General features: G+C 43.8%; 7 protein-coding genes across 13 annotated transcripts in view; 3 read left to right on the plus strand and 4 right to left on the minus strand.

The window, feature by feature from the left end:
* MEOX1 (mesenchyme homeobox 1) overlaps positions 1-799 on the plus strand; it is a 7,597-nt gene extending 6,798 nt beyond the window's left edge. The window contains exon 3 of the mRNA XM_009982311.1: positions 677-799. Coding sequence (XP_009980613.1) covers positions 677-799 — 123 coding nt within the window. The remainder of the gene's footprint in view (positions 1-676) is intronic.
* Positions 800-33,030: 32,231 nt separating this feature from the next.
* ETV4 (ETS variant transcription factor 4) lies at positions 33,031-47,464 on the plus strand. Of its 2 annotated transcripts, none has more exons than XM_086626398.1 (12): positions 33,031-33,075; positions 33,163-33,259; positions 33,440-33,487; positions 36,681-36,734; positions 39,183-39,309; positions 39,918-40,076; positions 40,471-40,715; positions 42,978-43,052; positions 43,152-43,220; positions 43,580-43,752; positions 44,812-44,913; positions 45,578-47,464. In XM_086626398.1, exons 1-12 carry the CDS (start codon positions 33,031-33,033, stop codon positions 45,797-45,799), a joined length of 1,416 nt encoding a protein of 471 aa, XP_086482524.1. In that variant the 3' UTR covers positions 45,800-47,464. The 2 variants fall into 2 exon arrangements, with proteins under 2 accessions (XP_086482524.1, XP_086482525.1); XM_086626399.1 differs by having other exon boundaries at positions 43,583-43,752.
* Positions 47,465-52,802: 5,338 nt separating this feature from the next.
* DHX8 (DEAH-box helicase 8) lies at positions 52,803-67,459 on the minus strand. The gene is made up of 23 exons (XM_086626397.1): positions 67,300-67,459; positions 66,949-67,034; positions 66,273-66,345; positions 65,760-65,845; positions 65,057-65,166; positions 64,633-64,944; positions 64,208-64,352; positions 63,434-63,637; positions 62,846-62,933; positions 62,416-62,513; positions 61,765-61,912; positions 61,190-61,371; positions 60,570-60,764; positions 60,181-60,366; positions 59,495-59,705; positions 58,979-59,160; positions 58,089-58,229; positions 57,636-57,791; positions 56,660-56,797; positions 56,103-56,231; positions 54,824-55,020; positions 54,494-54,673; positions 52,803-53,948 (listed from the first exon to the last, which is right to left on the minus strand). The coding sequence occupies exons 1-23, from the start codon at positions 67,457-67,459 to the stop codon at positions 53,729-53,731; spliced, it is 3,627 nt and encodes a 1,208-aa protein (XP_086482523.1). The 3' UTR covers positions 52,803-53,728.
* Positions 67,460-68,195: 736 nt separating this feature from the next.
* On the minus strand, positions 68,196-76,054 carry TMEM106A (transmembrane protein 106A). Of its 5 annotated transcripts, none has more exons than XM_086626646.1 (9): positions 76,019-76,054; positions 74,790-74,897; positions 74,189-74,422; positions 73,682-73,745; positions 73,131-73,290; positions 72,486-72,626; positions 71,876-71,919; positions 71,170-71,223; positions 68,196-69,226 (listed from the first exon to the last, which is right to left on the minus strand). In XM_086626646.1, exons 3-9 carry the CDS (start codon positions 74,400-74,402, stop codon positions 69,106-69,108), a joined length of 798 nt encoding a protein of 265 aa, XP_086482772.1. In that variant the 5' UTR covers positions 74,403-74,422; positions 74,790-74,897; positions 76,019-76,054; the 3' UTR covers positions 68,196-69,105. The 5 variants fall into 5 exon arrangements, with proteins under 5 accessions (XP_086482772.1, XP_086482771.1, XP_086482770.1 ...); XM_086626645.1 differs by lacking the exon at positions 76,019-76,054 and adding an exon at positions 75,102-75,135; XM_086626644.1 differs by having other exon boundaries at positions 74,189-74,897.
* A 2,200-nt stretch (positions 76,055-78,254) lies between these two features.
* NBR1 (NBR1 autophagy cargo receptor) lies at positions 78,255-95,569 on the minus strand. 2 transcript variants are annotated; one of them, XM_086626726.1, is made up of 21 exons: positions 95,423-95,569; positions 93,154-93,216; positions 91,800-91,818; positions 91,396-91,418; positions 90,336-90,554; positions 89,693-89,767; positions 88,377-88,594; positions 87,158-87,322; positions 86,466-86,672; positions 85,058-85,223; positions 84,281-84,568; positions 83,707-83,859; positions 83,197-83,272; positions 82,623-82,733; positions 81,951-82,139; positions 81,698-81,832; positions 80,740-81,100; positions 80,404-80,498; positions 79,773-79,851; positions 78,927-79,032; positions 78,255-78,551 (listed from the first exon to the last, which is right to left on the minus strand). In XM_086626726.1, the coding sequence occupies exons 1-21, from the start codon at positions 95,567-95,569 to the stop codon at positions 78,375-78,377; spliced, it is 3,072 nt and encodes a 1,023-aa protein (XP_086482852.1). In that variant the 3' UTR covers positions 78,255-78,374. The 2 variants fall into 2 exon arrangements, with proteins under 2 accessions (XP_086482852.1, XP_086482853.1); XM_086626727.1 differs by having other exon boundaries at positions 78,255-78,548; positions 95,423-95,562.
* Positions 95,570-96,611: 1,042 nt separating this feature from the next.
* BRCA1 (BRCA1 DNA repair associated) lies at positions 96,612-118,739 on the plus strand. Its single transcript, XM_086626685.1, is given in 23 exon segments — positions 96,612-96,691; positions 97,623-97,676; positions 98,003-98,083; positions 98,592-98,680; positions 99,584-99,729; positions 100,425-100,503; positions 100,506-100,532; positions 101,486-101,531; positions 102,012-102,154; positions 102,660-105,899; positions 106,562-106,647; positions 108,107-108,281; positions 109,557-109,689; positions 109,872-110,038; positions 110,496-110,821; positions 111,487-111,574; positions 113,025-113,102; positions 113,605-113,645; positions 115,037-115,120; positions 115,542-115,596; positions 116,779-116,852; positions 117,374-117,434; positions 118,478-118,739. Coding segments are annotated over 23 exon segments (5,457 nt in total). The 3' UTR covers positions 118,582-118,739.
* Positions 118,740-131,425: 12,686 nt separating this feature from the next.
* Positions 131,426-142,049, minus strand: part of RND2 (Rho family GTPase 2) — a 15,082-nt gene continuing 4,458 nt past the window's right edge. The window contains exons 3-5 of the mRNA XM_086626491.1: positions 134,604-134,713; positions 132,296-132,430; positions 131,426-131,674 (exon numbers count right to left, since the gene is read on the minus strand). Coding sequence (XP_086482617.1) covers positions 131,426-131,674; positions 132,296-132,430; positions 134,604-134,713 — 494 coding nt within the window. The remainder of the gene's footprint in view (positions 131,675-132,295; positions 132,431-134,603; positions 134,714-142,049) is intronic.

The raw sequence follows: 142,049 nt of genomic DNA on the forward strand, positions 1-142,049 counted from the left end.
TAATAAATGTTGTAATGTTTATCTAAACTAAAGACACATTTGGGAATAACTGATATCTAATGAGCTGTTGTTTACTACCACTCCTTGGTACATACTGCTATGTCAAGGCTTACAGATGGAATATGGATATCACCTTAGGCTGTGATTACCAGGGAATTATTAGAATTATATATGTTTGATATATGCATTCTTCCTGGATCAGGTAGTATTTTGAGGTGATAGGAAAGACAAAAATACAGAGTTGCGTGGAGAAAGATATTTCTGTTCTCAGTCAGGGTTTCCTTATTAAAGCTTAGTGGACAATACAGGAATTGCTCAATTAAGTGAAGCAAATTACAATTCCTAAAGCATTAGATTGGATGAACTAGATGTTAAAAGACATTAGATGCACTGTGCCCATTGGATTGACGTGCTTAGTTGACATAAAGACAGATTCTAGGCAAAACACTTGTACTACCTTTGCAGGTCTCAGAGAAACATCTGCCTGGAACAGTTTAGAAAGAATTGTTCCTGCCTTTGTTAGAGAGATGGATTACTTAAACTTGTGAGGTTCCTTTCACCCCTTCTTCTAGAATTACACAAAACATCTGTCTATTGATACACATATATATGCATAGGTTTGCTTACACAGCTCAGATTGAGGCATCAAGTTAATTATTTCCTTTTTATCACCCAGGTCAAAGTATGGTTTCAAAACAGAAGGATGAAGTGGAAACGTGTTAAAGGTGGTCAACCAGCGTCCCCACATGAACATGACACAGAAGATGTGGACTCTGCAGCTTCCCCCAGCTCTGACTAGTCCTTGCAGCAATGGGAGAGGAATATGGAGAAACTAATTGATCAGAAAGTGGATGCAACACTGCTCTGGGTCAGCTACATCATGAGATGATTCTGCTTGCAAAACCTGTAGCCCTGAGTCTTTAAAAGGTGTATGACCGTTTCGGTTACAGAGGCAATTAATGAATGCAGGGGAAAAAAGCCAAAGGAGGGCATAATTTTAGTTTTTGTCTGAATGAATTTAACTCTCTGGAAATTTCTTACTACTACGGATGTGTCCTCAGAACAAAAGCTAACAACCACTGAATATAAACCAGAAGTAATATTGTCTAGGCTCTCAAACACGTAGAAAATACAGATTCTCAGTCAGCAAGAAAGAGTTCAGCAAGTGATAATGTTTAATTGTATTCTCATCCAGCCTTTCCTGGGTCACATCTATTCATTCTGCATTTGTACTTGACAAGGCACATTTTCCTTGTGTCTTAGTTTAAGAGAAATAAATACTTTGATAATCACTGATCTTTCTTGCAATATGAATTGAACATCTGTATGGCTAGGCAGTAAGATTACAAAATAAAAATCTGAGACCAAAACTACATACACAGAATTCTGCTTACCAGTTTCAGAAGAGATGGCTTTAACATTGACATTTCAAGAGGACAGGTGCCTTGTTGATGACAGCACTTTGCAGAGGGAGATTTCTTCCAATCTTACTGTAAATCCTGAAATTAAATTGCTAGATTTCAATTTCAAATATTTTTCCAAAGCTGTCATTACCAAATGTCACAGTCAGTACAGTGGAGATTAAGCGCTCTACACAATAGCTATCACTATTTTGTTTTCAACATTTAATTCTATTTAACTAAAGGAAAACTACTCTTCACTGCTGCATTTCTGTTGGATTTATGGAATCTCTCTGGAAACTCACAGTTTTCTTTGTGAATTCAGGATTGTCAGGAGAAGCAGAAAACAATGTTATCAGGAGTAATTTAACTGAATTGACCATCTACAAATTCTCGTTTCATTTTTCATCGGAGACAAAACTTCCCTCCGAATAAACATGTACATGTGTATTATTTAAATTACATATAAAAACATCTTTTAATCTAGGTATTGTGTGGATTTACACTTATTACTTACTGTCTTCTAAATCAATATCTGGATTTATGAAATTTACAGTTAAGTGACCAACTTTTTCCAAACTTCCCATTAATAGGTTATTTTCTGTGGGTTGGTTTGTGTTTGGTTTTTTTTAGTGTTTACAGCCGATCAATATTTCATACAAACAAATACTATCTGTGCTTTTCAAAACATGTAAACATATTGTGTCTGTGATCACTTCTGCCTTTGACAGGGTTTGAGGACACCAGGAAACTTTACTAGCAATCTTTAAAGCCACTAAAGCTGACACAGCCAACTGCCTATACTTCTTATAAATAATATGTAAAAGAAGCTTTCCAATACAGAATCATAAGCTGCCACAGCACCACCAGAAGTCTTAAGAACACTTCCACTTCAAATTATCCCCCCTTTGAGCTGAAACTTGTAGTATATCCAATTACGAAGTTTTAGAAAATCATAGTGTCTGTTTCCATTTATTTTGTCTTTTTATTTAATGTACTAATGCCATATTTTAAAAAGAATTTTACTCTTGCATATCACATTATGACTATTGAGAATACTGAAACTTCAGTTTAAATATCTGAAAGGTAACCATTATTTGCAGCTATGGCATGCTATCTTCCTTTCACCTTACTCTGAAGCATTGTTATTGGGGTTTAACATGGACTGCAGATATGCTGATATAAAGTTGCGTATCTGGATGACATGTTTATGAAGTTATCTGTGGTTAATGCACTTGAAAAAGACCTCAAAATAGGTAAGTATCAATCTTTTTTTTGGAACAGAGATGCCATATTCTTTTCAAAGCGCCAATTATTGTATCTGCTAAGAAAAAACATCCATTACATTCCTTCTTTAACATTTCCAAACTCTATTTGACAGATGAAAAAATGAGCAGTTTAGAACATATATTGTGCAAAAAAAATAAAAATAAAGAATTATTTTTTAATGAATTATTTAAAAATAAAGAAATTTAAGTAGTGAAAAGCTATACAAGGTATTTTCCACTTCAAACCAAACCCAGCAGGTAGAATGGAGAAAGGAGAACCTCTCATTAAAAAAAGCATCATTAAATCTGTTATGTATTTGGCAAACTGAAGACTGAGAATTCTTTCAGTCTTCCACAGCAACAACAAAACATCAGGATGTCCTTACTGATGTTTATGCACAGGGTAACAAGGGCCTTGCTTTGCAGGACATTCCTTACTAGCTTAAGGGACACGGCTGCTTCAAGCCAGCCCTCTGCAGCAGCAGCCGCTTGCCGCTCACCAGCCAGCAGGACAAGGCAGCGAGCGGTCTGTCTGTCTGTCTGTCTGTCTGTCTGTCTGCTTCCCCGCACTGCATTGCTAGCAGCCTGCCTACAACTCTTACCCACCATGAACAAAACACAACACCCCCTCGATGCACAAAAAAAAAGAGAAAGGGAGAAAAGGAGGGAGGGTGGGTAGGTGGAGGGAGGGGATTGAACTACTACCAATTTCCTCCCAGGCCATTTGTGTGTGAATGATATGGTATTTTAATCTGAGATCTTGCAGATAGGAAGTAAGGGCCAGATCCCAGTTACTCCAGCAGCAATAAGCTAAGGTGTATTATGACAGAGCACTATTATTTGAGTTACAAACCTGATGTTAATAAGGTTAATAACCTCACTATTCAGGTTACATGAAACTAGTTGGCTAAAAAAATTGTCCATGCTCAGATAAGAAGCTACAGTTTACTGTCACTTCAAGAGCAGAAAATGTCTACAGCTCTGCTTAAACCTTGGTGCCTTCTGATTAGGCTTCTAAATAAACTCACTAGTTTAGCTCTTGGCGAACACTGAAGAAAGCAGCTTTTGTGAAGAAGTCTGGTGCCAAGTCAGACATCCTACCCTCATGTCCAGGAACCCAAAACACTACGGAGCAGGAGTTCTTTGTTACTCATTTCCTTACAAGCTCTTAAGCCAATTATACACTGTACATCACTCACTGACTCCTCCCCACTGTGGTTAGAAAGTTTGCAAGCTGCAGAAGCAGCTTATTTTGTGATGAAAATTTTTGGGCTCTCGGCTACCAACATAAACCAAATTCACCTCCTCACACAGAAAGAAGGCTAGTAAATCTGCCCTTTCAAGGAAGCTGTCAACAATAGTCTATTGCATCCTAATTTCCTTAAAAGCTAGTCAATAGGATCTCAGTCCGTACCCATAATTACAGCTCCTAAACAGTTCTTGCTCGGGCTTTTGAGAAATAAGGTACGAGTCACCTGTGAGACCATCTTACGCTTAAACAGATTCCGCACGAAACCATCTGCTTACTCTAAAACTTTAGTGTTTTGTGAAGGAACATTTCACTCCTGACATCAAAGCATTTGACCCCTGAACCTCTGGTGCCAAGAATCTTTCAGACAAAGTCTCATCTGTGAGCACAATCTCTGACCTGCACTTCTTTTTTGCAGAAATACACATCAGGTTTTACTCTCCTCACAGAAGGGAAGTAAGCTACCTGGGGATGTTTGGCAATGCTTCCCATGCCTGATTCTCAATAAATAATCTGAGGACACAAACACCCACGTAACACTGAAAAGGTCTGGCAGATCTTCCACAGGAAGCACAGGCAGGCAGAGAAGCAAGACTTTCTTCCCGTATAAGGCCAGTTAAAATAGCCCACAGGGAATGGAGATATCTGTATAAACACAAAAACATGTGCTGTAGCTCTTTATATCTGCGCTGCATCTTCTAAATAGAGGAAGAGAAGCACTTTCCTTGGCATCATAGATTTTATGGGCATTTTATGTACCTACTCAGATACCAATGTAGCATAGGCCCTAATTTGTTTTACACGGTTTCTGTATCCCATTACTCCTCTATTGTTAGCCCACAGTTTCTCTGCATCTTTCTACAGCATTTACCAATTTTTCCAGTCAATGGAGCTACTTGTACAACTTAAAAATAACCCAAAGGTGACTAAGAAAGCATGTACTCATGTGTGTGTATGCTTGATGAAGTCTTAGAGTGGTCCCCAACTCCACTAGAAAAACTTTAGATGGTCCATAACTTTGAAGAATCACTGATGAAGCACAACTGCAGCAGACAGATGAACCCATGGTAGTTAGTTCAATGCCCTGTTAAGACAGAGGAGAACACTTCAAGCTTGCTAGTTTTGTTATTGGTACTACATTGCAAGGACAAGGCTTGAAGTTAGTCATTTTTCAGCTGAGTTACACTTGGGAGAAAGTCTCCAGCTATTGCCTGGAGTTAGTATTTATTCAGGAGCTATGTTTCTGGAAATTTGAATACCTGAATGAATATAGAAGCTTGCCAAAGATACAATATAAAAGCTATTGATTTCAAATGTCCTGGTTACTTTTATTTATTTAATTTGGCCATTTCTTAGGCCAAAATGCTTTCGGATATATTACAGTTGTCTCATGGGGACGACACTGTACACCATCCAGTCAAATGCTTCAGTGAAATTTTGCAATAAAAATCACTAATATTAATAAAATAGATATGAAGCTAGTAACAGTTAACTTACAGTATAGCTGAATCTGTGCACAGCTATGAAATTACTGTACTATTAAATTACAATTCCTCTGTAGAAACTTCATGCTGGCCTCATCTGTTAACCCTTCAAGTGTGGTTTTTTTTCCAGAGTTGAACAATAAAGGTTGTCTTTAAACACCTGACACAAACTTATATTCAGAATATCTGCTTCAAAAGAAAATTCCCTTTGAAATACAAGTATAGTGAAGATTGCACAGAAACTACTTGGAGAAAGTAACTCCTCAGAGTGGAATAACATTCTGATATGCTTTGTCTGCACGCGTGTCTTATCAGACTATCACTTTTACCAATTAAATGCAAGAAAAGGGTTTGTAGAAGAAACATAGTCCTAGATCCAGGGACGAAAATAGGATTTTAAATATGTGCCAAAGTGCTGCTGTGCTTGGCTATATGCCATCCATCTCATGCCAAACCAGATGTCTGCAAGGCCTTACTGTCATGCCAGGAGCTCCAGCAGTGACAAAACATTCTTTGCCTCTTTTGCTTTCCTGCAGCACAGACCTCTCATCAGAGAATCCTGTCTATGTTGCAGGGTAAACCAGATTCTTCTATTTACATTCTTCGTTATTTATTTATTTGCTCCTGGTTTAGTACAGGAGCAAGGAGAAATCCAGCAATAGTGAAGGACAGGTATTCTTCAGGAATAGAAAACAGGGTAGATGACCCATTGGAACATATTTTCAATGGTTTGATGATAGCAAATTCACGGTAATAATTTTGTTGTTGGGTTTTTTTGCTAGAACACATGTCATTACCAAAGCTCTTCCTGCCCCTGAGACCAGCCTGTCCCACATAGACAGATACTCACCGATCACTACCACTAAGGGATTGTGGAAAATTACATGGTCCATGAAACAAGTGTGGTATCACCAGTGATACACAGAAGTGACAGACTGCTATTTTGGAAACATTTTTATTCACTTCTGAATAGAACAAGGTTTTGGAGGATGTGGAAGTTTTATGTCAGCAGGCCCATGGCTAGCCTAGAGAAGAGGTTGTGAAGAATTTCACCTCATAGTGTTTTGGCACTTACTGCAGAATGAATTCTCTCCCTAATTGTTTTCTGTCATTATAGAGTGACTGACTCAATGTGTTTTGTTATTTTTGTTCATCTTCTTTGTTTTTTGTTTCCAAATATTGCTAATTGTGACTAGCTGATCACAAATATCTAGTGCCATTTTAAACAACACTCTCCCAACAGCAAGCACATCTACTCAAATAGCCTTACAGTGGACAAGAACATCTACAGTTTCCTAGGCAAGACCCTTGGAGCTCCAAGCAGAAAAGGTATACTTGTACTTCCTATGGACTTCATTTCAGAACCAGTCTTTCTAAGATAATCTTGAAATTGCTGATATGACTAGTGTGATTGCTATAAGCCATGAACTGGCACCCTTTTGGGGAATTTCCTACCATTTTGTCATGTCAATAGAATCATAGAATGGTTTGGAAAGAATCTTTAAAGACCATCTGGGCCAGCCCTCCTGCCTTGAGCAGGGACATCTTTCACTAGATCAGGTTGCTCAAAGCCCCATCCAACCTGACCCTGAACATTTCCAGGGATGGGGCATCCACAAAGCCTCTGGGCAACTTGTTCCAGTGTCTCACCACCCTCCTAGTAAATAATTTCTTCCTTATAGCTAATCTAAATCTACCCTTTTTTAATTGAAAACTGTTGCCCCTTGTCCTATCACTACGGACCCCAGAGAAAGTAACTCCTGCTGCTGCAAATCTCTGTGTCTGTGAGAAGGAGCCCTTCTCTGACAAGATTACAAGCTGATGAAAAGCCTAAGGAATGGATACTTGCTCACAACCGCACTTTTCCCCAAGGCCGGTAACAAAAGGTGTCCAATGAAAACACGACACTTCCTTTTTCATAAGGTATTACTTAAGTGGATGTGACTGTATTTCATTACAGAGACAGCAAACTGAAAAATTAGAAGCAACAGCTCTGTTTCTCTTCAAACACTTTTTAAAGCTGTGGCATATTCTTGCTAATGTTTTGTTAAACCACCTGCTCGTACTTTTGCCTGACAGCGTAAGAGGCAAAGATTGTGGAGGGAAGAGTTGTGCACCCCAAGGGTAAAACTGTTTGAATTGGCTGGCTGTAACTCAGAGAAAAGCCGTAATGCCTTCTACATCTCCTCCAAGAGGTTTATTGCAAGGGTTGGGAAACAGGGTGCTAAGAGAGACCAAGCAAGACACATCCAGTGGCTGGCTGCAGGATTTGCTCAAGCAGAACCACTGCTCTTTGTCCAAAGACATTTGTTACTCTTCTAGGGCAGATAATTACTTGCTTCCTCCTGGGCACAAGTCTGAACCAGTTACAGTCACACAACTAAGCATTCACTCCCTGCCTTTCCTGAGCTGCTTTTCCTGTGAGTCTTCTCCCTTGTAGTAGGTACTAAAGCTGTGGAAGATGGACAATGCCTCTCTTTATCGTATAGGCTCTCTAGTACTGGCATTCAGAGTTGTTGAGGTGGGGAGGGGTCAGGGAGGAGGAAATAAGGAAACTGGAAAAGGTTTTTTTGCAATGAATCCTCAAAGTGGCACAACTGGGTGTTGAGCAGGCAATCCGGAGTCCCTTTGTAGCTGTCTGCTGTAGTAGCTACAATAATAAGAGGGCCACAATTTGGCACTAGAGCCTCTAAGCATCTCGTGTTCTAAAGCCAGCCTCAATAACCAGGTCCCAGACAGTTTGGCACTTGCATCCTGGGTCTCGTTTAGGATTTTAAGATAGCAGACTGCTCTGTTTTTATCATTTTCAAGCAAAGTGGAGCTATTTGGGGCTGGAGTTGTTTCAAGCTGTGATGTCAGCTCCAGCTATGAGATTTCTCCTGCTAATTAATTGCAACTTAGAGAGAAATCTGATTTAGTCTGTATGACATTGTGAGTAAATGATGAAAGTGTAGGAATTAACATGCAAATTCAGTCACAGAAAACTAAACGGTCATGAGAAGACCCTGCATTTCAGTTGGCTTAATCTAGGGAAACACCAGTCATTTCAAAGATGAACAGATAAATGTGGCATTATATATTTGGGATTGATCCATGAAAGGATAAAATAAGACTACCATAGATCTACTATTAGGGTAGTGTATCTTCTAGAAAACACGTTGGTGCAGGTCATTATAGCAGACCAATCTAAAGAAGGTGGTAGAGCTTAATACAGCTAGTACGGACGGACAGAAGAGAACACACGTTGCCTTTTTGAAGCTGCAGTAATTACACCATGATCAAGAAAACAGCCAGTCTTAGGATGAAGACAACAGGGCAGTGCAGACCTTAGCAAGTCTCAGAATTCTAAGCCAGTCTCACAAATTGTCGTGGTTCAGCCCGGCGGCGGCTCAGCCACCACTCAGCCGCTCACTGCTCCCCTCGGCGAGGTGAGAGGAGAAAAACCTAACCAAAGGCTGAGGGAGAGACAGGAACAGGGAGGGAGCACCCACCGACCGTGGTCCCGGGCAAAACAGGCTCGGCTTGGGGACAAATCCATTTATTAACAGTTACTTGAGAAGACAACAAGAAACAAAGCCAGATCTTAAAAACACCACCTCCCACTTCCCGCCTTTCCTTTCTTCCCGCCTCTACCTCCTCCCACCAGCGGCGCAAGGGACGGGGAATGAAGGACTGAAGGTCAGTCCCTCACATGTTGTTACTGCCGCTCCTTTCCCAGAGGAGACGGACTCCTGACACCCCTTTCCCTGCTCCAGTGGATCCCCTCCTCATGGGGCAGTCCACAGACTTCACCGTGAGTCCTGCCCGCAGGATGCAATCCTGACCCCTCAGATTGCTCCGGCACGGGCTCTTACCACAGTCATGGATTCTGACGGAGCTGCCACCCGCTCCACCATGGGTCTTTTCACAAACTTCAGATACGTCTCTACTTCATCGGGAGTCTCATTCTCTACGACCTCCCTCAGGCACCTCCGCTTCAGCGTGGGCTCCCCCCCGGCCTGCGGTAGGTCTGTGCCCCACCGAGTCCGCCCAGGCTGCGGGGGCGCTGCCCCTTACCGCGGGCTGAGGGCGGTCCCGCTCCGGCACCTCCTCCCGCCCCGCCGCACGGACCCGCTGGCTGTGTGGCCGTTTCTCTCCGCTCTCAGCCCTCTCGGGATCGCTCGGCCCAGCGGCACCCGGGCGCGGGCGCTCCCGAGGCCTCCAGCCGCGCCGCCGCGGCCAACTTCAGCCGGTGGTGCCGGGCCGGGCGGGCAGAACCGCCCGGGGGTGGGGAGGGGGCAGCCCCCGCCTCTCCCCTCTCCTCACTGCAGGCGCCGAGCACGAAGCACGTTTCCGGCTCCTTTGTCCCCGCCTTAAATCGGGCATTCGCAGAGGCCGCCATGGCCCGGCCCGGGCCTGGCGGAACGGGGTCTGAGCGGGCCGGGGATCGGTCCGGCCGGTTGTGGAGCCCGGGAAGGGACAGGGGGTGGATCCCCCCTCCCGCTACCAGCACCCTTTCGCATAAACCCAGCACAGGAATTTATGGCAAGCTGCGTTTTGCAGAGGCCTGAGACTGCTCTCTATCTTGAAAAAGAAGCCAACAGAGATTTGCCAAAGGAAATTTTTAAAAAGTCCAAAAAGGGCATCCAGAAATATGGTCTGCTCCATATTTCACAAAAAAAAACACCTTATTAAAAATCACTTTGAATTATTTAGATAAAGGCAATTAATTTGGCATTTCAACTCTTTATAGCAAAATAACATTGCAGCATCCTGTTTTGCCTCTTTGGGGCATAAAGAGATCCTTTTGATACGAGTTATGCAAATCTAAGGTAGCTACCGGTATGAACTTTCCAACAGCCTGGCCTCTTGCTGTTGCTTTTTGTGCTGGCAGCCTGTATCTGCACACCGTTTATGGCCATGGTAAGGTGAGTCTCTAGTGATGCACCAACAGTGCTGGCTTAAGCTCCTGTGACAGGAAATGCTCTGGATCAGGCCTGATGAGGCAACCTTATTTTTACTGAGTAATGAGACAGAGAGGAGTCTCACACAGGATATGGCTGTGTTCTGTCATACTTTATTTCAGTGTACATCTTCGCCAAGACACAATCTAAATCTTTAGTTGTAGAGAGTTACTGTCTCAGCTGTTGCACATTTGGTTTCTGTATATCCTTTCTCATCAAGGTGGGTGGTTAGTATTCGATATAACAGTGCCAGCTTCAACAAAACACACAGCTTATAGTTATGCCACAGGACCATTGATTGACACTGTAAACACTGCTAGAAGAGCTATGTGCAGATTCTCAGCTTAAATGATAAACATAGACAAACATGCTATAGCTTGTGCATTGAAAAGGTACAAACAACCTACGCCTTCTAGAGGAAGTTACCACTGTTCTTTGATTAGCTGTGCAATACTAGGAGATAATATAGATGCTCTAGACAGCATGTCTAGATATCCCATATAGTTCAGAATATCCTATATTTTATTGTCAAATCTGATGGTCCCTATTATCCAGGAGTAATAGATATCTTTTCTAGACCTAGCTGAGAGAAGCAGGTATCTTACGCTGGTATCTTTACATCATAAACAAATGATGCAGCAATTGTGACAACATATACTTTATAGCTACTGAGTGTTGTCTGTATAGATGTTCTGTGCAAAAGTGGATAGAAAGGAAAAAATCTTTGGCACATGGGTTGCGTCCATATACAGACATATACATGTCCAGTCGTGTCATGTGAGAGTGTTGCCCTGCAACTCCGCTGGTTAATGTTTCCTTCTTACCAATTATGAAAGCAATCCCACTGATTCTTTTAGAATTAGAAGATCTCCTTTTTCGCCTCCTAAGGCCAAGTATGATCATGTCTTTCAGGGCCTAGGAGAGTGACACCGAACATTAATCTCTGCTGAGATGCTGCTCTGCTGTAGAAACAACAGTCTCTGCCAATGTAAGGCGGGAAAAAACCTAGCCTGCCATTTTTCTTTTTTTGCTGGATACACCTTATCACATGGCTAGAAAAGCCCAATGTTTTGTTAAGGAGACCAAAGGTTAACGCACACCAGATGGCAGAGAAATGTATTTCTGTGGAAGCTGGAAAAGTGTTCAGCTGAAAATACATCAGACTGGAAATCTGAGGAAGAATGATCAGAGGTTTCTCACCATTTTACACAGAAAAAAAATTGATCTGAATGCAAACCATTGAAAGTCCTGCTGCCTCTTAAAGGTCTCTAGAGCTGCCATATCTCATGGAGCATTGCGTATGTTTTACATAACACATTGGTCTATGGACAGCTTGAGAATTCGCATGTATATGACACACCACAGAGACATGTAAAAGCCCTGACTTAGGGCACTGTGCTAGGTGCAGAGCTCACACACAGCCATTTTAGCTTTACTGAAAGAGCAGTGGGAATTATGTGCTCATGTTTAGCAAGTACTAGATTTTTAGGGAGAGTGAGCCCTTATTATCGACACGAAAGCAGCAGACTTGGAGGGGCCAGAGCTCCACACGATCACCTTTATTTCATGCTTCTGTTGTCACTCAAAACAGAATTCCTCCCGTCCTAACCAAGGGCTCCTATGCTCCCACCTTTCAATAGCATTTCGCATCTCAGCCACTGGGAAATGACGCATTTTTTCCCATTCACAGCTGAAGCAGGTTCAGAGGCACAGAGATGTCATGCTGCTCCCTGCTTGGAACACATCCCAGCTGGCACACAGGGTGTGCAGGAAACATGGCTGCACCCAGAGCACGCAGGTGGCACGCTGGGTGCCTGATCGCTGTTGGAACTACATATTTCTTCTCCAGTTCTCCTCCAACCTCCCACTGTGTTGTGAGCTAATGAGGAGAGTCCTAAAATTTGTCACATGCACAGTTCTCCTGATAGGGGGGTGGGGAGAGGCATGGTTTGACTAAGAACCAAACCCTTCAGTTCACACTGTCTGGAAAACAAGAGCCCTTTTAGGAAACACTTCACAGCCAGAGATTTTGACTGGGTCATATTCTACATGAGCAAAGCTTACAAATCCTACTTCCAGTAGAATTTCCTATGCACAGACACGCACACACAACGGATCAGGGCAGCTTACAGAGCAGACAAACAATTCTTCAATTACCCCCAGTTTCTTCCCCTGCCTCTAGCAGTGCTCATATTAAGTTTCATCAGCCACTATCTCATATTCTGAGTAATTCTCTTCCCTTCCCTTGAGGAAAGCGTTCAGCCCCTTCAAGAAGTATTATATGTCTGCATTAGTGACTGGACTCTGAATACTGGATCTATGCAGCACTTCTAGGCAGATAGACAGGAAATCCATTTACTTCCAGTGATTTCAGTAGAAGGGCTTCTGTCTGACTGGAACTTGCCTGGTGTGGCTGTAATATAATCTCAGCATCAGGCTATCACCTTTCAGGCTATATTTGTGAATTATGATGGGGCAGTTTCCACTGCAGTACTGGGTATGGGCAGGTGTCTGCAGAGCCCTACAGCTTCTTTTCTCCACCCTCCCCTCACACAGTGCCACATTGTTTTAATTTCGACATGAAAGAAGGATTTTCGTACAGGACCAGACTTTTCCACCACTATTCTCTCTATATATACTGTATTTATTATTATTAGTATTATTTTAAATAACTTTTACACAAGGGTAAGCAACTGGTTGTCTGGAAGCTCCTTTGGGAACAGATTGCAAAAAGATAACAGGAGTGAGTAACAGAGAGGATGGTGACTTCATACCATGGAGATTCGAGTCGTGTTTCTCTCTCCCTTTTTTAAAGAAGAAAACATCTTTCAAACCTCCCTCGATTGTGCTGTGGATCCCTGGCTTTGGAGCAGAAAACAGACGTGTGAATTGACACACTATCTTAAAGCCTTTAGTTTTTAATTTTGTGAAAGATTCTGATGCCCCACACTCATACCCCATGATAATCTGTCATCCAGAATCCCAGATGTAGAGCGTTTCCTACACTTACAAATTTATCTCCAGGTGTGTGTTAGCCCAGCAATGCTTCAGTAAAGTCAATGATGGGACAGATACCAGAAAAAGGATTGTTTCCTCCTTTCAATACTCACCACAAACATCCTTACAATTTTATACATTCGTCTGCTTTTCATTCTATATTTCTGTATTTTGAGCCTTTTCTGTATATCTACATTTCAGCTGTTTTCATTCTGTGTTTCTCTCATGAAAGATGATCAAGAAAAGTGATGTAAATGATGAGGATCTGTGCAGTTTCCAATTCAGAAAAAGAACAATCTATCAGATTTAATTTCATTGCTCCATCCACTTTCCTTAGCTGCAGCAAAGGAGAAAGACAGACCTCTGGTCCCAGTGTCAGGGTCACTAACAAATCTGTCCAGGAAGTTATTTTCCAGGTAAAGGAAGTATCACTTTCCATTATAATTATTCATAATTGTTTCTGTCAAGTAAATTGAAAAAGAGTTTCTGAGAAAAAAGTGTAGCTCAAGCCGAGCTTTATTCAAGTGTTTTGAGATTTCTTGCTCAGATTAAGTTCTTCTTGCACCCAAGGTCAACCTTTCTTTCCTTTAGTGTGACTATTTCAGCCTAACTTCAGTCTATGCTTGTATATCATTAGCTGATTTTGCTCAAGGAATCTAATTTAATGTACTCAGACCTGACTACAATCTCCAGCTTTACACATCATTAAGAGAGGAAATAATACAGCATTTCCATGGAATTTATGGCAGGGAAACTCCTGATTTTCACAAAGCTGGAAGCAGGCCTTCAAACAAGACAAGAGCAAGCGAAAATACTACATTCCCAATAGGAAAGACCCAGAAGTTGCATTCCCTGTGATATCTCTGTGATATTCCCTGTGATTATTCCGCTTTAAATGCCCTAATGGTTGCCACCCATATTTCTGACAGATGGAGTGCAGAACAGAACCCAAACGCAAGTATGAGAGGAATCTACTACTACTTTTTTCCTCTGGCAGGCAAGTTTATAAGCTACCCTCTCCGTGTCAGTCCTTGGGGTTGGCAAGCCTCACAGCTCCTCTGAGCTACGATTGCCACAACGAGCACTTGAAACACAACACAGCCTGCCTCAAGCGCTCGCTGGACATGCTCAGCCATGCAGGTACTATGTGCAGTGCATCATGGTTGGTGGGCATAAAAAGATTTGCTTATGGGCATGACCAATGGGGCTGTGTAGAGACACACCAGAAAGAAGATAACAAGCCAAACAGAATAGTTTGATCAGACTGGCAGAGCATTCTCACACGTTGGGAAGGAGAAAGACAGAAAGTTTAAGAGAATTCTAGCATTACATGACAATAAGAAAAACTTTTTAAAAAACAAACAAACTGAACCCTCATTTTTAAGAGCGTACACTCTAATACCCGCATAGCTCCTTTTCTATCTTCCTGCAACAGCATTAACGCAAATGCTCCTTTATGTCAGATTTCTCATGAACAATTATCAATATATTCTTTTTGTACTCTTCACATCAGTTTTTAAATATGTGGTAGGATCAGTCTTATATACAAGGAGGAGAGAAGGACAACAGTGCCTCTTTCTTTCCCATGGTGTATGGTTGGCTGCCGCCTGCAAAGATGGTACCTCCCCCCTAACTGTACAATAACTGCTCATCAGCCTTGCCAGAAAAGGCAAAGCAAAGGCAGCTGTGTGCAGCTCTAGGAAATGGCTGGGGGATTTAAAAGGAAAAAAAGTTATGTCAGACCACACAGAGGAGATGGAGGAAAAGAGTCTCCATGAAGGATTTTGCAAATAGAAAGTAAGGAGAAAAAGAATTCCAAAATATACTCTTAGTCATAGGACTGTTTTAGTTTGAACATTTCCGGCATACATTGCATACATATGTATCCAATACTCTATGCATTCTACCAAGAAAATGGCACAAAGTGTAAAACAAGGCTTCTCATTTAAAAGGACTAGCAGCATGGACTTGTGTCAGGCTACTCACTGCCTTCAAGTGGCCTTAATTTAGCAGGATTGAGTTATAGCAAAGTTATAACAAAGTTCTTTAAAGTATCACCTAAAAAAACCCTCAAGTCTATTAAAAAAAGAATGAAATAGAGATGAGAAATTGTCTGTCTCAGGGAAACATTTTAGGCACATCTCTCCCTTGTTTATTTGCAGAAGAGAACACAGACACACATGGAGTGTGTTTTATGTTACATAACATAAGGGTTTGTGGCTTTCCTGTCTGCACTGAGGACATGTTTATACCGTTAGGTTCCACTCTGAATCTGTTTAATATCCTGTGAATGCTCAGTCCTTTGCGCACCCCAGGCAGGAAGTCTTTAATGCACATACTGAGAAGACATTTCCACCATTCAAACGTTAGATAAATAAGCATGAAAAAAGTAATTCTATTGTAATAATTAAATTCTTCTTGTGCTTTTGTAAGATTTCTTAGAGAACAAGCTTCCCAATTCTAGCAGAGTTGTTCATAAAGTCTGAGAAAGCCATAAGGGAAACAAACTCAATGTAAAACAGTCTGAGTCATTTACCCTTTGCATTTTGTAGCACCATGAGATATTAGTTAAGATCAGAGGCTCAGTGTTCTGCTCAGAAGAGGCCTTGTGTCAAAGGCATTTTGTCATTTAAAATAGATAAGTACCAAGAAGAAAGCAAAAACAGTCTTATCTACCCTCCTTCTCTAACTGTAAAGTGGGGACTTGTCCAACGCTGGAAGAGTGCTGTTAAAGGAACTACGGCGTCTGGAGCCCTTGCCTGGTAGAACAACGATAATACCATTCTTATCCTGATGTTATTATAAGGAATAGCTCTACTCATCTTTGAGAGATCAGAGTCTGGCCCACAGCATCTCATTACTGCTTATAAATAATAATTTCTTTCATATTTATTTTCTTTATGCATTGTGACAATTTCTCAGCCAGTAACGAGTTCAGAGAGCAGCTGAAGGGGAAGTTGTGCCTGAAACTTTCTGGAGCTGAAGATGAAACCACATGTAGGGGTCAAATATTCTGAGGCCAGTTAAAAACCAGAGAGACCAGCTCCTGGATGTTGAGAAACAGTTAAAACAGTTGCAGAAGGATCTAGATAGATTGGAGCATTGGACAATCATCAATGGCATGAAATTTAACAAGAACCATGCTGGATTCTACACCTGAGAGGGAGTAACACCAGACACAAGTATAAATCAGGAGAGGAGTCAGCAGTGTGCCCTGGCAGCCAAGAGGCCAGTCAGGAGAGCTGATTATCCCACTGTATTTAGCACTGTTGCAGCCTCATCTTGAGTACTGTGTGCAGTTCTGGGCCCCATCATTTAAGGATGTTCAAGTGCTTGAACTGCCCAGAGAGGGGCAACAAAGCTGGTGACAGCACTGGAAGGCATGTCTTGTAAGGAGCAGTTCAGGACTTAGGTTGGTCTAGTTTGGAGAGAAGGAGGCTGATGGGCAACCTCATGGCTCTCTACAGCTTCCTGAGGAGGAGATGCGGAGAGGGAGGTGTTGATCTCTCCTCCCTGGGATCCAGAGACAGGATGTCTGCATCAAGGGAGGTTCCGACTTGACATGAGAAAAGATTTCTTTAACTGAGAGGATTGTCGGACCCTGGAACAAGCTTCCTAGAGAGGTGATCAATGCCCCAGTGCCTGTCAGTGTTTAAGAGGCGTTTGGACAGTGTCCTTAATAATATGCTTTAACTTTTGGTTAGCCCTGAAGTGGTCAGGCGGTTGGACTAGCTGATTGCTGTAGGTCCCTTCCAACTGAACTATTCTATTCTAGTTACACTTGCTTGCTTTGACATCTTTTACATATGTGAAAAATACACTACCATTTTGAAAACAATGTAAGGGTAATAATGTTGGATTTGGAATCTGTGTATAACCTCAAATATGAAACTCGGCTTGAATTTTCACTTTCACAATTGCTAGGGCCAACTTGACTAGCCATATTTTTAAGAGAAAAATGAGGTCTTCTTACAATCTTCTCTCTGCTGTAATTTCATTGTGTCTCTGCCAGAATCAAGATTAGATGATGCCAAGAAAAAGGATGAGCTCATTGCATTTGATGGCATAAGTTTTCACAAATAAAAACTACATTGCTCTATTGAGAAGTAGGCAATGACATATAGCACGGTTAAAGACATGTAATTTTTATTGAAAAAAAAAGGAAAAAGCTTTATTCTTTAGGTGTGAAACTGGCTGCTAATGTTGAGAGTGCATTTCTTGAAATACTAAATAACCTACCCTACCACTTGCCAGACTGGCATACCGTTCACTAATGGCCATATTTATCTGCCCTACAGCTGCTTTTGATAGAGTTATGTTCGAATGTCTTGAATGTTGGCAGCTGTGACTCGCTTTCATGATATTTGTTCCTGTTTTATATGGTTTGAAATCAGGCCATAGCTGAAGTCAGTGAAGATATAAATTATAAGGACATGTGAGAAGATGACGCGTTTATTTTGAAGTGCACCTATATGCTTTATGCACAGATTAAGCCTTAGAATTTAAAGTCTGGTCATAAGTGTTAAAGCTGCAGTGCTTGAGATGACCCTGCCTCCATTGCATGCTACTGGCAGCATTGCAAGCTGCTTTTCTCTTGCTTTAGGGTATCCATTGGGCTTTTAAGTGCAGAAGTACAGAATGCAGACCACAAGCATGTTCCTTAGAATATCTCAGACTTTGCAAGAAGCTGTTCAGGCATAACAGGAAGAAAGTGGACAGGGTGTCTGCCTTGATTATTTGCCAGGTACTAGAATTAGTGTTTAAGTGCATACTCCTGCTCAGTTCAGCCCCTGCTCTTGTCTCTGAGCATTTCTTGCCTGTGGTCACTTATGTCTTCTGTTACACATGTTAAACATTCCCTTTAAGGTTGGTTGTTGCCATCCCAGAAAGGGTGAATACAAATGCAAGTGACTGGTGTTTGCAGAGTAATTTATGTGTTCAAATTGCTAACTTCCAACTCCCTGTGCAGCAGGTGGGGAAAAGGTAGCATACAGCACCATGACTGTGTGCCAAGAATTATGTCAGAAAACACAATTATCTATTCACACTCAGCCTGAAATTTTTTTTAGTTTTAGGACTTGCCTATAAACAAATTACTAATCCAAAACGTAAGCTCTGTATTTCTACCCTGGTTCCAGTTAGTGAAGGCTCTTTCTGCAAAGGGTTCCTTTTTTCCATGCTTTGTAATGTCTATGCCATAATCAATAACATATTAATAAAAGATTTTGGTGGTCTACTCCAGTCTAGGATACAAGCTGTCTGTGAGGTAGAGGCATTAGAAACATTGAACTTCAGAGAGTCACAGGGAGTATGGACATTTCCTTAGCTAGATCTTTCCTCAAAAGGGCTTGTGCTGCTGTGATTCAATTCTGCATCTCTTTTCATCTTATCACATGAGCTTTTTAAAGGAGAAGGGATCTATGGTATCTAGGAAACTTCTGCTGGCAATTCTTAAAGAACTGATCTGATTGCCTGTCCATAGAGATGGAATTTTTGATTATTCACCATTATTGTATTGTTACTGCACTTTTATGACTTAATATTAAATGAACAAGAGAAACACTATTGGTAAAACAACATAGTAAAACCAGTGAATTATAAGAAAGAGTAATTTGGATTTTCCTGTTCAAACTCAAGATATAAATCTCAGCCTCTGGAATGATGGATTCAGCACCCTGTCCACATCTTGCTGATTTCCGGGTCTCATTGAGCTCGAAAAGCTCTTATTCCACAGAAGAACAAATCCTTCTCAATGGTGCTGTAGTTGTTCAGAAGAATCTCTCAAAGCCGAGAGATCTGTCAGAAAATGCAGCAGTGCATTTTCTGTGAAAGACAGAGGCACAGTCTCTTATTCAAGCTTCGTGCAATCCTTGCAGCATGTTGCATAGAAGAGAAGGAGTCTTCAACAGAGAAAGACAGTTCAGATGTCTATAGTGGACATCTGAGCTCATGATGTGTTTGACTGGTTGGCTGGATTTTTGCACAAGGACTTGGACAGGTACAATTAAATCATTTTATGCAAGATAGGTAGCCATAAGTGTCAAAGATTGTCTCGTTCTCTATGTAGCAAAAATTTAAATAAAATTTAAAGATATGTAGTTTTCCTGTATCTTTATGAAAATTATTTAACTATGCTGCCAAGTATCCCATGGCTCCTATTTAGAAAGCAATAGGAAGATATGACCTATTCCATCTCCTTCGCTCTTCCTGCAACATAACTGGATCACTGAGTCCCCTGTGACTTTCCCAGTGGTGTCTGCTCCGATGTCTCACTGACACAGAATGACCTAATTTGTTATGGCTGGTAAGAACAGAGAGAAATGAAATCCAGGGTCTGTAGTTAATTGGGGTCAGGTTGAGATGATTTATGATGTAAGGAATGTACTCACTCTTGACACTATCATAGAAACAACAGTATCGACTGGGCTCAGCAACCTTTAGAATCAAATAAAAATTGGGATTTTCCAGAAAATGAGAAATAACACAGACAAGACCTGAGGGAGAAGGCAGAGTAGTGGGCAGATGAGGCCCTGTTTGATCTACGAAGCCAGACACCTTCTCTACCCACACTGTCAATCAGGTAACCTTCAAGTCCTGATTTATCGTGATTCAGAGGAGAGATATTGCCAGGAATAGGTCTGTGCCAAGAAAATTTCATCTGTCTGGAATTTGATAGGGGAAGAGAAAAAAAAAAAAAAGATTTGGAAATTTCAGAGGAAGGTGGGATTTGTCCTAGTTACAGTATCTCTGTGTGCACTCAGCTGTCTTGTGTTAGCAAGTTAGACTCGCTGAAAAATAGTGTCAAACATTTTTCCATCACTCAAGAACCTTGAGCTTGATCCCAAGACAGCAGGCTGTGCAGTGTAACCCATGACCCTAAACAGCAGGAGCCTTCAGCAGATTCCCCCATGCCTTTTTCTGTATATCTTAAATCAACACCTTTAGTTTCTCTGTGGGCTTTAGGAAAGAATTCAGAAGAGTTACTCTGTTTTCAAGTCCAAGGCACTTTAACACGATTCAGAAGTTAAATACAACATGAAAATAAATTCATTTAATACTGATTCTCTTTGAAAAAAATTTACTGGTATTTTCTTTCCTAGTTATGACCCTGCTTCTCCATTCTTGCTAACTTTGCATCCTGTTCTTAATTACACAAGATGCAGCCATTTATGAGCCCAGTGAAACCAGAGACTGAACACAAACTCTGGGCATACCCTTTCGCCCTCCAATACCAAGAAGTGGTTCAACAAGCTTGGAAAGCCCAGCAAGGAGCCTGAGCCTTACAATCAATCCTGCAAATGTTTTATTTCAGGAAATATACAGCATTGCTGCTAAAGCAACTACAAATGGCTGAGCCTTGTCATATCACAGAAGAAAGGTATGTGCAAGACTGACAATGATCAGGTTTTCTAAACAGGCAGGGATGCTGTTCAAATTACTCCATCTGCTGCTCAAGATTCCTCCAGACATTAGTGCAAGTTTTAACCTTAATGCATTCTGTGAATGTCTAGAAATATTTAGTATATTGAGTCTGCAACCTTTGGGAATCAGCCTTCTGTGCACTGCTTTTCTAAAAGACTGGAAAGGAAGCATTCATCTCCTGATACTGTGTTATTGCGGAGACCTAAGTATTGTGTATGTGCTGAAGACTTAGTTTGTTCCTCTTTCATTGTTTTAGTTTAGTTTTTTAATCACCATTTTTTGTTGGCATTCAAACAAAAGTCCATGAAACAACCTGTGGAGAGCAAAAGCACTAACAAAGATTGAAAATCTCACAGACCATGCTTTCCTACTCCTTCCGGCACTCACATACCTCCCAGATAGCAGGAATAAGATGCCATACTGCAGGTCTTGTCCTATTATCTTGGGCTGTTCTGGTGTTTTCTTTAAAAAAAAAAAAAAAAAATCTCTACAGAATATGAAACTAAACATTTGTGTTGCTTTAGCCACCATATTGACTGAGATACAGAACAGCATCTTTCATAGATTTAATAGCTTTGTGTAATGTTAGCCTCAGCTCAAAGGATTTGATACTCCATTTAGGAAGACAAATTCACAAATTCACAATTATTCCACAACTACAAAGTGCAGAGGAGTACCTTGAAGTGGAGCTGGACAAGAATAACACAAAGAGAAGACAGGAGTCACAGGAAAATACAGGCCACTCAGAAAACTAGTCTACCTGAAAGTAAGCAACACAGCTGAAGTAACTGTTCTGGAACTCATGTTATTTAAGAAAAAAATGAAAGTGAATTAAACTCATTCCAGCACACCCACCTTTCTCTATGCTACCACTTCACTAGCTATGAAATAGAAAGATTTCATGAGGACAGAAGTCCTTTCATGGGAAAATTTTGTCCAAAGATACTAATATTTTTTTCTAAAGCAGAAAAATCATCTCTGTTCTGCTGATGTCTATTAAAATAGGGAGAGGTAGGAAAGGAGAGAAAGAAAAATTTTTGCAAGCCTAGGAATGGTGGTTATAAGAACTCTCCGTAGCATCTTCTGCTTCTTATTGAACACAATCTTGCTTACACATACATTCACCTGCTGCCCAAGTGGAGAGTGCATTAACTCTTTACTTTCCTGTGCCATAAGAGGGTCTATGCACACTATTCCACAGGAATATGAGCCCAAACGTATAAAACTTCTTAGGAAAATGAGTTATCACTATGGAGGGATGCAAAATGCTGTATAAGGGCAGAGACAATTGACAATGCAAAAAGCAGCCTGCACTGAACTATTTATGTTTTATCTTAGAAACCTCATCTAAAGGAACATGTTGAAAAAGCAGTAGAGCATGAGACTGAGTCATCCCCTGCCCCTAGTGGAAGCCCAGAGGTCTCCAGTTCCAGCATAGGGAAAGCTAGGAACATAACTTTGTCCTTAATAAATCTTTCTGACTCACTCTCATCTGTGGGATTGACAGTGAATGCAGAGTGTGGCAATAACTACATTTGGCAGTGCTCTTTGCTACCTGCAGTTTAACTCCCAACCAAGCAGACCACAATAACATGGGGTATTTATTCAGCTGTGCCTCTTTTGTGGATCATGGGGAGAAAAAAATATGTTCTGGCCTCATTAATCACTTCATTCTTTGCCGGAGTAAACAGGAGGAGCCACTGGGGGTTGTCTTTGCTCAGGAGGCTCTGTGATGCAGAGGGTTTGCTGAAAGGGACATCTTTACTAAAAGATCACAAAGTTCCTTCACTGAAAGAGGGGAAGATGAGCTGAGGTGACTATATATGAAAAAAGGAGTGCAAAACAGGATTGAGCAATGGTTCAAACAACTCCTTTCTGTCCCTCCCAACAGATTAAGCAGCATCTTGACTGGCGTACCCTGTGCTGTGCCCAAGGTGGGAAATGTTTCTTTCCATACAGACATTCAAAAGAATGTGGATCAGCTACTCCCTGCTCCTGCCTGATTTGTGTCAGAGGAGCAAGGGAATACTCCCAGGCTGCAAAAGCTTCTGGAATCCAGGTTTTTTTATTTCTTCTTCCATAAGGCACAAAACAGTACACCTTTCCATGAAGTCCTCTGACACACTGAGGTGAGGACAGTATGGAGTCTTGTTTTCCAGGATCCAGGCATACTATAACTTCTCTTTTCAGATCACCACAGATGCCACAAGTTAGGAGAGAACCACAACACCTTTGAGCCTCAGCTGCTGTGTTGAATGACTGAGATGTGTCAGTACCAGAGCGGTCAGGGCCACTGCACCTCTGAGAGAGGCAGATGAGACAAGTTGACTCAGCATTTCACAGGAAACACCATCCCTGACCCCATTTTAGTTGGAAGCCCCTTAAAGCCAAAGAAGTATTTTTCTTTTGTCCAAGTCTGCAAAAGGATTAAACACCAAGGGAGAAGCAAGTATTTGGATGATGGAGAAGTGTATATGGAGTGAAAGTTCAAAGCAACCGAGTGGTCTGCTTTGTTACTAGTATTAGACACATGGCTTTTCCAGGCACTGTGCTCCATAACTCCGGCAGCTTTTAGAAGGGGCTGTTACAGTCTCTTATAAAGGGAAGCACTCTGAAAAGGAGAAAGGTGCTGCAACAACCTGACCAGACAGCAGAGTTCCCCATGAAGTGTCTGGCCAGTACATCACCGTGAGTTTACATTAAAAACACTGACTAACAGAAGGAATTTTTAAGTGTTTTAAAACATTGTCAGAGTTGGTTGGGAAACTTATGGCTTTTTTTCTCATAAGCAATTCCTAAAATGTTCATATACTGAAAATTATTATAAGGAAAAATAAAGGTTTATTTCAAAAACTGGATTTTTTTTTTTTTTTTAATTTTGGGCTACTAAGAAAGAGTAATTTCAATTCAGTTCAGAGTTGAGGGAGTTCAGCAAGAGGCATGGGATCTGGCCAGGCAGGCAGAGGTACCTGAGGGCCTGCAGCTCCAGCATGATGTGGCCTTTTATCTGGTGAGACAAGGCTCTTTCTCTACATCTGCGGCTCAGGAACCTCACCATCCCCACACCTCCAAAGCATGCAGAGCTGCTCCCTTCCCCAGCTCCAGGGAGGGCACACATCTTGGCCAGCGGTATCTTCTAGTGTCTTCTACTGTTACTTAAAGTGGGGTTAGGAAGGAGATTTTCCTAGCTTCCCTGTATAAATATATCCACAGTCAGAAAAACAAGACACTATTTACTCCTTCAAGACCAAGAGTGGACTATTCTATGAGACATTTATGATGACTTAAAATGGCTTTTAAATAGCAAATTTTAAATTAATTTCATATAAAATACATATTATATTTGTATGTCTTTAGGTTTTCAGTATGCCATATACCAGTTTGTCTAGCAAAGCAGCATGAACGCCACCCTGTCAGGGGCTTCATTCAGAAAACGTGTTGTGCTGTAAATGGATGACCCATTCCTTCCCCTCACTAAGCAGAGTTCTCTCTGGCAAGCCTGCTTGGCCAAACACCAGGACTAAACAGTTTATAAAGAAGACAAGGTAAAAATCTGATAAAGTAGGATTCTCTTTTCAGACTTTCAGAATCTGGAGCCTTAACATAATGGTTACTACAGGAAGAAAAATTTCAGCTCCTGCAGCTCTATGACCTTCCAGGCCCAAGGTAGCTTCTTTAGAATATAAGTTTTCTCAAATTGTAATTCTATGATTTTTTCTTACTGCTTTTAAAAAGGATATGCAGAAGTTGCACGTTTTTCACCCAGTCTCCTGGTGTTTACAAGCTTTCTCCTCCTCCCTCCTCTTTTCTGCTTACATGTAATAAAAAAAGGCAGAAGCAGCAAATGAAGAGAAAAGCAAAAGAGGCTAAGTGTCCCAGGGAGCAGATTTGCTATATTACCTCCAATACTTTTAAAATTGACAACATGGAAACATATCTGTCTGATACTTCTGCTTCACATGGATGTTCTTAGCTTTTTTACTGTGATTCATGTGCAAGAATAAAGTCTGTATTGATTGATCAAGATCTAGCTCTGAATAACTAATTTTCCCAGATACCTAACTTATTTTGCATTACTGAGTTTCTCTTCATTTTATATGTAATGAATGGGGAGGGATGGCAAATGATCTAGCACTTTGTAAAAATATTTTACAAGATAATTGAGCCAAATTAAGCTTAGCTGAAATTTAATACATAGCATAATCTGAATTATTAGATTTTCATGAGGTCTATGTTAATAACTTCTTTCAAGATGCTTTTTCCAGTTTTGCTGTGATTTAATTATATTCCCATGTCTGTTGGATCCCTGTTTAGTTTCTGACATAACAGAGCAATTTCCTGAGAAGAGGCAATAGCAAGACAGAGACTCTGCTTTTTATCTTCTAGTCTTAACAATCAATCAATATTGTCTAAAGCGAGACTATGAAAAGCTGCTTTTGGGATTAAAGGAAGAATCCCATGAGAAATGGAGTAAATTTTAGTATTTTTTTTCAGCTTCTTTTGTTGGGTGTGTTATTCTGAATTTGGGTGCCAGAAGACCCTTTCCTTCATAACACACTCTTGGGTCCACCAGATTCATCTTCTGTGCTGTCCTAGGCTCAAGATGCCATGCTGATTACTGACTTCTGGCTGACTTCTTTAGCACAAAAAAAAACCCTGAGTGCTAATTCTAGTATATACTGAGAATTGATTGTTTGGCAGAGGGAGAAATTAGTTCAAAGTCCTGCAAGATGAGCCTGTCACTAGACCAGTGATCACTATTATCACCACCCATCCTGTTGAGTACTCTGCAATTCCCTGTTGCGAACTTCTCGGCTGAGTCTGACAGCCTGACCGACTGCCCCGGGGTTTCCGCTGCCTCTTTCCGCCCAACGGGCATCTCCTCGCAAACGTGCCAGTCACCCCGGCGCGGTCTGGGCTGTCTGCAGTGGCCTCTACTGGGCCGCAGCAGGACAGACGGCCCTTTTCCAGCATGACGGCATTTGGGGGGTTAAAAAGTGTGCTGTGAATTTTGTGGCTTCTTTCCAAAAGGTTTCCGTTAACACCAAAGGTCTCCTCATAGCTGACTCGCTTTAATAGATTTTTCCCATTGACTTCTCACTTTATAGACTATCATTTCCTTTTCTGCAGGGGAGCTATTTTCTGGGTCACTGATCTAACCAACTTAAAAGGGATTTCATTGATTAGGTTCTATCTGCAGTTACTTCAACCATAATGAGACAAGTTGCTAGTATCTGCTAAAAGCTGTGTCTTGCTTTGATACCCTCGCTCTGTACTTCTACAAGTGACGTCTGGGTTCCTCTCTCCTGCCTTGATTGAGTGATTGATTGATAATTACTAGCACCTTCTTTACCTCCTTACTACCTCGGTTGCTTTTGTCCTTTTTCATTTCCGTACAGCAAGTCAGCTGCATGGCCACGTGTTGCTAACAAAATCCCCTACTTGTTGCATGTGGCACCTTATTCCAGTAGCGTCTCTGTGTTTACCTTTGGTCATCCCTGTAGTCACACAAATATCCTTCAACTGAAGAGGGGCATACCAGCCAGCATCACAAGAACAGATGAAGCTGAGATCACCACTTTCAAGACAAAACTGAGCAGGGTGTTTTAGGGCAGAATTGTTATTAATTTATTAAAACAAAACAAAACAACAACAACAACAAAACAAAACAAAAAAAACCAAAACAAAAAAAACCACCACAGTGAGAACTGAGGAGCAGGGCAAACAATGGTAAAGAGAGCAGAGCTTGCAGACCTGACTACATTGAGGGGCCGTCCCCTCGTACTCTTTACTTTTAATGCTTCATACTGTTGCCTTACCTTATATGAAAGAAAGGTTGGGAGTCTTAAGGGTCATGTCTGTTAGAAGCACAAATTGGTAACGAAGGCAGGTATTTCTTCAAACGCCTAACAAAAAAGCTACAGCTCCCTTTTGACTCCTGAACAATGCAGGCTCCATGCCCTAAGCTTCTTTAAGCTTTTCTCAGCATCATATTCTTCATGCTGCTCGAGCTGTATGACTCGCTTCCAGCCTTCTCCCCAAATCCGTAAGACTTTGCAGGGCGATGGCCTATGCGTATCTTTTACCTGCGTATGCCTTGCAGTGCCTTTGTTTTAAGTGCTAATATGTAGACATTTAGGGACAAGTTGCTACAACTTCTGCAATTAGAGCAATGAAGGTTCCATACTGTATGATAAGAAAGCAATTACTGTGATAACTATTATAAACTTAATTGCAACAGAATTTAATCACATCTTTTCCCCTTTCTGGTCAGCTTCAGTACTCTGCAAGCACTAATTAATGATGCATTTCCAGTGTCCATGAAGTATACATACACCTCACCCCTCTGCAGAGGCACTGAAGTTGAGAGTGCTCACCCAGAAAAAGGCAGTAGTGGAGCTGCAAGCAGGACTTCTCCCTGTCTGTCCCCTGCCCCAGCGCTCCTCCCAGCCCCAGAGACAGACTGATGAGTTGCCTGAGAGTGCACATATGCTCCTGAACTGCCCTGGGGGATGCTTTCCATGACTGGATACTAGTTCAGATTTTTTGGTTGTGTTTCTGAGCTTCATGAAGGTGCAGGGCAGGACCCAAGCAGTCACAGCAAAGGTACGAGCCATACTAAAAAATGAAGCAGAAGAGGTGGTACTGCGTGTGCATAGTGTAAAATCTGTGAGTACCAGCAAGCACAGAATTATCTTCAAAGATTTTAAGAAACTGATTCTTCAGAGCAACAAGTGATTTGCAACTTGCTACTTCTAACTTAATTTCCTTTCCTCTAATACAGCTGCTTTCCTGACCCGAAACTACATACTTCCGTTTATGCTAAAAAAAGAGCAATGGGCTTATGGGAAGGATATAATTTTCTTCCAGCTTCTCTCACAAAGCATCTGACAAACAGCCCAGGAAGGTTTCCAGATTCATGAGCACTCTCAGAAAGGAACAGGATGCTGGTGGCAGGGCTAGTACAAAGCTGCATGGCTCCATTGCCAATGCTGATAGAGCAACCTCTGTGCTTCTCCTATTTTTGGGATCCACGTCTGAAGGACTTCTGCTTCCCACATCACTGTCATGAGGAGAGCTAAATGTAATCTTGCAGCATCAGGCCTTGGAAGCTGAAGAGAATGATAGGGAGTTTCTCTGCACTTCATCTCTGTCCGCAGGGTAGAGGGAAAAGGAATTGAGGTTAGCAGACTGCTGTTCACTTCCGTTCCCCTAGAAGACACGTCCCTTTCTCTGCACTTCATCTCCGTACATCCCGAGCAGAGATTTCTCTGTTTGCTCTCACAACTGCCCAAGTACATTATAGCAATATGACAATCAATTAACAGCTCACTCTATTACAATAAAGAAGCCACCCAACCTTATATAACTCTTTTTAATTGTTTTCTTACATTATAACATTTTGCTAAACTTATTCTGCCATAACTTACATCATTTAATTTCTCAAAGTGCTAATAATTTAATTGCTTCCTTCCTGCAGACAAAGTGCCTGAACTGTCTTCTCTCATTCAGAGCATTATAAAAAGTAGCTGGCATGAATACCTAAAAGGGGCATTTTATTCACAAGACCTGATAGCAAACTGCCTTCTCCAGTCTCTGTGTTGTGTCTCACACAGCCAGAAAGATGCAAGAAACCTACCCAGACACTTCACTGTGTATTGGGACTACCTTCGGTATAAAAAGTCACCTAGAGATGAAAAGCATGGCAAGTCTCATAAGCGATGTTCTATGGGATAGTGGAAATCTCCTGTCATACTGCCCCTATACCACATCTTGAAATTAAAAAGTGAATTTCAAATTATAAGTAAATAACTCATACTGCCATCAGTTCTCTTGCAAACTGTAGAAAGAGACTGAACAAAACCAATCTTTGCAATTTTCATATTCAGGCTTGAGAAAGGGAAATTACTAGCAGGAAGACATACTGTGCATTTCAAACTTTGATCAATAACCTGTGTCTGCAATTTATACTTCCTTACTCTTCTGCCAATAATATCTACTCTGTTTCTAGGAATATGGACTGATTATGCCAGATCTGGTTTTGGGCTTCATTGGGTACAGCCTTCCTTTGCTTCCCTTTTTATCTCAAAATGAGTTAGGATGGGGACACTGACAAACTGTGGAAAGAGACCTGGAGGTCCTGGTGGACAACAAGCTCAATATGAGCAAACAGTGTGCTGCTGCGGCAAAGAAAGTCAAGAGGATGCTGGGTTGCATCAAGGGCATCACCAGCAGAGACAAAGAAGTCATTATCCCACTCTACTCAGCACTTGTCAGGCCACACCTGGAATACTGTGCTCAGTTTTGGTCTCTGTTATACAAAAAGATGTGGACAGGCTGGAGAGGGTCCAGAGAAGGGCCACAAAGATGATCAAAGGACAGGGAAGCCTGACACATGAGGAAAGGCTGAGCAAACTGGGTTTGTTCAGCCTTGAGAAGAGAAGGCTTAGGGGAGAGCTTGTCACCTTGTTCCAGTATTTAAAGGGTGGCTATAAAGATGATGGAGACATCCTTTTTACAAGGAGTCGCATGGAAAAGACAAGGGGTATGGGTAGAAGTTACTCCAATTGGACACAAGAGAAAAATTTTTCACGAGAACAATCAGCCATTGATCTGTCAGCTGGACCAGGTGCTGGGTCATCTTGTCTAGATTGTGCTTTTGCAGAGAAAGGCTGGACCAGATGATCCTCCATGTCCCTTCCTAGAAGTATGTTTCATAGAATACTAGGTTGGAAGTCAGATGACATTGTTTCTTTCACTCATTCTAGCTGATTTTAATGTTGCAGTTTGCAAAATAAAAGGACTAAGAGCAGTTTGTGACTTGGTCAGCTGACAATACTCCTGATCTCTGGACATTAAGTTTATAAACAATTATCTGATAGCATCATTAAAATTCAGTTGTGTTGGTGGAAGGAGACTAACCTCAATAGTTAAAGAGAATTAACACTTTTTCATCTTAATCTGCCAGTCATTCACATTACTAAACCAGATCATCAAGAACAGCTATAATACCAAAAAAATGCTAAGTGATGGACACATTAGGAAGTGGATTGCAGAGTAATCTGCACGTTACCTAGCGAAAACTGACATTTTCTGTTTCTGTACACTAGCCCACCGTAGTTAGATGGTTAGCTACTAAGCTTCACACTCTTTTACCCGTCCCTTGCTTGAGTATGTTGATTTGGAAAATCCTCATTAGGGTTCTGGCCTGAGTTACTCTACCAGTCTGGATGGAAGATCACGCATACACCAGAGGCAAATGTCTTTGCCCAGACTCATCACCTGCATAGGCTCCAACTTCTGTATCCTGAACAACGTTAACAAGAGGCTGCTGCGGAGACAGTAGAATGCAACAAAGCTGCAGTTGATAGGTTGCAAGGGCTTAACCTTCAGACTTTTCATGTCAAAGTGCAGGCCACTGCAAAGTGTGCTACAGGAGAAAAATAGCTAGAAATGCAGATAAGGTATTTGTGAATATCCTAGTGAACGAACCAGCACGAGAATCCTTGATGTCTCCTGCCACATGCCAGGCAGCAAGAGAGAGAAGCAGTGACCAAGAGAAGTGGATTAGGACAGCTCAGGGAACATGCTCCTTCTCCCTGACCTCTTCTTTGCACGCTGTCAGTAGTAAGGCTGGGTTGGAACTATTTGGCAGGTGCTTCCAGTGTTAGGATTTCTGTATTTTCTCAGGTATTACATCACCTTACTAGGCAAAGGTGTGCAATATCGATAGGCAATGACTAGGCTTTGCACCTTGCTCATGATACCCTACCCAGGGAACAGGGTATTGAAGAGCAGCTAGGCTGATTTCATGCCTGATGTTAAGAAATGTGAACTCTTCATCCAGTTGTTTCTTAATTATTATTTTTATAAAACTACAGGCCTGTTCATGCTACATTCTACAGTACAGAGAGTTTTTTCAGCTTTCAGTTTATCGCTTTCTAAGACATTTGCCATTTGTTCCTGTTTGTGTCAGGATCTATCACTGGGAGCTTCGCATTGCACTAACCATAGCTGGTGCAGACTGCAGAGGCTGCATCTGAAACTCAGGACTGGATTTTCTCAAACCAGTACGATAGATGGAAATAGCTAAATCATGGGGGTGGACACAGGAGAGGGAGGGGGAGTAGACACAGAACTCAGAGTTGCGACTAAGAAAAATAAGCTATAAGTCCAGGGAAGACACATCTCAGGCAGTGTGGATGACGATGTTGGAATAAACATATTGCTAATATTTCATAAGCAAGAAACAGTTCCCCTCTGGTTTGTATATCGCTTCTGAACCCTTCACACACTCTATACTTTAAGAAAAAATAAATGTAAAGTAAACAAATATTACAGCAGAAAATCCCATCCGGTTTAGAGTTCAGAGCACAGTCATATACTGAAATCAGATCTGAAGTGACAAAGGTTCCATTATCTTTTAACTAGGAAATGTAGCACTAGTAACTGAGTCAAACTGCTGTTTTGCCATATGTATAGGTAAAAGTGCAACACATGAGTATCTGTTGACACTTCGACTTTGTAAGACATTTAAAATATGAATTGCCTAACAACAGTGTAACCAGGAGAACTATTCTCTTCTAGTTTTCTGATAAAACTGGATTGAAATTAACAGCCTGAATAGATTGTTACAAAATATATGGAGCAGAGACAAATCCAGTAAAACTGAAAATTCGGAAGATTAACTCTCATGCTTCAGTGATCTTCTCAAATGAGAGTAAGTTTAAATTCCAGTCCTGCAATTAACCTCGTCTACAATGTTTGATTGCTGGATGTAAACTTCCTGACAGCTACCATGTTTTTGTTCTGCTCTCAGGCAGGTCAGAACTGCGTTTCAGTCAGGTTTCCTGACAGAGTAGGGTCCTGGGAACACTGGAGCTGTAGCCTACTAGCAGAAAGATCAAAATATATATTGACTAAACCCTTAGGCATGTTATTCTGCATAACAGATACCCCTTTCATAGTGAGCATATCAGCACATCACACTGGTGGTATAAGGTAGAGAGAAAACATGTCAAAAATATACCGTTTCTGTTTAGTCTTAAGGATAACTTTCCCCTTTCCTTCTTTTTCTCTGGAATATCTAGTTCTCTTCCGGGAGATGACATTCCATGAACAATTATCTTATTATCACTGGTTTCCAACTGTTACTGATATTTTTGGTAGGATAAATAGAATCAATAAATGTTAAATACAACCATGGAACTTTAAAGGAGAAATTTGAAAAAATAGCAGAATGCATGCACATGGCACATAAGACGACACCTGGTACACACAAAAGTGTGCAAAACCACTTTTGTTTTGGTGTGCAAATCCCAGGACAGGATTTTTATTTCATGTTCTTGTCCCTTAACATTTGTAAGAGCAAAACTGATATTGGTAGCCAGGGCTTTAATTATTTTCACTCCAGATGCACGAGTGAGACTTTTTCCAAATCTTTTTTGAAACTTAAAGAGCGTCCCCAGAACGGACCGCACGTACCTGGAGGCCGTTTGAAAACGGCTGCAGCGTGCGCGAGAACGGGCGCGCCTGGTCGCGTGCCGCGCGGGGCGGGGCTGGCAGCGCGGGCGAAGCCGACTGCGCCGGCACGGCAGAGCCCGCGCGGCCTTTCGTGAATGAACTGCGGGAGGTTTCGTTGTGAATGGGAGCTCCGTCCGTGAATGACCGCCGGAGTGCTGCGATCTGATTGGCCCTGGAGGCTAAAGCTACTCCCACTTTTCACTGGGTGAGGGCCAAGGAGGGCTGGGATTGGCGGGCGTGCCCCAGCGCGGAGCTTCATTCACGAAGTCAATGAAACAAAGGAGCCGGCGAGCCGCGCCCGTCGGGGCGGCGCTGCGCCAATCGGAGCCCGGCCCCGGGCGCGCGCCGGCCTGAGCGCGCGGGCGGGCGGGGCTGCCGCGGGCTCCGCGCGGGCTCCGCGAGTCCGTCGCCGGCGGAGGGACGGGGCCCCGCCGCGGCGGGGGCCGCCGCCGGGGCCGCGAGGGCTCGTCCCGGCCGGGAGCTGGCGGGCTCGGTCCCGCCTCGTATCGCAACTTTCAGCAGCCGCGGCGCGGTCGCCGCCTCTCGCGGACGGCGGGAGCGCCGGCGAACCGTGCGGATCGCGCTGCCCGCCCGGCGGCGGGCGGGCTGTCCCGCCGCGGCCCCGGACCCAGCGGCAGCCGCCCCGGCCGGGCCGGCCCGCCGGGAGCCTCCGGCTGTGCCTTTCCCGCGTGCCCGCCGAGAGCCCGCGGCCCCGCGCCGCGGAGGTAGCGCAGGGGCGGCAGGATGAAGGGGTGCCCGGACCAGCAGGTGCCGTTCACTTTCTCGCTGGTGAGTGGCGGCTCCGCCGGGCGGGGGGGGCTCTGGTCCGGGGCCCGCTCCGGTCAGGGACCCCGCGCTGATCTGGTCCTTTCGCAGCAGCCTCCGGGCCAACCGGCTCCCAGTGGCGGAGCGCCGACGGGCGCTCGGAAGAGACCCGGGGGCCCGGGCTTGCCGCCGGCGCAGGATTCGGAAGGTAAGGGGGGTTGGGAGGTGGAAGGATGGATGGAGATGGTGAAGGCTTCTGGGCAGGGACCAGATCCTCCCCCTGGGCCTCCGCCCCCACCTCCTCGTTCCGCCGGGCATCTCCGTCGCTGGAGCATCCCGCTGTCCCTCCCCAGCGCTCCGCTGAGGAAGCCTCTCGCTTTTCATGCAGACCTCTTCCAGGACTTGAGTCAGTTCCAGGAGACTTGGCTGACGGAAGGTAGGCTACTTCCCCTTGCTCTGTTTTGTTTTGTTCGCCTTTCAGTTGTTTGTCTTTCGATGTTTGTACCGCTCCTTTGCTTTATTTATCTAGCTCCAAACATGAAGTATTTTTTTCAGACTTGCCAACCTCTGGCTTGTGTAAATGAAGACGCATGAATCACACTACTGTGCTGGGTATCTGCTTATGAATGGAACTTGGCAGTTGGCCCACTTTCCTGGTTACAATTTTCGTTTCAGGCTACTTGTAACTGGTTCGATTTGATGCTAATTTGTCACTTATCTTTGTTGGTTGCCAGAACGCTGATTTTTCCTGAACAAACAATAGACTATTGTTTTAATTTGGGGAACAAAGTGCTTCTCTCAACTTTTTTTTATTTCTTAAGATAGTTCTTTGAAGGGACCTCTCTGGAATTCACACACTGTTCAGTTTGGTGTCTAAATTGTTTTGCGTTTTGACCTCAAGGAAGAGAAAATGTCAAATCGTGGGGAGTTCCATTAATTCCAAGTGAAATTAGTTTTAAACAGTATGGTGAATTTGCTCTAATTCCAGTACTACAAATGATCCATTCTCTAGAAAATTCAAAACATATCCTCAAGTAGAAACTCTTGATAAATATTAAGGTACTTACTGTGATATAAGTACTTAACAAATATTTAACAATAATAATTTAAAAACATACAGGCATTCTGAGCAGGGTTATTTCCCTTAATTTTACCACAAGTGAAGGACAATCCTGTCAAACAGTTCTTTTTTTAAGCCTTCAAAAAGGTGTTTTCAACTAAGACTATTAAGGAAAAAAAAAATCTAATGTGTTATGTTCTTTTCAAACTGAAATGAAATTACACTGATCAAGCAGTATTCAGGAGTGTGAGGATTGTAAGGATGCAAGAGGAATTACTTGGAGACTACTCCAGGATTGAAACGCTCATCTAACTTACATCAGAGCAGAAAAATAAGTATTAATTGCTGGTCATCTAATAGGTCTGCTGAATGTATGTGCACACATGCTTGAGACTAGTTTCTCTTAAATCTTCAAAAACTTTGAGCTGCCAATAAGATAAGTTTGCCTCAGTCCTGATTTCTGGTAACTTTCAATGTTAGACTTTCTAATGTTTGATAATATTTTTAGCTCACTAATCTAAAGAATTTGCATAGAATCTCTTACAATATGTTTGTCAGTAGCAGAGTGTTTGTAGAATTAATTCCTAAGTACCCTGGGGTGAAGTGAGGGTCACACATGGTCTCGTAGCACTGTATAGAAAGAAGTAATCTGCTATTATACATGATTAGTAAATGACAATGCAAACTCCATGGCATGTTTTTAGAATATAGGTAGATATCTCTTTTTGTAAAGCTCATAGCATCTACTCAGAGTCCAAGTGAAATCTTTGGGAAATTCAATGCGTGCTTTAATATTCTGGCATATGATTTTAGACTGCATATATAGGGAACTACTTCCTCCCATGGTGACTTCCATTTCCAGACTCTTAACAAAAAAAGTTGCCCTCTGAAGAAAACTTGTGTTTATTTTCCTGTATTCACCAGTATGTCGAATTGTTTTCCTGGATGGACAAAATAATTTTTATTTTTTTTATTAGTATCTTGTACGTGTCTATATGCTAGCAATTGTTAACAAGATGAAGGCAACTGAAAACTTAAGAGTACCTTCCTAAACAATACAGAAGAAAAAGAAAGTGAAAATATGAAATATTTTATTCTTTGCCTCTACCGCATTTAGCTAAGACATTTAGCTATTTCATTTTATTATTTTGTTTACAGTTCTTGGTGTCCTGAAATAAGAGGAAACAAATCTAGGAGGGAAGCAAACTGGAAATATAAATTCCCAACAAACAATCAGCCATATGAAAAATGGAAACAAATTTAAACCACATACGTGTGTGTGTTTGTGTGTATGTGCCAATATATATATTTATGTGATTTCATTCATAGGGGTATTTCTTTGTTGGCTTTTCAGAATATTTTTAATAGTGTCAATTAACAACTGATTTCTCCTTTGCAGGCTAAAAGAATAGCGTCTGCATATAGATGACTCTTAAAAGAAACAGATGCTGAAAAATCCTAGTCCTTTTTAATAAAAATCTCAAGCTTTCCTCTACGCCATTTTTACTAGGACCTGTTAGAATGCGGTGATGTGAAGCTGGCAGTTGATAACTGCATGGAACTAACTTCAAGCCATATAATTTATAAAAGTGATTTGGCATTCAGAGAAACAACAAAACTTCCTTGGAGAAAAGTTGCAGAGGTAGTTTAGCTGTGCTGACTGCAGAGAGGAGAGAGATGCACTTCTCTGTGTACCCGTAGTCAGAAAGCTTTAGTTATGGTGCTCCAGATCTCAAAAGCGGTGTGGAAGATGGTGAGGCACGTGTTGATGCAAGCAGACTGAGTCATTAAAATAAGCCTGGAGTTGAGCTTTAAACGTCTGATTAGGTATCCCAGTTATTTTAAGTATGGATGCTGATTTGGGGAGAACAAGAAAACGTCTGTCAGTATTGCACCTATAATAAATGTAAATAATGTATAAACACTATTTATATATTAAATAAACATACAGTAAATAATGAATATGAAAATTGACATTTTCTTCTGGCAACTGGCACTTTAGCCTCTTAGTACAGAACTGTAGTGTCTGCAAGCATCACTGTCCAGCAGTCAGGGTGCATGTTCTTTTCTGTGATCCGTTGCTGTCAGTAATTCTCTTAGCAAGATTGCCAGCAATGCTATAGACAGTAGTAGTCTCAAGGCAGGAGGCTGTGAAATCCAAACTCAGCTCATACTATGTAATCCCCATTATTTCTCCTATTACAATGTAGCCTTTCCAAATTTATCAGTTGGTAGTTGTTTTTCCTGAGCTAAATGTTTAAAAATCCCCATGTTATGTTTCTAATGAAAACTGTGAACACTGAGCTAATAAACTTGCTGTTGTCCTTATTTCCAAGATAAGAGAGAAAGAAACTGTCAGGATCTTAAAGGGTAAATCTGCAGGCAGAAGAACTGTATTCATTAATCCCAAAGGGTAACTATCCTTAGTCACTAAAGTGCATCCCAGCAGAAAGCTCAGATCTTTCCTGCCTAGACTTATTTCTGCCTTACTGTTAATTACACCATCCAAAGTGCCAAATCTAATTGTCTTCTCTCTCTCCCTCCCCTCCTGCCCTCCCTCCCCTGGCAGCTCAGGTTCCAGACAGTGATGAGCAATTTGTGCCTGACTTTCATTCAGAAAACTGTAAGTAGCACGGGAGCGGGCACACATCTCAGGGGCGAAGGGCAGGATACACTTAAACCAAACAAATATGTAAAGGCAACACACAGACATTGAAGCTAAAGTACACGTTTTATTTCTACATTTTTATGACGGTGACAGAAAACCAGGCTAACTGTCCACGTCTGAACAATGTGAAAGTGTCTTTGTGTGGTGGTAACTACCGCCATTTCTTACGCAGAGCGGTTTCAAAGGATGTGCGTTTTAGTTGGCGTGTGTGAATAACTAGGCACCCCTAAACAGCTGAGAAAACGCATTACTGCAGCAATCAAAGGTAAAATTTGTGCTATTACTCCTCCCAACACGAAAGAAATTGGACTGTACCTGGAATTATGGGTGCCGTGTCTCCTGCAGGTGCTTTTTTAGGGGCTCTGCTTACCTGCATGGCCTCTGGCTGAGTATCTGCTGCCAGCACGGGCTCTGTGCGACAGTGGTCCTGTGCTGCCACAGCATGAGAGCACAGTACCCCTGACGAGACACACTCGCCAGCCTGCTTGCTCTCTGTTCTTAGGAGCTGCCTGCTGAACAGATTGCATGTGTTTGCACAGACTGTACCACAAATGGTATGGACTCGATGATCTCTAAGGTCTTTTCCAACCTAGAAATCTATGAAATGTTTGCTCTGAGAACTGGTCAAAGCACTTCACCTTACAAAGGAGCTGAATGTTGCACAGGTACAAGCGTAGGTGTAGGTACCGGCCACACAATGGCTGCGCAACTACTTTGCTTTTCTCACACTGGGCTTGCTTCAGCTGATCCTCACAGCATGCACAGCATCCAAATTTCATTTGGAAACTGCTGCTGGGCTAAGACTACATGCCTGAAGTGAATGCAAACCGCTCTGAACAGCTCTCTGTTACAATCAGCCGTAAGAACCCAGAGCCTGACTTTTGACAGGCTACAAGAAGATGCCTCACTGTTCCCTGGGCACAGGCCTGCCTGGCAGCCAATTATGAGTAGAGACGTCCATTTAAAGCTGGTGCAGTCAACTTTGGTGCCCTCTCTGCCCAGGGCAGTTTTGCCCATGAAAACTGAAATGAAACACTTTTACTGGTTGTTCTTGTCTACCTCCTTCCCCCGGACTTGGCCCTGCAGCACAGCTGGGCTTGCTCTCCCAGTCACGTATCTTGTTTCTTCCTCTTTCTGACCTAGAACTGAGGAGAGCACTGGTCCCATGAATGAATGAATGAGCCAGTTGTAATGTGATAGCCTGTTCCAGCTATTACGGGCTGGAAAGAATTGGCTGCTCCTAACACATCTAGCTTCTTGAAACTGCAACCCACGTTTGTTATTCATTAAATTCTAACTAGCCCAGAAATATCCCTTCTTGTCTGCATCAGGCCATGACCACAGACCAGTGCGCTGAAAATGAAAAGGAACTTTTACTTTTTTCCTGGACTGTCACTGGTGTTTTGGATGAGCAGAGCAGTTAAGAGATTCCCCCAATCCCAGATTCAGGAATGTTGAACTGTTAGCATAGAAGAGATTCAACAAAGGGAAACCTGCATTGAGAAATTGTATGGGTAGTTGTGGAGTGCCAGCATGGCAGCCTCTCACCCAGGAATCACAGTATCCTGTAGAAGGGCCTGGCCTTTTTCCTGAGTGCTGAAGTATAATCCTGATACAATTAATGAAATTAGGTACTTCAAAGGGAGGCTGCTGAGGAGACTGCAAGCTGCACTTCGAACTTTGAGGTACATTACAGTGAAAGCAAGGACTTGGAAGTCAGAGTTCTGTTTTGTACTGTGCTTTAACAGTGATGCAGTTCTTTGGAAAAGGGATTTTAGCTATCTAAATTGGTTAGGTGCTTCTGAAAACACTACTTATGTAAGATGTCTGAAGCGAGTTAGCCTGGTGACAGCCTGCAATAATATGCAATACATATAATAGTATTTTCCCACCGAAAACCTTCAGCTTTTGTAGTGGTGTCTACAAAAAACTTACATTTGCTGTCCTACAGGACAAATGATACTATCAGGAAATCTACAATGTGTCGCCACATTAGCACACTATAATTTAATGTAGTGTTACAGGGTAATGCTGCTCACAAGACATGCTTCTCAGGCATGTCAATGAAAGAGCATTTTGCATCAGGCGAATAAAAACCAGCCCTGAACACCTTAGGAAATACCCACTCTAAATCCTTTTCAAAGTGCTCCAGATTATCACAGAGCACGTTAACACTACCTTAGATTTGCTCTTTTAAGTTTGATATATCATACAAACCTTCCTAAATCAAGGGCAGAGCACAAGAATGTCCAGAGCACAAGGTGTGTTGGTATTTTGTTTCTCTCAAAGCCAGCTGAACAAGGACAAGGTGATGACATCTCAACTGACTTTTTACTGGCTGATAAAAATATCTCTCCATAAACAAGAAAAGTGTCAACTTGATCTTTCATTTCTCTCTCACAGTAGCTTTTCACAGTCCTCCTGCTAAGATTAAAAAGGAGCCCCAGAGTCCCTCCTCGGACCCCACGCTGTCCTGCAGCCACAAGCAGCCATCACAGCGCCACCATGGCGAGCAGTGCCTTTATGCCAGGTAACGGCTTACACAGGGGAGGGCCCGGTGTAACCAAGTGCTACTGCATTATCTAATGACAAAGTGTTACGACAACAATCTGGTCTGTCTGCTGGGTAAGTGCACACCTGCTGCAACACAAATTGAGCAGTGGGTCAGCCCACGGCAGCATGCTCAGACTGCCCTTTATTGCACTGGATAGCTCAGACCTGCAGAGATTGTGTCTGGGCTTGCCTCTTTTTTCCTCTCCCTAGTGCTGTTACTCAGCTGTCCTGATGCTGAGAGCAGTCTTGACATCCATCACATGCTTCTCTCTCCTCATTGCTTTCCAAAATCTGTCCTGCGAGGAGCTCTCTGACACCATTGCCCACAGTCTCAGCTACTTGCCTGAGTTACAGAATGGCTTCTTCAGTACACACACCTTCTCCAGTTTTCTGCTTGAAGGTTTATTGCTACTGTGTGTGGGGGTGACCAATAACCACAAGGGAAGGAGTTTATGTTGGGAGTTTTCTGGCCCAGGTAGCTGCACAGAGGGACAGCGTGTCTGCCTGTGACGCGTTGTCCCCAGGTGCTGCCATAGGTCCTTCTCAGAGAACTGTAATGCTCCAATATCTGTTTGACTGTCCCAGTGCCTATGATCAACCCAGACAAGCTGAAATCAAGTTACCCAGCCAAGGAACCCCGATACAGTCACCGCTCCAACAGTTCCCTAGACAGGACAGGAGCTTCCTGACCTCTGCGAGGCCACTCCACCCCACAGCCACCTCTGGATACCTCCATGAAAACAGGTGAGTTACTGCCAGGAGGAGGCAGCCACTGGCAAGGATTGCCCTCCTTGGTGATTCAGGGAGGAGGGGCTGCAGCATCCCGATTAAAGTGCTCAGTTTCCAGCTGTCGCAGGTCTCCCCCCATCCAAAGTACCTGGGACCAACCATTGCTGCCTAGAGTTTGAAGAAGTCTATAACTTAAGCCCATCAGATTCTGTGAATGATGGGCTGTGTAGCTGCCCTTGGAAACATCTTTCCTTGGGGTCCCTTCCTCGCCCCGGCTATGCCTGCAGGTCCTACAGCCCTAGTGACAGCCTGAGGCCAAGGAAGTTTCTGTCCCTCAACCAGCCCTGCACCAGGGCTGTGACCAGAGGGCCGAGAAAGCAGCCATTCCATGTCCTCTCCCCTCTTCTAGCTCTGCATACCAGCCACCTGTGGAGATGTGCTGTTCCTTCCCCTCCTCCCAGGGCACGGCCCAGGAAGACTCCATTGCCTACCAGCACCAGGTGTCCAAGCCCTGCCTCCAGTATGCTCATCAGGGCTTCAAACAGGAATACCACGACCCACGGTATGAGCAAGTAAGCCAGGCGGGCAGCAGCCGTCAGTACCCAGCAGCTGTGGTGATCAAGCAGGAGCAGGTGGACTACATGTATGACTCAGGTAGGCAGAACTAGCTCTTTCTGACTGTAAACCAGCCATCAGTGAGCAACCTCCTGGATGAACATCCATCACTGGTGGTCTTTCAAACAGTACTACTTCATCTTCAGGAGTATGTGTGATCTGGGAAACTGGCTGTGTAGCAGGAAACACAAACAGTTCTGTCTGTTTACTGCATCCAAGAGGAGGCTGTGACACTCGCTTTCCATACTGTGTCCTGGGAAGGACTTCCTGGTAGATAGTGGGAAGCTTTAACAAGATATAGGAGCTAGAAGGTGAGGTTAAACTCATTCAAACTGGATTAAAGGCATGCATTTTCCTTCCAAGAGAATAAGTAGCCATTGGGGAGACTCTCAAAATTCCTAATTAGCTCAGTCACACCACCAGAAATGGAGAAAAGAGCATTCCGAGTTTCACAGGGAGTTTTTGTCTTCAGGGGGATGTGTGAGCGGGTAGGTCGTAGAAAGGGAGAGAAGTGAGGTCAGCTTTGAAGAAATTCTTCTGAAGATGTTCTGTAAATGGCAGCAGAAAGGAAGGAATCAAGTGCCTTGGAGTTTGTACAGAAAAACTGTCTCGGATCCCTGTAGTAGGGGGGGACCTTCAAGCACTGGCAAAGGGAAGTGGCTCTGGGTGCAGGGATTGCCCTGCGCAGCCCTGAGCTGCAGCTCACACCACCGCCTGGCCCCGCGCCTTTGCCCCGCTGCAGACAGCAGGATTCAGTTCGCAGGCAAAGCCGCAGCGCTCCCGGCCCAGCTGTCACTGCCGAGGTCTCACCAGCAGCTGACACCCCCTGGAAACTCACTGCAGCAGGTCACAGAGAGCTGATGCCCCGTTGGGAGCTTACCGTGCAAGATAAACAAGCTTTATTCTGACAAACAGACCTGAAAGTCTAAAGCTAAAACAGAGTAAACAGACTTGGGTGGCTCACAGTAAACTGGCCAATTCCAAGGACAGGTGTAAGCGTGGAGCGGGGTCTGGGTGGACATGGCTAAGTGCAAGTGTGCTGCTCTGTGTCTCCTGCAGTGCCAACCTCCACCTGCTGCTTCCCGTAGCAACAGGACACACCGAGCAGATAGCAGAAATTTCAGAGGATCACAAGGGAAAAAGTTTATAATCCCAAAAACAGCTCTCTAGATTCTAGATCAATCAGATAATACTCTAATTTTTCCACAAGGGATAAATCTTATTTTTTCAACAGACTTGTCCAAAGATGTACCCTGACATAGCAATATCCTCTTCTAGAGAGAATATTACTTCTGGTTTCCTGGTATTTTAATGGACATTTTGAATTGTTTCCTTTAGCAGAAATAAATACATAAATAAAAAGCTCCTATGAGGGTATAGAATCCATCATCGTGGCTATGCTGATATTACACTTTCACTGGGTCCTTCTGTCCAGACAGGGGAAGAAAATGTGCAAACCCAGAAGATGCTTTTTGTGAGAGTAGTTTACAATTGTAATAACACACAGTCTGCCAGCTCAGAGTACCCTTCTGCCCTTAGCATCAGCAAAATGCCTGCTGAAAGCAATGGCTATACACAGGATTATGAGGGAAACATGAGGTAAATCTTTCCAAAGCTCCCACTTACAGCTTCCATTTCAGCTGTGGTTGGAAAACAGGTTTGATTCAGAAAATGCAGGATTCAGAAAACAGAAGATACAGAAGATATAAATTGCAGTGTCCAGGCAACAATAGATGCTGCACAGAGATCATGAAAAGATTTTCGGCTTATTTTCAAACTCAGGCTATTTTTTCCTTTATGTTTTCTCAATTGCTTGTGAGAATGCCCTATTGTGATGTGAAAAGGCCAGAGAGATTTAAGATATCTGAAATTACGTTTGTGAGACATGATCTGTAGTAAGCATTCAGATGCTGCTCTCCATTAACATCATCATAGTACCCCTGGAAAAATGTAATGCTTTCCCACCCATGAAAATAGTGGCAGAATGCATAGTTATCTTAAACGGAGGGAGCGGTGTCATACAAATTTAGCCTTTGTCCAAGATTTTGTACTAACGGTGTACAGGTGATGGACTGGCTATCCTGGCTACTCTGAAGAACGTCATGTTCCTTATTGGAATCATGATGAAGATGAAGTTGGGAGAGCTGAGACATAAAAAGTTATTGGTCTGCCACTATCCCTTTAGGAGGGCCCTAAGAGAACGTTGGTTAGGCAGCTGCGCTTGCCCATCCACCTCTAGACAGCAAGAACATTCTGCCTCCTGTGCTTTTTCATTAAATAAGCTTGTTAATTGTTCTGTAGATGTTCCTGGCTGTTGTTCCACGTACATAAATGTTGAGCGTTATCCAAACTATTCGAATACAGAAGATACATTAGGTAAGAAACTCAGTGACTGTGTTCTTTTCCCTACATCGCGTTGCCTTCTAGTACTACCCTGTCGTTGTCCATGACTGCCTACGTTGCTTTCTTTTTCAGGCTGCAGCTATGACAAGCAGATGAGGTCCTTTACTGATGACGTCTGTGTTGTTCCAGAAAAATTTGAAGGTCAGGGAAAGAACGGCTCGCAGTTTGGGTGTCAGATAGGGTTATCCAGCATATTTGCTAGTCACTTGACCACCGTCTACGTAGTTTGTTACACTGTGTTGTTGCAGGTGTGTTAGCTATCATTCATACCTGGCCTTTTGGTGTCCCATTTCTTGAGCTTTTTTAGCAACAAACAGGCCTTCTAGCATAAGTAGCTTAATTGTGAGGTTCATCAGTGCTCCTCTTGGAAGAGCTGTTGGTGAACTGGCCACTGTTTTATGTGAACTGAAATATTCCAGGTAAACATTTGTGAAATGTAGGGGGTTTTGTAACTGGTTTTGCACTGTTACCCTTAAAAACACCTTGTTTGTTCTTCTCAGCAGGAGACATCAAGCAGGAAGCTGGAGGGTACCGGGAAGGTCCTCCATACCAGAGACGGGGATCTCTCCAGCTCTGGCAATTTCTTGTGGCTTTATTGGACGATCCAACCAATTCCCACTTCATTGCCTGGACTGGTAGAGGGATGGAGTTCAAGCTCATAGAGCCAGAAGAGGTGAAACCACTTATTTAGCTTCTCTACAGGCTCAGGGGGAGCAGCTACTCTTTCTGAGGCTGCAGATTCCCAAGTGGCTTTTCCTCTGCCCTGTGAAGGCTCCTGCCTACCAGTAGTACTCGCTAGACCCTGCGGCAAGTCAAGATTTTTAGAAGAGACCAAAACACTTGGGTGAAACAAATATGACGTTTAAGAAAGGCTGCTTGTAAGTTTATAGTCTCAGCAATGCAGTGAGTCAAATTACCCACTGCCTCCGCTTCCCTAGACACTTCACTCCCAAGCTTGCAGTGACCTGTGCTGTCTTATCATGCTCCATACTTGAGGCTGACATTGAGGTTTGGAGTTTCGAACCCTACTGATCACAGAAGTTTTCATAAGAAAAGTCTGGAAGAAACTATGTCCTAGTCTAAACCTATTTTTATATCAAAATGATGTTGACTAAGGTGTGATTTCTAATGCTGCCACGTTCCACAAATCTCAGTGATATCTGACAATATCTGTAATATCTGTTCATACCTTGCTTCAATTAAAGCCGCGTTTAGCACTGCTCTTGCTACATATGAACCTTTACAGGCCCTTTCAGTGCAGATGAGTTGTTTTTGTGGGCTGACATACTCTTACAACAGATTTTTGAGTCTCATAGTAAAGCTGAAAATCACATAGTAGGAGGAAGACAGACACACAGGCCTTCCAGTGGAGGTGTTCCCTTGTACTGGGGCTCCTGGTAAACATGTGATCCTTGAAGACAAAGCGTCGCATAGGACGAAGCAGTCCTTTGGCATCCCCAAGCTTTCAGAGTACTAGAGAGTGAGGACAAGTGGTGACAGCAAATGAGCTCTGTAGTAGCAAGAACGCCTCTCTGTGACATACGGTACTTCAGTTTGAGTTCTACTCTTCTTGTTGAAAAGCTGCTAGATTGTTTGAGTCTATTATTTAAATGTTGTAAATGATTGTATGTGTTGTGGTACCATTCCTCAAAAGAGAATCAGCTGGATAATGTTCTTTTGCCCTTGAGTTGGATTCACAGATGTTCATACACTTTGATGCTTTATTCTACAGGTAGCCAGGCTGTGGGGTATCCAAAAGAACCGTCCAGCCATGAACTACGACAAGCTGAGCCGATCTCTTCGCTACTATTATGAGAAAGGCATCATGCAGAAGGTCAGTTTTCAAAGCAGATGGAGTTTTTATGCCTTTAGTGATGCTTGTCTTGTTTTGAGACAGGAAGTCTCACAGATACAGAATGTGCTTGAGTTAGCCAGGTATCCTGAACTTTCTTTCCCCATGACTACTCTTTGCGGTAGTTAAATGAGGAAGGTGTGAAGGAGCTGGATCTAGGCAACATATGGGAAATAAAACAAGGCGGAATAATAATTTATTTCTTTTCCTATGTATGTCTGCAGTCGGGAGAGATGGAATTTATGCAGCTGCAAGGACATACAAGCAGTCTAGGCTTGCTGTTGGTGAAAAAAAGGCTGCCTGGGGGTTGGTCTTATGTGGTAGAAATGGTCTCTTCCAGATCCAGGGCACTGGAGAAGGTAACTGAGTGTAATTATGTCACAGTACAGACTGGACAGGGACTGTCGATGCTGTTGCTACCTGGGCAAAGAGTCAGCTTGCAACATCCCATTTCCCAGGGGATGTTCCAGGGCAGACCAGAGCAGCAGAGAAACAGGAGGACCGCACAACAAGTTTACAATTCTGGCATTTCTCAGGGGAACGGGCTAGAGCAGCCAGATGCTTTTGCACGTCTGCTCTGCTGCTGAGGAGCGTTGACCAGTGCTGCCCGTGTGCCTACAGCACTCATCTCCTGTCTTCCCCGCAGGTGGCTGGAGAGCGCTACGTGTACAAGTTTGTGTGTGAGCCCGAAGCCTTGTTCTCTCTGGCCTTCCCTGACAATCAGCGGCCAACGCTGAAGGCGGAGTTCGACCGGCCCATCAGTGAGGAGGACACAGTGCCTCTTTCTCACCTGGATGAGAATGCCACTTATCTGCCAGACCTCGGGAGCCTCCCTCCACAGCTTTACAGCAAAGGCTACACATACTAGTGTTGCTGGGAGCGTACCGTGCCACTTTTGCTCGTAGCTAAAAGATGTCTCATTACTATTCATCAGTATAAGCATTTTTCCAGGCCAGCCTAGGGTGGCACTAAACTATGAATACCTGCTTTGGTCAGGAAAAGAGTTCAGGTACACATATGGATAATGACCTGACAGCTGATAGGGCTCTGTCTTCTTGTGATAAGACCCTCATATTTGTCAGGATGGGACTTGTTCTCAGCGATGCAGACATCTTCCGAGCAGCAGAGCTACAGCTTCAGCAGCATATGGGGTAGCTGCTGCCTCCAGTTGGAACAAATGAGCCTGTTGCAGTCCCTCTCTTTGGCAAGGGAGGAGATGCCATCCTACTGGGCTTTTTTTCAGATATGAGGACGCCACAATGCTGTTGCTGACTCCATTTCTCCAGTACACGGACTGAACCTCTGTATAACCTGTTCTCAGCAAGGGATGGCTCTGACCCACATGGACTCACCTCTGCAGGGCCAGTCTTGCCTTCTTCCCAGGATGACTGCAACACAGTGGTCACAGATCATATGCCTTCCTTGTCAACTGCTTTGTGGGAGAATACTTGTTGCCTTGTATCTGCATGCTCCTGCCTTATCACCTCCTTGCTCATAACACTTCATGCCAGGGCTATCTGGTATTTAGGCACTCTGTCTGAACAGGGTAGCTGGAGGAACTGGCCAGGATTAGTGCAGTCCTGGTGTACATGGCACAACATACAGTTTAGGGGAGCTAAAGAGCTGCCTGCGTGCATTGGGCTGGGGCACAGATTAAAGCTGATGTCACCTTCAGGTAGAGGGATTGCAGGAGGCAGCAAGGCCTGAGCCACCATATCATTGTAGTGCTGTGGCTTTTCCAAACTGAACAACTTCTACAAACATCCTCAGGATCTTTGAAGACCTGTCTGGTTCTTGAGTGTGCCTCCTGGGCTTGGCTAGAAAATCATCTGAGCCAAGAAAAGAACCTGGTGGAGGTGTGTTAAGAAAATACTTTACAAAGTAACCTAAACCATACGTAGTTCTTAACATCTGAATTTAGACTTAACCTGCACAGATGTTTGCATGTTTGAGGGAAATCCTGATGTGTTGGAAAGGTAGCTATCTCTGAAGCCCAATGCAGCACATGCAACTTAACTAGACTTTGACTGCTTTTCCACAATAATGAACATTTATAACGGGCACTACATCCTCATTAAGGCTGCTTTTCAATTAGCAGCTCTGACCATGTGCTCAGTTAGACAAGGAGCAGTACAGTGGACCCATACAGAAAAAGCCTGTTTCCTACTGCTTCAGATTCATGTTCCAGCTGCTGAATACAGAGCGTCGACAACGCTGCCAATGTGGTAGCCTGTAGAGGAAATTCTGTATATTGATTGAAAGCCTGATTTCCCCTGATGGCTCTCCCCTGCATGGCTAATGCCAAACCTCCCAGCCTTGTCCCTGGGTAAGAGGGCCAGGAAAGGCAGCTCTCCCTGCCTGAGGAGAGGCCTGATACTCAAGAGCAGCCTGCTCTGCTGATGCCTTTGCATGCCCTGTGCAGTCCAGAGACTTGGTGTTCTGGCAGCTTCTGGCCCTCCTGCCCTGCCCTGCGCCCATCTGGCAAGCACACTTCCTCTGGCGTCCCAGAAGTGAGGGTGAAGGGGAACCCTTCCATTCGGATAAGCTGCCTTTACTATTTATGAGTGTAAAAATACTATTAATAAATTGGTCTACATCTTTGGCCAGTGCACCTTCATTCAGCCCCTGGTCAGTCCTCTCTTACCTTCTGAGCTTCCTTTGTCCATCTCCTTCACACCAGCTTGCAGCTTTGGGTAGCTGATCCAGAGTTCAGGGATGTGTGTTTACTTCTGACTCTTGGTGGAGTTGAAGAAATGAACACTTCACTCCCTTGACATCCTCACAATTAGTCATACAACCAGGACTGAAAGATCACAATGAAACACATAACCTCCAGCTGCACCTGGTGTCAGGGGAACAGTTCTCTGTAGCTGCAGAGAACATCACCCACGCTCTCATGCTGACAGCGCACTGGCCCCTGAGCCGAGCTCCGTGAGTTTAAGCAGCTTTTCCCTGAACTTGATCTCTGTCTTCAGCAGTGATGCTTCCAGGTTGCTTGCAAGGAAAGTGAGCGTGTTACCACCTGCTGAGCTGGTAACATGATCAGGGCAGCGTAGGGCACAGCAGCAATCAGAGCCATACCCTGTCGCAGGTGGCAGAGCTGAGAGCAAGCCCTGCCAGAGCACTGGCACCAACAGGGCCTCAGCGAAGGCTACAGCAAGGACGGGATTCACCCTGAGGTGGAGGAGCCCTTTGACACTGCACTTCCCTCAGGACAGTCAGGTATCTCCTAAAGCAGGTATTTATGCCTTCTGGAGGCAAAATGTAGGTGCAGGCTGTACCCTGCTGCAACACTGTGTTTCTAATGAATGAGACTACCAGCTTGATTTTGTTTGATATCAGTCTGCAGGATTCCCAAGGATTTTACATTTATCCAGTATTCTTTGGGCTACCCTCTGCCCAGCTAATCTTCCTTCCAGAAAGAGAATTCAGGGAGCTACTTCACATTTGGATGAAATTTTAGCTCCATGTTTCACTCAGGTTTGTCAAGTCAGTGCAACAGATCGATAGCTGCGGAGCAGTTCTGGGAATCAGCAAGATCATATTCTCATAATTGAGGGGTAGAGACCTCCAAAGGGCAGAGATTTATAATAACCAGAGCAGAAAGTCAAGCATCAATAAATGCACTCGGTTTCCAGTTCAGCAAGACAGAGAGGCAGCTGATTGGGGAAAGATGTTGGAGGTAATAGACAAGTGTCATAAATTTCTCATGCTGGTCCTCAATGTGCCAGACCCATCCCACCACACAGAAGATGTTTCAGCTTTGCTATCTGGTCACTCACATTCCTGCTCATACAGCAAAGTTGCCACAGCTCTCGATACAGACGGCAGAGTTGTCCTCCTGAGCTGAATGCTTTTGACACTGGAGCGGGGAGAAGTGCACGTTACTGTGACAGCACATATGGCCAGTGTAACACACTTAAGTCAGCATCCCCTCAACATATAAATTCACAGCTGAGCTTTGCTCTACATTAGGCAGGTAAGAAAGACACCATTCTTCACGGAAAACCCTCTAAAGACAGAGTTCTGCTCATGACAAACACTCTGACATCTGGATGCAAGTGCACCTAACGTTGTCACACTTTTTTACTATTGTTTACTCATTATATTCAAGATTTATGCTAGCAGCTTATTTCTCAGGATGTGATGATTCTTTGGGACCAGCCAGAAATAAATTCTCAGCAGCCATTTCTTCCTAATGTATTTTTTTCTAGAACTGTTGTTTTTCCATCTGGTTGCTATTGTTGCAGTGGCTTTGCTGTTGCTCCTGCTGTATCAACAGTACAAAGCCCAGCAGGAAGCACCATAAATCTATCACCCAGAATATGATGCAAAGCTCCTTTCTGGGCAGAGTAAATAATTAACACGTAACATTATAGTATGACCCAGATGCACCCTTAAAGTGTACTGTCTAAAGGAATTACCTCTGGTATTAACGGGTTGCCAAGCAAAGCTGAACGATCTGATGCCATTTTCTGAGGCTAACGCAGGAAATATTTCCATCACCGGATTCCATACCCTGAAATAAGCTTGAGTAGTGATCACGAAGAACAATGACAGCAGCCAACTTCACTTCATGGGCTGAGCACTGAACAGGAAGGCAAGGCAGTTATTAGAAAGTGCATTTGTCTTTCTCAGGCTGTGCACAACGCAGGCGGCTGATGTCATCTGGGTAAGCAAAGCCTTAACGACGTGTCTAGGGCCTTCGGGCAGGTCGCAAGGAGCTTCAGGACTGTAGAGAAGAGCTCGAACACGAGTGCAGCCCTGAGGGTGGGGGAAGAGAAACACAGAGTTCAAATTACTTAAGTAAAAACCAAATCCACCCTCAGGGCCATGAGACCACCTCAACTTTTCAGGGAGCCAGGCTTTTATGTAGGGGGATACGGCAGAGCAGAAGCTTCTACAACATGCATGCCTAAGTCCTAAATGGACACAGTGGAGAATTAACCTAAGACAAGAGAAGCATAAGAACTTATAAAGGCTGCTCCCCACACCTCCAATAGATTTTGTTTCCTAAACTTGAAGAAAATCTAAGACTGGATTTCCATCAACAGGCTTTTCAGACACTCACTGTGGCAGACCTAAATGGTAGAAACCAACATTCACATTCCATAATAGCCAGGATCTGCCACTAAGTATGATCCAGTTCACCTCCACCTCCTTGCCATTTTTGTAGTAAAAGTGAGCTAATACTGAACTCAAATAGACTTTTCTACGCCCAACAAAAAAGCACTGCTTTCAGTGGAGCTTGCAAAGCAGAGCTGTTTTGGACAGACCCACAGGCCTACCAGCCACAAGAACTACAAGATCATTTCTGATCCAAATAAACCAGCATATCCAGATCAGGGCAGCCCCACTTCTTCACCTCCAGTGTATGGACACACCAGCCAGAGGATTTATGTGGGTTACAGAACATACACATGCAAAACATATTTGCTAAAATCAGATACTTACTCCCTGTATTCCCAGCTGGCTTCAAAGAACAATACGTTCCTAAATGAAAAATTCCATGAAACTGCTAATGGGTCAGTATCACAGCCTTCTGCAACTGTCACAGGAATCTCATGAAGACTCAATTACTAAAAAACAAAACCCCCATTGTGTAAGCAGCACACTGCTGTCACACTGGATCTGGTAACAAGCCCATTAATGAGGTTAAGGTAGTTACTCTAACAGATGGAGCATGTGTGAGGCTGGCTGTAAAAATCATATTTATCTTTCTTGCATTAAGGGCCAAAGGTTGGTTTTGGATGTGTGTGTGTACACATAATGTGAGTTATTCTTTTGCTGTGAATCCTTTGCTTGTGACAATCAGCTAACACTTAGAAACTGGCCTCTGGCACACACCTCAACACGCCGTTGGAGTTTTGAGACAAAGGATTGTTTGTTCCACCCATTCAGAAGGATTCATATCTCCACAAGCACAGTGAGGTCCCCAGCTAGATGAGGAACACCACACATCAACCTCTGGGAAACCAGAGGGGGGACAGGAACCAGCAATGTTTAGTCCATGCTGCTCGCATTAAATGTTCCACAAGCCACAATGCTGTCGAGCTGTAGAGAGGTTCACAGATGGCCTGGAATTCCTCAGCGGAACCATTCAACGTTTCACATTGCTCCTTGGTCTTCCAGGAGGAGAAAGAAAAGAAAAAAAAAAAAAAGGCAACCATAGCTTGAGCCTTCATCTATACTCCTTCGCCACCCCAAAGGCTGGTGCCATTTTGCCAACCTCATGTGAGAACAGCACTCATTTGATCCTTCAATTTATTCTTGCTTAGTTCTAATAACCCCAGTGCTTCGGCAGCTCAAGCTTTCCCCCTTAGTTACAGCTGAAGCCTCTTTTCACCACCTTAACCGAATCGTTTCCGGAAGCAGGGAGCCACCGAGCCTGAGGAAGGGTCTTTCAGCAGCTGTATTTGCTGCTGCTGCTGGCAGCAACGAGGCTGGACACAGGGCAACCACATCTGTCCCCTCCTGGCACGTTTACAGGAACTTCCACCCCACACCAGCAGAGTCTGCAGCACAAGACTGGGAAAGGCCAGGAGGGGATTTGCTGCCACGTGCAAAGACTGCACCTTACGTACTCCTATAGCTCAGGAAACCTTTTGCAGTTACGCTGCATGTAACACCTCCGAAACGTCCCAGATGAGACCGACGGCCTCTGCTGGCAGGGTTTTTGCCCGTCTGTAAGAATCCTGTGTTACCAGTTTCTAGTGCATTGACCCAGTACAGCCAACAGGAACCACATCTCCCATTTATACCGCTCCAAATAATGCCGTTCATTTAGACAGAGGCAGGCTGGCACTTCACCCGGAACAACTCGAGGCACGCGCTCCCCAGCAAGGAGCCAAGACACCTATTCAGTTCTGTAACTACTGCCAGAATAAAGCATTAAGTTTTATCCCAGGATCAGGCAGCTTATTTTCAAGTTTTTACACAAGATAAACCAACTAAAATCACATAAACAATAGCAGACATTAGAATGTTAATGCTCAGGAACCTCAGAGCAGTAACAGGTTGATAAAACTAGCTTTAAAAAAAACTTGTTAAGTGGTTCAAGTTTGCAAGCCAGCATTCCTGATCACAGGCTAGTTTTGGGTGCAGGGTATTCCCAAAGCAAGCAGCTGAGGTCAACAGGGAAAAGTTTCTGTAAATGAATTAAAGGATATTACTGAAAAAATTACATCAAGGAAAGAAAGAACACACACAAGACAGATGATGATTGTTCACTTAAAAAAGAGAAAATCCTCTCTTGATGCATTTTCCCCTACCATAAGTCAGAAAGAGGCTACACTGGAGATGCAAATACAAAATGAATTTGGAATAGAAATACCTCAAAGTACGCTATACAACTGGGACTTCCTCCAGGTGTATTTTCTCTTTCATTTGACTTTTGAAAGTCAGGTGTAAATTTTCGTAGAAAACAGTAACAGATGCAGCTGCAGAGCTCGTGGAAGTAAAATACGCTTGGAAGAGTATTCAATAGCACAACCTTCTCTGCCTAATGGCATACCAAAAAAAGCCTTCAAACTCGCAAACTTTCTGATTCTATTTAACTTTATGAAGATGTAACACCACAGGAAAGCTCTGCCCATCTATACAACGTAATAAAGCAGCATATGCAACATCCCTGCCCACCTTTTGTGCATAGATACAGGTTTCCAGTATAGCTACTTCTCAATGTGAAACATTCTTCAAATTCACTGAGTGTAAAACAACCAGCCAACTTCATTCTACCCCTTTAAACAACAATTCTAGCAAATGTCTCAGCTTTGAAAAAAAAAAAAAAAAAATCGGGTATCTGCAGCTATGGAGTCAAAAAAGTTTCATCTGTTTGTAACAGAAAAAATAATTCACAGATAGCTTCAGCATGACATAGCGCACACTGAAAAATCAATTTCTTTTTAAACAAGGAACTGTTACACAATGTTTTACAGACATTTTAGCTGTTAGAGCATATTCTATTAAAAAAAACCCTTGTGATGTCACCAAACATTGCAAGTGGAAATAAAACACGTGACGCATTGTACAGAAAGTCTAAACATCTGCAGCCACTTACGTTCCCAGACGGAGCCGTGCTACAGAGCGGATGTGGTGAATTACCGTTGGATATACCAGCCTTCAGCACACAAGAGATGGTGATGAGGGATAAGACTTAGTTTGACCTGTGCCATTGTCCAAGTATAACTGACATTCTAGCTGGGTTTCAAGGGATCTTTCCTGCCTTATCCCAAAGCCAGAAATTATCTCACCACAGATGGTTTGCATAAAAGACAGTTACACTGAACAGGAAAATGCACAAAATAGGAAAAATGGAGAACAAGAAGATCTCAAAAAACAGCTGCTGTCCAAGAGCATAAATAGAAATAAATCTCTTTTAGCAGGGTAAAGAAATAAACTATTCCAGTTTCTATTTGTCTGGTCAGAATACAGTTAAGTTGATGAACAACTATTTTTTAATGATCATCTTTTTGTTGTCTTTCAGCTCAGTGTCCACATTCCTGAGTCTTAAGTTTTGTCTCTTAAAAGGGGAATGACTAAAGAAGTGCTTCATTTCTGAAACGATGCAACACACTGAGGAGATCCAGGACATTTGTCACGCAGCTGTGGCATCTGAGGGGTAGCTAACATGAGCACACATGGCCCCCCTTGTGCTTTTGCTCTGAAAATACTTATTTGCTGTTTGTTTTGTAGGTAAGCTCCAAATGAATGTCCTTTCTTTCAGGACACTTGCAACAGTGCAAACATCACAGTCCCACAAATGTAAAACCCGTAGAAGCCCCTGAGGAAAGCAGGGTCATCGCCGTCTGAATGCACGTGATATTCTCCAAGCATTGGGCTCCTCATAGCGATTGTACAGGGGTTCCAGCCGCTGCTGCTTTTTCTGTTTGCTCAGCTTGGTGGGATCAGAAACCTTGAAGAAAGCTGGTGCAAATTCCACCAGCCAGCGAGGATCAATAGTCGTCACTTCACGCATATATTCCTTGGTGGTCAGCACCAGTTCATGATACACCACCCTGTGAAAAGGGACAGCAACTTTGGAAATTAGTTTTCCCAAACAGAAGAGACAAGGCAAGGGCTGCAGTATCTAAGCTTGCCTCTTTACCTCCATTTCACACTCCTCCAGCATAAGGCTCCTTATAAGCTCCAACACAGGCTCCAAAAGAACCATCCAGAAAAGCTATCTACTTTTTCCTCTACTAATTTGCCAATACTCTTCAGCATAGAACTATTTCATTCCATTTAAAACAAATCCTTCTCTCCCTGCTCCCTCCCCATCTCAGCACTCCGTGTTTCAAACTCACTTTCACGGTACAGAGACACAGAACTGCAGGCTTCTGGCCTGGCCTTAGCTCAACCAGCAAGCCTCACCTCTCCACAGGCACTGATTTTAGCAGCAGAAAGAGCCAAAAGCAGACTTGAAACTTTCCTCATTCTGCTCATTGCTGAGAAAGCAGCAGCCTATACTTGGATCTATACTCCACAAATAATGCCCACTACAATCTTTCTAGCTATAAAGTCTGAACTGAAATAGAAAATTGCATGATGTTCTGTTCCTTACCATTCCGGCTGCCTGTTGAAGAGAGCACTGGATGGGTGGATATAGACTACTTGTTGATCAATGAGTGTACGATAACCTTCCTGGGGATCCTTCTTCGCTGCATTTCGGAAGAAGCCGCTACAGATGGCCTTCTGGACTCGAACTGTTGCCTTGCCACAGGATACCACATCCAGCTTGTGCCTGCCAGAGAAGAGTTCAAGAGAAATATAAGTTGAGTGCTCCGGATTTGGGCGCAGCTACCAATATCAGATTAGCAAATTTTGTTTAGCTAATACAGCGTAAGGTAACTAAGAAAACAAAGTTACTACTTGTCCTTCTTGACGTGCTCACCTGTCCATAATGCCCAACATCTGCTTGCGGATGTCCTGTGCCCTGCGTAAGGATCGGGCCTGGATAAAATTTTCATAGCACCAGGGATTTGAAAACTTATTGTTCTTCCAGGAATTGTACACAGCCAGCAGAGTCAGGTGGTCGCCTTCTGTCTGATGGAACTTGGCTTTCTTCTGATCAGCAAGTGCTTGTTTATCCTAACACATAAAATATGTATCGATCAGGTATCTACGTTGTGGAGACAACCCTTGTGCAACATAAAGAAGGACACGGGCTCCTTGTCACTCAAACCGTGACTTTCTAAGTCTACCAAGAAACAGATGATATAAGATTGAGAAGACAATAGAAAATTTTGAGTGGTGAGTGACTAAGGACCCAGTGATGAGAACCTAAACGTCACTGGGATTGCTCTAAGCCAAAACCAAGCCTGTATGAAAGGAAAGCCTAGAACCGTTCTTGCAAAGAGAGACCTCATGTAGACTCTCCTAAAGACTCTCTCATGGATGACAAGGAACTGACCAGAAAAGATTAATAACTTCTTTTTTCTTTTTACTGATACTTTTTATTTGATTTCATAAATGTCCATATTTTTGAAAGGACATTTCAAAGTAAATGGCTCATTTATACTGTAGGAAGTATATGCATGCATTGAATTAGCTAGCTTTTTACTGCTCTAGAAGCAACCTCAAATTCCTCATCAACAAAGGTGCTGAAGCAGTAGCTGTGACCCTATTGACCTACCCACCCTCTCCTCACTTCTCCAATCTGCAGATAAAACATAAATCAAACACTGTGGTTACATGAATGAAAAGTAAAGTCAACAGACTAAACTGCAGCAGGTCATCATAAGCAAGAAATAATGGATTCAAGAAGAGTCTGCTGTTGAGGAATCCTACCACAGCCTGCTGCTCGCTGACTTAAAAGAAATCAGCACAGGATAGCACCGCCAGGAAGAAATACCTTCTGTGTATCGGAAAATGACAAAGGCATTCTGAACGTCAGAGCTAGGACTGACTTGGTTTAGGGTTGTATGTGTTTACTGGGAAATGCAAAACAGAATGGGAGACAGAATTCTAACTTCCATCTTCCCATCTGCAAAGAAACTACCAACATCCACAGCTACAGGGCGTTCAACCAAAAGGTGCATCAGAAATGTAACATATGAGCACAGTCTAACCAGGTCTGTTTTGGCAAATATGGCCACACTCTAACACCTGAAGCGGGCACACGAAAACCCACCCCAACTGTAACACTGCTGCTTCTTCGCCGCATTCCTTACCTTTGGCCTGTAGAACACGTTCTGTACGGACAGCATGGAGACTATTGTCAACATTTCCTCACTGCATCCCAGATGTACAGACATGATCAACATCTTACACAACATAGGCTCCAAGGGGAATTCTGCCATCTGCAAGAAACCTGTTTCAGGGTACCCTGCAACATCTTGGAAAAAGTCTTGAGTTCTCTCAGTGCAAAAGAGAGCAATGCCCTTTCTTCCAGCTTCCTTTCCAAAGCAGTGTGCTTTACCCAGAATAACTTTACTCAACATGAAACAAATTATTTGTCCATATTCACTACCACAAGAATATCCCCATATTTACAGGAAATTTTTAGACATTAATAAAAGTAACCTTATGAATAAGGAGAAATAATAGCAGTTCCTTAAAAAGTAGAAGATACGTAACTATGGTAAGTGAAAAGCTACCAATAAAACACAAGAGAATAACAGGAAAAGGAAACCAACAGCGCTAGGCAGCTCCTTATACAACTACTCTCATATCACCTCCTAAATAACTGGAGCCCAGCCAATGCTAAGAAATACTCTATTTTGCCTACCCTGCGGCCAAGTCGAGTGAGCAGTCCCTCATCATCCAGAGCTCCCAGGGTGTACAGCTGCTCCATGGCAGTTATGAGAGTTTCCATTGGGGGAGCATCCATAAAGTCAAAGGAGAGCAAATCGTTGATGCCCATAGCCTGAACAGAGGGAGTTAAAACATTGAGAAGGAAGACAAACTCCAGCTGGAGATAAACAGCCATCAAGCACTGAGGCCCTACAGAACTTCGAGCAACCCTAGCCTCCTGTCCTTACCCTGACTGTAACCTCAGTCACAACATGGCTGCATTTCTACACTTGAGATAGTCCACATTAGCCCATGGCTTTCACCCCCCATGCAGTCTACCAGTTCGCTTCTCTGGTACTGTTCCATACTTCCCTCCAGCAAGATGATTCAACCGAGGAGACGCATAGGCTAAACGCTGGTTTTGAAGATTTCCTGCCTTGTAAACCAGTGTGGCTTGACAGCTCCAACAGACACTAAATATGTTTCCATCCTTCCCCTTGTTCCCAGAAAGGGAGAAAGAGGCAGCAACTTCCCCAGCTGCTACGTACTGGGTTAGATCCAATTTGCGGACTCCCAGAGGGATTGTACACATTTCAAAGATGCTTATGTTTGGAAATCACAAATCGCTCTGCAACAGTGTGTCTTATCTGTTCACAACATAAAGGTTCCTTACATAGGAAATGTGTACTGCCCGTAAGACCCCTGTTTCTCAAACCTCCTGCAGCTAACTGCTCTGTGCAGCTGAGACTTGTAATTGGGTGGACATTCAACATCATAATCCTCAACAGAAAAACGCAGGAGCGAGCTCAGTACCGGAGAACTGCATTTGATGCAGTCTCCCTTCCAAAATACCTCTGTTCACCAGAAGGATTTAAAATTACACAAGTACTTCATGAGGCTCAAAGGCAGCGACTCATTCATTGAAACACTTATGATTGTGTTGGCTTGCTACAAGTTGGTGAAATACTCACCTTCAGGGAAAGTACTGTACTGGCCAAATTCGTTCTCTGGATTTCAGGCACATTGGTGGTTAGCATTTCATCTCGATAAGCACGCTCTGTATACAACCTATAGCATTTTCCTGGTCCTGTTCTTCCAGCCCTTCCTGCTCGCTGCTTTGCTTGAGCCTACAGGTAACAAGGCACCTCAATGAACAGGGAGAATCAGGCACAGGTGAAGACAAGTAAAATAAAATGATTCGTTATTCACACTTCTACTTGTATTAATAAAGAGAGATTTCCAATACGACCCAGGAAAGTATGTATTCCTTAGGCACAGCCTCAAGGAGTCTCAGGGAGTTATCAAAAATGTGGTTTTATCATTGCCTCACTTTGCTTCCATATGCTTGGACACCACATCATCAAGATACACGTTACCAGCAGAGGGGGGGAAAAAAAAAAAAAGTCAAAACACAGAATGCTTACCTGTGAAATTGGTGTAACAACCAGCTGGTCAATTCCAGTCTTGGAATTATAAACTTTCTGCTTCACAAAGCCAGGATCAACTACATAATATATTCCATCAATAGTCAAAGACGTCTCAGCAATGTTAGTGGCGATGACAACCTGCAAACGACAGTGTGACTCAGTACCAGTTCTGTCTCTGGCTGCCAAGCCAACCACGCTGCTCAGCTTAAACCAGTCACCCTACACGATACGAGCAGTTTGTTATGAACACAACTACTACCATTTAACATCAAAACCAAAACTTGTCTTCACAGAGGAACAGAAATAAGTGTTATTTACAGTCAAAGATGGACAGGTTTTAAGTATCTGCATTTGTTTTAGACTTGGGCAATAAGGGAAAAGAGCATGATAAAATTCATAATTAAAAGCAAGAGAAGTTTGTAAGCAGACTGCACTGACTTCAGGGAGAATTTTTGCCTATCACTCAAACACAGTCCATATCTAGAGAATAATTTTCCAGAGAATGTATCTTAGACATTCATTAGCTGTTTGGTAAGAAATTTACATCCATCCAACAGGAACTGCATTTAGATTTCACTGAAGTTAACATCCTTTAAAGGCAGCATTAAAAGAAACAACAAGAACATCCCACACAAAGGTTTGCTACATCAGATGTTTTTACGTATGTTTTTCAAAGGCTTAGCTAACAGGTATAGGTATGTACGCAACCAAAACCATGCTCTAAAAGCCACCTTTTCTCCAAAACTACATCATTTTGTCTGAAGTTGTAACTAACAGAATTAGAAGTGCTAAAAAAAAAAAAAAAGAGAGACTATAATTAGCAGTGTAATATTCTCCACTATTAAAATGTATCAGCAGAAGATGAAGTCATACTTAGCAGAAATTACCTTTCTGCTTCCTGGTGGGGCTGGGTCAAAGATCCTGGTTTGCATTTCACTGGGTAAAGCCGAATATACTGGTAGGATAATTAACTCTGGAACATCAGGTCCTAGAGATTTCATCCTCTCATAGAGGATTTCACAGGCAGTGTCAATCTCTTCCTGACCAGTCAGAAACACCAAAATGTCACCTACACAGGAAGTAAATTAAAACATCCACAAAATCAATTCTGTTTAGTACAACTCCTGCATTACCACATTTCCATCCCTCACTTTTTCCATTTAAACCAGAGGATCCCCAACTTTTGCTAGGCCCTAGGCAACAACTCTTAGCCAGAACCAACATACTTCAGTCTTTCACTCCTTTTTCAGTATTTTATTCACTGTATTTGCAAACAATAAAGGATAGTGCTGAGAGCATTTTGCTCATGTTACTAATTCATGATCCATGACTTACAGAAAGACCTTGCTCATAGGTATTAGAGTCCTTAAATCACCAGTCACCCTAGACTGTTCTTCACTCACCTGGTGGCTCTGTTAAGTGGATCTGCATTACTGTAATCAGACTGGCATCCAAATAATCTGTCTCTGGCTCTTTTGTGTACAGAATTTCTACTGGGTATGTTCTGCCAGGAATCGTGAAGATTGGCGCTTCATAGAAATACTGAGAGAATTTCACAGCATCCAGCGTTGCTGACGTCACAATCAGCTTCATATCCTGCCGTTTCTGCACTGTCTAAAGCAGGACAGAAAGTTCTCAAGTCATTTATTGCCTTTGGGATTATTAACATATGGCACTTCACTTAAGTCAGAGAAATACGATCAGTAACATTAGGCATTTCGATTTCTGAGAGGCAGCTCATTCCAGTATCCAGAATTTCAAACAACTGACCATTAAGGTCACATTGGAAACCTTTCTTAGCAGCACTGATCACAGAAAGCCTTTGTCAGAGAAGGAAGAGCAAAGCCAGAACACTCCTCTCCTCCCTCATCATTATGAGCACCCTGGACTTCCAGTTCTCATTGCTTCTGCTGAGTTTTGCTTGCTCTGTCTTCACACAAATCCTTAGGGGCATTTGCTTTGTTTCAGAAGAGACTCTTAGAGCACACAAATGGACTTGACTCGCGTGACCTCGCCTCTCCCTGTGCACTCCTACTCATATGTAGCATACAGAGGACACTGAAGCAACAAAAATGAAACACCACATTACCTTCTTCAGGAGTCCAAAGAGCACATCTGTATGTATGGTCCTCTCATGGGCTTCATCCAGCATGATAATGGCATACTGAGTCAGATCAGGATCTATCAAGCACTCCCTCAGTAACATACCATCTGTCATGTATTTGATAACAGTTTCAGGGCTAGTGCAGTCTTCAAATCGAATGGTGTAGCCAACCTAGAAAGAAGAGTTGCACTGAAACTGAAGCTACAGAATTAAGTTATTGGCACCATTAATTCCCAGTTTGATTATTCTGCAAGTTCATTTTAGAGCCTATAAGGGAACAGACACATGGACACACAAGCAAACTAGCTACAGAACTGGTTTTTCCTACTTTTCCTCATGCTTATTTTGGCATCTTTTTCAAAACGGAAATTCACCTCTTGTCCCAGGCAGCAACCAAATTCCTCTGACACCCTCTTTGCAACAGACATTGCAGCCACTCTGCGAGGCTGAGTACATCCAATCTTTCCTCTTGACGTATACCCCGCCTCAGCCAGGTACTGGGTAATCTGTGTTGTTTTCCCAGATCCTGTCTCTCCAATAACAATCAGAATCTGGTTGTCGTGCACAGCCTAGAAAAGATCACAACAGATACACCTGTCAAAATTTAAGAACAAAAAAAACCCAACCCAAACAAAAAACCAACACAGTATATCAAGGACTAGACTGAGCAGCTACTGCTCTTCATCCAGTTGACCCAGACCAAAAAATCATACAAATGTTCTTACTGGTCATGTTAGCAAACTGCTTAACCATTTAGCTGACTCATCCCTTGCCGACATGATCCTAGTTTCAGTTTTGACTTACCTCAATAAACATTTGGCTCTTTATTAAAATACATAGGTATGCAAGATCCTTTAAAATAATTATTCTGAACTATAGTTCCGAATTTAAAATTATGAACTGGCTATTCACCTGTTAACAAGCTAAATCCAGAATATTTATTTATTTTAAATTACTGCTTGCTCAAATAAGAATGCCATTTCGAGAGTCTTACTTGTATCAGCTGCTCCTTCAGTCTGAAGATAGGGAGGCTCTCTCTCTGCTCAATGATGGAAAGCTGGGTCTTCTTACCGTAAGAAGCTTTGTTGCCACCGAACGCATGTTTCTTCCACTCCGGGATATCATTTGGCATCATCCCAATACCTCGCATGTTTGCAGCTATTTGTCTTCCATCCACTAGAAAAGAAACAAATTCACCATTACGTTTAGGTTCACACAGCACAGACCCTGATGACACCGCTCCTACTATTCCATCATCTGTGCCTTCAACACGGGTGTGTTTAAGTATTTTTAAAGTTCTACATGTATACCCCCCCATGACATTAATTTCCATGTAAAAAAATTGCTTCACCATCCATTGCACCTTTCAGCAATGCATCCTTGACGGATAGCAAGATGTACCTGTACATTTCCCCCGACGTTCCTATTTCCACTCCAGTGAGAACGCACTACTTCTTCGCCTTGCTTTTAAAAGCGCGGCAGACAAACACAATCTCAAGACGTTTCTCCTGGGTTGCTCAACTATCGCAAACAAAGGCACAGTTCACGCCCAGATGTGTTCAAACGTACCGTCAGGGAGAGGATCCACCCAGTGTGTGTTGAGTCCCATCGGGATAGAATCCATCTCTGCTTCTCTCTGGGCTTGTTTAAGTTCTCGTCTTTCTTTAGCTAAAGCACTCTGCATCATTGCAGCCTGGGACAAGGAACCATCTGGATTCTGGAAAGCAAAAAAATTTAAGATTTCGAGCATTCATAGTCCTTCAATTATCTGTCATCACTCTCCTTTAGAAGTCTCTTCTGAAGATGCTTTAAGAGACGTTAACTTTTTATCTATTTGATTTCCAGTATACTTCCATTAGCCCAGCTAGCCTCATGAACTTCCATGTCCAGTCAGAAGGATTATGGGCACAACCAATGAAAAATAAGCATTTCACTACTACCTTCTACTTTCAAAAGGTAAGAAAAAGTAGAACAGAGAATGTTCTAACACACACGTGAAACAGTTGCTGCTGCAGGTTAATGCGCATTTTGGTCCTATTATTTCACTTCACTGTCACCAGTTAATAAATCAGCTTTGTAAGTAAAGAAAGAATCTTCAGTTCAGTGGTAATGTTTTTCAGGGCTCTTGGTAATGTCCAGGTGGAAAACTGGTTGTTAAAACTCCCAAATGTTTATTTAATTAAATCAAGTACATTGGTTTTAGTCCCGGAAATCTCTTACCTTTACTATTTTGATGGGACTCATATCCATGCTCTGTTTAGTATGACCTCGAAGGAATGGTGGCTCTTCTTCAACTAACTCAATCTCAAGGTCTTCATCTAAAATTCACACAGGACAATTTTTATAGAACAGTTAAACAAGTTCTTTCAGGTACATAAGAGTACCTCTTCAAATGGTGCTTCCTGTGCATTCTTGATTGTGATGCAATTGGATAGTTTTAGAAGTGAAAAAAAAAATAAAAAGAATGCACAGACAGGGCATATCCAAATGTCACTAACAGTAAAGGTAGAGCAACCTTAGCTCCAAATGTTTAAGATGATATTGAATTGTGAGATGCTTCACCTCCACTTATATCATCTTTTTTCAAACCTAAACGCTTCCAGAAACACAAGGAATTTAGAACAACAATAAGATTACTTGAAAGTACTACCTTCTTCATCATCAACTTTAGGAAGAATCCCAGTCTCCTCATCAAAGTCAGGAAACTCTTCCTTGGAGAGCACATTAGCTGCAATCATCTAGGTACAGAACGAATACAACATGAATTTGTCCCCATGAGGAACACAACACACACCTACCAGGTCTCCATTCTAATGCAATTTTGAAACTCGTAAAACAGGAACAAAGGAATGTTGTGATTTCAGAAGGAATGGTCCTACACTCTGGCACAAGTCTCCAAGCAATTAGTCTTTTTGCTATTCTAAATACTAGCAGTGTGACACAGCTGGCTTACGCACGGCAGGACTGCACTGACAATCAAATACCACCTACGTGGCACTGGATAAAGATTGTGATCCCCCGGTCAGACTGATCTCTGGAGGTTCTCTGGTCCAACCTTCTGCTCAAAGTAGGGCTCATTTCACAGCCAGAACTAAGCTAGAAGTCCCAAATCAAAAGGCAGCAGCAATTTAGAGGTAAGGAAAAAGTTACAATCAATCAAGGAGCTGCACTCTAGTTTATGAAACTCCCCATCAATCTTTATTGACTGACACCCTATTTCCCCGAATACAAAACACACCTGTTTTATTTCCCATTTCTCTGGGTCCGAAATTCGGGTGAGGCGTTTCCGTTCAAGGCTATCATCTTCCACCTCTGGAGCATTCACTAGGGACAGGTGACTTGGTCTGTCTGGGTTTCTCATAGAGGTTTCTTCATTGGTTTCTCCAACCAGGTTTCTCCTCCGATTTGGGTTCAAGTCTTCCCCAGTGTCTTGATCAACATCCTACATTAGATTGATTAATCAATCAGCTCTACCTATATTGCAATTCTCCTCATCTATTAACACTGGTGCTTTCTCTAACACGAGAAAAAGCAGAGTATATTTCTCAGAGAGACTACTGCCAACAACAGCCCATACACAGAAAATGCTAATTTTGCACGCTTTTTTGTTTTCCAGCTCATGTCATGAGGTAAGTACACGCCAAGGCCTGGAACACTCTACTCTGCCTTGGCAACAGCAGCGATTTCACTTAAAATGAAACGCTTCTCTCATACTGAAAAGGGAAGACAAACACAGCAACAGCCTGAGGTTTGCCTTGCCACTTAGTTAACGCATCAAGTAAATAACTCGTTAGGAATGTTACCTCAAAACAAGAATCTACAGAAATAAGTAAAAAATAATAGGTCACTTAAATACAGAAGAGTAAGTCAATTTGTTTAACTCCCAGACGAAGGGAAGGGTTATGTATTAGTTTTCACCAAAAAGAGCAAAAAAATAGCAGAGAGGGGCATAATCTTTAAAAATGTTGGCACCGCAAACTCTATCATAAGCACTACAGAACGTCTTCCATACCTTCATGCTCAGGCTGGTTTTGGATCCAGTAAAGGACAACACTTTGACTTTTACTCTTTGTCCTTTGCTCACAACATCGGCCACATTGGCAACCCGTCCTTCTCGCCGAAGCTCGGAGATGTGGACCAAGCCCTCCCAGCGCTTCCTGTAGGTCAAACAGAGGAGCATGAGATGTTTTACATTACTCTGGCAGTCCTTCAGAGTCTGGAATATTTTTTTACCAACTGATTGATTGTGTACTCTCATAAACTGTTTTTTATAAAGAGAACATTCTCTGCTATCAAATTTATTTTTCTGAAACAGACCTTTGTTTTGGCCTCAAATCCTGACACACCTATTGGAGCCCCACAACCTCCTTAAGGCAGCAGTGGAAAAGGGAACTCGGATGGAACAGTACCAGATCCACTGTGAACATCAGAACGTACCTTAGTCCCTCCAGCTGCACAAAGCATCCAAACTGCATGATACTCGTGACTTTGCCGTTGTAAATGTCTCCAATGGAAGGCTCCTCAGGCGGCGGACGGTCTACGTGCTTGTCTCTCCATCTCTCATTGCTCTTCTCAATATACTTCTCTCGATCCTTACGGTTCCTACTGGGACTCTGACTTCTGCTCCTTGACCGGTATCTGGATTTTCCTCTGTTCTTATCCCGCGTCCTAGAACGAGACCTAGAGCGAGATCTGTGCCTTCGCTTCCTGTCTCTGCTGCGACTTCGGCTCCTCTTCTTTTTCTTTGCCCTAACAAACAAACAAACATTACACATTTGCAGTGAAATTCCACATGAGAACAGAGCGAGCCAGCAACACCAACTGCCAACACCCATCCCTCAAAGACATACTGGAAACCTACCGGTGGTCACTGCTCCTTTGCTTGCCCTGCCTGCCTGCACAAGGCATCAGAGCTTCAAGTTCTTTAAGTGCATCAGCTGCCACTTTCACATCATCTTCATCCAGCATATTCTGCAAGAACAGAGAACCATTCTGTAAGAAGGTGGATTAAAAGTCTGCCACAGAGAATTAAACTACAGAAAGGATAACCACATGCATATCTATTTACAAAGAATGTCACACAAAAAAAATCAGAATACGTGACAGACAAAAATAAATACATACAGCTGCCCCTCTATTTTGCCACAATATTGAGATGATTTGCTTTTATATAAAAGACAGCTTCATTTCAACACCTCCAGTCCTTGCAGAAATATAAAATGCGAGTCTATCATAGCATCTAGATGTCCAAAATTTCCATCTAGTTTGTAAACTATTGTTACTTTGACCATTATGTAAGAAAGACCAGGCTACAAATTTTGTGTCACAAGAGTCTCATCTTCCAGGTATTCTGCAAAACAGTATCAACATGGCAACTGCTGTAACAGCTATTCCTGACAACCACAGGGAATAATACCAGTCTTCTGCCTTTCGTACTCCATAGACAGCTTTTACCCATGCATCAGCAGGAGACACTCACATTAACGTGTGAAAAAATGAAACTAAGGAAAAAAAAAAAAGAGTTTTCACATACTCACAAAAGAAACATGAAATTATGACCTTACCCTGATATTGGGATTGTCTGGCCTGCAAAGGGCTGGAAACAATTCCTTCAACTTTTCCTTCTCCGATTTGGGTTTGACAACTGTGTCTGATTTTGAGATTTAAAACAAAACAAAAAAAATTTAGAAGAGCTAACAATTCACTCTTGTTTTTTTCTGTAACTGAATACAAAGTCTAACTTTCATCTGAAGGCAAAGGTTGATACAGGTTTTACAGAGATTCAATGTGGAGATTACGACGTTACCTTCTTACAAATAAAACTGTAAACATCCCTGAAACACACAAAGACTCTACCCAGGGCACCCCGCACGTTTCAGTGCCTGAACAGCTGTGCTGACCCACCGCTACCAACAGCGACGCTCCCACCGCAGCAGCGACACGGCGCAGAGTCTCGCTTGGCAGCACTAGAACAGCAACTACAGCAACGTCCCCCGGCACGGCCGCGAGCGGCGAGCGACCGAGAGCTTCGTTCGCCCGTTTACACCGGACTCTAAGGGAGACAGGACTACGTGTACCTTTGCTCGTAGATGGTTTTGGTGGAGGCCGCATTGTCTGTATGAGACGCAGCAAATTACTGATAAGAGAATCCTGAAAAATTTAATAAAATACTTTAATCTAGGAAATGACTGCAACACTGTTTTTCATTATTAGAAGGCAAAAGCGAGGGCTTATTAGCAGGACAAAAAAAAGCTTAATTCTGAAGATGCAGGTTGATTTTTAGAAAATACCGCTGGACTTCATGTACATCCTAAAAAGATTACGAAGTTGAATCTGAAAATGATTATGATGATTCCAGTTAAGTTACTTTTCTACTTGTTGTTTTTAATCATCTATTTAATCCAACCACAGTTACTTCTGAGGAACTCGTGAACCCAGCATCTAAGTATCATAAAAAGACTTACAACGTTTGCCTTTGTGAAAAGGTGTTTCTTCCATATTTTCAATAAGACAATAAGCAGTTCAAGTCCTCAGAAGGATGTAATCTTTTGCAAAGATTACAGAAGTTTTTTTAAAAAAATAAGAGGGAGGAAGCAGCTTGGCTTGATGAGACAGTAATACTTAAAAGCTAATTACTGCATAGTTCTCCAACTGAAGAAAGCCAATGATGATTCCTCGCACCTCTCTAACCCAAAAAGCTCTATAAAACGTACCAGAAGGGGAACCGCTAAGGAACGTTCGGATCTCACCTACCGTGAACTCGGCACCGTTCTTTAGAAGAACCGCTTTAAACGTGTCGAACGTCGTGTTCTTCTCGGCGAGGTTTATCACGAACTCGGCTGCGGAGACACCGCGGAGAGCCCGTGAGGACGAACGGCCAACGGGCGGCACGAACGCCGCGCGCTGGCACAAGAGCTGCTCTCCCGGCGCCCCCCGAGCCCGGCCGCCCCCCGAGCCCGGCCCCGGAGCCCCCGGCCCGAAGCGCTCCCTCCCTCGCGCCGCGCCAAGCGGCTTTCGCAGGGAAGCGGGAGGTTCTTCCCGAACCGGCACAGCCCCTTCGCAAACCGCGCGGCCGCCGCGCCCCGGGAGCCCGGCCCCGCTCACCCAGGTCCTTGTCGTTGATGCCCAGGTGGTTGTCCAGCTCCGTGCACACCTTGGAGACCAGCGACAGGTACTCGAGCTTGGCCAGCTCCTCCAGCGCCACCGCGTCCGCCATCGCGCCGCCGCCCACCGCGCACGCGCACACCCAGCACCACTTCCGCATCCGGGGCGCGACGGAAGCGGTGACCTGCGCGCGCGCGCGCTGACCATAGAGAGGGCGGAGGGTACCAGAACGACCCGTGCCTGGGGCCACTCTGTGACACCACTCTGTGACTGGTGGCGGACCAGGAGGCCCGCTGCCGGCAGGGCGGGGAGCGCGCCGCCGGAGAACAGCTGTACGGACAGCCGGAACCGGGGCGGGAGCGAAGCACAGCGGAGTCAGCAACACGGCAAACACAAAAAGCTCCGCAGAGGTGTGACGAGCAGGAGCATGTCAGAACGGGACACGGAGCTGCGGCGTTCCGGCTTCGGGAGGGAGCTGAGGAGTCACCACGGCGGAGCGCTCCCCATGGGTGTGTAAGCGAGGGGCAGCACCGCGACAGCTCTGTAAGAGGTGCTGCTTTAAGGCGCATGGTTTGAAGGCAGGATCAAAGACTTTCCTCAATAGTCTTCAACTGTTCTGATGCTTTGGTTCTGTCCTTCAGGGGGACAGATGCAGGAAAATGCTGAACTGCTGATGAAAATTTTAGTCCAACAACTCCCAGCCTCCTGTTTTACCATCTGGAACGCATCGGGCAGCATCTAAACTAGAATCTAAGGAGTAATATTTAACCCCTCCATTGCTTGGAGGATACAACTGCCAGCTCTGGGAGGACAGAAGGCTACCAAGGGCTGTTCCTCCTGTAAAGTTTGTTGGGTAGTTTTGCAGCTTTAGACAAAAAAACCCCAAAACACCACACTGCAAAACCAGCTGTTTCCTGATATTTGTGCAAACTAAGCTTTTCCAGTCAGAGATGAACTCTCTCATGCTTGTTCCAAGTTGAAAGCATTAAATGCCAAAGCACACAAGAAAACAATACAACAAACAGCATATTCTGGCCACCACACACCACTGGCTATAAAGCAGCAATCCTTTTGGCTCATGATACAAAAATGCATTTTCTTCTCACTGAAATGGATGCCATTAAGGAACAGCTAGTGGATGAGCTTGTTTTAAAAATAAATATATACTAAACGCATCTTCTCACCTGCTATACTGGACAGCTTAAAACAGCAGTCACCCAAGGGTCACTCTCACAAGGTGTTTTGGCATGACAAGCAGTAGATTTTCTTAACACTCAGAGATAACAGACATCAGTCCTGTTTCTTGCTCTTGTTGTGCAGGTTGTGCAAGTTTCATTAAATTCTGGTGATGCAGATACGATCCAGACAAAAAGCCTCATCACAGTCCTTCTTTTTCAAATTATGAAGTACTTAAATTCAGGATAGAAGTGCAAAATTATGCAAGGAGGAAACAACTAGAGTTAGTCTGACTAATAGGGCACTGCCTCCTAAGTAGCAGTGAAACACAAGAGTGTAGCCCACTGCAATCAGCCGTACACAGACACCCACGGACTGATCACTCGGCTGAGGCATCAGCCATGATAAGGCTCTGAAAAAAGAAAGCTGCAGTCTGAGGGCAGTGCAGAGTCCATATTCGTAAGGCCAAGTACATTATTATCTTTGCATGAGAGATGAAAGTCTAATCCAGGAAACCCTGAGCTCCTCTTTAAGGCATGGATCGAGAAGAAGCCCCAGAAGTTTGTCTCCTTATGACTTGCCTTTCTGGTGGAATACGCTGAACCCACAAGCTCTGCCAGCCTGGCCTTGTCACAGCGGGCAGTGGTACGACAGGCGAGGTAGCGTGGCATTCCCCCGGCAGTCCACATACTGGTAGTCTTCGAAAGCCAGCTGCTCTGAATGACACAGGTATGTGCAGGTCAGCGTACCCCTGCAAGGCAAAAGCAGACCACAACTGCACTTGTGATTGTCCCAGATGAGACTCTCCTCATCATGTGAAGGTTTCATGGTGAGCTCCCACTGCCATCCTGTTTTGTCTCTATTACACAGCCCCAGAACACAACAGTCAAGATACCCTCAGCTCAATTTCACGTGTTGGAGAGGGAAAGCATCTTTCAGTCTGCATTAAAAGAAAGCCTTTACAAGATCACTACCATCACAACAGATGCTTTGGCCCTTCTAGAAGCCCATTAAGACTTCCTACTCCAGCGTAACACTCCTGTGCCATTTCACCATGTACCTGTTCCCAAAGTGCTATAGTGCAAGTCACAGTGGGTGGCTGTTTATGGAGTTAGCTAGACAAAAGCATCTCTCTTTCAATCACTATCTTTCTGTGCCACCTCAAGAGTGGTTTGCATCAAGTAGCGTCTCCTAACACGATGCAATCTATCAGTGGGTAACCTCGGCAGGAAGAGATGTGGTGCATAAAAGTGTAAAGATGACTGGAATCATCTTCAGCTTCTGGCTAATGAAGAGCTTGCAGGTAGAAAAAGCAAAGGTCCTGTCAGCCCATAGCATCAGCTAAGAAGGACAAAGCTGCCTTAACAGCCAGAGCTATTCTCCATGCTGTCCAAAATGCACCATTCTTATCATCGTTCGAGTAGCATGGGGCTTCTCTGCATACTTTGTCTGTTTAAACTTCACATCACTGAGGACTGATTACAGTTAAAACCTGCATTACACCCATAAAACAAGAAACTTTACAATACAGCTCTTCAAATTGCAACAGAAGACCAAGATTTAAACACCTGTGTTTCAGGACATTGCCAGCAACATTTCTTTAGTGACTTGGGAGAATTCCAGCCTGGTGTGCCTCCAAGAGATTCACATACTTTGTCAAATCAAACATCTTTCCTAATATTCACAGTCCATTTCCAGATACAGCAGGTGAAGCCCTCGGTTTGGATGAGCACAAAAGACCATCATGCAAAAGCAGATCCTCCTTGCTGAAGAAATCATGGACTCAGTGATAACAGCCTGCAGATGGTGAACCTAGAGGTCCATCTTCCAAGGGTGGGCTCACAGCCTGGAGTCTGTCACCAGAGATGTGCAGGGAGATCCCTCTAGTGGGCACAGGCTACACAAGGAAACAATTTCTGCTGTGGAGTTTTCTAAAGTGGCTTAAAGTCCACTAACGAAGACCACTCCTCTTTCACAGCTGCATGGAGGCCTTCTAGGTAAGAGCTTTCCTATCTCTTACACCAGTTTTAGCTCTAACTCAGACCAGAACAGCAGCAACCTGTCCCAGCAGGATCTGTATTATAAAACTGCAGCCGTGCTCCTCCCTCCCTGTCAGGGAAGAACAGCCAACCTGCATTTGCTTTCCCACCAGGGCGCATCGTACTCTGAAACACTGAGAACGGTCCTCTGGTCCACCCCCTAAACAGGAGCTGTCTCAGGCAACGGAGTCTGCAGAAAAGCCTGCTTTTTGTCCTGCCTTGTTCTGCTGGCAGGACACCTGGAGGCAATCATCTCCACATCCACACAGATCTAGGCTGAACAAGTCTGCCTCCATCGCCATGAGGCAGGCAGGCATAATCAAACCAGACAGTGCTTCTAGCTCTGGACCACAGAATTAATTTCCAACAGCTACAATCAGTATTCCAGAAGTAAGTTTGCCAGGCCAGCTTGCCTTAAGCAACAGTGCCAGCTTGAGCTGTCAGTGAGCCTGAGACCAGAGGACTTCTGAGGGCAGCAATGGCTTTGGAGAATTATCTCCTCCTCATACCTCAGGACATCTATCTGGGTAACAGCATATTCACACTGCAAGCAGTACTGGTCTTGAAGAACAGTGAGCACAGACCTTGAAGGGAGCTGAGAAACAACATAGGTGACATGGATGTTAGTTACAGCTCTGAACCAGGCATCACTTACTGTATATGCAGCAGAATATTGTGAACTTTGACTTTTGTCCAGGTGCAAATGTTACTACAAGAGAAAAGAGAGAGTTAACTTCAGGTGCTGCTGCACCATGTGCCTCCTGTCCTCAATTATTTCATTGCTTCTCTGCTTCTCCAAAAAGGTCTGTCTTTGCAATATTCTAACAACAGCTACATAGGCCAAGTTCTTCAAGCACAGCAGCCTCTACACCAGTAAAACATGTTTTTCCTTGTGTAACACTTTAACTGCTGATCTCCTAAGCATGGGCCTCGTAAATATGCAATGCACCACCCTGCCTGCACAGAAGCTTTTGTTGCTAGATCTTCACGTGTTTTGCTGGTCATTTGCAGAGAAATGCAGTTTGTACTAGGAACCTTCAGCTGCTCACAAACGGAGTGTTTCAAGTTGACAACCTAGAACATCAAATCGGTATCATCACTTACTCATCAGAATGTATGGAATACGACATTGTTGAACCAACACTAAGCAGAGAATACCAATAAATAGAAAAGGAAATGAGTTTAAAATGGATGTGCCAGAAATCCGGATCAGCTCCACACATCAAACTGAAAAGGACACTTAGGACACTCAGGTCATTCGCTCTACAGACAGGACCAGCACAAGAAATGTAGCCACGAAGAGCCTACAAGCATTAATGTTACTTACTAACAAAGGGAAGAAATCTTCAAGAATTACTCACTAGGTGTTGTCATCCAGTATCCTACTAGCCACCATGTAATAGATCTGCGAATGTGAACAGAAGAGAAAGCAGGAAGTGCACAAGAACTGCACTTAACACTTGTGTACTCCTCAGAGCTGCAGTAGGGAGAACTGCGTTCTTATCAGGTGTCTGAATCTGGATTCAAGATCTAGCCTAACAATTGTTTCTAACAGTATGTATGAAAATAGAATCAGAAATTAATCTAAAAAGGCCTTAAAAAGGTCATCTAGGCTACACACCTGAGCTTTACACCAGGAATGGATCAGCTGTGCTGAAATCGTTCCGACCAGGTTTTGTCTAACCTGGTTTTAAGCTTGCCATCATTTTAAGGCAAGCACACGACCCAGCCCACCACCCAGAGAGCAGACAGGTGTTCCTTGCCAAGGAACGTATCGACTTCAAACTTAGCACTATGTAAAGTTTTACAACACCCCTTCCCGAAGCAGGATGTGGGAAGCTGCATGTGGAAGAGCTTTGAGTATTTGGCAGACAGATGACAAAGGAGTTGATCAAGTATACAATAAGTACCTCCCTGTCCAGGACACCTGGATTAGTTTAGGAAAAAACGCAAAGAAACAGCAGAGCTCACCTGGCTGCTCTGCAAAGGGCTCAAATTCAGCAGGGTTTTCACGGTAGTCTTCCCTACTACCAGAGACTGGTGCAAAACCTCTACGTCTAGCTGCACAACAGCGACCAGGTAGAAGTTATTATTGGTTATGTTCAGCACGTTCTAGGGAGAGGAACAAACAAACAAAAACCAAAGTACAAATCACCTTGCAGTAGGGCAATATATTACTGTTGCAAAGCTACTTTAAATATACCCCTGCTATGACCTTACAGCAACACTGGACCACATCATCCCTTCCAAATCCTCAGTCATACATCCAGCCTGGCCACAAAGGCATGTTTACTGCAGCGTCTCCCATGTCAGTCAGAGGACAACTAAGCAGCTCAACGATGGAAAAGGATTCCCAGAATTAATCACAGTGCTTCTTCTACACAGCCCCTTTGGCCCCTTTGTGCCACTTGCTCGCTCGCAGCCAGGCCAGCCACACCTCTGATGCTGTAACACACTCTTGACATTCATTCCAAGCAGCCAGAGTGGACTGAGATGGTGGGAACAGTAAGACTAACTCCAGACAGTGATCAGTTAGTTAGCCTACACATGGAGCAGCACAGGAGATAAGCAGGGAGCCCTTCAGATCCACTCTTTGCCTGTGAGCTGAGCACTTACCGTCACGTTGAGGGATATACTGGTGGTGGCAGCATTAAAACCGATGGAGGAGGCATTCAGCCCTGCAGGCAGCACAGTAACGGAGCGAGGAAACAGGAAGAAAATACTGAGAGATGTTGTCAGCAGGCAGATTGTCACAGCAAGACATACATAGAGTTTCCTGCAAAACAGTACCAGGGCCACAATCATGCTCTTGGTCTGTCAGCTGGAAGCACCTGCAGTTCTGCTCCAGCTCAAAGGGAGGAGACAATAAAAGCCTGGGCGCCAGAAAACTGGGACGGTTTGTGCAGAACTATTTGCCAGCTACTGAATCACAGCAGAAGCAGGGTAGAGTCCCACACGCAGACATGGTGCATTACAGTACACATTGCTGGAGATTCCCAACAACTGCACAAAGAAAACTGTCTGACATCTGCTATTGCTGAAAAGGCACAGTGAACACCAAACTTACTGCAAGTCAGAACGCAAGGAGAAAAACACCCAGAGTACTGAGGCTTTCCTTCATGCACAGAAGAAACGTTGAAAAAATGGGAAAAATTAACAGGACTTACGTTCGTCTAGGCTTCAGCCTCTGGTCACCATATGGAATCAGAGCCACCAGCTGCTTCTCTTGCTCTGAAAGAGGTGGCAGCAGATCAGAGACTACAGTAAACACACAAGCGACTAAAGCAAGTTGCATTGCAGGACACTGCACAGCAGCCTAGCGTCCATCGGCACTCACTTCACAGGTGATGCTGCCCAGTCAGAAGGCAAGTGTGATGCAACTAAGATTTCAGTTTGAGCATTCCCATCTCTGTGCAGAAACAACTTCCCAGGGGCTCCAGGCTGGGCTTTGGGTAATTATCTAGAAACAGCACTACATGCCTTCCCACCTCATCCTCCCCCAGTAGAGGCAGCCCACGGAAATCATAAGTGAGCTGGAGGTACCAAGACAGGACATTCCTAGACTGGATACAAAAAAGACCAACTGGTTCAACCGAGGTCTTTAGGCAAAGAGACATGTACCAACCTCAGAAAGTGCAAAAAGCACTGACACAGCACACAGAAGAGTCACCTACCCCTGGGGATCCTTCCTGTTCCCTGACATGTTGGACAGTTGACACAGCTTCGACGTGCAATGCCCGCACAGGGCACACAGGACGTAGCAGAGTCATTGATACTAGCATAACTGGCGATTTCGTCTTCAGCATCCAGCTGCCTGGGTAAAATCAGTTTGCCTTCATTCTCCTTTTGGTCAGGTGTTTTCCAGAATGGTGAAAGTTTCCCACCCATGGTTGAAAAGATAATTCTCACTAGGTGTCCAAGACAAAAATGTATTAAAATAAATTGTCTCTGTGAACCAACCCCCAAGAGCAGCATCATTAGCATTTATAGTAGATCACAAGTCTCCTAACATTTAGCAAGTTTCTTAAAGCACAGTCCTGAAGTTGCTTTAAAAGAAAGCAAAAAAGAAAAACTCTTTTAAACGTTTAATCTTCTAGACACCTTGGCTGCAGGAAAAGTGTCTGAGAATGCTACCCTACAGAATAGCATACCAGATTCTTCTTTATCACATCGTGTTTGGTAAGAGAGGGGAACACTGACTCAAAGCTCCTGAAGGTTTCAAGATGATAATGCATCCCAGAAGAAAGGCCAAGTTCCTGACTAGTCGTTACTCACCCACGTCCAACAGGGGACCCGCCTGAACATCAAGGCCTTGGCATTCCCAGTTGAGCACAGCGTTACTAACAGTACCCTGACTAATATCAAATAGCACACGAACAAAATCTAAAAACAGATAGAATAAAATAACAGAAACTAGTCTATTTTTAAAGGTTAAGAATACAGTTGAACTCATTTTCCCAGGCTTCTGACAATCAAATACTTTTACATCAGCTCCTAGTAATCCTCCCAAAAGCATTAACAATACCAAGCTGAGGAAAAGCAACTGTATTTTCATCACAAAGACATCGCTTGGATGCAGTTTTCTACCTGTGCCAGTCTTTCCTCTAGGCAGCCTTGTTTCAGCAACTCAGGCACGGCTGGGATGTTTATCTCTGATGCGCAGCAGCTGCTGCATTTGCCCGGATGACGCAGGGGCTTTGCAAGAACAACCTCTCGGGGCTCTATTACAAACCGCGCCGGGGTGAAAAGCACCGTCCGGCAGCGCGGAGCCACCACGACAGTCGCAGAGCGTGGGGCTCATTGCACAAACCACGGCGGCAGGACGCGGGCACACGGGCTGGCACCGAGGGCAGCTGCTGTGTTCTTCTGGCAGCGGAAGGAACTGGGGAACTGTTCGGCTCCGGGGCCACAGCGGGCCCTGTCAGCAGCCCGTACCGCAGACTGGGGATCCGGCAAGGCGCTGCTCGGCGGCTCGGGATAACGCAGCGTTCCGCACCCTCTGGCGGCGTGCCGAGGGGAAGGGGACCACGATGCCTGAAGGATCCAGGCTTCTCCTTCCTCCCTTCTTCCGAGCGCCGGGCCTCATTGTGTACCGTACCGCAAGTGCCGCCTCCGCAGCCTCCTGCGGGCCCCGGGCAGCGCTGCGGCTCCCGGTTAACGATTCCCAACTTTTCGGAAAGCAGCGGCGAGGAGCGGCAGGCCTCCCGCGGCGCGGGACAGCGGCACGAGGCGGCAAAGGCGGGAGCGGGTGTCGGGCGGAGCGAAAGGCGCCGCGGGCGAAGTTTAACCCCTCCCGCACGGCCCGCCGGCAGCCTGTCAGGGCCGCCGAACGCCCGCCGCCCCCGCCGCCCGGCACGGCCGGGAGAGGCCCGAGGCCTGCGGGGGGAGCAGAGCGCCGTGACCACCGCGAGCGCCGACGCCCCGCGGCCCCCGGCACCACCGGCCCCGGCCCGGGGCACCTGCGCGCCCCGCCCCGCAGCCGCCCCCCGGCTCCCCCCGCTTACCGGGCGCCCGCCGCGCGCAGCGAAGCGGAACCGAAAGCGCCGCGGGGCGGAAGCGCGCGGCCGAGGGCACGCGCTCCCCGCGGGACGGGGGGGGCCGCCGCGCCACCCTCCCCCGGCACAGAGCCCGACGCACAGCCAGGGGCACAGACGGTTTTATTTAAGGACAGGAAAAGGTGGCGCTCCCCCCTCAGCACAGCGGGCGTTCAAGTGCGCACCCTAAGTAAAACACAGAGGTCGCAGCGGCACTATAGAACATCTAAGTTATACCGGGCATCCATTAACAAAATATACAAAGCCAACAGAAATATCTCTCTTCAGCCTGAGCAGATGGTGCCTAAACCCCAGTAAAAAGTAATCTAAAGAAAACGTGTTTCACACCTCACATTTCCATCTGCAGTGAAGTGCTCCTCCTCAAAACATTTTAGTGTTTTGTTAATTCACGGAACACGCGAAGCGTGGAAGGTGCACACAGAAAGAACTTCTGTCCTGCTGGGCAGTTCAGACCAGAGCAGATGCTTACAAGTTTCACCAGCTACTGCACTTCATCCATGTCCTCTCCTCCTCCTCGTTCTAGAGTAGGCGTAAGCCACACGGTACCCAGAACAGTAAGCACAAGTTAAGGTGAGAAAACAAACAGCAGTTCCAAGTTATAGAGAGATATTTGTCTGGTCCACAGCAGACGGTTGTATATTGGTGTACAGAGATGGGAAACACCGCAAAATAGTTCTACTGTATTTCAAAATAAACATTTGAGAGTATATCTTCCACAATCTATAAAAATAGGTTTAAAACAAAAATGGTATGATACATTTTTTTCCTTCAATTATTTTAATGGTATCTTATCTCTAAGGATATCAAGTATTTTGAAAACATTACTACTGATCACCTGGTCAGTCACAGTACTGAAACTACTTCAGTTGTGACAAAAACAGGAACATCTTCCTTTGAAGCAGCAATAACAAAACATTTTAGGATTGACGGTCTCTTTCTTACCACAGCAAGGGAAAAAACGTTTGCTTGAAAGTAAGAACATCAACACTGCTGTCACCTTCAGAGGGACTGGACTCTGAGAAGTTGTCTATGGATACACCACTGCTCAGCAGTGTATGCTGCTCATTTGTAATGATTCTTCAGAATCAAGTCTCTCAGCATGTTTCGAAGGGAATTCTTAGATTTCCAAATTAAATATAAGCATCTGAAGCAAAATCTTGTGAGAAAAATTAATCCTACAGATGTGTCTATGGAAACACAGGAGCAGCTAGAACCATCACAGGAGACTGTACACTTAACTGCTTAAGTTAAAGCATTTTTTCCAACTATAATGTCAGTCACACAATCCCTACCTTAAAATACTCTTCCAATTCCTAAACATTACCAGAATTTTTACTCCAATTTAGGTCTGGGTTTGTATACATTCTTCAATTCTTCGATGTGGTATTAACAGAATAAGAGGTCTGCACTATACTGAAGAGACAGTGGTCAAATTTTTAATGTTTTTACAAAGAGTCTGTAAAGATTCTTAAAAAGGTCTTTCCTACCCTTACACTCCATCTTTAACAAAATATTTCATGTAGGCTATATCTTCCTCTCAGAGATGTTTTGCACTGTCATTGCTAGTGATGGTTCAATTGCTGCTGGTAAATTTGCTCTCCTGCTTCATTCTGCTACAAGAAACAACGACTTTCCTGGTATTCATCAGTTCAACAGTGGTGATGTTACAATTTCAGACTTTTCAAAAAGTTGTTTGATGGTTCAAGATGGCTTTTGTGTACGAGTAACCTTTTTCTTCCAAGAATCACCTGTAAGATTTAAGTCTGTTACATTACTATTATGCGTTGGACAAATCAATTATTAAATCACGTCAGAAAAAAACACTTGCGAGTTGTGGGCTTCTCTTGTAAATTAGGCAAGGCTACCTTTCACAGCAGCATTTTACATTGTTTCCTATTCCAAAGCTTCTTAGCTTGTTATAAGTCAACAAAACAAGTTTCCAGCTGCCTAAAAAAATCCAAAGCCTTACACACGATAAAAGGGGAAGTTCTCATCTGCGTGGAAGTTTAAAGTAATTCTATAGGATTCCCTGATAAAAGGATTCTGTACGAAATTAGAGACTTAAAGACTACTCATTTTAACTATGAGGTCCAAATAACAGTTGAAATTCTGGTCTCCAACTCATATGATGCTGTCACAAGCACGGTTTTGACATTTCCATGAGAAAAAAGGTCAAAAGCTCAAAGAAAAGCCAAAGTTTTAGTCATCTCTCCAAACCCAAAACAGCTGAGGAGCCGTCTGCTACTGTTGCAGTGTTTAACGAGACTTTCTCAAAGACCAGGATTCCTCCCTGCACCAGGGAGGTTCAACATCTACCGCTGTACCAGTCACTGTTACTGATCTGAAGCAATTCAGTTACCACTTGAACCATGTTATTCTTGTGTTTCTTCAGCAGCTGCAGGTTTAACTGCCTGTCACAGAATCCCATCTCACACAGACTGGACAGAAGAGCGGCCGTGTGCTCTTCCGTAGATGCAGCCTGCTGGAAACAAAAGATAGTAAGATAAGCTATAAGAGAGGTAACTTATTTCTGCCTTCTGAAGCAGTGGTCCTGCATTATACTGGAATACAATTAGGGCACACAAGTCCTTCTGTTTACAATTAAGCTGTTTATATTCACTTTCACTGTTCACTTAAAAAGGTGAATTACTACTCTTACATGATGCTATAAAAGACATGCTTCTATCCCCATGGTGTGGATCTCCCCCTTTGCTGGTGGAGCAGCATGCTTCAAAGGGACGCCATCGAGTTTAACATTTTACTGCTGCATATAGAATGTCTGTATGTTTATAAAACAGACCTATAATTTTAAGGTTGGCATTCTATGAAGCTCAAATAGCACACAGGAAAGATTTACCTGTTCTATTATGGGTGGTCCAGCAAATAATGCTTTGTAGGCAGAAGCAGCAACTGACAAAGCTCCTTTAACTAGTTCTCCTGCAATGCTGCTTCCTTGAGGGTATCTGCAGAAGAGTCAGGTATTACTTTAGGGTCAGTAAAGCCAAGTGTTTGTTTCACATGAAATGTAAGTCTCTCCCTGCTGATGTGCCACTGAGATTCAGTTCCTGTTGAAGAGGACCACCTATGATCCAAAGGAATCACTGCTGTTTGAGAATCCAGCTATCCAGGAAGCTCATTCCTTCTTTGTTGATACCTTCTATGAAGTTGTAGTTTTATGCTGAAGTACGTCAGTTTATAACGACTGACTATAAAGAATTAAATAGAGTACATCTATACATGAAAGCTGTGCACTGTGACACATCCATTTATGCCAGAGTAACTTCCATTTGTTTTCATTCAATTCTAAGTCACTTAATATTCTGCTCAATGTTTTGCTTTATTCCTCCAGTCTCAGCATCTTTAAGATGCTTAACTTTGTAGCTGCCTTAGGAAATCACTATTTTAAGAATCCTGAGATCTTCCAGAAAAAACACCACAGAATTTTAGAAGGATTGAGCTTGAACTCTTCATACACTTTTGCTTGCCAATTCTGCATCCTTCATATTTGTGTCTAAGTAGAAAAGGGAGATCTCATGAAAATATAACATTTTATAATTCAGCGTGTTTTCTTTACGAAGAGAGGCCTTTCTAACAAAATACTGACTACATGAAATCTGTAAGCCAGTGCTTTTTCCTAGGTGCCTAGCTTAGCAGTTCTTAGGTTAAAACAGTATTTGTGAAGTCACAGCTTCAGCTTCATTACCTTGGATATTCTGAGCACTTCGGTTTACTAGTTAGAACTCCAGAAGATCCTGATCCATGACTGTCCTCACCACTGGGTTCTGGAACAGGAATTAAAAATATCATTATCAACATGTTCAGTTAATGAGAAGCTAAAGAGATGCAACGTGTACATAAATGGAAAGGAGTGAGATTCGGTCCAGAATCTTTTCATTTTAGTTATCCAGACACAGACTACCTATACAGAATTCTCACTTCAGTCAAAACATAAGAATTTCAGAAGTCAATTGGCTGATTAGTCAGTGGGTGTTTAACATGACATGAACCGCTCGCTGAGCTGCCAGTAACTGTAACAACAGCTTAAATATATAGCTCATTAATTCCAGGACAAGGTAATTTTCTAGATGTCTACAAATACTTTTGAGTACCCTCCTACCATTTCTAATGAATAGATGCTCTTAGCTAATCCACAAAGCCAATTATTTCTTTATTCAAATCTTCTGTAGAGTAAAATTTCAACACCCAGAGAGAAAAAACAATGATTACTTGGTAGATTTCTTCTCAAGAGTAACAAGAAATCAAATTCAACACTATGCATAAGGAATAGGCATTAACAACTGTGGATTAACAGCTTCATTAAGTACTGTCAATACCTTCTCTTATTTGATTATGAGGAGTGGAGGAGAGATTCTCTGAAGTTGGTATGTTTGGTTCCTGGACAATATGATTCTGAAGAGATGCAAGATTCCTGAGAACATAAGGAAAAAAAAATTGCTACTTGAATTCTACATGTAGGTAAATCAGGGTCAACAGACAAAAGTAAAAGCATCACATGCTCCCTTCTTTCCCTCTCACACTCACCTGATCAGCGAGTATGTGACAAAACTTTTGTTGCAACATTTTGTTTGGACACTGAACTTAAGCACAACACCCTGCAGACTCTACAGCAACACCAACATAATCATTTTGTTCTTGTCCAAGAAGCATACCTTTGGGTCTGGGGTAAGGTGTTTCCAATCTCTGGGGTTAGTGGTACTACAGCCAGTGTTTGTGAAGTTGCCAAAATATCACTGACAGTGTGGATCTGTGGCTGGCTTCCCCCTTCTGGATTCTCTGCTCCTGTTTCAGCTTCTCCTGTCTTTTCCAAACTGGGCTGAGAAAGAGCTGAACTATACATAGACTCTCCTAAAGGACGACTGGTGTCAAAGCACTCAGGGAGAATAATGATATAATCCTCTGATGAAGCAGAGGAGCCTTGACTTTGAACATCGTCTTTATCATCATCTTCCTCTTCATCAGAATTGCCAGTATCACTACAGGGGTTTGCTCTCTCAGAGAGTGGAAGGTCAACTAACAAGAAAAAAAAAAGTGAAGTATTAACAATTGTCTATTTGGTACAGATAACAGCAAAGACAGTATCATTCCAGATATAAAAGGCAAGTATTCAGAAACAACCGTAAACCTTTGCTGCTGATATTAACGGTAAAATTTGCCTATTGGGGGGAGGGTGTAGTCTGAAAGAGTAATAGATTTTACTGTTAAGCCTATGCAGATAGGCTGCTGATATTATTGCTTATAATAAAAACAGGAATAACAGCTACACTGAGACCTTAAGCAGTAGCTTTCAGCTCCTAAATTACATGGATCAGAAAGGCCAAAGCACTGACTTCAAGCTACACATACAAAACATGGAAGTACCACCCATGCTTAACATAGGAGCGCTTATTTGAATACCCCATTGGAACCTTTATGTCCAAATTTCACTTTAAAGCAGCTGTTAAACTAGCTGCTTGTTCAGAGTACTGACACCAATTTTTCTGACATAATGATTCTCTTGATCTAATGAGGATCAATTTCCTAGAACAGCATCAGATCTTTTTTACACTTGATTTTTTTTGTCTAGCCTTTATTACAGCTTCATCTTCAAGTCAGGCCTATTTTACTTACCACAGTTGTTTTCTGTCATTGCCTCTGACTGGTGAATCTTTGCTCCCTTTTTGGAATTGGTATTAGTTTTTATCCTAGGAGATTCTTCCTTTATCATATTGCAACTAAAGGTGTCTTGCAATGTTTGTAAAGAGTCTAATAAAACAATCAGGAGAAAGAAGTATTATCATCACCTGCAGTGCAGGACAATTTGTGGCCAATGTCTGACTGCAAAAATGTAAAGCCACGGAAGCCAGCTAAAGACAGTACTCACTCTGGAGGATTTTCTTTTTTTGGGGGGGCTTATGATCAGGTGCAGCATCCAGAGTTAGAGAGCGAATGACAGTTTCACAGACAAACTGAGTCCCACTCATATCTTCTTCCCCTTCCTCTTGGTTCAACGGATGTTCAGCTTTCACTTTCACTATGCAAGTATCAGCAGGAAAGCAGGCTTCTGTCATTTCTTTGAAAGGAAAACATAACAGATTATTTTACCACCACCACAAGGAAATGTAAGCGTAAGAATATTTTTTTTAGGCTAGCCAAGGATAATATTGACTCCGTGTGCTAATTATTTTTAAAAATCGAAAGAATTTTGGAATTCAGTGTAAGTTGAATGTGATTGAGAAGCATGGGGGCCAGACCTGGAGTGTTTGAGTATAATCTTGTCTATAAAGGGCCAATTGTTAATTCTCCCAACAACTCTAGTAGTCGAACAAATCAATAGCAGCACTTGTATTTCTGAGTTCTACATATATTATGCTCCAATCTCTACAATCAGAGAGCAGTGTCACACTACAGCTTTGTGAGCCAAACAATCATTCATTTTTCCATGGAAGGGAAAGACAGGAGTTAGAATTCTTTTTAGACATCAAGAGTGCTAACCGCACAGAACTGACAATATCCCCCTCCCCTCACCCCTACGCTCCCCATGACCACTACGTACCAGGCACTGGTTTAAATCCACTCGCCTCGTTCTCTTCCTCTATCTGATCTAAGCCAGGTTTCTCCAGCAAGGGGCTATCACGTGGCAAAGGTGACATGCATGGAGTCATGTCTGAAAAACAAAGGTAGCAAAGATAATTGGCACTAAAGGATTAGGAACCTTCCTTCCTCCAGGGGGTAACCTTTTAAGAAGTTATGCTTTTTTGAGGGATACTCTTCCAAGACTGAAGAAACCCAGTTATCTTACAAGATAGCTTGGTGAAATAAACAACTGGCTTTACATTACACCAGCACTGCTTGAACAAAAATCAGCAGCCTTCTCCAATGTCTGGAATCTTATGGTCTTGGGAGTGAAGCTGAAAAGAAGACAAGATTGAAAAATACACAGGATACAAAGCACTATCACCCATCTTCTCTAAGACTGCAGCAAGAACTAAAATGAAAAGACAAGAGAGCTGGGAAGACACTCTAGCCTGAAGAGCAAATAAGCCTTGTGGACAAGTTCAGCTTTTCATCAGGTAAACAGTTAACTCAGAATGCTAGAGACAGCACATAGAATGCAAGAAGAACCTTACCAACAGGAGTATTGTGTGGCACTCGCTCCAATTCCTGCACAATATTAATGTCCAACAGCTCAAAGGACAGTAAATCCTACAGAAAGAAACCACAGTTTTCATCAGCAAACCCTGAAATGGAATCTTATGCTGTACTTCCCAGCATCAGATCTCACTAATTTACAACTAAGTCTACTCCACTTCGTTAGTTAACTTGGCACGATCTCAGACAGAAGTCAGTTTTCCCGTAACATATATCCATGTCATAGAACATGGCACACAAATTAGGGCAGCAAGAGGCTGCTCTTTATTGAGAATCTTAGTCTGTCCTGCACATACCTTCCATATAGTGACAGTCCCCGATTCTAATTCAAGAAAATAGTTCTGCTATATAAAATGCAACACACTTTTCCTGAAAATACAGTAGCTATTTTAGAGCTCAGAAGCTTTTTACTCTTACGGATGTCTATGCACTTAGATATTAAGTCCAATGTGGTTTGTTTTATCTCTACCTAAATTTTAGCACTTCACCTGTGCAGTGAGGAGATCAACAGATGGGATATAAAATTCTCTCTCACTTGGCAGATTTTTGATCTTTAAAGGAATAGTTGGCAGAGGTATTTCAGCTTGTTCCATGATTTCACCCATCAGTTGAGCACCTGCTTCTGTCTTTAAGGAAGCATCCTGCAAAAGCAAAAAACTAATGTCCCAGAAGTCCCTTAGGCAGGCAGGAAATAAAACAATTACATTAAATTTAAAGCCTGAATACTGTGTATAAGAACACAAAGTAACTTGAAAAGAGATTTAACTCAACTCATTTTAGAGCCAAAAGGACAAGATCTAACAGAGAAATCCTGCAGTGTTTCAGTTCAAAGAACCAGACAAATAGCTGCAGACTGATAACTACTCCCATGCCTGTCAAAAACAATGACAATTTATGAACTTTAAGAGTTGCACTTCTTTTCTGTTCAAAAAAAAAAATTAGAAGCAAACAACTAAAAGAATTCCCTGGAAATCAATATAGTTTGGGCACTACACCATTGCATCAAACAATATTCATTGGTCCTACTAGGAAATCCAGAACTTAATACCGTGAGTTACTTGCCTGTTTGGTGCTGGAAGCTTTATCCTTCTGACAAGAGTCAGAATCCTTCAAATTGTTCAATAGGTGGTCACCAGCTGGCGAAGGATCCACAACAATACTGCACCAGATCCTGGGCCCAAACTGCTCCCCTCTGTGTGACAGTCTCCAGTGAGAGGTGTAAGTTCCTTCTATATTAGGAGCTACAAACTCAACTGAAACAGTTCCTACTTGTCCTGATGGAAGAGAGGGCACTAACACATCTTTTTTTTCAGAAGATGCCAAAGTCAGATTTCCCCACATAAGTTTCAGCTGAAATGCACAACAGAAACAGTAGAAGTTAACTTCACAAGCTTCTCTGCAAACTGTGGGCATTAAGGAGCACTTAAAGTTCCTCTGCTGAAAGGCCTTGTAGATAATAGGCATGGAGAAGACAGGCTGCTCGTAAACATTCTCACGTAAGGTAAGAAGATACCTCCATCTTTCAACATGAACTCAGTCACTCCAAGAAGAAAGTCTTTTTCAAGTCAGAAAAGCAACATAGCTGTTGTAAAAAAGGTTGAAATGTAACATTATAACAGCTCTGGAAAACATGTTCAGTGCTGTTAATCTTGATCGTTTCCTCCTGCAGTCTGCAGTTGCAAGGCATGCTTAAGACAGCTGTTGCCCCAGAGTTCTCAGCTTGTGAATTAACGCGTCAAAATCCTAAACGGGTTCTGACAGAGAATCCGGATTCCTAACGCACACAAATATCGTCCACAGCTACCTTAGTGTGTGAAAGTAACAGAAAAGCAAAAATACCTTTGTGTCCGAGCTCCATTCCACATTGCCAGTATTTTTCATTCGCCAGTGTTTGATAAACTTTGTTCCTGGTTGCAAGTGAGTCCCATCTGGCAAATTCTCATCCACAAATACTGCACTTAGTGTGGGGACAATTGCTTGGAAGGGTTGACTAGGACTCCTGGGACTGGGGGGAGGAAATAAACAAAAAATACAGAAAAAAACCACCAAAACTGAGAAAGTTGTTCAGTTGCTATTTCACTGCCTAAAAATGGAGGAGGCCATTTAGTTTCTTTTCTCTCTAGAAGTGTTTCAAAATTCTAACATTTTAGCTACTGTTTTGACCTTAAGCCTGACACTGTAAAGCAGTTTGCTTCCCTTCGCTTGAGGAAAAGAAACATATCAATACAAGATCTGCTTATTTGGAAGAATATTATAATTACAGAACTCGGGTTTAACAGAGAAAAGTTCACTGTTCTTCACTTGATTTAGTCTGACAGCACTTCTGGCTACGCTATTCAGTCAGAGAATGAAGTCATTCTCTTTACATCGTGCTGTAGTCTAAGTGCTGTGACTTTTATTTGGCCTTATAAACCAACATTTTCGAGAAAGATTCCATTTTTTTCCTGAAAGGGGCTCAAAAACAGATTTAATCCAAAGCTTTACTGTTAATTTGGGCACACTGAGAGGGGACCAGTGAAGCAGCTCACACGCATGCCAACTTTAAAAAAATCTAAAAAAAATAGAAAATAAATCAGACCTAAATTAGCATCGGTTTTGCTCCTGTAATACACCTGTTCAGTAAAAAGGAAGCAAAGATAGCTATTTCAAGCTCCCCATAAATCTAACTGATTAATGTTAATTTCATCTTTAAATGCCCTAAAAGGAAGGGATGAATTAAACTAGAACTATGCAATTCTTACACCTGTACATTTATAAACCCAAAAGGAACAGAAAATCAAAGAGGTTGCCTGCAAAGGCTGCTGTCTAGTGAGCCTCAGCCTAAGATCACATAAAGTGAAAAAGGAAAAAAAGAACTGAACATAAAAGCACACAGAATGTACTTTATGCAGAAACACTTAATATAGGAGGAAGATACAGGCCTTTTTTAAATGGCAATAATCTTAATTCATGCTGTATGCACATGCATGCATATATATATATTCCTAGGCATTCCCCTTCCTCCTAAATCTACATAAATCTGTAAGCTTCTGGTAATAACCAGAAGCTTTTTTTCTTCTCCTGCTCTCAAGTAAAAACAATAAAAACACTCTACCTTGCAAATTCCATTTTGACAAAATTCTTACAGGCTCCAACGACAAACGATACTTTAAATGAGTGATTTCATAACCTTCCTCCACTATAATTTGGTCTCATCACTAAAGCAAGGACAGCACAACTGAAATGCTCAGCTAACGACATCTCTTACAGGAAGGTATTAAGCTGGAGACACTCAGATTTCAGGGCAGGTGAGCCATTGGTTTCCAATACGTGCACCGAGTTCCACAGATGAATTTTCCTGTGCAATTTTAGCTGCTTTTTGAGCTCTCGGACCTCTGCCTTTCGCTGTTTCTTCTCTGCTCGTAATCTTTGCTTTTCTGCCTTCAGAAATCTTTTGTCCATCTGTTTCTGGAGCCTGCAGAGAGAATAAGCCACCTTGTTACAATACATTAAACAGATTAGAATTTAGCTTTAGCCAACAGAGTCTTAGTCTCACAGGGAACACTTTAGGAAATGTCTCATGCTTCTAGACTGGACACCAGATGATTTTCAAAGAACATCTTCATAGTTGCTTGTGAAGATACCTTGGCCTCAGTGAAAGGGCAAACTTAAAAGCAGATTAGAGCATGCTCAAACTAAAACAAGCGTTCAATGTTTGCTACCCACCTACGACACAAAATTTTGTCTTATCTTTGTTATCAAAAATGCTGTAAGATTCATGACTTAAACCATTTACAACTATATAGCTATTTTTAGCTACTTACAATAAAGTTTGAGTACCATTTCCATTTCTTCTTACTTCTAAATCTAAAATAAAAGCTGAACATCAACCCCAATACAGGTGTTTCCACTTTGCTATCAGGGTAATCTTGTCAGGCACTGACAGGTGCCACCATTTACCTGACTTGCTCCAGAGCAGCAGGCAGGCGAGATGAAACCTCTGCCAGGCTGTAATTCTCAGCAGCACACAGCACAGGTCTTCGCAGCTTTAACAAGACATGATTAGGATCATGTGTGTATGTTCCTGCTTCACACTGTTCACAGATATTGTAGGCTGGACAAAGGCTGCAAAGCAGAAGAGGCCGAAGAGTACCAAAATGCAGACAGAGAATTAATGCACCAGAAAGACACTTAAGGATAATTAATCCTTACAGTTCTGCAGAGAAACAACTCTATCATGCTACCATCGTAAGCAGTGCCTGAGTGAAACAGAAGCTGGTTCTCTTGCTTATACATCAATATTTGGAGCCACCTGGAACATCTACATCAGTACCTCTCCTCTTGGCAAAACTGCACCACAGTTCTCACTTCCTTCTTGAATACACATTGAAAAAAACTGATGCTTTCTTTAGCACAAGTGACTAACAATTGTTGCTATAAAGGACAAAACATTATACTGAAATCCAATGCCAGAAACTGCACCATATTTATGAAAATACAGAGGGTAAGTCAACTGAAGTATTCAGGGATGCAAAACAGTTTACTTCTGCGGAAGAGGACTGGTAAAAAACAGACTGTCAGCTCCTACCAGCAAGAAAAATAAACATCCAAAGAAAAACCCCTGTTGACATTCCATTCACTGCTTCTGCCTCATCCTAAAATACTTACAACGATTTCCTCATTCAAATAAAAACCTCACTTTTGACACTCATGAAAACTTATTTCATATTATTAAACTGACAACAGTGAGATAATTTAAAAAAGCATTACCTGACTTAGACTGTCAGAACTAAATAAAGCACTATTACAGACTGGTGGTTAGAACTTTTGCTTTTTTTGTTTAGTTAATTGAACAAAACATTTTTGTTTATAATTACTGCATGTTACATGCAAAAAAGGTAAAGAGTGTTTGAGAATATAGCAAGTGTTATAAAGTTCTCTCACTTTAACAATCACATTTTCTCAAAATAGCATTAAACTTGCTTTTATGAAAATATAGTCTAGTCATCACAGCAGAGAACATAAGCTGTTTTGAGAAACGCATACTGGAGGTTCTGAAACGTACAGCGTGCTGCAGATCAGAAGTCTACAAGTCTACAACACCAATACAGCTTCTCACACTCATTCACATGCCCTAGATGTTAAGTTTCCCACACTCCCATCTCTCATCATATTCTACCTGCACTGGTAGCGAACTCCAACAATTCGGGCCTGGCAGTTGCAGCAGGAGATCAGCCAGTCACACTGCTTGCTGTTCCCCTCTTGGCTCTCTGAAGCTGGAGGTGCTGCTGTAACAGAGCTCTCAGAAAAATCTGGAGGCTGACTGTGATGAACAAGCTTCTCATATAGCTTCTGTTCCAGTTTCTCAACAGTTTCCTTAACTACTTGTTCCCTGAACTGGAAAAAAGTTGTCATGGATGAGACCCACCTATGCAGCTTCAAATGTTAGATTACATTGTCCCAGCTCCCAATCCATAAGTCATAAAGCAGCTCAGAATCCACTTACCATCCTCCCCAGCACATTCCAGATGAATTAAACAAGCATCACATTCCTCAAATAGCATTTATATTTTAGAAAATACCAGCCCACAGGTTTTAACAAGGTAAACTAAAAATCCTATGTTCATGCTTGCTATGTTAGTTCTTCCATAACCTTGCACAAAGGGAAAGAAACTAATCTCAGACAACATAAATCCCAACAAATCCCTCCTTAGCCTCTATCATTAAGTCCTGATGTTGTCCATCAGGATGTTTTAAAAGCAACCATTAAGTTTTCCTATCTTTAGTTTGTATAAAGATGTGGCAAAAGAAGGGAGATGCACAGAAAAAAAAAATCTTGAAGATAAATGCATATACTATGGTACCACCGTACCGTGTAGCTTTGAGAACTCACTGGCAAATTAATTCTTACCACTTGTATCTAACTGCTTCTCAGTGATGTTTATTAGCTGTTGAAAACAGGTTAACATCCACATCTTACTAACCCATAGGTTAGACTCACTGGCCTCCTGAAAGTATTTTCTTAAACTGATCAATAAAAGCAAAGTCATCAAATGCTATGCTTCAATTCTCAGGAAACCCAAAGTATTACCGCACCGAGTCTCCAGCAGCAACACTATTTCATGCTCACTCTTTCATCATTAGTGCCCTGAAGTGCAACAAGACTTCTAGCATGGGAGCTACTTAAAAGTACACTCAAACCAATCAAGTGCATAAACCAAACAATCCACTTTTGTCTAAAAGCAGCATGTATCAACTTTTTTTTTTTTTAAGTTAACGCCTATACTGTGCAGTCACAGTTAGATATCTAGTTTCCATTTATCACCACAAAAGCAAAGTGATTAGATGCCTAAATGCCCTTTAAGATGCTGGTCACAAGTACTGAGAGCAAATGTGAGCAGATGTATAGAGTTAGGCATCATAAGTATCTTTTCCAAGCACAGCCTCTTATGTATTCCTTTAAGAATACTAAAATTCAAAAGAAAACACACTTACTGTTTCCAAGTAGCTAGTAAACCATTCTGGAGGATTTTCATTTGCTCTTCCTGTTCTGGTGTGATTTAATTTTTGCTGGGAAAAAAAAAAAAAAAACAAAAAACAAAAAACACACACCACAAAAATAAGTCACAAACCTTAAGTATGCAAAGCTGCAAAACAACCTCAATACAGCAAGTTAACCACTTTCAAATAGCTCTCCCCTCAAGTGTCTATCAAAAAAAATATTTGAAGTTCCTCAGAAACAGTGAAAAAGCAACAAGGAAGCCACTGACATTTTCCTGAAAAATTTCTGCCTCTAGCATTTGAGTGTAATTACACATCAAAGCCAAAGAAATCAAGTCAACCAGAAGTTACTGGATGGCAATTAGGACTTCAGGTGACCAATTGCTTTGTCTACCAAAATACTTCAGAATGATCAACATGAAAGAATCTGTAATTCTAAATGCAGGATCAAAATATCCTCTTGAAGACATTCAGTTTTGTGAGAATCACTTCAATGGGTTCAGGTAGCTCAAAACAAAGACCAACCCCTGAACTCAGAGTTTTTATCTATCAGCAAAGATGACGATCAGTCTATAAAGTGAACTACAGTTATGAATTCTTTGTTTTAAAGAATATATACTCCAGCTCTGTATCTTACCCGAACTGTCAGCTCCTTTTCATTTTTTAAGTCTTCCTCTAATCCCTGAGCTAGCATGGAATAGCACGAAAGAGGTTTCTTCTCATCTTTAAGAAGTGCCAGCTTTTCTGTCACAGTTTTTTCATGTAGTTGCAAAGAACAAGAAGATGAAGTTTCTTTCGGAGAAGAGTTTTCTTCATACACATTCATCTGAAGTTGATTTCCTTGTTTAACTGCAATCTAAACAGTAAATACATACACACCATACTTACTCCACTTACAACTAGCATACAAAATCCTGTAAAAATACAGCACTACACTGGAGAGGCTGGGGAAAAACGAACACACGCAAAAAGAAAAATCGAGTGAAATGCCAAGGTAGACAGAGCTGATAGTCTATTCTGCCTTTCTTAAAGGTTACCAATATGCTTATTAAAATTCTCATTATAAGCAAAATGTTAATTATGCAGATACTCTGTAGGAATTTTTCAATCTACAATAAAGCTGTCCATATTAACAGTAAACAATAGAGATTCTGTCCAGGAACTTACAGTAAATTTTAATTTATGATTATTTTCAAATTATTATCAAACTTGAAATTCAGACCACAAGCAAAAAGTTCTGAAAGCATTAGTATTGCATAACTGAAGTTTGAAGGAATGCAATTCTTATTTTGTCTAAGCAAAATTAACTGCTTATAAAGTAACTAAGCATTCATACCTACTATAGTTTTACTGCCAGAGAGTACAAGGTTAGAGTCTATGTGGCAAGATTTTTAAAGGGATCTCATTAAGCCCAGTATTTCCAAACATGGGATTACTGTTAAAGTGTTTGAGAATCATTTAACCAAGGAAATGGCTCCTCAGGGCTCTGAATTACAACTGCCTATTCAACTAATTTATACTGATCAAGACTAGCCTGGATGGAAACCAATTATAACAAAACATTTAAGCTAGCATCAAAGCTGGAAAACTGAGCTACTCTGATTTCCATGGGCCAGATAACACTGTTTTTTCTCAGCTACACCAATTTTAATTAGAGAAGGATGAATACATTGAAAAAAGGCAAAGAGAGCACTTACCTTCAGAGCTTCTTCATATTCCTCTAAAGAAAGAGAAAGAAATGTGAATTTCCCCTGACTCAAACAATAGATGTAAGTTTAGCACATGGTATTTAGGGACCCTTGGATCAAGGAGCGTTTCCCATACCTTCTGTAAACTCTTTTCAATTAGTGCTACTGGAGGAAGAAGTTGTATATACAACAACAAGCAAACATGTTCTCACAGCCTAGACTTAACATTCCATTAATTTAGTCATTTCCAATTCGTTCCTATGGATCAAAAGCTCCTGCTTTAGGGAAGAATTTGATGCCCGACCATATATAAAATGCAAAGATCAAAAAGCAAGCATTCTCAACTGCTTCTCCAAAGCCATGAACAGTTGGGGTCTCTTTACTTGTCTTGCTTCAGTAAAGTAGCAGCTCACCTTTGCTATTCACACAGACCTGCAAAGAGAAATAACAGTGAGTAATAGCCACTGATACATTTTTGTGAGTCTCTGAAAATTAACACACTTTCAGAATAAATGTACTTTTATTTAGAGTTTGTAAAATACCACTCTTTCAGATACTTGTCATTGCTGCTATGTTTAATCATTAAGCAATGTTGTGGTGCTCTGGAGTGGACCATGTTCTTTATTAGATTTGCACAATAAGCAAAGTCTCTGGCACCTATGAGTATCCAGAACAAGCACGGTCTCATCTACTGGAAATAACCTGGCACTGGTAACACTGGGTCCACTATGCAAGCAGACAGAGGGTGGACCCAGTCGGTTTTAATGCCCAACATGAAACAACTCGCTCTTTTAATTTAGGTACAAGACAAGTGCATCTTCTACAAGTGCTCATTTATCAATTTTGCACATAGAAGTTACTAATACAAGAAGCTATTCAATCACTACAGCATTGCACAATTCTGAATGTTTACTCTATGAGCACTTCAAAAAGACCTTTAAGAGATGCACCTATATAGTTATACAGATATAGGCTGGAAAATAAGGGGAGAATCTTTCCCTGAAATGTTGCTGAAAGCAACTTGACATTTCCTCTTAGAGGAAAAAAGAAAAAAAAAAAAACACCACAAAGATCCCCATTTCTGCAATTCAGTAGAGCTACAAATGAAGTAGTGATACACAAAGTCTGCCAAAGTTATGTTCTGTTTGAGAGCTACATTCTACTCGAAATCTCTAGGTAAACAGAAAGAACACAAGAGGGTGAGGTTATGCCAAGCAGGAAGTTACTCAACAAGGACGACTAGAAGTAATCAATTTGTTTTCTGAGTCAGTAATCTGCTTGGAGATTACAGCATTTGCATAAAACAAGCAGAGGATTTGAGTACACCAGATGACCAAAGTAAATGTACGCTAATGACAGGGGACCTACATTTTCAGAGGAAGGAGCACAGACTGAAAAGACAGGGCTTTACTATGGCTGCAAACACAATGGTTTCCATATATTCCATATACCCAAATACCATGTTCTGATACAATAAAAAAGTCCCTCAACAGAAGCATTCCTCCCTCAGAGCACAGAATCACTGGCTGTTTCTATGACACGGGAAAAAAGGCAGCAGCTTGTAAAAAAATATTTTAAAAGTAGTCTGTCACATTAAGAGTGAAACCAGGCTACTAATAGCTATTTTCTTATCAAAGGGGCAAAACCATCACTTCTTATTTGCATGATAAACACTCCTCAAGGACCCACTACAAATTATCAAGAACCAGAAAGGTTCACACCAGTCACATTTTGGTAGACCCGTTGGGAGGGTAGGGAGTATTTTACCTCATCATTATCCTCATCAATGTATTTGATCTGAATGTTGTCCAGGTCAAACGAAACTTTAACCTGTAAGGAAAAAAGAACACAACACAATGAGACAGGACTACGGACGTTTTCAGTTAATCATGATTACTAATAGGGAAAAGGCGTTTTAACCAGTTCACCCCTCCCTTTAGTTTCTCTGTTGAAATAAACAAGTCTTACAAAATCCATTTTTCTGGAGTTGAACAACTCTCACCAGTGCCTTGCCTCTAACCTTTACTACTTGCTATAATAAAAAGAAAAAATAAAACCACATTTCTTTCCCATTTCACCTTTCCTAGTTATGTTTATTCCAAAATAAGTAATAACAACGTTTCCATTATCAGAGAACTAGCTCAGGGTTGGTGAACTCAGTCATGGCAAACACTACAATACACAAAGGCGAAAGCCAACAATCACTGGATGATAACTTTTACATTCAAAAGCACCAGGAAGACCACTCACACAGGTGAGTGGCATTTTTTCCACAAACCAATTTGAGTTTCAAGAAACTAGGATTAATTCAAGTATAAAGAGCACAAAGTATCACATTCCACTACTTACTAGCTGATGTACTGTACATCTGAACATATAAATCCCTTATAGAGATCAGAATTAGAGGAATAAAGCTGAGCAGTTATTTTGTAGTTTGCATTAACAGGCCAGAACAAACAGCATCAAATGAACCATAAATGAAGGTGTTTGTCTACCCTGTGTTGAGTAACATTCTTTGAGGCTTCTGTGCACTTTTGTATCATGTACCTAGACAAGCTGTATTTTTTTCGACAGAAACTCCCTCTGAAAAACTGCTACATCTGAGACACGTTCTGCTAGCCAGGACTTCACAGAGGGACACTGGCAGCCTCAGACAACAGCAGATGGCTGGGACTTACGTAGCACAAGATCACAATGACATGGCTACATACATTGCTCAACGTATGTGCTACAGGCAGGTTCTGCCAGTGATATATCCCAAACCAATTTTTGGGAGTGCAGCAAAAGAAATAACTCAGCTTGCCAAGAAGAAACTACGGCCTGTATGCACGTTGTCTAATACCACAGACTGCTCCCCTAAAACCCAAGCTAGAACCAGAGATCCGGCCATCCCTTATAAACATCAGACATGTTTAATAATACATTAAAACATAAGAAAAACACAGTTTAACTGATGCTACCTTAAAACAGCAATTCACACGACATCGTGTGGGGACACCCAGTGGTACTACCTTGGTTAGAGAAACCCTCTGGTAACAGGCACCACACCTTGAACAAACACACCCTCACTCGCGCACTACTCAAGACTCAGGGCAACACCATGCTTGCTTGGCAATCCGCTTCCCGCTTTGACGCGAGTGGGATTCTGACCAGTTCAGGCATTCCTGCAGGGTCTACTTGCCGCCAAGTATTTTAAGCCTGAGTTAGTCCCTGCTCTCGGAGACTGAAATACCGTGAGTGAAGACGACGCAGTTCAAACTTTGAATTCGAGAAACTCACAATGCAAGAGCCTCCTACAGGGCACACCAGGACATGCTAGCTAAAAAAAGAACTGGAAGAAAGACAATAAAACACTGGGCAAGATCTCTTAAGGTGCGACTTTGAGAGTAGCAAACAGAACAGCTGCTACAGAATAAAAGAAAAACAATCACTGCAGCTTCATCATAGCCAAAGGAATCCTTGGTACGCAATTCAGCCTCAGCCAACGTAGGCGCTTTCACTAAGCAGCGCTGGAAACAAACACTCGAACAAAGGCTCGTCAGCACACCGAGGGCACGATACACGGACCTCCCCAGTCCCGCTCCGCGCAGCCGCCACCCAGCACCGCCAGCTCACGCACGGCACCGGGTGTTAGTGCGGCCGTACCGCGGGCAAGGGGAAACGCAGGGCGACGTTCCACAAGCGACTGCACAGCGCCGCTCCCGCCCGCCCGCGCGGGCCCCAGAAGGGCAGAGCGAGGCGCAGCGCGGGCCCTGCCGGCGCGCAGCACCAACGCCGAGTGCCCGCGGCCGCGGCGGCTCCGCGCGCAGCGCTCCCCCGGAGAGGCTCTTCGCGCCGCTCCGGGCACAACAGGCGTGAGAGGCGCTGCCGGCCCGGACAGACAAACGGAGATGGCAGCAGCATAAACGGCCGGTTCTGCCAGCGCGTGCAACGGCGGGCACGGCTGAGGAGGCCGGGAGAAAACACACCGGCCCCCCTGGCGCCCCCCGCAGCCGCGGCACCGCCCGCAGCGCCCGGCGGGACGGGCAGCGCTCACCATGGCCTCCACGTCCGCCCACGTCGTGCGCGCCGCGCCCGGCACCAGGAAGCTCTGGCTCTCCCCGCGGCAGCTGACACGGAGGTTCACCGGCGGCTCCATACCGCGCTCGGGAAACGCCGCCAGCCGGCCCGACGAGCCTAACATGGCGGACCGACCGCGACCGGCCCCACGCCCTCGGCGGAACGCTATTGGTGGTCCCGCCTGTCACTCATCCTCCTCAGCGCCGTGATTGGCCGCAGGGGCGGGACCAGGCGCTGCCAAACCACAACAACAAACAGAGCCGGGAGCACGCAAGCGGCGGGACGCAGCAGACACGCACTTCCGCCGCTGCACCGCAGCTCCCACAATGCGCCGCGCCAGTCCCTGCGCACTCCGCTGAAATGCGTGCGGCGGGGGTCACGCGGCAGCGGCACAGCCAATCAGCCGTGCTCTTTCCCGCCCCGCCCCGCCGTGGGAGGAGCGGGAGCGTCACGCGACAGGAAGGAGCAAATAAAAGGACGCTTCTCGGGTCACGTGCTGCGGCTTGGCCGTGGGATTGGCTGTTTGTGCGCGCGGTGTTCTGGGCTGGCGGAAAGGGCGCGAAATGCGGGGCAGCTGCTGAGGGCGGCGAGCGGCCGCCGCTCGCTTCTGCCGCGGCCCCGGCCCCGGCCCCGGCCCCGGCCGGCTCTCCCCGCGGCGGGGCCGCGTCACTTCGTTCCGGCCGGCGCCGGCGCTGGCGCTGTGCCGCAGTGCCCGTCCCTGCCCGGAGGCTGAGTGTTTTCTCTTCGTTCTCTCTTCGTTCCCCAGCCTTTCGGCGCGGCCTGCAGGGCCCCGCCTGCCCTGGCTGGCGCGGGCAGCTCCCCAAGCCCTCTGTAAGCGCGCCTGCTCTCTCCTTTTCGTCCTTTTCCGCCTGGAAAGCTCCTTTTTCCCGCTGTTATGCGTTTGTTTCCTTTTCTGCCGAATTCTGCTCTGCAAACCCTTCCAGTTTGTCCTGGCGACTAAGAGAGGCTTGTCAGGCTTTAGCTCTTAGAGTGAAAACTCCGTGCGCGCTATAAAGCCCCACTCCAGAAGGAGCAGCTGAGTGTTCGATACTGGTCCGCGTGCTACAGAAAAGCCATACAGGAGAAAACACGGTCACGGAGTGCAACAGATCTGAAACAAAACTGATTACTTTTTTTTTTTTTTCTGTAGAGTATTTTTGGATGCAATGGACTTCTCCATGATTGCTGTTGGAGATGTGCAAAATGTGCTTTCAGCCATGCAAAAGAACTTGGAGTGTCCAATCTGGTAAGCCAAGAGAATAATGTGAACTCTGTATTAGGATAGGGAAATTAGTCTTTTGGTTTTTCTCTTTCTTTTCAAATGCTTTGTCAATTTTATGGATTATCAGAAACTAAAAGAACTCTATTTTAAGGCTAAGAGTATTGTTGTTTTGTAAGGCTTAAGTGAGAAAGTGCAAGACAGAACCTGTATTTTGCTCTTATGTTATAGTAAACTTTGCTTTTCTATTACAACCTAAATGTGTCAGTCCTTTATCCAGTTAAGAAAAACATGTAGCTGATTGAATTAGAGTATTGTTTGTAAAGCAGCCGGGATTGTTGTCCTTTGTCTCTAAAAGGTTCACTTACCTCAATCGAGGTCTGTAGTTGTTCAATGCAAACAAATGCTGAAATAGCGTAGATTCTAGTTAAAGCCTTGATACCTAGGCTGTCTGGTAAGCTTTTGAAAGATTCTGGCTTCCATTGACTCAAATGGCTCAAGTTTTTTTTTGCCTATGGTGGCAGATGTTTTTAAATCATTATATTTTAAATCCATTTGGAAAGGCTTTACTGCCATTGGAAAACCAAAATAATTTCTGTGTTGATAATAACATCTTTACAAAGGCACAGAGCAGAAAGCACAGAATGTCTGTAGTGGTACACAGAAAAAAACTTGCATGCAAACTTTTCTGAAAAGGCAGCATGGTTTTTGCTGAGGTATCGCCATTGGCGGATAAAGATTGTAAAGAGCTAGTAGGTGTGTACGTATGACATAATGACAGTATTTGTTACTGTACCTGGTTCTCAAATGAAAAATTGTCAAATGTGTCCTACTTCTCTTCCCCACCAAGATTTTATTTTTTTTTAAGTTGAGAAAAGTGGCTATATTTCTGAATCGTATTTTGTTGTTCCTATTATATCTGTAACTTCTGTGTTCTTGTTTTCCTTTATTTTTGTAGTTTGGATGTTGTAGAAGAGCCAGTTTCAACAAAATGTGATCACGTATTCTGCAGGTAGGATTGAAAACTTGTAATTGCAATGCTTAGTCTATTTGTTCTTATTCTCCATGTCTACTTCTTTAGTGGTGATGATGTATACTGTGTTTTGATAACTTAATATGTAGCTATTTTAGGGGCAAAATCAGTTCTGAATAAGAAATACCTGCAGTTTCACAGGTGTGTCAGAAGAAATTGATTAATTCATTGTAATACCTGAACAAGAATGCAGGCATTCAACTTAATAGTGAAGGATTCCTACTAAGTGGTGCATGCCTAGGCTCAGTTCTAAAGAAAATAAAGTCCTCCCTTTTGTTACCATTGTGATTATTCTTTATTCCTAGGTTCTGCATGTTCCAACTCCTCAGCAAAAAGAAAAAAGGTGTGATACAGTGTCCTCTGTGCAAGACTGAAGTTACCAAGAGGTAATGCGTTTTTGCAAGTGGGCTTGAAGATAAGAAGCTTGAGCTCTAAGGACAAGTTAATCATTATCTTAAAAATGTTTTAGCAGAAGACTGAAATAACCAAAAGGTGGTTATGAAGTAAACTCTCAGTTTTGAAAGGAGTTAAGTCTTTAGTGCCTTACCTCGATATAAACTTTTTCAAGTGATCACAGGTGGAGACACCATTCTTAACAAATATTTGTGCTATCAAGTATAGACTGTATTATTGTTCAGTCCGTACAACTAGTTTCTCTATGCCAATCCTATGCGAGGAACGTGCGAAATTTTAATTTTGTGATAGTTGTAATTCCTGCAGAAATAGTTGTTTTGGGGAATTGTGGTGTTATTTCTTGGTGACAATTTCTCTTTGTCTCATCTTCCGTTTTGGAGTTTTAATCCTTTTTTGTTCAGCCTAAATTCCAGGAGAACTATTAATATAGTTGACCCATATGTTTGTCTTGAAACAACTCATGTGGTGATGTTATTTCAGAAGTCTGAAAGAAAATTCCAGATTTAAGCAACTAATTGAAGGATTGTTGGAAACTATCCATGCGTTTGAGCTTGACACTGGAATAAAGTGTAAGTGTTGTCAATGTATACCCCTCACTTTTTTAAAATAACATGTTGACGTTTGTATCATAATTATTTGCAGGGTACCTAATTTACTGTGCAGTACTCAGTACAGGAAGAATTATCAAAAGTTTTTTCTTAGATGTAGAAGCCAAAGTTCCATTAAGTTGCCAAGGTTTTCCTGCAATAACCTCTCGAACAGTCAAGGTTGTTACTGTCCATTTGACGACTTCAATCTTATTTTCAGTTCCTGAAATATGGCTGAACGTGTATCAAATAATCTTTAATCTATAACTGTGTGACAAAGTCTTGCTCTTGATTATGCCCAACCTTGCAGCTTTAGCTTCTTAGACAGTCTTAGAGCCTGAATTAGCCAGTGCTACAACAGTGTATGTGAACTTCTCCCATTCAGGTATATCCTTCTGGAACTCAAATTTATCCTTTCTAGTACTCAGTGCCTTGTAAAAGGTATTGGCAAGTCAGATACATGCTTGTTTATATTTTGAGAAACAAGATGTTGTCGGGGGTGGGTGGTGGTTTGTGGATATTGGTTTGTTTGTTTTTTTCTTTGTATATTGTGCTTAAAACCTAGACTTTCTTTTCAAATTCTTTTCAACTTGTTCAGTCATTCTAAAATCACTAGTGTTACATCCTGTTCTTGCTAGATTATCCACATAAGCAAAATTGGTTGGGAAAATTAGCTGGCAAGTTCAAGATTTTACTTAATACTTGAAGAGTACTCATAAAGAACAATCAGACTAATAATTCAAACGGACTCAGGGTTGTATTTCAACTGTATATGTGCTAGTTGCATAAGCTCTATGCAAGGCTGTTTTAATAATATATAATACCTGTTGTCACACTCAGTGTAAGAAAACATTTTTGCTTTTTTTTCCTATTGACACTTTTCAGTTTTAAACAGTCGTCACTTTCCTAAAACATCCGCAGAAGCCATTGCTGCTGAGTTGATGTGTAAAGAAAGTTCTGTCATCCAAAGTAAGGGCTTCAGAAACAGGAAAAAAAGTGCTACAGAAAATGGGCAAGAAAACTGCACCTTGGTATTTTTTTTTTCCCAAATTTATTTTTGTGGTTAGTTTAGTGGTTTATTTGGAATGTGTATATATGCATTTACATAAATTAATGGAACAGGAGATTTTTGGGTTGCTTCCAGATCACTGTTTGACTTGAATATTACTCTGTACAAGGACATATAAATATTTTGTCTTCTTAACCTACTTTAAAAAGTTGCTTGCATAAAATGACTTAAACTTAAAAGATAATATTGCTGTAATATATTGCTATTGAAGCTAGGATTGAAAGCTTTTTTGTACTGCTTGTTGAATGAGACTGTCTAACTGTTGGTAGGCTTTTTACATTTTTAGTGGTGAGACCATGAATGTGTCTTAAGAATTCTTAAGACAGGACCCGACTTAGGGTGATTGCTGTGTGTATGATTTTGTCCATGGTATGTTGTTTCGTGTCTCATCTGCTCAATGCTGAATAGAATGTTAAGGAAGATAAAACTTTTAATAATTTGAGCTGTTGAATGTGTGATAATTGTTTCTATTAACACATTCCATTACTGGTATCAATATGATAAATTACATGTGTTGGACTTTTGTATAGAGGCTGCCAATTTAAAAACTTCGTTTATATGTATTAGCTCCCCCCTGCTGTAGTTTAAATAATTACTACTTATTTTTGGTAATAGCTTACCGTTATAAACAAGTATTCTTTTCTCTTCTCCTGTCAGCAGGAAGCTAATGTGGATACACAGCTTACAGATACCAGGGTCAAAAGGTGTCCCCTAAGAAACAAAACCCAGAAATGCGACTCCAAAAAGGGATTTATATTGAGTTTGGTAAGATCTGTTGTAGATCCACACTACTTGAGTTTATGTATAGTGCTTGCAAAGTAGTGAAAGTGATGAAGTTCAAAGTTTTTATAAACACTTATTTCTCCTTAACACTCAGAATGAGAACAAAGGGACAAATGATGAACAATTCAAAGTTGGTAAATCAAAGGCTTTTTAATGTAATTTATTATATTGTAGGAAAAAAACTGCTTCTGTAGTAAACATTTATGGGTTGGTGTACAAGATCCAAAGAAGAAAAGATGCTTACAGATGTGAAAAAGTTATAGTTGTTATAATTGATGATAACTACTGTTTTCTAAAGAACATTAAGCCTTGTCATCAGTGTCTGAGGCTTGAGTTAATAACCAGAGATAAGAATGAAATCTAATCGGGAAAAGAATGTTTCATTTGTCTATCCTAGCTTTTCAGAACTTCCTTTTTATCTCGTGCTGACTGCTGCAAGAAACAAGATGGGTGCTGTGCATAGTTTATTTTCCCTCTATTCCTTCAAGGAAGGAATTGCTCCTTTTAACAGATAGTGTTTATTGCCTCTTTTTTCTTTATTGCTTCTGCCAAGATCAATCAAAGGATCTGAGACAGATATCCAAATATATTGCTCTGACTTCCAGTTCAAAATTCTAAATACTAGCAGCTGTTTCATGTATAAATTTAGAAATTAGAAACTGACTCTTAGCTAATTAACTCTTAGTAGCTCTCTGTTACCAGTCACTGTATTTAAACATAATTTTATGCTGGAGCAATGTAGATATTTATGCACAGAAATCATTATAATTAGGTAAAATACTGCACAATTGAACTTGAATTCATCTGATACAAGTTGAAAGCATCTACCTCGAGAAAGAACTGAGCACGCATGCCTCTGTGGTAATAAGCACTGAATCTGGCAAGTCATCTTTCTCTGAGTCGTTTCAAGCAGAGTAACAGCTGTTTTTTTTTAGGCTCTGATTCATCTGAAGAGCTTTTTAAACAGGCAAGCAATGCTGGGTAAGTAAAGATGATTAAGGATTTCGTGTTTTCTAAAGACAATAGTTCAGTGTTCTTATTCGCATGTTTTAGTTTCTTAGCACAGAACTGATAGAATTCTCCAAGCTGACGAGTGATTTTCAACTTTGATGGCATCGGGGTAGAATGGATAGCTGACTCTCATTTATATGAGAGTTTGTTATATAATATGCTTAAAGCTGTTTTCTAAACATTTTGTTGCTTACACAGACATTAGATCTTCAAGAGAAAAGCATGTACTATGCTTTAGAAAGTGAATGTTAAATTCAGGAATGTGGGAGGGGATCTTTTAAAGAAATGGCCTGAAACTCTGAAGGGATCTGCTTGTGGTGAGTGTCTACCATGCAACCTGACTTCTCCAAAAACAATAGAGAGCAGAGAGCAAAAAGGGAAAATTAAGTATCATCTATTATGTCTGTTGTGGTTTCCTCTGTAATGAAAGTAGTTTTCCCTTCCCAACAGATTAAAAGGCAAAGAAGAGCTTCAGATTTCATCTCAAGAAAAGCTAGAAGAACTTAAGAATGCTGAGAAGGGGACTGAATATTCTTGCAATACACAGCCTGACAAGCTGAGTACTAAAGAAGTAATTCTACCAAGTGTCATAGGTGTGTTTGTTATTTCGGTGACAAAAATGGTAGAGCTTGAAAGACAGAGCACAAGTTAACATTTTGATTTCACATGACTAAATATATGTACTTGCAGTCTTGTATATTGTATTTTGTTGATGCCAACAGCAAGTGACTGTGTAATACAAGACTATACCTGTAGACTAGATACTTAAAACGTGGATGTTTTGTGCACAGGAACAGAAGGCAAAAAAAGTAACTTGAGCAAATGGCAAAAGTTATTCTATTCCATGTAAGCCCTACTATCCCTTGTAGTATAAGCTAAGCCCACTGCCTGGTAATTCATGTAAGAAGTTGGATGAGCATATGTCTCATGTAATTTGATCTTTCTCCCTTTCTCTAGAGCGAGATTTGTGCAGTGTAATATTGTGTTTTGGGAGGAGATAAGAGCAGTTCTTTTAAAACAAAGTAGCCATTAAGCTTGTTATTGTTCTTGTGTGTTTTAAGTAGAGCTTAATAATTTATAATACCTGTAAATCTTCAGGTGAAAGTGATTTCTTGAAGGAAGACTTGAGCAAGAAAAGCACTCAGAGCATCACTGAAAGTGCCAAACCTGGGCAAGTGAATATGACTGAATACCAGAGTTCTCCTTTAAATGTTCTTGCTGCAGACCTACTCACAGAGCAATGTGACAGAATAGGTAATGCCAGTCCCTTAAGGAATGGAACTCAGTGCAATAGTAAAAGCAAAGAGTTTGACTTAAAAGATAGCTTAGAGAGCAGGTTGGATAAAAGCAAGGAAATAGATATTTTTGTACAAAGTGTGGAAGCTGCGGAAATGTATGAACCCGAGAATGATTCTTTCCATGAAAAAGAACTTCCTCTGGAGGAACTACTTCAGCCAGAGACACTTCACTGTGCTACCCTGAATCAAGTCTCTAGGAAGAGACTGAAGCGAAGCATTCAGAAAGTCAATGAATGGTTTTCAAAAAGCAATGAGATTCTGTCTTCCAATTCTTCCCAGCATGATTCTACTGGAGCAACTGATGTTTCAAGTGAAGGAGATACATGTTTATCAGATAAAGATTCCTGTATTTCAGAAAAAACTGACCCTATGGTAGATTCCATGGAAATTGCAGTGGTTGAAGGAAACAAGAGAAGATTAAAACAAACAGCAGATAGCATTAAAGACAAAATATTTGGGAAAACATACAAGAGAGAGAGGAAGTCAAATTTCTCTAATACCTTGAGAGAAATTTTACCTATTACAAAAAGGGAAGATGTAGCTGTTGATGACAAGTGCTTGAATAATTCCAGCAAAGATGGACTAAAACGAAAAAGGAAGGCTGCCCATGTGCTGCAACCTGAGGATTTCATCAAGAAAAAAGATACAGAGGAGGCAGATGGGTGCCCTCAAAGTGTTAACTGGTGCCTTGGAGAAGCTGAAAAAAAAAGATTTGATGAAAGTTCTGCTGTTAATGAGAGTCACCTCTCTGACAAGCCCTGTGATGGGGAGCTAGAACTGAACAACTGTGACCAGAAAAGCACTAAAAAAAGTTCTGCAGCAAAAAGATGCAGGCATTCTACTAGAACCATGTGTGCTCTACAGTTAGTGGTAGACAGAAACTCTGTTTCCCCTGATCCAGCTGAGCCACAGATCGATAGCTATCCAAGCAGCGAAGAACCAAGGAAAGTTGATTCTGAGCAAAGACAAGTCAGGCGCAGCAGACGCCTTCAGCTACTTTCTGAAATGACAAAACAAACAGGAAAAGGAGTAGTAACTAAGGGAGCAAGAAAGTATGACAGTGATCATGAAGGGTCTGTCTCTGGAGTCCAAAGGAATCTGCTAGTTCACGCTTCTGAATGCGAAGACCTGTGTGAGTCCCACAGTGTGTTGACTTACGAGCCACTCACTAATCTGAAGGGTGGTGATCTAGAAGCAAACGAAATGCAGATTAGTCTAAAGAATTCAGCTCATGCTGCAGAAACTGGAAGTCTCTTCAATCCTACTTCATGTCAGCATTCAAATTGTCTTTCCTTTGCACCTGATGCAGGTGCTCAAGAAGGTGAAATACCAGGTAGCCCTTTCCTCCGACAGTCTCCTTCAATGACTGTTGTGCAAATAGCTTCCCACCCAACTGAAGAGGTGATTGAATCATGTACTACTTTTCCCCAGGATAGTGGACGTGATACACAAAATGTTCCAGGGGACTTCAGAACTGAAAAGTTGCCAGCAGCTAAAAATGTTTCTAAGGAAGCTGAAGACAGTGAGTTAGACACACAGTATCTGCGAAATATATTTAGGCATTCAAAACGCCTGTCATTTAGCCTTTATCCTACTCCCATGAAGGCATGTGCAGTAGAAGATGCTGCTTCTGAAGCTTTAAAGATACCGTGTGCTGATCAGGTAGAGAATAAGCATAGCAGGTATTTAAAAACAGAAGACTTGCAAGAAGAGAAAACAACTGCTGAAAGCTTGAGTCGGGTTTGCGAGAAAGAGAGGCATAAGAGCTATGAGTCTGCTTGTGTTAGTCCTGTGACTTGCCTTGTTGGCAACACCGAATGTGTGCGTACAGGGGAACACCCAGAAGATATTCCACACGTTGCAAATCAGGGGAATCTGACACCAATAAGAATGGGTACTGCTAGGACAGAAGACAAAAACAGATCACAAAAAGGAGAGCAGGGAAACGAAAAGACACTGTCAACTGATGACATAGGGGGGATAGCAAGCAAGTTGAGACAGAATCCAATCAAAAGTAGTAGAAGCCAAAGGGATCAGAGTCATACAGAAGAGCACGTTTTCAAAAGAACTGATTTAAACACAGTTGATGAAATATGCTTCAGTTCAGAAAGCAATCAAGTAGGAAAGGCCAAAGTTGTTGACAGCAAAGGACCAATATTACATTTTCAGTCCAGATCAATGATTTGTCCTGCAGCTTGTCAGCAAAGGCCTGCTGAATTCAGCTGTGATGTCATTGGGAAAAAATGTAACAAAAGAAAACAAGTGAAGGGGAATGAAGGACAAGCGACCCAAACTGCTAGCACAGGGATGCCTGAGTGTTTAGTTACAGAGGCTCAAGAAGAACCTCTTAAAGGCAACAGTGACTTTACAGGTTTGTCTGAAACCCCTGATGGCTTACTGTGCTCTGATGATGATATTGAAGAGAACAATAGCTTTTCTGAAACTGATAGGAGAGAGAGATCTGCTGTGTTTGTAAAACGAAGTGACAATGCCCTGGTGAAAGAAATACACAATAGAAATGTATGTTCTAAGCCAAGATCTCAAGGTTTTCAAAGATCTCGAAGAAGAGCACAGAAACTGCAATCTTCAGATGAAGAATCTAGTGAGGATGAAGATTTACCGTGTTTTCAGACATTGATATTTGGCAAATCAGTAAGCACACCTTTGCAGATCCATAAGCAAGTGACTTCTGTGGTAGAGTCTTCCGTAAGTCCCATCACATTGCCTCACAGTGGCAGTCATGACGACAATAATATGCAGAAAATGTCTGAAGCTGCCCTAAGTAATGAGTGTGTTTCACCAAGCCAGGAGTCAGAATTCTCCGTCAACTTGTTTTCTTCCCAGTCCCACATGTCTGAAGAATCAGTTGCTGGAGCACAAGAGCTGAATAAACCTTTAATTCAAGTTCATACATCCAAACAAGTGAGCAATGTGATTGAGAGTAAAGAAACTTTTCAAAGTTGTAATGAAGGGCTGGAGAGAAGCAGAACTAACTTCAAAGATGAATGCCAAGAAGACCCAAACATGGGAGCAAACCTAGGTACAAACCAAGATTTTTATCTCTGCAGCTGTGTTTGTAATGTCATTGCACCTAGGTTCTTGGTGTTTGCATGGGAACTTTGTTCTGTATTTATGTGGTGCTTGCTCTTTTAAAGGAACGCATCAGCCCTAAACAATCAAACAAGAAACCTTCAGTGGTTTATTTCCTAAAAATTAAGTTCTCGCAGTATTCTTTGTTCAGAGCAAAACTGAGTGGACTGGGCACTAGAGGCTGGACTGAGTCTCTCTGGGAATTAATTTTTGAGTGAAATCCTAGCTTTCTTGCAGTGTGATATTTGCATCTACCAGCAAAATTTCATAAAGCCCACTTGAGCCCTTTACCCAGATGAAATGTTTGTTGAAATTGGCTGTAGAATTCTATAGTGCTTATTTTGACCTTTTTGTGGCTTTCATAAATATTTAGGACTCTTTCATCACTATTGAAACACTTCAAGTTCTATTTGCTTTGCCATATGTGTGACAGTGTTCTTCAAAATGTTCACTGAAAGTAGATCTGTGCTTCTAACTTAAGTGTTTTCAAAACTTGTCACTTTATGGTTATAGTTAACGGTTGTCTAAAAGGTCTGTGTGGTAAGAGGTTACGGATAATGATGAGGTTTTTATTTCTTTAACTAACTCAGATTTTCTTCCACCTTCCTCAAGGTGAAGCATCTGAATATGACAGTGAAACAAGTAATGTAGAGGATTCATGTGGAGCGTTCTCTCAGGGTGAAATCCTTACTACACAGGTAAGTGAGTTTATGCACCAAATTCTACAAGTAGTTTGTGTTCTAGGATATAAGCAAGTACCTGAAAGCTGTGAAGTCGGTGTAGTGGGGAGCTGCTTTCATCATAGTTCTGTGTGTCACTAGATCGCTTCCAAGAGCGTAATGAATGAAGAATTGTAGAACTGCTTCTATGCCGTTGTTTGTCCAACTTTGCCTCCCATGGCAACGTGACATTTCAGTGGCCATAACTTGTTCCGTGGCATCGATTGCAACGCTTGATTGTGGCGATGCTGGTTAATGAATCCCCGCACTTGACCAGTGCTGGAAACCTCAGCTTCCTGTAGTAAAGGCTTCAGTGTTAGGAAACATATGATTAGTGATAAGGACTGGATTTGCTACATTGTGACATTTAGGAGCATGGAGACTTGCCTTCTAAGGGCAAAGATTAAACCAAATTATTCCATATTAGAATATAGACATAAGACCCAACAGGCAGTGTCCCATGAAAGGTGTATGCTTTCTCTGCTGTTAATTTTCTGATTACTGCTTAATGACCTGACTTTATATAGTGAGTGATTGGTTTGAGGGTTTTTTGTTGGGTGTTTTGGTTTTTTGGGGGTTTGTTTTGTTTGGTGGGGTTTTTGTTAGTTTCTTTTTTTTAGGATTTTGTCCTCTGTAACTTCAAGGTAAGTCTTACACCAAATCTCTCTTTTCAGCATTAAAAGCCCTATGTCAAAGAGGACTGAATTTCATTTTGTGCTGTATGGGTGGTTCTTCTCTTTACTGCATCAATGCAAAATGTGGTCAACTGACAGGACGTTGCTCCCTGATGTAACTTCTTTGATAGAGATTCTAGGATATGCCTGAGTCGAATGGAATAGTGGCAGTATGGACCGGTGGGCAGTTTTTATCCCGCATGGTGAAAATTCTAGGTTTTTAGAAGGACTCTTTGAAGCCCTGAGGTCTTCTTACAAGGAGGTTATAAGCCATGTTTTTAATAGAGGGTATTGTTTTTTGAGAGAAAAAGTAAGAAAGAGTAGGATGAAATATTTTATTCCTTTTAAACAGTCTTTGGGGCTTTCAGTAATGGTGGAAAGTGCAAAGACTCAATACTTGATGCTCATTATTAAATATTAAGTGACTAGTGCAAACTAATGCATTTGGGGCAAAATAAAGATGTTTGTGCAGACATTTTTTTTTTCCTTTCCTGACTGATTAAACTCTGGTGAGCTGTCTAAACTGAAATAATTTGAATAGCCAAATTACTGGGCAGTTGTTACGGATTTTTTTTCTGCTTTTGACATAGCGTGTGTGCATTATTTGTTGCAATAAAAGCACCACAGTCACCATCTGAACACATGGTAAAAACTAATTCAAAATAATTTTGCTCTTCCTGATTTTCAAGCATTTGTTAAAGAAATTAATCTTACAGTCTCCAACTGAGTTTGCTAACGTTGGCACAATTGTGTATCCTTTGCAGCAGAAGAATGCTATGCAAAATAACCTAAAAAAACTTCAGCAAGAAATGGCTGTACTTGAAGCAGTGCTAAAGCAGCATGGAAGTCAGGACTGTGAATTTTTACCAATCCATGGGAAACTGCCACATTCCAGTAGTGAAGGAACACTTGGAATGGAACAAATGAGACAAGGAAGAGGTAAATGCAATGAAAAACTTTCCCAGCTTTCTTACAAACAGTCGTGTGACTATTACTAGTTCTTTTTTCCCTTCTACTACAAATTGTAGTGTTAATTTAAAATTCTGCTCATGTATCAACTTTATCTAAATCAACTGTTCTGTGAGACGTATATGTTTTATTTATAACTGGTACTGCACTTTAAAAATCCCAGATCTGTGGGGTAATTGTACAAATGGGGCGAGTAGGCCTTGCGGCTCGGGAGCACTAATCCGTGTTGCTGTTCTGTCAGTCCCAGTTGTGCTCTTGTTTCCCTTCCCTGGCACGGGTAAGGGACTGGGAGAGGGGCCGAGCACCCAAGAGGACTTGGCCTCTGTTGCTGTAGTAGGAGTTGTGCTTCAGCGTATCAAGGAGGAAGGCAGAAGGCAGGTTAGGGGTGTATGGGCTGTCAGGAGTGATGCAGTGCAGGTCAGGCTGCTGATGGGCGAGGAGGAGGAGGAGGAGAGTGTCTATAGTGGTGTGTAAGGCCCCTGAACAGGACATGAACACCGAGTTCCTGGTTGGAAAGTGCACAGGGCAGTAAATAAACGGTGGAGAATAGCTCAGTAATCGCCGAAGGCTTAACATCCTGGAATTCAGAGTTATTTAGTGTCTTATCATGCCTTTACCGTGTATAATTTTCACTGTGGGGTCTTTTCTATCTAAATACAAAGTCTTTCATCACTGCTGTGAGTGCTAGTCAAATATCACAAAATGATCTGTACATTGCTTTTGTTCTCCTGAATGACGGCGTTGTACAGTGTGAGGCTTGAGACCTTGAGGTTAACTTCCATCTTAAAAAAAAAAATATATATATAAAAAAGTGAAATTGTCAGCCGATGTGGTGCAGCTACGCCAATAGGTCTCCTGCATGTGTGTTGTCAGACTGTAGTCTGAATCAGGAAATAAATGCCTCTACTGCTTGCAAACAGAGATATAGTAATGTGTTGAGAGGAGTAATAAACAAACTGCACTGAAGAGTGTAAATTTGCCTTTGGGATATTTGATATCCTACTTTTTCCACCTAATGCATAGGTGACATCTTAGTTTTGTAGATGATTTAATATGTGAAATACAATGTAGCTGTTAGCCATGCTCAAATGGCTTTGCATTTTGTGTAGGTTTCTGGCGTGGAACACTTGCCTCTCTGAAGTGTATCTGGATTGAGATTTTAGAGAAATGACCTCTTCCCTAAAGAAACAATTAAGAACAGGTGCTTTTATTTTGCTTATTTAAGAATTATTTTCCTTTTTAAAGAGGCAGAGTCAACCTCGGAAGGAAATTTTGAAAATCATGAATGCAGCAGTTCAAAGGGATTTTCAGCCAATGATCTCCACGTTATGCCAAGTGATTCTCTCAACAGTAAAATCAAAGAGTTAGAAAAAGAAAGGTAAATGGTTTTGGTTTGGTTTATTTTACTTTTATTTCTAATCTTGTATTAGAAAAAAAAGAAGCAAAATAAAGTCTTGAAATAAATATCTCAGCTTTTGAGCAATTACAATAGCTTAGCTGTTGCTACATGGTTCTGATGAAGAGTAAAAAAGGTATTAAAACCAATTTCACTCTCTCAAGGTCTCCAGAACCGTTACTTCCGTCTTCTAAATCCTGTTTGTTAAAGAGACCAGATTTGGAGAAAGGCTCTCAGAGTGACAGTGTTCTGAAGAACAAAGCTCCTTCTGAGAAGACAAAACCTGTGCAGGAAGCAGTGCGAGGACATGGTCAGTGTCAGCTTGAAGCAGGTAACATTTAAGAAGCATTCAACACATTTTGATTTCTGCTTTTTTTCATGTTTTTACATACCAGCAAGATAGAACTTTCTTCTAAATCAAGGATTTAAACTTATATATTCCTGGTCAATTTAAAAAGATGTTACTTCTTGTTTGGTTGGTTTTGTTTGGTAGCCCAACTGTGTAGCTGCCCATCAGGATAGAGTTGGACATTTTGGCAATAATGGGAGTTATCTTTCTCACATATAGATTGATACTTAACAGATATGCCACTAAAAGTGTCACAAGTATTCTAGTGTCTCAGCTATAGATCAGGAAAAAGTAATGATAGAGGCAAAGATGAAGTAATAAACAAATAAGGAGAGGAAGTGACTGCAGCATTTAAACTTCAAAGGTAGCGCAACAGCCTTCTACCATGACTGTGAGAAGGATGAAACTGTTTTGAGGAGTAATTTCTCTTTTCCTTCAGAAAATGCAGATGAGCAGAAATCTGGGACCAGGCTAAATGGTGCATCTGTCTTATCAAATCTCTCTGGAAATGTGACCAGGAATCCAAATAATTCTTCCTCATCTTTAAGGCTTCTTAACCCTGAAACTGCAGAAGCAACAAATAGCTCTGTTGTAGCTCAGAACGCTAAGAAAAGCTGTGCTGAAGAATGTAAATCGGAGAGAAGTGGGTCTTTTCCTCTATCTGTTCTGCACAGTGCAGCTGGGAAAGAAAATGCTACAAGTCCTGTTGGGACTAAAAGGAAAGAAATGTCAATTGTTGCATCAGGTCTGAATCAAAGTGAACATGTAAGTATGTTTCAGAAGTTTCAGAGATCACTTGTTAATCGTTCCTGATTGCCACTACAGTCTTCAACGTAGAGACATCTAAGTATAATGGAAACTGATCTTGCAGGATTTGCAGATCAGTAATACAGCAACCCAAGTCAAACTTTTTCACTCCTAAAAATGTGAAGAATGCTGACTGTAAACAGCACTATTAGACTTAGTGAACTTTGAAGTTTTTAAATGACCACCTACTGTCTAGGGGGAAAATTCATTATTCCAAAGCAAGAGGACTTGATTTCTAGAAAAGCCTTGGGGCTTGGAGGGGAGGGGGCGGGGCTGTTTGGTTGGTTGGTTTCCTTAATGTTCTCAGATGCTGCTCAGATTCTGATCCCTAGTGAGGATTTCTGTAATTAATCAATTCTGAATTGCTAATAAACCTCTGTGTGTGATCTATTTCGTAGAGGATATGGCTTTTGGTTTATAAACTACTGACCAAGAGCTCTTCTTTAGCCTGTCGAATGGTGCTAAAATTATTGACTTTTAAGGAAATGTATATTCTGTATGCTAACACAAATAAAACCATTACTTTAAAGTAACTGTCTTATTATGTGATACTCCTATAAACTGGAGCTGTTGGGGTTTTTAATCTGTTTTGCTAGCTATTAATTTTCTTCACTACTTTTCAGTTGGTGATCCAGAAGTTTGCAAGAAAAACTCAGAGCACTTTATCTAATCACATTACTGAAGGAACAACCCACGTCATAATGAAAACAGGTTTGTTGGGAGCTATGTGAACAAATCCTATATTTGCACACCATATAGAATTTCAACTCTAGACTAACCAGCAAGCAGATACTTCAATAAATTTCAGGAAGTTTGAGAAGAAGGTATTAGGTTTTTCTTCTCTATCATAATTTTTTTGTTTAAACTTGGAAGTCCTTCTTATTTGATTTCACAGAATCAAAGTAAAGGTATATTTTGTTTCCCTGTGTGATTTAAAGTTAATGTTACTTATTTTTTTAATCCAGCTGTTTGGTCACAGTTTTTAAGGCGTATATAGTACATTAACATAAAGTAGTTCAGAACCAACCAAAAAGAAAGCGAGATAGTTCCTAAAGAAATGGGATACAGACATTCTGGAAATAAGATGCTATTTTGGTTTCCGAATTCCTTGCAGGGATTATAAATGCTCTTTCCTTCCACATTTTTGAAATAAACTTATCTTGTATAGAAAACTGTCAGTGGGACTATAACTGATGGTAGTTGATAGTGAAGGTATGCTGCTTCATCATAACTATTATTTGCATGCTTAATTAAGGTACTTAAGTGAGGTTTTGCTCCTTGGTAGAGCTCGAGAATCTCATTATTAAAAGCTTGAAGGAACTCTATAGCAACCTCAGTACAATGCTACAGTTTCAAATTTGACAAATGTGTTCTGAAACAGATAGTATTATATTGGTTTCAGAAAAGCATAGCATTCATCAGTAAAATTAAGTTACTCTATTGCTGTGTCTAGGTGTATTTAAGCTCCCTACTGAACCTACCATCTAGCTTTTAACCAACATTTTCTTAAAAAGCAAAATATTTTCAGCCAAATCTGGGTCTGGGTATGCTATACACTGTGCTTGCATTTTGCTTTGTAGAAGCACTTCTGGCTGGCTCATATTTGGATACAGTCACATAAGCCTCTCTGGCTCTTGAAAACCAATATAGAAAAGGAGCCAGAAAATCCTGTTACTCCAAATCTATGGACTCAATTTTTGCCTTTCTCTCCAGAAAGCGTGTCATAGACACCGTGACCGTATGTTCTTGGAGAGGTAGATTATTCTGTCTTCATACAAATACAAATAGGATAAACTGCCTTCTGAAGCTGTGCCTGTTCTGGTAGAGTAGAAGATGATCTCAAATAGCTAGTCATCTAAAAGTTTAGTCACTGAATCCTACTGTTAGTGTCCTCTGTCTTGACTAGTAGTCATGCTTTTTCTGGCCTCTTTACTGAGTAACTAAAAAAGGGTTCAGAATTTGTACATGTGATTAGTTTCTGATCATTTCCTTCAGTTTAATAGAATCAGGACACTAGAATTTTGGAACCTTTCTATAGATGGTCTTGATATTTTGCTGCTGCACTTAGCAAAAAACCTTTTACTTTTAGATACAAATAACCCAAGCTGTTTTTTTACTAATGACAAAACTGAAAGAGATCTTATTTGTGTTTGCTTTGCAGATAAGGACCTGGTCTGTGAACGGACACTGAAGTACTTCCTGGGTATTGCAGGAAGAAAATGGGTAGTTAGTTATCAGTGTAAGTATAACTTGTTTCGGAGCTAAATAGTCTCTGCCCTTCTACCACAAATGTACTCTGCACTTGTTCCAGTAAAAAAAACCAAAACCAACCAAAACTGATCTTTTCATGTCTTGACATCTGATGTTTTGCAGAGTTTCTTCTAAATACTTTAAAATAGATAATAATTAAATAAAAATAAACCTCAAACAGCAACATCAAGCTTCTTTCTCTTCTGAATACTTTTCCTGCTTTCAGATAACCACATTGGATTGCTCCCCACCCAGACAAAAACTTTTCCTCCTTCTTAATTGAAATCTTTGAGATGCATGGCATCAGTTAGTGCAAAATTAGTATTATTTATAAAAGGTAAAGTTCTTCAAGTTCTTTCAGGCATCATCCTGCATCAGTTTCCCTTAGTACAAATACCTTCAATGTAATATAGCAGTGAAGTCACTCTTGGAAGTGGAAGAACAATTTTGCTCGATAAAATTACTTGTCCTGTTCTGATCTTTTTATCTAGGGGTAATTCAGTCTTTCAGAGAAGGAAGGATACTGGATGAGGTAGGTGAAATGCCAAATGTGTAAGTAATGCTGTTACATTGATAGACTTATTAGTCAGATATTGTCTAAATGTTTAATATATGGAAATTTGCCTTTGAAAACTGGGACTCTAGTTTTACCAAATGCTGGGACCAAAAGCCACGCTTAGGTTATATGTATTCATTGTTCTTGAAGACATAATGGATCCCTATTACTTTTTAGAACATGTTGTAGGAATATTTTTTTATAAGTGTTCCTACTGATATTGATGGATTACAGCATAGAGGAAAAAAATGTATTGTTTGCTTAAGGAAATAATGTTGGAATGTAGCTATATACATTGTTTTGGTTTGTTTTGGTTTTAAACTTTAGAATAGCCAACTACTGAAAACTGATTCCAGCATTTACTACCTTTTCTATTAGAAATTGCTTATTTGATATGACCCTGATTTAGGTGGATTTCTGTATTCCTGGGTGGTATTTGGATTTTCATTCTCTAGTACAGATTTTTGGAGAATGTCATATTAGTGACACAATATGGATTTCTTATATTTAATAAGAAGAAATACCTGCTTTCTGGTATGAAATCTATATGACCTTTTGTCAAGCCAAGGGCGAAGAAGAAAAATCTTAGCCCCAAAAAGGCCCTAGGAAGGGGTATTAAAGGCCCTTCTGTGCTTGGGGTGAAAGGGGGAAGTTGCTACAGTCTTGACTGGGAATACTGGAACATGGGATGACAGCTGTTAACATTGTCATACGCTCTCACATTGCTTTAAGCAAGGAGAAGAGCCTTCAGTTATAATAAAAACTATTTTTTTTCCAAGTAAACTGAAAATATGCAACTATTCTTCATACTCCTGTAGCAGGTTACACTGTATTGAAGTTTTGGAGATGTTTCAAGAAAGTGTTGGAGAAATGGGAGCTTGAGTCAGATGTAGGCCTGAAATTATCGAATGCAGCACTGTGTTTGTTTTTAATCTATATACTAAGTGAATGCCTTGAAATAAAATAGATGTTGAAGGTCTAGAGGGTATGTACTGGATTACTAGATGATCTTTGAGTTCCTTTCCAACCCTAACCATTCTATGTACTGATAATTAATTTCTATCAAATGAGTCTTTACTGATAACTTACTTGTAGTCTTGGAGTGTGCTCTTTCTTTTATACAATTTGCTAGGCTACTTTACGGTTTACTATAATTTGTTTCTTTAAAAATTATCTGATGTTGCAGGGGTTTCGTTACTGCTCTGCATTTTTCTCGAAAAGCCTTTTAACTAATTTTCTGCACATGCTTAATTGTAAGGTTTCCGGTTCTGAAATCTGACAACTTCTTCCTGTTGTGATGCAGAACTCAGACCAGGATAGTGTTCTCAGTCTCTAAATTCTGATTGCTTGTTTATGTTGTGTTCCAGGAGAACTTTGAAGTTAGAGGAGATGTAATCAATGGGAGAAACCACCAAGGTCCTAAGAGGGCTAGACAGTCTCTGACTGAAAAGGTATAAGCACATCAGGGATGAAAATCCTGTCCTGCTGTGACTGTTTCAGATATGTGGCTGTGCCAACTGAATATCTGGAACTTCTTCCAATTTCTCTGCTGTTCTGTATATGCAGAGTTGTACAAATTAAGCATTTTTATACCCGAAAGGTGAGCTCTGTCAGCAGCAGAGCAGATACACTCGAGCGACTCGCTATGCTTAGAGTGAATGTTATCTTTTTGTAACATTGGTATAGGACAGCATAGGGTTGGGGTTTTTTGTTATATTCTTTTAATTTTTAAGTTACAAAGAGCTTCAGATATACTTTGTGAAACAGCGATAGCTTGATAACCAGTCCTAGAAGTGCGATGAAACCAGCAAAGTAAGTGTTGTCCTTTAAAGATACCATATGTGCTCTGTTAACATCTTCCTTGGTTTTCAGATTTTTAAAGACTTCGAGATCTGTTGCTATGGACCTTTCACTGATATGACTACAGGTATGTCATTTTAGTGGAATTAAATCAACTCTTAGCATAAAAAAAATTTGCAGGGGATCATGTGCATTCACCAGAGTTTTACCTTTTACCTCTTCTTGGATGATTTTATACCTCTCTTGATCTGAAACTTTCAAAATCCCTACACGTGGTATAGTGAGGTAAAGAACTTTATCCAGTTCTATCTCCAGATACAGTGTTCTTGTCTGTTTGGATGTCCTCGGAGAACTACTCTGGCAATTTTGCTGTGTCTCTAAACAGGCCTTTTATCTAGTTTGTCTCCGATTCTGTAGCAATGAAGGAAGAGCATTAATATCATGCTGCCTGGGAATTGCTTTAGATGCTAGTGAAGGCTTGTATTTGAGCACTTTTCCTTCTTAGTAAACAGTTCCTAAGTGGTGTTTTTCTAGCAGTTGACACATTCTCAGTGTAATCTCCCTAACAGCAGATGTTAGAAGTGAAACACACAACAAAGCCAGATGTTTATATGCTAAGGAAAAGTTGGGCACAATAGCTTCTTTTTGTTAGTTTGGAATTGAAAAAAGTATAGTAGATGTTTCGAAAATTTAAGCTAGAAATTTTCTACTTACCATATTTGCACCTCTCTTCCCATTTTTGTGGCATATTCAGCCAGTACTTTCCGATTTGTCCAATATAACTTTATTTTTGACTGGGTGAAATATCTTCACATCTCTTGACATTTACAGTAATTACAGAGGATGCAGTACTTTCACCTGCTGCCGTGATCATTAATTATGGCTCTTACACTTGAGAGACTTATCTTCACTATCAATTCAATAAATTGGTGGAAATTAAATACTTTGTTTACTTTTGTTAATGAGAGAGAATCACAGTTCTAACTTCTGATTTTTTAGTTTTAATTTCATGTCTTACGTCCTTATGATAAGAGTAAATAAATTGTCAGTGACTTTCTCTTTAGGTTTTGGGCATGCAGTGTTTTGCGTTTTCAGGGTTTTTCTGTTTTGTTTAGTCCTGACTAGAGAGTGAAGGAAGAGTGAGTTAATGTTCCTCAGCAGGCTAGAAAGTGAAAGGACTTGGCTTACGTTTCTTTCAAATGATGATAGTTTATATCTTGGAACAAACACATGAGGGCTTAGGGAATAGTATCAGTTTCAGTGTGATATAAAACATTGAAGTAATAGTCTGTTTATCTGATTTCTTCAGAACATCTAGAATGGATGGTGGAGCTTTGTGGTGCCTCTGTAGTGAAGCAACTTCATCTGTTCACACACAAAACAGTAAGTGCTAGTGAATGATAGGCTTGACATGGTGAATGGTCTGTAGTTGTGTAGTACACAACGTGCTGAAACGTCACGTGGGCTTGTCAAAGGCTGCTGCACACGGGGGTGTCACAGAGCTGCCTGCCCAGCAATGATTCCAAACTGCACGGCAGCAGTTCTTGTGTTCGAGGCTCTGGCCACTGTCTTAGAAGACAGGCTGACTTGTGGTGCAAAACTGCTCAGTGCTCTGTCTGCCTGTAGGCCAGATAGCTGATCTGTCTTAAATCAACACAGCCTCACTTTCCAGCACAAAAAGCCTTTAGTGCTTTGACTTAGTCATAGCGTTCCTGGAGAGAAATCGCAGAAAAATCTTAGGAACTAATGTCTTTCTGCCTTTACTACCACTTCTTAAAGTCCTCTCTGAAGTGATGCACTGACACAGGGTTAGCCCAGTTACTGCTCTCTGCAAATACGTGTGAGTGATTTAATGACAGACAGATTAACAGTAGCATTTTTATTTTCTTATATTGAAATCCTAGAATTCTACTGCTGTTGTGGTTGTCCAGCCAGATGCTTGGATGGAAAACACAGATTATAGAGGTAAAACGACACGCTGTCATGGGCTGTTTTATGATACGCATTAAGTGTCTTTATCACCTCAGTCCTTTTAACAGTTAAGTATCAGAGTGCTTTGTAAAGGAATCAAAATAACATTCTACTGCTTGTGGAGGTGTATCTTGAAAGAAAAATTGGAAGGACAAGATATATTATTTCAAGAATCAGCAATAGAGTCTAGCAGGCAAATCCTGTTCTTGACTCAGTTGTCCTGCATATCGTCAGCTTTACAGAAATTTTTCTGACTGGAGATAGTTTCTAAAGGTGGGGAAATGTGCCCTTGGAGGACTAGTAAGATCTAGGAGAAAGCCTCAGATGGGACAAGATTCTCTTGGTCTGGAAGAATAGCTAGCTACAAAGTGTTAACTGATACAGCTCTGCCTTTTTTTTTTTAATCAAAATGCTCCAGCAAAACTATGAGACTTTGAAAGCACAAGTGTTCCAGACTGGCTTACTTTTAAATGAGACAGTGAGAGTTAGTTAAGGGATGAGCAAGAGCTAGTTAGGCTGCAGTGGAGTTCAACAAAAAATGGAGCAGGAGGATGATGTAAAACCAGCTGTTTCCATGGCACTGGGAAAATGAGAAATTAAATAAAAAGATCCTGAAATGGTGAAGAACAGTCTGGGAGCACCTCAGTAATTTTCTGTTGCTTCTCTCTTAATGAGACTCATTGCTTGCCACATCCTCAGTATGCCTGAGCAAACGGTAACTGAGACTCCGTCACTGAGGTCCTAAATGAAAAGAGAGCAAGGACTGCACTCTGCTTTTAGTGTTTATTCTGTGGCGTTCAAAACATCCTGCCTGACCATTTGCTAAACAGCTCTTCTTTTTTGGAGCAGCAATATTACCTGCATTGCTCAAAGGAGTAGTAGTACCACATCACTGGTTTCAGACTCTTGGGTTTTATCAAGGCCTTTACAATGTCAAAGATAAAGCCAACAGCTTAATCTGAAAGACACCAGTAAGCTCACCTTAAGCTTGCTTTGACTCGTTGGTAACAGTTTTATCATTTGTGTCTGTCTTACAGCAATCCAGCACAAGAACAGTGTTGCCACGGTGACTCGAGAGTGGGTGTTGGACAGTGTTGCTTGCTATGAGTGCCAGGAGTTGGCTGCTTACCTGGTGTCCTGAGGGTGATCGGCAGCTCTTCTGCCATTGCTCAGAAATTCTCCTTAGTGCTGATGGTTGGGTAATTATTCTAAGGGCTGAGAATTTTTAAGTCACTTACGCAGACATCATGTGCACGTAGTGTTCTTCTTCAGAGTAAAATAAGTACGTTTTAGCAATAAAGTTACTTAAACAACATTACCATATAAAGATGGAATTACCCACTGTTCTTTAAAGATTATAATTTCTAATTTCAAAATAGTCCTTTAAATTAATGTAAAACAAATTTTAAAAGTTAGAAAAATGTAGAACGTGGCCTCCTCAGAGAAACAGTGAGGTATTAGTTACCATTGCAGCCAGTTCCTGTTTACATACTTGAGGACATTTTGGAGACAGTCATTTAAAAGAGCAGTATTGCACTGAGGGCTTGAATTGAAACGTCCTTGCCCTCCTGAGTAACCTCTGTATTTTCATTTTGCATAAATACATACCCTGAATGAGGGTGTATGCCAATACAAGCGAATATTATTCTGTGATTACTAATGCATTGGCCTGGTTAATCTTAGGCCATGGATTATAGTTGTGTTGAACACTCTCCAGACAGCTATCCTTTTGTATATAGAAGTGCCAACTTGTTCTAAGCAGGAAAATCATCCCCAAGTACAGCCCCTGAAAAGCCAACACTTGATTTGCAATGTAAACTCGTCCTTAAAACCACAAGTCTGTACCAGTCTTGTGTCAGCCTTATTTCTGAGAAGTGTTTGTGGCACCTGTGAGGAGATAATAAATAGATGCACTTAAGTATCCCAGTGACCTACAATTGACCATATAAGAATCTGCTTCTAATAGTCCCTGCCTGCAAAATGAGACTGCAGAGAAAATAAATTGCTTTTTATGGAAGATATGTTGCTTGTTTCTGTTGCCAAGCAATTCAACTTCATAAATAATTTTGTACTTTTAGAGCAAGAAGGGAACCTGTTTTTCATAAAGTTGTTTAAAAATAAAAAAAAATGTAGTGAAGTTCAGAGAATTGTTGGGTGCCCAGATGCTGCTAGGTTGTCTTGGAAAGTTATAGAAAGTATGTTATTAAATATTGGAATGCTCAAAGGAAATAAAATTATTTTGGCAAGTATTTTGCTCAGTCGTTTAACTCTTCTTATGGCGAATCAGTCAGTCTCTGCCTTGGGGCATATATGAAAAGATACCTGACAAGTCCAGCCTCAGTGATGGGGAAGGGAGTGGAGAACTTACCGGAGGAGGTCAAAAATGTAAATTAGAATTTCAGAGTTGTGATTTCCATCAACCTGAGAAGCAAATGTGTTACCAAGTGCCTTGCAGTTGCCAAGTGGAGGCACGTGCAGCCCAACTTGGCATTGCTACTGACGGTGTGAGTGCTGGAAGCATTTCTCTGTTGACACACATACTGCTTGCTTCTGTGTGACAACATCTCGTAACTTACGGAGGCTGTTCGACACAGCCTGGCCTTCAGACTGACGCTCCTCTTATCTCTAGAGCCCACACTGATTGTTTGGTGGTTTTTTCCAATAATCTACGTTTCAGAAGATAGCTAGGGGGGAGGACAGAAATGCTGCCTGTTGGATGTGAGTAAAAGGCCAGGCAAGACTGTCTTGCACCTGCCATTGTGAAATTGTCCCTCGGACCTTCACACAAAGGTTGCCCTTTCTAGCAGGTCAGGTGCTGGCTCCAGCTAGAGAGCTGTAGAAATGACAACTGTGACGTTGCCCTTCTTCCATGGAGGTGACATGACTAGATCTGTGGGAACTGTATTTCTAATAAAAGGGGTATCATCTGTGAACTTCTGTCAGAATCTGCATCTCATTTAAGATTCGAATGAAGTGGAACAGTTTGAATAAGCAGATTGCTAGATAAAGGAAGGATATGCTTCCAGCGAGGCAGACTGTGTAGGGAAGCTGGTGTGGCCTCCGTCATGGAACCCGTATTGACTTCTCTAGTCCGACTTCCAGCTTCAGTAGTAAAACTCCAGCACTTGGAGCTTGGCGGCCAGCGCGTGGGTTAGAAATGCCATTTTGTACATGAGGATCAAGCTGCGTTTCCTCCCCGTTTGCTCATATGCTAAAAGAAGCTTTATGACACTTCCCAGGGCAGGAAGCCTCTGAGGTGGACGTGTTTTTGAGAAGAACTAGACCCCTAGTTAAAGGGCGGCATGCAAACTGCAGTCAGCAGCATGTGCTGGGTAAGAAGCAGCAAAGGAAGGGCTGGGGCTCTTGCTGTAGGTCTGCCGGAGGCTTTGCCATCAGGTAGGTACAGTACTTGTTGTAATTACAACTGCTCTGCTTTTGTGGCTTAACGGGGGTGCAGTTGCATGAGGCTCAGCTTCCAAGACACCCGAGCTCTGCTGTTGCCCAGTGCACATACCCCCTCCCGTGGTCCCGGCGGCAGGAGGAATCCACTGGACCCAGAGCTCTGACCCAGTCTGTCTGGTCAGTATTCCCCGATGTTGCGCGTAGGCCACGCTGGAGCTGGTGCACCAGAGTAATGCTTTACTGTGTGGAAATTCTCAAAACTGCACGAGGGGATGGGGCAATCCGATTCTTTCTGTCCCCTTTTCCTGAGCTATTGAATGCTGACTAATGCCTAATGCAAAGGAGAGGGATGTAACCCCGTGCTAAGGAGAGCTAGCCTGGCACGGGGCGGTAACAGGCTGGCATTGTCTCTGCACTAGCATTGTTGCAGCCCATCCCTCTTTCCCCTTAAGGTGTTGCTGAGAATCCTGAGCACCTGATTCTGGGTAGTACATGTTGCCCGATGCCTGGCTGTGCCATGCACGGTTTCTGCTGTTCTTTACTTCACTGAGCCTTCAGCTATGTAGAGTAGGAATCACAGCTGGAGCACCAGGCAGGCTGCTCCGAAACATTTAGCCTGGCTCTTGTCTACTCTAGCGTCTGAGGCCAGGCACAGCCCCAAGCCTCCGGCCCTGCAGGGGTGTTCTGGGCTCCATTCCTGCCTGTTTGCCAGCAGAAATGAGGCGCCTTATCTTACCAGAGAAACTGTTGACAAGCAAGGGGAGGCAGAAGCAGTCCAGGGCTTATTCTCTAATGCATGGGAATAGATCCCTCATTAAAATTCATGTACGTTAATCAGGTATAGTTTTGTCTTGCATCCTTATCAGCCCTGCTGATGTGGAGGCCAGAGGAGAGAAAGCAGCCTGGTACCTGTTCAGACTGTCCTTTGCATTTTGCTGCCGGGCGGCGTGGAGCTCTGCGTGGACAGGGCCCGCTCAGGTTACATCAATGTTGTTGGAATAAATGTGTAATTGCTGTTTGCTTCAGAGCTAGAGTGGGGGCTGCAGACTGAAGCAATGGGGAGAGATTTGTGGACTATAGGGGTAGCTAAGCATCCAAGTACAAATATTGCTCAGTAGTTAAAAGCCTTTTGCTTTTGGCAACATTGAATTTCAACATAGGATTCTGCTGCGTCTTGAAGAGAGTTTCTGGCCATTAAGAGAACAAAACAGCAGACTTTCTTCTGGAACATGGTGCAGCACGTCTGTGTCTAGAATGTTTGTGCAGTGCCTCTGCTGCCTTTCTCCTTGCTATACCAGACACTTCCCACATCCAGGAGTGAGACCGAACCATATTGTCACCCCTCTTTTCCCGTCCTTGGTCCAGTTCCCTGCTCAGAACTCTTTAACGTGCCAAGTCTGGGGCCACCACAGCTGCTGCTGCTGGAAACACCTGCATGCATGCATGTTGGAAACTGATATGCTGGAAGAGTCCGTGTGCTAGAAATTCCAGCTGGGTTTGTTTAGCCTGGAGAAGGCTAAAGCAGTAGGGGGTGGGGTATAATTGAGAATTGCCTTTAATATCGCTGCCAAATCATGTCAGTTTTTACTACAACCTGGACGTGCAGGATGGTGCCAGCACACTGCTTTTTCCACCCCGACTCTGCATCCTGATTTGTAGACTCCTCAGTACACAGGATAACGGGTGGTGGTGGTGGCTGTTTGCTGAGGAACAGCCTTTACACTGCTGACAGGTTTGGGATGACAGCTGCTGCTGAAAAAGGAGGGGAATGGCGCTTTGCTCTCTGTGCTATAATGTAGAGACTTTACGTGCATCTACTGGCAGCACCTTGTAGTCATTACACGTTGTAAATGAGCTTCCCTGAGACTTGCTCTAGAAGAATATTAAAGTGGCAAAGCCATTTAACATATGTAGGAGGCAAAAGAAGGAGAAGGCAGCAGCTGGGATTCCCACAGCAGGCTGTTCTGGTTGGGCTGTATGGAGATCTCTCTCATTCTTTCCTGCTTGGGGTTTTACAGGAGGAGGAAAGCTCTTTAGCCTGCACCTCCTGCCTTGCCACTTCATCACTATTGTTTGGAAAGAGACTTCATTGCAAAAGTTTAATTTATTAAATTGATTTCAATTTATCGGAACTCCGGCTTGTCTACCTTCTTCCCTCGAAGGAGCGGTAGCTCTCTGCTCATGGGCCTGATGGCAGAATTTGGTGTGTCTGTTAGTGTGGCACAGGACTTCCAGAAGGGAAAGTTGGCTTCCAGTGGGGCTGCAGCATTGTCTGGCTACACAGCCCCACAGCGGAGCAGAGATCCATGAGACTTCACTGATTTACTGAGTGCCTGAGCCTGTTCCACCCCGGGACGGTGCAGGCTGACGAAAGGACCGTGCCGTGCTGGCACTGCCCGGGCTGTAAGGGTCAGTCATACAGCAATGGCATTAAATGGTGGATCTCAAAACACTTTACAGATACGATTGATCCTTCTTTCCTGTCCCGCTTCTGCTTGAGGCTCGATATTCCTGCCCCTGCTTTGAGCTAGTTCTGGTTCTGGGTAGATCAGGAGGGCTTCTGCGTGCAGGCTGGAGGCATCCCAGCCCCAGACAGTGTCGGTTTGCCAGGCCAGCTGCTCCTTCCTGGTGAAACCATGCTGACAGGGGCTTGATTGTGGCTTGGGATGGTAGGGATTTGTCCATCAAAGGTATCTTCTGCAACAACTTTATTCTGCTGCCATAGGCTGGCTTTTCTGTGGGTGACTTAAATTTGAAAAAATGTTCTTTTTGAACTCTGTAAAGTTGTACATATTTCAGTACCTGACCTACTGATACTGCTGATGAGCAGCAATGACTACATGTATAGCTTTTTGCTGAAGTAGTTTACTCTTTAAAATCCTCCCTCTGCATTTGGATCCATACACAAAGAGTTATTTCCTTGCAGATCTGAAGCCATTTATAAGAAAGCAGCTTATTCATGCATGCAATTAGAACACTTGTCTGACTCATTACTGGAGTTAATTGTAAATCAAAGAAATATTCAGTATGTTCCTATAATTATTCTTGGTGATTTGCTGGATTGTTTTCATCTTGGGTCTGGTGTCAGTTTTATTTTGCTGATATTATGTATAAAAACCTTGTGCATAGTCTGTAATGATCCATCTTGGTAGAAAATGCCCACGAATTCACTTAGTTCACAGGAGAGATGATGTGAGCTGAGGCGAAGCAGTGAAGGTAAGGGCTCTGTCCTCTTCTCCCTGTGTCGTTCTGGGTGTTTGCTGGCTCTCCTTTAAAATCTTAACTGTGATCCCGAAACTGCAAAACTCTCCTTGTTCCAGCAGCTCCTCCCTCAAATGCTCCAGTGCTGTGCATTATGCTGCCCCTATAGTTAATGCTGACGAGGGATGCAGAGGAACACGCACTGGCTTAATGATGTCGCTACGTCCATCGATCATCATCCAGCTGGCTATAAGGCTGATTACAAAGACCTGGGATTTTGATTCCCTTAAAGCCCGCTTGGCAACACCGGGAACCAAAGAAGGTTCCCTGTGCAGACGTTTGATGAGTTAAACCACTTCTGACAGCAATTACACAGCACCTCATACTTACATTCCTTCTTCAGAAAAAGACCAAGGTCAAACCTGTAATTAAAGCTTATCGGGGAGCGCACGTGCGTGAGGTGCAGAGGGAGGCCTGCCTTCAGTTACATGTTCTTGCATTTTGGCTAAGGCTCGCTATCGACCTGCATTACGCTTGGAAATCGCTGAAAAGGCTGATCTGTTATGAACTAAAGAGACAAAGCTAAGAAGTCCTTTCCCCACTAATAACTCATAGCAGCGCCTGCAGGAAAGGCCGACTAGGGTAGTTTGTTTTTCCAAGGCTCACAAGTTCCATGATGACACCCAACTGCTGCTTTTTGTGATGAGACCCTTTCTTAGACAGCAAAAGGGCTGTGCCCACCTACGTACCCATCTACGTTGCCCTGCTCCATTTGAAATTACTGCCAGCAATTTAATTGCTCCTGAGCTTTCAATAAGAGCTGCACTGCGTTTATCCCAAGGATATTGTGGGAATGGGCAGGAACAAGCTCCTCAGGATGCTCAGTTCAGGCTATGTCACGGTGGGGCTGGCAGGGGACTCACTCCCGGCGCTATCGTAAGGAATATGGTGAACTCAATTAGCATGAATTAGCTGTTTATTAAAGAATAAACAACCTACGGACTGAGAAAGTGTGGATTAACCTTCAGCTGCTGCTGAAGTTAGCGGAGACCAGGCCTTGCCCTGCGATTCTGTCTTTGCATCCCTTGCCACGGGGAGTGAGTCGAGCAAGGAGATAACCATTCAGCACTGCTCTAGGTCACATACTGCTTGAGAAAATAATTTCAATATCCTTGCTCCCCTTCCATTCCTCATCACAGGCTGAGTGACACTAATGGAAAAAACTCATCGATCCACACGGAACATTATTGATGGTCCACTGGCTAAAGAGGTGTTTCATACATCCTCACGAGCCTTTAGGACCATCCTAAAAGAAGGAGCAGATGTTTTGGAATACTACAGGTGGCATTTTTGAATGGCGATACATTGTCCATATGATACGAAAGCTTATTCCGGCAGAGCTATGCAGGACTACGAGGAAGTGCCATGCGACCCTTCACGTTCCATGGCATCCTTCTTCGCACGCTCACCTTAGAATTACAGCTGATAACCTGGAGTGAGCCACTGCAGAGGACTGTGCCTGGTTCAAAAGCTCTGGTTGACCACCCGGAACCTTCATTTCACAAGCAGTGGGACATGGCAGATTTCCATGTCAGAGGTCCACTTGAAGAGTCTTTGAGGTGAGTTTCACCTCACTGTCAGAAAGCAAAAAGACATTTTCTGTTCAAAAACTGTTAGTGTGCTGCATCTCAGCAATCCTACTGTAGCCCCTCCTTCTAATGCAATAGGACCCTGACTTAGTGGTCAACTGTAGGAAGACTTTATGCCCTGACTGCAGCTCATGAAAGTAAATGGAAAAAAGAAATTAACTCTTCAGATGCTTTCTTTCTATTTGATCATCCATTCTACTTTCTTTTCCCTTGGGTCCTCTGATTGTTAATCTTACAGGTCATGGAACTTTATTAAAATAATACACCAGGAAGATTCCAATTATGATTAATAAAGACTTTATATTTCTTTTCAATAATTTAAGTTCATTATGGTCAATGCTATTACACTAAATACCAGATTAGTAAAGATGAGATTGCTGACAGGAAACTGTCACTGTAACATTATCCTGCCTTGGAAGGTGCCTATTAATTAACGCTTAAAACCCAATCTGGAATCATAATAGAGTTTTATTACTTGCGATTCTCCCATATACTCATTAATTGTCTCTCGTTGAGGTTACTGGAAGCACTGTTGCAGAGCAGATGACCCCGTGCCGCGTGCAGGAGGGGTCAGATCCCTGCCTCGTCTCCCCGCAGCATCCCGCCGCGCGGGGCTGCAGCAGCTGCCTGCAGTTTGCACACAAAGGCTGTCTCGTGGTGGGCTGGGTGGCAGAGTCAGGCTGCAGTCCAGCCCAAGGAGGACCTCAGAGCCCCAGAGAGCAAGACCACCGGGGCATGGTTTATAGACGGCTCGAGGAACCTTTGCCTTATGCTGGTTTAATTTGACTAAATCCACATTTTCCATCAGACGTAAAGATCTCTCGAGCTCATTACAGAGACGGTAAACTCACCCCTGGGGAAAGGTTGGGGTCCCATCGAAGCTCACGGCGGGCTTGCTGTGAGTTTCTTGGTGATGAACTTCACAGTTAGAAGAGGTCTCAGAGAGCTTCCGAACAGAAGTGTATCGAAGCAAACCTGAATGTCACTTCACTCCTATCCAGGCTAAACACTAAGAATTGCTTTTTTCCCTCTGCCTTTCCCACTGGAGAAATCATTTGCATGGCTTTTGTGGCCAGACTTAAATCCTGTACAATTAATTGGCCGTTGCACTGGGTGCGCAGACAGGGAGTGAATCTGAGGATGCGTGGCAGCTCAAGAGCTGCTCTGACATTTAAATTCACATTCTGGACATGAGGCTGAAAATGTTGCTGTACAAAAAATCATCAAGCAACTGGGGCCATGCAGATAAAACCCATTATGACCATGGAATGTGATTATTCATTAACTGCACTTAACCTCAATGTCAAAGGACCTGTTATGTTTATAATTTCTTTCAGCAAACGTCCAGAACTGTTAAAAAAGGTAACCTTGTTGAAGATGGGAGAGGCAGCTTCTTTTAATGTGCCCCAATCTTTGAATCAGTGTCTTTACAATATCACTTTTTCCAAAGTCTATAGAAACAGTGAAATCTCACATGAGAAAAATATTTCCAGTATGTTACAGTCCTAAAAGATTTTTAGAGCTGTATTTTACATATTCTTGTCAGATAATGACAGATATTGGTCTATTTACACAGTGATATTTGGCTTTTAAAGCAGAGTTTCATTTGAACGGTGGCAGCTTAGCTTGGACAAACCTGTGCCATTTCTTGGCTGCAAGACTGGCTGCGGTGGAAGATATCACACTCCAGACACATGGGATCATTCTTAGGCCTGACTGAAATTAATGGCAAAATTCAGGTGGATTCCCTGAAAGAAAATATACCATTTTGGCCTGTGCACCAACCATGTGGGATCTGGAACTATCCTGCTTTTCAGTGGAGAGATAGGCTGCTGTCTTTGGGAGTTCCTCAAAAAATACTCTTTTAGACTCTTTTTTCCTATGTTCTCTGTTTTCAATCTGTCTAGGAAGTAGAAATCTTGTGGAAACACGCAGATGTGCTTTTCTTGTGACCTTGCCAGCTTCTGAGTCCAATGGGAAGCCTATGTAGGTGATGGGATGCTTTATCAACTGTTTTGGGATCTCTGTGTCCCCAGCAGAGGCTAAATAAGCAGAACACGGTTTAGATAAAGGACAAACAAGCTTGAGCAGGCTATAGAAGCCCTTCTGATGTCTGATAAGAGTCGGGGTGTCAAGAGTAGCAGACTAATGAAGCAAAAATACGAGCTAGAGGTTCCTCATTTGTATTGTGTGCTGCAGCATGTGTTTTGGGTCAAGTGCCTGGGGAGCAGCTCTGCTGCTTTGTGATCCCCTGTCACCGATGCACCAGCAGCTTGTCCTGATCATCCCGCTTCTGGCATGTAGAAGAGCTCCTGTGTTGTACCAGGGGTACAAATCCAAGACCGCCTGCACAAACGCAGAGACAAAAGACCTCGTTCCCTGCTGGGGCAGGGCGGGCGCTGGGAAGCTGCTCGGCAGTGTGTCACCCTTCCCTGGGTGACGTGAGGCGCTGGGCAAGAATGCTCATTTCTGCACGCTGTTCCGCCCCGGCAGCCCGGCCGGGGCTGCAGACAATGGTGCTGCTGTGTCCCAGCCCGGCGCGCACAAACGCCGCTCTGGCGTGCGAGAGCTCAGCGCGGCCCAGTGCCCCTCTCAGACTGGAAGTCTGTTATCAGCTGGGGGGGGGCTCTGCTGTCTGTGCAGGGGGGACCACGGCAGCTCTGTCCTGCTTTCTCGCATCAGGCTTCCCATCGCTTTCAAGAATTAACTATTTCTGTACCTGCCAGTCTTACACCGTGAGACAAGCGAAGCGGCACGCTCTGCACTGGTAAAACTGCTTCGGTGATGAAGCTCTGGGAACTCGAGGGCGCAGTGGCCCAGTGCCAGGTCTGCCCATGGGGCAGCTGCAGCCTCGGGGCCTCTGGCTCTGCAGACCTGTGGCAGGAGGAGCACGGCAGGAGGAGCGGTGCCTCCCCAGCACTGGCTCTGCGCTCCGGAGAACCCCTGCAGATCCCGGTGGAGCTCAGGTCTCCCGGACGAGCAGCACCACTGATCAGGCTGGAATTCCTGTGTCTCAGCCTGGCTCTCCTGGCTGATGCTGGTACCTGCTGGAGTTGGGGCAGGCGCTCAGGGGACTCAGCGGTGCGCTGGAGTAAGAAACCCCTGGGTGCTGGGCTGGGGAGGGCTGACAGGACAGTTTCTTGTCCTGGCTCTGCCATACACGTGCGTGTGACCTGGAATCAGATTTTCTCTGTGCAACTACCTCTTCATTTCTCAGTACCTGCCGAAACTCCCCTCCTTTGCTTTGTAAAGCGCCTTCGACTTACCCGTGTTCCAACAGCTCTAAACACCAGTTAAAGGATCCATCTGTTCCCTTATATATATAAAAAAGAAATCTCCCAGACTGCTCCCAGGCAGGCCACTGGCTTGGTTTGGAGGAGTAGGGACCCAACAATGGTTTTATTTGGTCTGTTCTGTGGCTGTGGCTTTCCTTTCCTCCTTCAGAATTTTTTTTTCCTTTTCTCTGCTTCTTTTGATTTTACTTCCTGTTTTATCTTGTTTGTTTCTTTGTAGAGAAGGAGAGCGAGGGAGAGGGAGTCCTTTGAAAAGTCTGGTTAAATGAAGCACTGTGGGAGTCCAAATACTCTTTATAGTCAAGCAAGCTGGTGGAGAAGTGAGTGCCAGAATATTAAGCTGCATGTTGAACGGTGACTGCAAAGAGAAGCTCTTACAGTCCTCTTAGGAGGGGGACAGAAGAGGACAGGGACACTCATTTGCCCAGAATTCCATCCCACTCTGAAGTCACAAGCCTTCAGAGAAGGCTCCAAACAGTTGATGTCTGGGTTGTCTATGAGTGTGGCAGATGTATGTTTTGGGTTCGGTTCAGCTGTGGCAGCATCTACATTTGGGTTTTCATTAGCTTCTAGTGGGCTGTGCATTCCCATGTCTAGCTCCACTCTGGCAAGATCTGCATCTGGTCCTGGTCCTGCTCACTTTGGCAGAATGCACATTTTTTGGCTGCTACATGTTTTCTTATTTTAGCCCTTTTTTTGGCAGCTGGGCACAAATTTCTTTCATTTCAATATCATTATTTTCATACCACAGGTTCCCAGCTAGTTAGAGCAGAAATGCTCACACGCCTGTAAGAAAGGAGCCTGCTGGTGGAAACAGAATATAAGGGCTTACCCCCATGGGATTTAACATCACTACTTCACCCCTCCCAAGGATCCAGTAGACACAAAACATTATTAAGTCAAAAGCTACCTTCACGTGCAGCTATTCACATAGCGAGGACGGGGCAGCTCATGTCAGCTCTGACTGGTGGATCGGGCATAGGCAACCTGCAAATGCTCCACAGTGTTCAAGGATTCAGGATGGAGTGAGAGGTTATTCAAGGCACATGTTTCAGCTCCAAAATGAACACATGCAGCTAAGTCCTTTGCATTTTTCACTCAAGTATATGTGTGATTGTATTTCCAGAGCTAAAGCGATACCTTAGGACACAAGGAGAAGTTAGGCAGTAAGACGTTTTGAGAGGGTGCCTGGTTTGGCTATTAAAAAGGAAGAGAGTCAAGCACTACACATTTTCCAATGATGTTTATTTGTTTTCTGTAGCCCACTGACACAGCTGGATCCGGTAATGACGCAGATTCTTTTTTCCTTAAAGTGTCTGTGTGACGTTAAGTCAAGGCTAACACTGTCGTCAAAGGCATTTAGAGAGGGCAGCAGCAGAAGCAATGGGAGGCATTGGGAGGAGGCTGCAGGAGGGCAAGGGGGGAGGGAGCACCTTCCCTCCCCCGGCCACAGTGGAGACAGGGCGCAGAGACGCGTACCATCTTCGTGGTCACCTGTACCAGACAAACACAGCATCACACAACACAATCTGCAGCTGGAAATGGGTGCAGAGCAGGATACGGATAGTTATTGCACTCTGCTTTTTCGGAAGCTGTGCTCCTCGGAAGCGCAGCTGCCCGTGGCAGGGAGCAGCCTGATGAGTAACCAGGTGACCAGGCTGTCAGCAGCTGGGACAAGCTCCCGAGTGGCAAACGCTTGCTGAAGGGAACCACAATTCTCAGGATGCATCTACTGCAATAGACCTCTCCCTTGGAGCCAGAGCCACTCTGCTGCGTTTCAAATGGAGGTCAAGTACCTAAACACGGTGCAAAGCGCCACCTATCTGTTTTCTTCGCAGGAGGTGGACTACGGTGGTGTCTCCACAGGTTAAGGTTCCCTCCCAGCTCTGGCCCAGACCTGCACCTTTCACGACGACTTGCTGGCCAGCCTAGCTGAAGGCAGCACCACCTCAAACATCATTTCTCTTCTAAAGGAAGATTGAAATAATACCTTCTCCTGATCACGCTCTGCTGCTAGCAATTCCACCCCCCTCCCGCCCTGCAGCCCTGGTCCCACGCAGCCCACCGCCCCACGCCGTGTGTGCTGCACAGCTGCACGCGGGTGCAGAGGCTGGGCCATGGGTACAGGAAGGTGGCACGCACACAGCATCACTCCCTTTTACTTTGTTTCACCCAGTCACAGACCTTCCAGCACCTGAATACTCCTCTGCCAAGTGGTTCCTTCACCCCAAGCAACGCACGCAGCAGCAGCCGACCCAGAAGTCTCCACGGTGGGGATGACTTGTGCACCCGGTTTGCAGCTGGGACCTCTGCGTGGCCCCAGGGGCTGGGAGAAAGGCTTTGGGAAGGCAGGCTGGCTCCCGCAGCCAGCACCATGCCCTTGTCTCAGCCAGACACTGTACAAAATGGACAACACACACAAATATTTACAGCCTGTTTTTCACATGATGGAGCAGCTCTTGGCTCGGTCTTTCCTGATCTCTGTGTCGGTCAGTAAGTCCGTCCTGCCGGGCATCTGTGACGCCCGCTTCAGTCCCCGCTTGGAGCTGCTGCGCTTCAAGTTCTTGTGCACCCTGTTGACTGAGGCGAGCGTGGTCACGTGGAACACATCCCGTACGCTGTTCTCCGAGACCTTGGAGGAGCACTCTGCATAAGCCACTGCCCCGATCTGCCGCGCCAGCGCACTGCCCTGTGGTCCAGAGAGAGCGGGAGGAAACAGGAAGAAGGTTAGGACACTGGTGCCCGGCAAAGAGCATCCTTTCACACAGAGCCAGGCACAGGGCAGCCAGCTGGGACCCGCTCTGCACAACACGGAGCCAGGCCCAGGGCAGCCGGAGCACAGCTGCCTCTGGGCCAGCCTGGAGACACTGCTGGGTGCACCGGTGGCCACAGCAGTCTGGCAGCAGCCCCCCCGGACCCACCAGCTGCAGCTCGCCCCCCGGCAATGCGGCTCTAACACAGACCCTGAGCAGGAGAGTCACCCAGACCAGAAAGAGCTGTGCTGAACTAGGAGACGCAGAAGCACAACACTCCCCTTTAGCCAGCCCAACTTTCAAATCAGGCATCTCCACCACCTTTGAGGAACAACTTTTCAGCTAGTAACCAGGAGGCTGCTCAGTGGAGCACCAGGAATAAGTCAAGGTCTGCTAGAGCTGTGAAAAGTGCTGTAAGTACGAGCAGCTCAGAACCCACGAGCCGAGATCAAACCAGCTTCAGACCAAGACTTGGCCACGGTTGCTCTGATATCCTTGTGCTAGTAGGTACTGCAGAAAAGTCCCTGAGCCCTGTGGGGATGGCTGCTGAAACTCACCTGCTCGTGTGTCACAGGGATAAGGCGCTGCTTGGAAAGCTCCCGGAGCGTGTTTAAGTCTGTCCGCATGTCCAGCTTGCAGCCGACCAGCACAATCTTCGCATTGGGGCAGAACTCCTGAGTTTCCCCTTGCCACTGCAGAGGAGACAAGAGGGAGAAGGTGCTCAGGGGCTGCTGGTCATGAGACACGTGAAGAGCCTCAGTGGCACCTCCACGTCAAGTTAATCTTGGCAGCAGGCAGCCTGCAAAAGGGTCAGGGTTGGAACAGCAAAGGCAATCTCAGGATCTCAGCCCTGGCCTGGCTCATCTCTGCACAGGACCTGGGACTGGACCAGTCCGGGCACCAGGACTGCTACTGGCAGCCACTGCAACGCGGCATTTAGGTCTATTTAGGTCTCTTGCCCCGGGCCCGCGGTGTCCGGCACCAGCACTGAGGCCAGCGCTGGCCCCGCTGCAGCCCATGCAGGTTTGCATACGGAGTGTTATTTTCCTTATTCCTCTGATATCAAAAGCTAAAACCCATTTCTACATCATTATGAATTTTCCTCACCTCCACAGGCTGCGAGCCCTCACCAAAGGAAACAAGGCATCTACTCAGAGGCACTTAAGAAATCCCGTGTGATTCAGGGTTTATTTTAAGTCGCCATATTAAGACATTGCCTCACAGCACCCAACATCTGTGAGGCTGCACAAGGAAGACCTTGCACTGAGCAGTGCAGACTCACATGAAGAGTGCGCAGACAGACATAAACAAATCCCAGCCTCAGCTAATTATTGATGGGTTTGCATCTCATTAAGGTGTAAGTGATTTGCTTGCATTACTATTCTGCTGACTCGCAAGCTGAGCAGTGAATTCTTCCCGTCCACGGGAAACACGCCTTCCTCCACCCAGCACGCTTCGTGCCCGGGACCCGCTTCGGAAACAAACACTGAGCCATTGACCGAATTATCTGAAGGGTCTTTGTTTCTTCACCAGGACGCTTCTGAGACACAGACCCACTTCTCAGCCCTCCCAGCAGCTGAGTAAGAGGCACTTGCTTCAGCACAACATTTGGCAAAACGTGGAGAGGCCAAGAGGGCAGTCAGCGCACTGCGACTGGTTCAGACAGTGGCTGGTCCCGCCGCAGCAGCCCGGGGCTCACTGGGGGATCACAACAGGAGTCGCTATTCCGTAGAGCTTTTCATGCCTCGGCGTCCCAGAGAGCTTCACAAATGAGATGCCAGCCCGGACTCGCCCCTGCGACAGGATGCAGCCGCCACTGAGCTCTGCAACTTTCCTGCACAGTGGCGAGAGCTCACTGGAACCACAGCTCCCTGCACTTCACAGAAGGGAGCAGAGAACGGCCGGGACCAAGGGATGCGAATGGCCAGGAGGCCATTTACCCTCTCCCCGAGCAGCATCCCAAGCTGCTGGACTCCATGCCATCTTGGAGGAAAGCCTGGCATGGGGACTCCTCCCTGGGTGCCACCCACCTCCCAGAGCGTGGCAGGCAGGGACCTGCCGGGAGAGCAGCCTGCAGTGCTCCGCAGCAGATTCCCAGCCCCGTGGGGCTCCCCAGGACCTGCCAGACCCATCAGCCGGAAACATCTGCTCTGCTGAAAGGCACTAACCTGCCGGCAGAAAACTCAGCTGTGAACACAGAGCGTGGCCAGTCCGCTCTGCCCGGACAGACGGTGTTCGGGGCCCCACGCGCGATCGAGCCCCGTGGCATTGTGCCATCTCATCTCATTCACTCATTGGGCTGGAAATTCAGTGCCATAGCTCATTATTCCTGTTGTCAGGTTATAGGGAACTGATCGCCGTTCTTCTTACTGTGCAGATGCTGAACTGAGGGGACAGCCAAAGAGCCTGAGCTCTCTGCTTGCACGGAAACAGGCACCAGGGGCCACTTCCCAACTGCGGCAAGCAATCCATAGCACACTCACTGGTGGTTATGCTAACAAGAGATGCACAGCACTTTCCAAGGTCTTCATGAAAAACAGAACAAATGCCCTACACTTCTCCCTGTCCCCAGGTTTGTATGTGTGCGTACACAGAGACCCCATACACATGCTGTGAGCTACCATGAGCTATGCCATCCACTGGGCTCCTTTCAAATGGAAATATCTTCCTTTCTGCACAGACCACATAGGGATCAGCAGCAGCCGACTGTCCTCATCTGAGCACACAAACTCCAGCCAAGGCTTGGCCACAGAGCCAGAGCTTTTGGCCTTGCTGACAGCCTCACGGCGCAGGGACCCCAGGGCGGCTCTGCGTGTGGCTGCAGAGGACGCGTCTCGCCAGCCGGAAGGCATGTGGAGCACTCACCTTCTTGAGCACACTGTCCAAGGTCTCGGGGCGGCTGATGTCAAAGCAGATGAGCACAGCATCCGAGTCCGGGTAGGCCAAGGGACGGACGTTATCGTAATATGCTGAGCCTGCGGAGAGGGGCGGGAGGAGAGTGGTGAGCAGAATGTCTCATCCCACCAACTGCCTGTTACCTGAACGGGCAGGCTCAGGCCCCCACCCTCTCTGCCAGGCAAAGAGACCTCTGGTTCCAGTAAGAACTGCAGACATTGCCCCACAATGCAAACTGGAGGTTTGGAGGTAAAGGATGTTGACCCAAGCTTCTGACCAGTGACCAGACACCATTAGGGTCAGCAGAGTTTGGTTTGCAAAGGATTTGGTCCCTTTGTTTATGTGTGGAAGTCAGAGGTTTTGTCCTTGTGCTCTTACACTTACCCCTTTGCAGACTGGAAATAAATGCGAGTTTCGCATCCCTCTCCCTCCCCAGTAAGCATCTGGCAAGTACGAGGTGTGGACCGGTGCCACCAGGGTACGCGGCTCGCTGCAGGAGAGGGAGCTTGGGAGGGCTGTGGCACTGCACAGCAGCACGTGCCTCTCCACCGCCTGCGTGTGGATCCCACCACTTGTCATGCAGTTGCTGTACCACCAACGGTGGAAAGGTGTGGCTGAGACAAGACAGGGAATGCTGCTGCTATTTTTTATCCTCTCTTCCTATCTTTAAACAGGAGAGCTTGCTCACACAAATTGTGAGAGTTTAAGACAGGTAAAAAAGGAATTGCCTTTTGCTCTGGATTTGTGCTGGAAGAAGCCAGGCAGATTCTTTTTGGTACATAAAAGATGTGACAGGATTTGGTGAACAAGCTATGAATGAGAGGGGATGATTCTGCATTCTGCAGGATTTCTCAGCGAGCGGGCAGAGAGCCCAGCCCAAATCCTGCACAGCTCCTGCCGCACGCACGCGCGTGCATGCACACACCCCCCCCCAGTGCAAATTTCAGGCATTAAATGCATTGTCCCATAATGGGTTTATTTTGAAGCACTTTCTGTGTGCGACTGTAGATGCCTCAGTACACAGTAACGGAGCAATCAGCTCATTGCTACTTACAAACACTGTTTCGGTTTTATATTTGGCTTCACAATGGTTTAAACTTCCTGGAGGGATGAGAAGCAGATGTTTATTTTTTGAAAAGGGGAAGCAGAGACACCAGAGTCCTTGTTGAATTTGCCTCCTCTAAAAGGAGGATCGCCCACCCCGAGGCCGCGGAAACCGGACGTGCTTCCTGCCCGGGCCCCTCAGGATGCCCCGACCCAGCACTTTCCCACCCTGGAGGAGGGTGGAGCACCCAGCCCGGCTGTCGGGTGGCTCCTTGATGAAGTTCAGCACCTGGTGAATTATGGATGATGGTGGCTTACGTTTCCGGGAGGATGGGAACCTGCCTGGGATAAGCGTGAGAGGAGAAGAGGCGGATTCTCCGCAGGCTCCGACTCTGGCTCTTGTCTGCACGGGGGCTCACAAGCAATGTTCAGCACAGAGGGGCACAGCTCTGCACACTCGGTGCTTTGCCAGTGCCCCAGACCCCTCTGCAAGGCTCGGTCAGGAGAGGAGACCTGGCTGTGACCACCCCTGCTCTGCCGGGAGCCCACGGGGCAGGTGGAGGGCTGAGCCATGCTGTCTTCCCAAACCCTGCTCATCTCCTGCGCCCGACCACCCACCCTGCCCTTGACACCAGCTCATGGCAGGATACCAACGCAGCCGCCGCTCGGACCTCCGCAGCACAGAGCCCAGCGCACGCTCCAAGCGGCACAGCCCCAGCCGTGCCCACGCAGCCCCCACCGCTCTCCCGGGGCACCCTGGTGTTCACTGCCTTTGGATGCACAGCGAAACTGGCCTGCGGTATCTCCAGCTCTTACAGCCGTGTTGCTGCCGGCCCGTGGCAGAACACCCACACCCCGGCGCCCCTCCGCGAGAGAAGCCTCAACCCAGGACTCTGTCCCTGCAAAGTCACTGGGAAGAGACGCAGTTGGGAGCCAGTACAGAAGAAACACCCTGATCCCTGCAGAGCCCAGTCCTCTTCCTAGAGGGAAAGTCACCTTCCCCGCATCGAGAAGAATCGGTCCCCGCGGTGCCTTGTCCAGCTCCGGGGACAGGGGATGCAGGCTGGCGCACAAGGAGGCACAGGGAGGCAGGCATGGAAGGTTCTGACCTCGCTTCAGGCTCAAGCAGCTTCAGTTCACGACTGGCAGACTGGCACCAGTGAACCGCTGCCCGCCGCGCTCCCCGGCGCAGCAGGGTGACCCCGTCCCTGCTGAGGAAGAGGCTGTTTCGAAGGCAGCACCACACTCTAGTGCTGAACTCCCTTCGGACTGAGTGTCCACTCTTGTGCCTGGGTTTACTGGACGGGATGTGAGATCCGACCCTGACCCGCATGCTCAAATTTCCTGGGTCCTTTGTCTGTGCCGTGCCCTCTCCCCCATGCACAAAAAGGTATCTGCTTCCAGACAGGGGCCCCCAGCACACACTGGAGGGACACGTTCCCACGCACATCCTCTCCCTGCAGCTCCTCAGCTTTACATAAGCACTGCAGATAAATCTGCCCCCTCCCAGCCCAGGAATGCTCCTTTTGTAGAGGTGCTTTTGGCTCTGTTCAGCACAGACATTGCCACTGCAAACTGTATCATAGCAACCTGCTGCTGGCCTCAGCAGCCCGCCAGCTCCTCGGCGGAGAGCCTGGGAGAGCTGCAGGGGTGCAGCGGAACACCGCCCCTCGGTCACCCCACAGAACCACCGCTGTCCCCACGCCAGTGCCAGGAATGGTGCTCTCACCACCTGGGACCAGGGGAGGAAAGACCCCTGTGCTGGTGGGACGAGCTGAGGGAAGGGATGCACTACGTTAAGAACCTCATTTCTTAATGAGATCAAAATTGCCTTCGCATTCATTAACTCACCGCTCCAAAGCGCAGGAGCAGCCTGTGGCACCTTCACTGGCAGTTCAACTCACCAGCGGCCCCACCAGCAGGGAACAGCCAGTGCCCACAGCCTCGGCTGCAGGAGCCTCTGCCCAACCCCAGGAGACTGATGAGACCAATGGTCAGTGCTGGCCAGGAGAGCTGCTGTGCTCCAAACTCAGGTAATCTCCAGCTTTCTTTGGAGATGTCTCTACCGAATCAGAAAATTCTGTCTGGGAGATTATTTTTCTAGTTTTTGCATCTATGACTTTTTCATTGAGTATGCCAATTAAAAAACCAAAAACCAAAAACCAAAAAACAACAAAATACAAAAGCCACAATTCCTTCGACTCCAGGTCTTCAGGTTTATTGATTCAGCGCACTCGTCTCCTTTCAGATGTCCCAGTGAGACATTCCAGAGATCCACAGCCCGGCACTCCTGAACACACATGCACCCAAGGCTCGTGTGTCCACAGCTCGAGCCTTCCTTTACTGCATGAGTCATTTTCCCACTTGGCACCCAGGTTTTCAAGAAACAGGACCTAAATGGATCTGTTCGTGATTAAAGAGAGAAAACTGGAGCAAGCCAGAAACCAGCTTAAAAATAAAATCCATGCGGTTGTTGTCTGAAATGTAGGGGCGGACACAGCCATGAGCAGCTCCTCTTTCCCATCAGCTGGCAGTCCCTGGAAACGCCCGACACTGTCATTCAGAGGTGCCGCTCTCAGGCAGAGGACTGAAATGTGCTGTTTCATCTATACCAACACAGTGCTAATCTTCATTTGCTCCTTATTAGCTGTTCTGAGAGATAATGAGCCTCCTCACATGGGCACCCTCCATCCAACGATAGCACATTACAAACCAGGGAAGCAAATATGCACATGGAGCCAGGATCTGCTCTGCAAGGGTCTGCCGCAAGCCCGGCCAGCCCCGGCTGGAAACAGAGAGGAGCACTGCCAAGGCTAAATTTTTCAGCATCGCACTTATCTCGCAGGGCTCGCTGTGAACTCTCCCCGTGGCGCCAGTAATGCTGCGGTGCACGCTGCTTTCTGCAGGGACGGCCAAGAACATCCTTCACAGAATGAAGCAGAAATCGATCCCAGCTTTCTGGAGTGCTGCACTGAAAAGCCCGAAGAGCTTTGGGTCACCTCTCCACGCAGTGGTGCCAGAGCAGCAGCAGCCTTAGAGGCTGCAGAGGTGTCTGCTTTGCCTGACTGATCCCACCGCCAGTTCAGCCGAGCCTCTGTCCGGAGGATGAAGCCATCACAGCACAACTGAGGTGCCGCCGTCTCAGCATCCGCTCCCCTGGCACGGCCCGTACCACCTCTCAGCCAGCATCAACAGCAGGAGACTGTCCCCTCTGCCACCACGGGCCCAAATCACACCTCGCGGGGCACTCGCGTTCCATCACTGCACGTTTTCCCACGCAACGCGGCCGTTGTCTGCTCCTATCACTGGGGGAGCGTAAAAAAGCCGGATCGACAACCCGGCTGTGAAGGAAAGGCAAGGAGCGGCCACAGCCCCCAGCAGCGCGGCACAGGGAGCAAGGCCGGTCCTCACGGTGAGCCCGCAAACATCTCCGCTGGTTTTGAGACACCTGGGATGCTCTGGAGCTGTCGTTTCCTCTACAGATGCAACGAGAGGGCACGGAATCACCCTAAAGTATTTCCCACTGCTAGAAAAGGGGAAATCAGCCCCGAGAAACAACGGCAGAGTTTACAGCAGAGGGTGACGAGGAATTCAGCCTCAGCGGCAAACGGCAAACCAGAGCACAAACGCCCTCCCCACTCCCTGTATCGTTGGTGCTGATGGGCTTTATGAACCGGAGACCAGGAAATCAGCCACTGCAGCCTCCTGGGCAACAGCTGCACATCAGGGAGACAATGCTCTGAACCATCACAAGTTCAGAGACTGACTTCATCCTCCCAGTGTGAAATGAGACCCTCTCTGCTGAAAGAAAATCAGAGGATTTTATCGTTTGAAGACTGATAAACTGCAGCAATATTCCTGAGCACCCTGCAGGTCCCTGCGCAGCCAGAACTCGGAGACAGGTTAAGGATCCCTGACTCTGCCTGGCTGGTTATTGGCTGGAAGGGGAGGATAATGCACATCCCACCGATACAAAACACATGTTTCTGACACTAATACAGTGCTCATTAGAGTCCAACCCAGAAGAGTGACAAGTGGCAGAGACAGGAATTAAAGCACTTGGTGACAGACTCGGAGACACTGGTAACGACGGGCTCCGGCAGTACTGTGGTCCCAAGCTCAGACGCGGGGTCACAATTACGAAAGAAGCAGTAATTAGTGACATCAGAGATTAAAGTGAGCGGCAGTAAGAGCAAAACAAACCTGGCAAAACAGAGTCTAACAGCCACTACCGTGCCGAGTTCCACTCTGCAGCCAAGACCTGGCTGTCCGCACGCGAAATGCCAGGCTGATGAACACGTGCTGCTGCCCTGCCTGCCCGCACCAAGGTGCCCTGTGCTGCCAGACAAGGTTCCTCCCCACAGGGAAGGCTGGGCCTGTGCACTTGTGCAGTTTAATCGAGTGGAGATTTTATCTTCAGAATCTGGGGCAGAAGAAAAGCTGCATCCGTGTCCTCACCACGGGCGTGGGGCCAGGGGCACATGCTGACCAGCTCCTTCAGAGCCCTCCCTCCCACGAAGCCTCCTGCCGTCCCCCGTCAGCCATCCCAACACAGACTGGCACTGTTTGGTGGAGCGAGGGGCATCCTTGGCACCGCGCTGGGTGAGGTCTATGGGAAGGGCAGAGGGTGGGTGTGACTGCCCTGCTCCATCTCTGCAGGTCAGTTTATGTGAGCTTCCACTTGCCCTGAATGTGTTACAACAGCCTTGAAGTGGCATTGGGAGGTGCCACGGGGGCCACAGAGCAGCCAGGCTGGCAGAAGCAATGGTGAGAGCGGAGCGGGGCCGTCCATGTCCACAGGAGAGCACGGATCACCTCCGTGCTGCGGGAGAGGGATCTGCATCGGAACTGGGAAAAAACCCACCTCACAGAAAGCCCTTCTGTGCCATGCGGTCGCGGCACCGGCAGGGTCAGCTGGTTGTCACTAATGGCACCGTTCCTCAGAACCCCCCATGACTCCCAGGACACCCCACAGCCCCGCAGAGCCTGAGTCTCTGGGTTTGCAGGGGACGAAGGACAGATGCTGCCACAGGGCACGGTGCCCTTGCTGCAGGGGGGTGCGGGAGAAGCAATCTCCCTCCCGGAGCCACACAGCACCACAGCACCCCCACACCATGCCCAGCCCAAGGAGATGATCCTCCCAGGGACTGTCATGTCATGTCATGTCACGTCATGTCTTCTCAGGTCCCATCCTCCACCCACTCCAGCATATGCATTTCTGCTGCTGTTTCTGCTGCAACTCTTTAAACTCCTGCCCAACTGGTTACTGACCTGCCTTGAGAATGTGACCCAGCTGCACATTATTTTTAGGCTTAACTATGTATTTGTGCTGAGGCAGAACATGAGCATGCTGGTTTCAGGCTCCCAGCCCCAACAGGAGCATGGGAGGAGCTATTTCAGTATGCAAAGGGCAACCCCACATTTTTCCTCTGCCTCAGAGTGCAAGTGGCATTGGACTCTTCCCAAGACAGAACTTGCTCTTGTACTTTGGAAGAGGCAGCCGTGGCAATCCTGGAGCTGTGCGCTGGGAATCCAGGCACAGACAGCCTCAGCATCCATGGAGATGCCATCGCTAAACTTGGCCCCTCTCAGCGATCTGAGCTCATCAACATTCCGCGGTGGTTCCCCTAAAGAAGGGTCTGTTATCGCCGTCTGTAGGTTCCCACACGGCCGTACCAAGGCAGACTGTTTGCTGAGAATGGGCAAAGAGGGAGGCGGAGGGGGACTGGCAACTCGCAGCGTTATTCTTGTCTTGAAAGCACATCTGCTCAAGGGACAGAGGCCCCGGCAAAGAGCTGGCAGCCGCGCAGCTCCCCCGCTGTGAGCTGCATCGCAAAGCGGGGCAGAGCAGCACCGCTGACCCCGCGGGCACTGATCTTTGCCATGTCGCAGGTCGTGGTGGCTGCTTCGGCTCTCAGCAGCAGTGCATCCTGCTGGTCCACAAAGGACAGAAAAGTCCTCTCCAGCAGCTTTCCAAGACAACAACGATCACGTGCACGGCACGATGCCAGGCCCGGGCCGCGCCCTGAGCCACGGGCACATGTGCCCCTACCAGAAACAGGCAGCTCTGCTCCACACCGGGATCTGCGTCAGCAAAAGATGCACGGAGCAGACAAATGGCCTCAGGGCACACCACTGCTCTGCCTGCCCGCGCCTTGCGCCCACCAGCACCAGGCAGGCAGAGCCCTCCTGGTATAAGCGATGTGAACCAAAAGCAAAGAACTGAGCCCCGGCGCAGAGCAGCTTCCTGCCCACTGCTACTGGAAACAAACCAAAAAACCCACCCAGACGCAGGCAAAGCCTCAGACCTGCCCCACTCGTGCTGGAGCTCCCCGGCCTCGCCGGGGCACCAGGTAGCAGCGCTGCCTGAGC

This window comes from Tauraco erythrolophus, chromosome 25, assembly GCF_009769465.1.
Source record: "Tauraco erythrolophus isolate bTauEry1 chromosome 25, bTauEry1.pri, whole genome shotgun sequence".
Lineage (NCBI taxonomy): Eukaryota > Metazoa > Chordata > Aves > Musophagiformes > Musophagidae > Tauraco > Tauraco erythrolophus.

Coding starts and splice junctions, on each gene's coding strand:
- DHX8 (XM_086626397.1), bottom strand. CDS start 67,459: ATGCGGAAGTGGTGCTGGGTGTGCGCGTGCGCGGTGGGCGGCGGCGCG. Junction 64,353..64,632: donor GTGCAGCTGGAGGGACTAAG/GTACGTTCTGAT, acceptor TTTGACCTACAG/GAAGCGCTGGGAGGGCTTGG. Junction 58,230..58,978: donor CCCCACCAGGAAGCAGAAAG/GTAATTTCTGCT, acceptor TGTCGTTTGCAG/GTTGTCATCGCCACTAACAT.
- ETV4 (XM_086626398.1), top strand. CDS start 33,031: ATGAAGGGGTGCCCGGACCAGCAGGTGCCGTTCACTTTCTCGCTG. Junction 36,735..39,182: donor TGACTTTCATTCAGAAAACT/GTAAGTAGCACG, acceptor TCTCTCTCACAG/TAGCTTTTCACAGTCCTCCT. Junction 44,914..45,577: donor AGAAAGGCATCATGCAGAAG/GTCAGTTTTCAA, acceptor TCTTCCCCGCAG/GTGGCTGGAGAGCGCTACGT.
- NBR1 (XM_086626726.1), bottom strand. CDS start 95,569: ATGTTAGGCTCGTCGGGCCGGCTGGCGGCGTTTCCCGAGCGCGGTATG. Junction 79,852..80,403: donor TCATAATCAAATAAGAGAAG/GTATTGACAGTA, acceptor TTCCTGTTCCAG/AACCCAGTGGTGAGGACAGT. Junction 79,033..79,772: donor AAGTGCTCAGAATATCCAAG/GTAATGAAGCTG, acceptor ACTCTTCTGCAG/ATACCCTCAAGGAAGCAGCA.
- TMEM106A (XM_009992330.2), bottom strand. CDS start 75,069: ATGAAAATACAGTTGCTTTTCCTCAGCTTGGTATTGTTAATGCTTTTG. Junction 74,423..74,789: donor GGGTCCCCTGTTGGACGTGG/GTGAGTAACGAC, acceptor TTGGACACCTAG/TGAGAATTATCTTTTCAACC. Junction 69,227..71,169: donor AATATTCTGCTGCATATACA/GTAAGTGATGCC, acceptor TTTGCCTTGCAG/GGGTACGCTGACCTGCACAT.